The sequence below is a fragment of the Musa acuminata genome, chromosome BXJ3-8 (genome assembly GCF_036884655.1).
Source record: "Musa acuminata AAA Group cultivar baxijiao chromosome BXJ3-8, Cavendish_Baxijiao_AAA, whole genome shotgun sequence".
In the NCBI taxonomy this organism is placed as follows: Eukaryota; Viridiplantae; Streptophyta; class Magnoliopsida; order Zingiberales; family Musaceae; genus Musa; species Musa acuminata.
The window spans coordinates 51,268,422-51,386,203 of record NC_088356.1 but is presented as its reverse complement, the minus strand read 5'-3'; the positions used below and the strand labels follow the sequence as shown (position 1 = coordinate 51,386,203).

At 39.8% G+C, this 117,782-nt stretch overlaps 22 protein-coding genes, 1 long non-coding RNA gene, 5 other non-coding genes and 2 pseudogenes across 33 annotated transcripts in view; 17 read left to right on the top strand and 13 right to left on the bottom strand.

The window, feature by feature from the left end:
- Positions 1 to 969: 969 nt before the first annotated feature.
- LOC135644785 (hevamine-A-like) lies at positions 970 to 2,126 on the top strand. The gene has a single exon (XM_065162698.1). It carries the CDS (start codon positions 1,020 to 1,022, stop codon positions 1,971 to 1,973), a length of 954 nt encoding a protein of 317 aa, XP_065018770.1. The 5' UTR covers positions 970 to 1,019; the 3' UTR covers positions 1,974 to 2,126.
- A 5,338-nt stretch (positions 2,127 to 7,464) lies between these two features.
- LOC135644560 (hevamine-A-like) lies at positions 7,465 to 8,525 on the top strand. The gene has a single exon (XM_065162243.1). It carries the CDS (start codon positions 7,508 to 7,510, stop codon positions 8,456 to 8,458), a length of 951 nt encoding a protein of 316 aa, XP_065018315.1. The 5' UTR covers positions 7,465 to 7,507; the 3' UTR covers positions 8,459 to 8,525.
- A 4,263-nt stretch (positions 8,526 to 12,788) lies between these two features.
- On the top strand, positions 12,789 to 13,860 carry LOC103995652 (hevamine-A-like). Its single transcript, XM_065162691.1, has one exon. The coding sequence runs from the start codon at positions 12,819 to 12,821 to the stop codon at positions 13,758 to 13,760; it is 942 nt and encodes a 313-aa protein (XP_065018763.1). The 5' UTR covers positions 12,789 to 12,818; the 3' UTR covers positions 13,761 to 13,860.
- A 531-nt stretch (positions 13,861 to 14,391) lies between these two features.
- Positions 14,392 to 15,548, bottom strand: LOC135645321 (hevamine-A-like). The gene has a single exon (XM_065163589.1). It carries the CDS (start codon positions 15,531 to 15,533, stop codon positions 14,517 to 14,519), a length of 1,017 nt encoding a protein of 338 aa, XP_065019661.1. The 5' UTR covers positions 15,534 to 15,548; the 3' UTR covers positions 14,392 to 14,516.
- Positions 15,549 to 17,130: 1,582 nt separating this feature from the next.
- On the top strand, positions 17,131 to 18,422 carry LOC135581469 (hevamine-A-like). The gene has a single exon (XM_065163619.1). It carries the CDS (start codon positions 17,283 to 17,285, stop codon positions 18,237 to 18,239), a length of 957 nt encoding a protein of 318 aa, XP_065019691.1. The 5' UTR covers positions 17,131 to 17,282; the 3' UTR covers positions 18,240 to 18,422.
- A 1,944-nt stretch (positions 18,423 to 20,366) lies between these two features.
- On the top strand, positions 20,367 to 21,556 carry LOC103995655 (hevamine-A-like). The gene has a single exon (XM_009416298.3). The coding sequence runs from the start codon at positions 20,441 to 20,443 to the stop codon at positions 21,395 to 21,397; it is 957 nt and encodes a 318-aa protein (XP_009414573.1). The 5' UTR covers positions 20,367 to 20,440; the 3' UTR covers positions 21,398 to 21,556.
- A 3,839-nt stretch (positions 21,557 to 25,395) lies between these two features.
- On the top strand, positions 25,396 to 26,572 carry LOC135645350 (hevamine-A-like). Its single transcript, XM_065163657.1, has one exon. The coding sequence runs from the start codon at positions 25,457 to 25,459 to the stop codon at positions 26,414 to 26,416; it is 960 nt and encodes a 319-aa protein (XP_065019729.1). The 5' UTR covers positions 25,396 to 25,456; the 3' UTR covers positions 26,417 to 26,572.
- A 541-nt stretch (positions 26,573 to 27,113) lies between these two features.
- LOC135581465 (transcription initiation factor TFIID subunit 7-like) lies at positions 27,114 to 30,604 on the top strand. 2 transcript variants are annotated; one of them, XM_009416300.3, is made up of 6 exons: positions 27,114 to 27,381; positions 28,551 to 28,735; positions 29,540 to 29,673; positions 29,741 to 29,860; positions 29,953 to 30,016; positions 30,275 to 30,604. In XM_009416300.3, exons 2-6 carry the CDS (start codon positions 28,621 to 28,623, stop codon positions 30,427 to 30,429), a joined length of 588 nt encoding a protein of 195 aa, XP_009414575.1. In that variant the 5' UTR covers positions 27,114 to 27,381; positions 28,551 to 28,620; the 3' UTR covers positions 30,430 to 30,604. The 2 variants fall into 2 exon arrangements, with proteins under 2 accessions (XP_009414575.1, XP_065017879.1); XM_065161807.1 differs by having other exon boundaries at positions 27,115 to 27,381; positions 29,953 to 30,018; positions 30,283 to 30,604.
- A 638-nt stretch (positions 30,605 to 31,242) lies between these two features.
- LOC135646238 (vesicle-associated membrane protein 727-like) lies at positions 31,243 to 36,346 on the top strand. Of its 2 annotated transcripts, none has more exons than XM_065165575.1 (6): positions 31,243 to 31,388; positions 31,825 to 32,042; positions 32,127 to 32,325; positions 32,403 to 32,523; positions 35,819 to 35,881; positions 35,989 to 36,346. In XM_065165575.1, the coding sequence occupies exons 2-6, from the start codon at positions 31,853 to 31,855 to the stop codon at positions 36,130 to 36,132; spliced, it is 717 nt and encodes a 238-aa protein (XP_065021647.1). In that variant the 5' UTR covers positions 31,243 to 31,388; positions 31,825 to 31,852; the 3' UTR covers positions 36,133 to 36,346. The 2 variants fall into 2 exon arrangements, with proteins under 2 accessions (XP_065021647.1, XP_065021648.1); XM_065165576.1 differs by having other exon boundaries at positions 31,252 to 31,388; positions 31,792 to 32,042.
- A 428-nt stretch (positions 36,347 to 36,774) lies between these two features.
- On the bottom strand, positions 36,775 to 40,968 carry LOC103995659 (ubiquitin-ribosomal protein eL40 fusion protein). Its single transcript, XM_009416304.3, has 5 exons — positions 40,673 to 40,968; positions 40,476 to 40,562; positions 40,240 to 40,342; positions 37,523 to 37,589; positions 36,775 to 37,013 (listed from the first exon to the last, which is right to left on the bottom strand). The coding sequence occupies exons 1-5, from the start codon at positions 40,773 to 40,775 to the stop codon at positions 36,987 to 36,989; spliced, it is 387 nt and encodes a 128-aa protein (XP_009414579.1). The 5' UTR covers positions 40,776 to 40,968; the 3' UTR covers positions 36,775 to 36,986.
- Positions 38,121 to 38,215, bottom strand: LOC135647825 (small nucleolar RNA Z266). The gene has a single exon (XR_010500520.1). It is a non-coding gene; the product is annotated as a small nucleolar RNA Z266 (small nucleolar RNA).
- Positions 38,459 to 38,552, bottom strand: LOC135647823 (small nucleolar RNA Z266). The gene has a single exon (XR_010500517.1). It is a non-coding gene; the product is annotated as a small nucleolar RNA Z266 (small nucleolar RNA).
- Positions 38,794 to 38,887, bottom strand: LOC135647824 (small nucleolar RNA Z266). Its single transcript, XR_010500519.1, has one exon. It is a non-coding gene; the product is annotated as a small nucleolar RNA Z266 (small nucleolar RNA).
- LOC135647826 (small nucleolar RNA Z266) lies at positions 39,128 to 39,221 on the bottom strand. Its single transcript, XR_010500521.1, has one exon. It is a non-coding gene; the product is annotated as a small nucleolar RNA Z266 (small nucleolar RNA).
- Positions 40,969 to 41,122: 154 nt separating the features above from the next.
- On the bottom strand, positions 41,123 to 42,165 carry LOC103995660 (uncharacterized). Its single transcript, XM_009416305.3, has 3 exons — positions 41,753 to 42,165; positions 41,617 to 41,670; positions 41,123 to 41,518 (listed from the first exon to the last, which is right to left on the bottom strand). The coding sequence occupies exons 1-3, from the start codon at positions 42,035 to 42,037 to the stop codon at positions 41,285 to 41,287; spliced, it is 573 nt and encodes a 190-aa protein (XP_009414580.2). The 5' UTR covers positions 42,038 to 42,165; the 3' UTR covers positions 41,123 to 41,284.
- Positions 42,166 to 42,687: 522 nt separating this feature from the next.
- On the bottom strand, positions 42,688 to 46,899 carry LOC135646239 (peptidyl-prolyl cis-trans isomerase CYP18-2-like). 2 transcript variants are annotated; one of them, XM_065165578.1, is made up of 7 exons: positions 46,704 to 46,899; positions 46,494 to 46,589; positions 46,331 to 46,392; positions 45,981 to 46,114; positions 44,032 to 44,116; positions 43,055 to 43,122; positions 42,688 to 42,947 (listed from the first exon to the last, which is right to left on the bottom strand). In XM_065165578.1, exons 1-6 carry the CDS (start codon positions 46,773 to 46,775, stop codon positions 43,077 to 43,079), a joined length of 495 nt encoding a protein of 164 aa, XP_065021650.1. In that variant the 5' UTR covers positions 46,776 to 46,899; the 3' UTR covers positions 42,688 to 42,947; positions 43,055 to 43,076. The 2 variants fall into 2 exon arrangements, with proteins under 2 accessions (XP_065021650.1, XP_065021649.1); XM_065165577.1 differs by having other exon boundaries at positions 42,688 to 42,972; positions 46,704 to 46,898.
- Positions 46,900 to 47,194: 295 nt separating this feature from the next.
- On the bottom strand, positions 47,195 to 51,117 carry LOC135646237 (IAA-amino acid hydrolase ILR1-like 7; annotated as a pseudogene).
- A 383-nt stretch (positions 51,118 to 51,500) lies between these two features.
- LOC135644947 (E3 ubiquitin-protein ligase PUB23-like) lies at positions 51,501 to 52,905 on the bottom strand. Its single transcript, XM_065162932.1, has one exon. The coding sequence runs from the start codon at positions 52,903 to 52,905 to the stop codon at positions 51,622 to 51,624; it is 1,284 nt and encodes a 427-aa protein (XP_065019004.1). The 3' UTR covers positions 51,501 to 51,621.
- Positions 52,906 to 54,824: 1,919 nt separating this feature from the next.
- On the bottom strand, positions 54,825 to 55,577 carry LOC103996417 (dof zinc finger protein DOF2.1-like). The gene has a single exon (XM_009417341.2). The coding sequence runs from the start codon at positions 55,575 to 55,577 to the stop codon at positions 54,825 to 54,827; it is 753 nt and encodes a 250-aa protein (XP_009415616.2).
- Positions 55,578 to 55,698: 121 nt separating this feature from the next.
- TRNAP-AGG (transfer RNA proline (anticodon AGG)) lies at positions 55,699 to 55,770 on the bottom strand. Its single transcript has one exon. It is a non-coding gene; the product is annotated as a tRNA-Pro (tRNA).
- An 819-nt stretch (positions 55,771 to 56,589) lies between these two features.
- Positions 56,590 to 60,541, bottom strand: LOC135646066 (SKP1-interacting partner 15-like). 3 transcript variants are annotated; one of them, XM_065165190.1, is made up of 2 exons: positions 59,202 to 60,541; positions 56,590 to 56,967 (listed from the first exon to the last, which is right to left on the bottom strand). In XM_065165190.1, exon 1 carries the CDS (start codon positions 60,453 to 60,455, stop codon positions 59,220 to 59,222), a length of 1,236 nt encoding a protein of 411 aa, XP_065021262.1. In that variant the 5' UTR covers positions 60,456 to 60,541; the 3' UTR covers positions 56,590 to 56,967; positions 59,202 to 59,219. The 3 variants fall into 3 exon arrangements, with proteins under 3 accessions (XP_065021262.1, XP_065021264.1, XP_065021263.1); XM_065165192.1 differs by having other exon boundaries at positions 56,590 to 56,916; XM_065165191.1 differs by having other exon boundaries at positions 56,590 to 56,901.
- A 3,073-nt stretch (positions 60,542 to 63,614) lies between these two features.
- Positions 63,615 to 64,538, top strand: LOC103996418 (RING-H2 finger protein ATL74-like). The gene has a single exon (XM_009417342.3). It carries the CDS (start codon positions 63,615 to 63,617, stop codon positions 64,347 to 64,349), a length of 735 nt encoding a protein of 244 aa, XP_009415617.2. The 3' UTR covers positions 64,350 to 64,538.
- A 1,592-nt stretch (positions 64,539 to 66,130) lies between these two features.
- On the top strand, positions 66,131 to 66,776 carry LOC135646065 (histone H3.2). Its single transcript, XM_065165189.1, has one exon. The coding sequence runs from the start codon at positions 66,181 to 66,183 to the stop codon at positions 66,589 to 66,591; it is 411 nt and encodes a 136-aa protein (XP_065021261.1). The 5' UTR covers positions 66,131 to 66,180; the 3' UTR covers positions 66,592 to 66,776.
- A 5,883-nt stretch (positions 66,777 to 72,659) lies between these two features.
- On the top strand, positions 72,660 to 77,148 carry LOC135646064 (tubby-like F-box protein 8). Its single transcript, XM_065165188.1, has 5 exons — positions 72,660 to 72,898; positions 73,999 to 74,464; positions 74,687 to 74,774; positions 75,892 to 76,024; positions 76,099 to 77,148. Exons 2-5 carry the CDS (start codon positions 74,108 to 74,110, stop codon positions 76,820 to 76,822), a joined length of 1,302 nt encoding a protein of 433 aa, XP_065021260.1. The 5' UTR covers positions 72,660 to 72,898; positions 73,999 to 74,107; the 3' UTR covers positions 76,823 to 77,148.
- A 1,836-nt stretch (positions 77,149 to 78,984) lies between these two features.
- On the top strand, positions 78,985 to 87,886 carry LOC103995666 (uncharacterized). The gene is made up of 13 exons (XM_009416314.3): positions 78,985 to 79,161; positions 79,256 to 79,321; positions 79,745 to 79,810; positions 79,902 to 79,974; positions 81,646 to 81,723; positions 81,982 to 82,079; positions 83,015 to 83,088; positions 85,771 to 85,858; positions 85,940 to 86,097; positions 86,268 to 86,310; positions 86,450 to 86,515; positions 87,375 to 87,452; positions 87,641 to 87,886. The coding sequence occupies exons 1-13, from the start codon at positions 79,000 to 79,002 to the stop codon at positions 87,719 to 87,721; spliced, it is 1,131 nt and encodes a 376-aa protein (XP_009414589.2). The 5' UTR covers positions 78,985 to 78,999; the 3' UTR covers positions 87,722 to 87,886.
- A 667-nt stretch (positions 87,887 to 88,553) lies between these two features.
- Positions 88,554 to 89,674, top strand: LOC135644500 (uncharacterized). The gene is made up of 3 exons (XR_010498492.1): positions 88,554 to 88,675; positions 89,388 to 89,438; positions 89,540 to 89,674. It is a non-coding gene; the product is annotated as an uncharacterized LOC135644500 (long non-coding RNA).
- A 4,161-nt stretch (positions 89,675 to 93,835) lies between these two features.
- LOC135645420 (cellulose synthase A catalytic subunit 5 [UDP-forming]-like) lies at positions 93,836 to 101,404 on the top strand. The gene is made up of 14 exons (XM_065163767.1): positions 93,836 to 94,279; positions 94,912 to 95,107; positions 95,178 to 95,401; positions 95,479 to 95,581; positions 95,704 to 95,887; positions 96,969 to 97,235; positions 97,311 to 97,656; positions 97,883 to 98,020; positions 98,466 to 98,591; positions 98,716 to 98,928; positions 99,031 to 99,313; positions 99,382 to 99,578; positions 99,688 to 100,038; positions 100,685 to 101,404. The coding sequence occupies exons 1-14, from the start codon at positions 94,199 to 94,201 to the stop codon at positions 101,267 to 101,269; spliced, it is 3,294 nt and encodes a 1,097-aa protein (XP_065019839.1). The 5' UTR covers positions 93,836 to 94,198; the 3' UTR covers positions 101,270 to 101,404.
- Positions 101,405 to 102,131: 727 nt separating this feature from the next.
- Positions 102,132 to 108,832, top strand: LOC135645981 (protein YIP4b-like). Its single transcript, XM_065164981.1, has 3 exons — positions 102,132 to 102,769; positions 108,112 to 108,186; positions 108,282 to 108,832. Exons 1-3 carry the CDS (start codon positions 102,278 to 102,280, stop codon positions 108,540 to 108,542), a joined length of 828 nt encoding a protein of 275 aa, XP_065021053.1. The 5' UTR covers positions 102,132 to 102,277; the 3' UTR covers positions 108,543 to 108,832.
- A 1,430-nt stretch (positions 108,833 to 110,262) lies between these two features.
- Positions 110,263 to 116,577, top strand: LOC103996419 (small ribosomal subunit protein eS10z-like; annotated as a pseudogene).
- Positions 116,578 to 116,714: 137 nt separating this feature from the next.
- Positions 116,715 to 117,782, top strand: part of LOC135645980 (pathogenesis-related thaumatin-like protein 3.5) — a 1,578-nt gene continuing 510 nt past the window's right edge. Inside the window, exons 1-3 of the mRNA XM_065164980.1 lie at positions 116,715 to 117,097; positions 117,254 to 117,326; positions 117,404 to 117,782. The exon at positions 117,404 to 117,782 is cut by the window's right edge and continues 288 nt beyond it. Of these exons, the coding sequence (XP_065021052.1) occupies positions 116,981 to 117,097; positions 117,254 to 117,326; positions 117,404 to 117,782 (569 nt within the window). The 5' untranslated portion in view covers positions 116,715 to 116,980. The remainder of the gene's footprint in view (positions 117,098 to 117,253; positions 117,327 to 117,403) is intronic.

The following is a 117,782-nucleotide window of genomic DNA, read 5'->3' as shown; positions in this document are numbered from 1 at the left end:
ATCCATTATTACAGAGAGTGGTTTTGGAATCGAATAGCGATGTTGTGTTAGCAGAGATGGAGGAAAATGACAACAATGACAAGAAGATAACACCAAAAACAAACACGTGAAAATTAAGAGAAACACCATTGTTGAGCAATAATTTAGAGTCCTATGTTTATTTTTCGCAACGTCCAAAATCCCCCCAAGAAGAAGAAGACGAGGACAAGAAATCCCACCCAATTAGTTAGCGGTGGGCATGAGATTGAAGACGATGGCAAGAAAAAAAAACCCATACATCTCATGCCCTTTTGGTTTTTATACTTAGACCAAAATATCGTGATTAAGATAAATAAAAAATAAATCAATTTAAAATTGAGTTCTTCCATGACTCATTTTTTTTATGGTATGATTCTATCATCCACATGAGAAATTAGCGAAGGTGAGAGACCTTTTTCATAAGCCATGAAGTTGTAAGGCCTGTTAATTTATTATTATTATTTTTTAAGATTAGTATCTTTCTATTCCTCTATTTTTGTTCCGTTATTATCAAGAAAAAAAGTATTAGAAAAAAATAAAAATAAAAAGGAGGCTCTTTGGACGCTCGCCATTAAGTGATAGTGTCTGAGTTTTAGGTAACATGACAACACTTTTAAGAATAAGAAGGTAACATTTGAGGTACATGCATGGGCTCGTGTACTTTGTTGGAGTACAATAATTGAGAGACAGCCAACAATAATTGAGAGGCACCCAACACCAACTTCTTTTATCTTTTACCTTGGAAAGTTTTCGATACTGATATCGTGTGTTGACATCAACCCTTCGCATGATCCAAAATCCAAAAGAATGACAAATGACTGTTCGACGTAAATATTGGAATCATAGGACGAGATATTTAGACAGTGGAAACACATGCATGAACATATGACAAAAGAAGGACAAGTCTCCTCTTATCCACTTCTTCTATATAAGAGAGTAGTATGCCATGGATTAGTTGTGTGAAGGAAGGAAGGAAGAGAGCAGCATCCTCGTGGTTCAATATGGCGAGCTTACCACCACTGAAACTAGCAGTCCTGTGCCTGTTGCTTGCACTCACCGGAAGACTGCGTGCCGAACCATCATGCATCGCAGTCTACTGGGGCCAAAACGGCTACGAGGGAGGCTTACGAGACGCCTGTGCCACCGGCTACTACAAGTACGTCCTCGTAGCCTTCCTCAACCAGTTCGGCAACGGCCAGATTCCACAGATGAACCTCGCCGGCCACTGTGACCCCAACAGCGGCAGCTGCACTTTCCTGAGCAGCGACATCATCTCGTGCCAGCAGGACTACAACGTCAAGGTGATGCTCTCCCTGGGCGGTGCCATCGGCAAGTACAGCCTGGCGTCCAAGGAGGATGCCAAGGAGGTCGCCACCTACATCTGGAACAATTTCTTGGGCGGCTCTTCCTCCAACCGGCCCCTAGGGAACGCCGTGTTGGACGGCGTAGACTTGGACATCGAACTAGGGGGTGCCGCTCACTACGACGATCTTGTTCGCTACTTGAAGGCCTACAGCACGGCGGAGAAGAAAGTTTACTTGAGCGCGGCTCCGCAGTGCGTCTTCCCAGACGCACACCTTCAACCTGCGATCGACACCGGCCTCTTGGACTACCTGTGGGTGCAGTTCTACAACAACTACTGCGGGTACTACCCCGGCAACGAGGACATCTTTGCACGGACATGGAACCAGTGGGTTTCCGCAAACGTAGGCAAGGTGTTCCTCGGACTCCCTGCTTCTCCACAGGCGGCTGGAAATGGCTTCGTCACACCCGACGATGTCATAAAACGCATTATTCCCATCGTCAAGCGCTCAGAGAAGTATGGAGGAATTATGCTATGGAACAGATACTATGACGTTATCAATGCCTTCAGTCCTCGAGTAAAGAACTTTGTGTGTCCCAATGACTTATCCTTCGCCTTGTCCATGAGGATTAAGCAGTTGACGATGATCTGAACTATGTCAGTGATCTAGTCTACTTGTGAACCGGGACTACGTAAGCAACTAGGATGTTTCCTAAGTACTACGTGTGGTGTTCTCCATCAGTAAAATAAAGATCGTGACATCCTCACTATGTTCTCCATCAATAAAAGAAGCCTTTGACGATGATCTGAACTATGTCAGCGAACTATTCTACTTCCTTGTGAACCCGGGAGGATGTCTCCTATGTACTCGTGTGGTGTTCTTCATCAATAAAACAAAGATGGTGAAATCCTCATCATAACTAATATTGTTTGATCACATTTTTCATCCGCCTTCAGACCAACATTTTCTTTTATTTCACATCATTTAGTTTCATTATTAATGATTGTGCTTTTATAGATCTCGAGACATGTCATGTTATACATCTCAGAAACTTAATGTCTAACTCTATTAGTCTATTACGTATTTGCAGTTGATAAAACAGAATTTTCCTTCAAACCTAAATCTTCAGGCAGAAAATTGACAAGACAGCAGACTGCCTTCTCTTTGTTATTATAAGGAGACAGTAAACAGAAACAAAATAATCTGCAAAAGATGGATTCAAGGAAGTGAAACCATTGTTTATGCATGATAAGAACAAAAAGGTAAGGAATCACTTAACCAGGTCAAATAATAATGCCTTCGCATGGTCCTCTCAAGCATATTGCACAAATGCTGCAAGATCTGAACCTTGCTTTAGCCAAACAGTCGCTGTATCACAATCTCTGACGAGGTCGGTACAGACCGATAATGAAACACAGGTAATATCATCTTGTGTAAAACCACGTAATAGTTCTAATCATTTGTTATGAAATGATGTAGTTTATATTTTTTTATCAACCCGTGTGAAGAATTATATAAGATGCCTTCCAGGTGGAAAAAATCGAACTCCCATGGTATTATTTTTTTCATCAAGCCTAAGATCGGAAGGAGTTTCCAACCTAATTGCCTCCACACCTAAATTATTAAACCGGGAAAGACAAATACGGTGATAAACAGTCAAAAAATAATCCCCAAGTAACTATGTTAAAAGTGAGACAAATCGTAGAGGGACAATTGAGGGGTGAAATATTCTGTGGGGAGGTAGCCTTAATCATCTTTAACAGTCTATTTTCGTATTTATGTCCATATAGGTAATAGTGAAAGAGGCCCCTCATAATTATCTGCTTTAGACTTATATCCACATAAGTAGACTATAAGGGCAGGTCTCGTCTCCCTTGTCCAAGCTTGATCATCATACATATACCAAATGTCTGATAATAATTGATCACCGATATTCCCCTATCGTTTGTCCCTCCCGAAGATGCACACTTCAGGAATTCTTCAAAAGAGTTTTTTTTAAATGTAGCTATCATCTTATCTAACAAGTAGGGAGAGGAGCCATCAAAATATCTATTTCAAGTAATAAAGCATATGATCAATCTATTCGGTCCACCAAGAGACCAACTACGAACAAAGGAAGCTTACTCTTAACTGACTTATTTAAGAGTCAAGGCATGCTCCTCTCCTGCTTGTCATCGAGACAGGCTATGGAGGAGTCGAGGTGAGCATCTCTTCTCTTTGTTGTCGAGGGACTCACGTCGGGCGATGGGTCTACTGTAGGACCACCCAAGGATCTCATAGATCTATAGAGATGGTATTGGGGAGTCATCTCCATCACTGATCTGCCCCTCCTCTTTCGCTCATGTCGAGGCGTGCTCCTTTGTTAAGGGTCTATGGGATTGCCTAGGGCCCTTCCCAGTTTAGCGCTAGTTTACCCCAGGATCGAATTAGGTCATTGACTTCAACTTTTTGAAACACTATGTCCCCCAATCTGACTCCCCGAGGGAGAATACCTTGGTTGTAGAGCTTGGTCACTGTTTTTTTTATATCTTAATGTCCTTAAGTGTGCTTATACTCTGACCTCACTAATTAAGTCAAGTTCGACCTGAAGTCTTTTTTCAAAGATTTTCTCATCAAAATTCTCAACTCAAGATGTTGAAAAGACTATCTGAGTGATAGGATAGCCTTAGTGCTAAATGGTAAATTGAATGGTGACTCTCTGAACTCGATCTTATGACAAAACTTCTTGAATTTCACATTGTTAAATTGTGTTCCATTGTCGATAATTATGACTCTTCCGATTCTAAAGCAAGTGATGATATACTTTCATATGAATCTCTCGACCTACTTCTCAATGATCGACACCAATGAGTTAGCCTCTACCCACTTTGTAAAATAATCAATCCGACGATGAGAAACCTTCGTTGGCCCGAGGCTAGTGGAAAGGGTCCGAGAATATCCATATCCCTTTGAGTGAAGGGCTATCCGTAATCGATCGGACTTAAAGGGACTACTTATTGATGTTGTATCCATGTGAAGCTTTATCATCAATAACATTTTTTGCGACATGCCTCGTGCACTCTTGAGATGTTGGCACTACATTAGGATAGGGAATATTGATAAGCATCGACGGCAATGGAGTTGGGGACTATGACTGAACTGATGGTATCACTTATTGAGCCAACTAAGGCAAAAGTGGATTGATAGCCTATATCATGTATGTTAACATCTATATTTGTTGAGTGGGGTTTAAGAATACATCGATGGAGATGAGTAGGTGGCTCAGAGTCATCCCCAGGGGCTAGATACTTTGGTCATTGAATAGGTGCTAGTATCTCATTAGTGTTTGTGCCAATGTGAAGTTATTGATATGCAGAAAGGGTGATTGTTATCTTCTGCAAGTGAAAATACAATGGATCAAGACAAAGATTATTTACTCAAGTATTCATTAAGAGGATCGACGAACAAATATTCCTATGATATTGGGCTCTCTTTTTAGTATTGAAAATATTATAGGAAGATATTATTGACCACCAAGTTAGCCCTACGCGGTTCTAAACTTAGTTGTAGTGCAGAAAAAAAAGGGCAAGCTAATTGCAATATTGCGAGACCAAATGCGGCGTCTTTATCTAAAATTTTCAACATATCGAAGAATATTATGATTATATTTTTTTTAATTTTTAAATTTTTCCTGGTTTTTATACTTAGACCAAAATATCATGATTAAGATCAATAATAAAATGAATCGATTTAAATTTGAGTTCTTCCTATTTGAATGGTGTGACCCGTTTTTGATGATATGATTCCATTGTCCACATAAAGAAATACGCAAGACCAAATACGTCGTCTTTATCCAAATATGTTTGAATTATCACGCAAGAGATCAAAACCATCATAGAGCTATGAATGAAGTAACATCATAGTAACTTATTGTAATATCTTAAATCGAAATTTGGTATAAAGAAATAATTAGATTGATTACTATCAGTATATTATTATTAATTTCGAGTTAAGTATTTTGAGTCGGATCAAATCATGACATTTATTCCAATGCAATCATAGAATAGTTTTCATAATATTGGTTTTCTTATTATTTTTATTAATATATTTTAATGAGTATCATATTATCTTATAATTGAAAAGTCTTATATTTTTAAGTATATACGAGAATTCTAATGGAATACTATGCCTAGGAGACGTTTATATGGTATTTATTGCATGATAAAATAATTTTACTTCAAACTAGCCAAATAAATCTTGGCAATAATTGATAGGCTTGGAAGAGAACGAAAGCTAACATGGTAGTCTTATCAATCACATAATTTATATACCTAATCTTGTTAGGTTGTGCGTCTCACTAACTTATGATAAGATATATTAATATTTTAAAAACTTAATTAGATTTTGATTCAAGTTATCGATGAATAGAAAAGAGTATTAATCTTGTATATATAATGATACACTAACTTTATTTTCTTCATCACGTAGATCTAAGGTTTTTGATTCAATAATAACATCAAAAGGTATGTGATATTATTTGGATAAATAATATTTTTTTTATTTTTAATCCTGGGTTAATTGTATTCCTTAAGATAGTTTAATTTTATAAATCTAACAAAAAGATATAACTAAATTTGATTATTACAAGTTGTCATCCATTTCATAGAGCGGTTTTGGAATCGAATGGCGATGTTATGTTGTTAGCTGAGATGGAGGAAGACGACGACGATGACAAGAAGCACCTTTGTTGAGTAATAATTTAGAGTCCTATTTTTATTCATCGCAAATTCCAAAATCCCAACATGCAGAGGGCGACGAGAAAGTCCGTCCAATTTCTTTGTGGTGGGGATTGCGTTGAAGATGATGGCAAGAAAAAAGAACCCATGCATCTCACGTTTTAATCAATGGTGGCAACTCCTAATTAATCCTCTCATAATAATTCAAAGAAAAAAAAACAAAAAAACTCACCTAATCCTCGACAATGCAAGAGCAATTTTTTTTTTATTTAAATAAATTTATTAATTTAAGAATATTTTCTATTGTGTAATAGATTATCAATAATATTTATTCGGTGAGTGTAAAATAAAATTAAATGTAAAAAAAAGGGAGAAAAATCAAATTGGATCAAAGATTATAAATCTTGACTAAAGATAATAAAAATTTATCAATCAAGAATATCATCAATAATGAAGATTATCTTCAAATCAAGTCAAGAAAATTGTTATTATATATTTGATTTGATGTTACTATAATTTTTTTTTATTTCTGTAATTTTTCTTTTATTTTTATACTTGAACAAAATATTGTAATTAATGAAAAATAAATCAATTTAAAATTGAGTTCTTCCTACGTGAATTGTGTGATGCATTATCCATGTGAGAGACTTTCATCCTAGGAGCGTTCTTCACGAAAGTGTTCTTCTTTAAGTCAAAACTAGCCACCTTATTATTATTATTATTATTATAATTATTTTATAGGATTATTATCTTTCTATTACTCTATTTTTTTGTTCCGTTATTATCAAGAAAAAAAAATGCTCTTACAAAAAGAAAAAAAGACAAAAAAAAAATAGCTCTCGGACACCATTAAGTGATAGTGTCTGAGTTTTAGGTAACATGACAACACTTTTAAGAATAAGAAGGTAACATTTGAGGTACATGCATGGGCTCGTGTACTTTGTTGGAGTACAATAATTGAGAGGCACCCAACACCAACTTCTTTATTTTTTTTATCTTCGAAATTGTCGATTATGAGATTGAATCACATCTTCACCAATTATCTTTTAATAAAAATAAAAATAAAAATAAAAAATCTCTATCTTTATCGTAAGATTATAAGATTGAATCATATCTTCACCGCTTATCTTTAAAAAAAAAAAGAAATTACCTTTTTTTTTCTCAAAATCCAAAATTCAAAAGAAAAAAAAATGTCCCCATGTCGTGTGTTCAATACTGATATCGTGTGTCGATATCCACCCTTCGCAAGATCCAAAATCCAAAATAATGACAAATGACTGTTCGATGATCATGATATTGGAATCATAGGACAAGATATTTAGACAGTGGAAACACATGCATGATCGTGTGCAGCAACAGGGGACAAGTCTCCTCCCTTATCCACTTCTCCTATATAAGAGAGTAGTATGCCATGGATTAGTTCTGTGAAGGAAGGAAGGAAGGAAGAGAGCAGCATCCTCGTGGTTCGATATGGCGAGCTTGCCACCACTGCAACTAGCAGTCCTGTGCCTGTTGCTTGCACTCACCGGAAGACTGCGTGCCGAACCATCATGCATCGCAGTCTACTGGGGCCAAAACGGCTTCGAGCTACGCTTACGAGAAGCCTGTGCCACCGGCTACTACAAGTACGTCCTCGTAGCCTTCCTCAACCAGTTCGGCAACGGCCGGATTCCACAGATGAACCTCGCCGGCCACTGTGACCCCAACAGCGGCGGCTGCACTTTCCTGAGCGGCGACATCATCTCGTGCCAGCAGGACCACAACGTCACGGTGATGCTCTCCCTGGGCGGTGCCAGAGGTAACTACAACCTGGTGTCCGAGGAGGATGCCAGGGAGGTCGCCACCTACATCTGGAACAATTTCTTGGGCGGTTCTTCCGCCAATCGACCCCTCGGGAACGCCGTCTTGGACGGAGTAGACTTGGACATCGAAAGTGGGGGTGCCGCTCACTACGACGATCTTGTTCGCTACTTGAAGGCCTACGATACGCCGGAGCGGAAAGTCTACTTGAGCGCGGCTCCGCAGTGCGTCTTCCCAGACGCACACGTTCAACCTGCGATCGACACCGGTCTCTTGGACTACCTGTGGGTGCAGTTCTACAACAACTACTGTCAGTACTCCCCCAGCAACGTTGACACCTTTGTTCACGTATGGAACCAGTGGGTTTCCGTAAACGTAAGCAAGGTGTTCCTCGGACTCCTTGCTTCACCTGATGCTGGAAGTGGCTACGTCGCACCTGATGACCTCATAAATAAAGTTCTTCCCCTCGTCAAGCCCTCAGAGAAGTACGGAGGAATTATGCTATGGAACAGATACTATGACCTGATCAATAACTATAGTGCTCGGGTGAAGGACTACGTGTGCCCTGATCGTCGTCTGTACTCCATCGCGTCTACTTTGTTGCCGTCGTCTGCCGTGTGAACTGGAACTGTGTGAGCGTCCAGTTATGATGCTGCGCCTGTGGTGTCCTCTAATAATACAATAAACACCTGCTGTGATTGCGCAATGATATGTCCCCATCTTATTATTTTCTCAAATAATAATAATAATAATAATAATAATAATAATAATAATAATAATAATAATAATAACAACCACGCATGATTATAATAACAAGGAACCTATTCTTACATCCTTCATTTGGACAATGAGTATAGATTTTCTACATATACCGACACGAGAGGATTAGTAGAATTCACGTTAAGACAATGATTTATACGTTCGGATTTCTTTTCATCTTTTATAATAACAACCACGCATGATTATAATAATCAACATAGTGACAATTGTTTATGCATGCATTAGTCCCTCCTATTGCACAGGTGCAAAGTAAACATAAGAACGACGTTGAAATATATTATGCATATGTGAATGAATTATCACGCAGGAGAACACATCCATCGTAGACCTGTGAATGATGAAACTTATTGTAACATCTTAATTTAGTCATTATCAACATCTTAATTTTTGAGTCAGATCAGAGTGTGACACTTAATTCCAATGCGATCGTAGAATAGTTCTCAGAATATTGGATTTTCTTATTATCTTTGTTATATAGCAGGCCTCAAATCTATAATGGTTTCACGAAGTCCAAGGCATGTGATTCAATAATAATATATGAATGTATGTGATATTATTCTCAACCAATGATATTTTTGAATTTAATCCTGAGTTAATTGAATTAATTTTATTAATCTAATTATATATATATATATATATAACTAAATTTGAATAATATAAGGTATCATCTATTTCAGAGAGCAGTTTTATAATCTAATGGCGATGTTACGTTTGTTAGCAGAGATGGAGAAAAATGACGACAATGGCAAGAAGATAACACCACAAAACAAACACGTGAAAATTAAGAGAAGAACCTTTGTTCAGCAATAATTTAGAGTCCTATTTCTATTATTCGCAATGTCCAAAATCCCAAGAAGAAGACACGAGAAAGCCCGCCCATTTCTTTCACACTAAGTTGCATTGCGTTGAAGATGATGGCAATAACAAAGAACCGGGTGCATCTCACGTTTTAATTAGTGGTGGCAACTCCCGATCCCTCCTCCCCATAGTTTTCCAAAGAAAACAAGAAAAGAAAACTCATCTAATCCTTGGTCTCTTGTTCGACACCATTAAGATAATTGATCAATCTAACTGATAAATGAATCGAGTTCTTCTCACTTTGTGTGTGAGTGGTGTTAGTTTGGCAAGTCCACATCGGGAAAACCAAGTTTATTTTCTCCTATTGCAACTATAAATAAGGGCTTGAGCATTGAAGTCAGATATATCACAAAAAAACCTAATTGTTTACTTTATGTTTTTCTTGTTCAATAGTTTTTGGTGTTTTATGACCTAGGAACATCTTCCTAAGGCATTTGTAATAGTCTTTTTATAGTAGTATTTTGTTCCTCCTTCGTCTATGGATGTAGGTTAATTAATCAAACTACGTAAATCTAGTTTATTTTAGCTGATGAGAATGTTGGAAATATTTTCTTTGCTACTAATGACAGGACGAGGTCTAAAACTGAATGGATTTTAGATTCGGGTTGTTCTTATCATATGTGTCCTAAGAGAGATTTGTTTTCCATATATGAATCTTGCAATGGTGGAATTGTTTTGATGGGCAATAATGCCGCGTGTGATGTTGTTGGTAAAGGCACAATTCGAATTAAAATGCATGATGGTATTGTGAGGACGCTAATTAATATTAGATATGTTCCTAATTAAAAAAATAATCTCATCTCTTTAGGTACCTTAGAAGCTCTTGGATGTAAATACGCAGCTGAATGTGGAGTTATAAAAGTTTCTAGAAGTGCCCTTGTTATTATGAAAGCTTGTAGGTATGGTAGTTTGTATATTTTGTAGGGAACTACTATTACAGGCTCGGTTGTAGTCTCGTCATCATCATTGTCTGATTCTGACATCACCAAATTATGGCATATGCATTTGGGTCATATGAGCAAAAAAGGTTTAAGCATATTAAGCAAAAGAGGTCTGCTTTGCGGACAGAGTACTGAACCACTGGATTTCTGTGAACATTGCATTTTTGGGAAGTAGAAAAGAGTCAGCTTCAATTCTCCGGCAGTTCACAAAATAAAATGTACTCTTGACTACATTCATTCAGACCTTTGGGGTTCAGCTCGTGTTCAGTCTAAGAGTGGTGCCAGGTATATGTTGACTTTCATTGACGATTATTCCATGAAAGTTTGAGTTTATTTTTTGAAGCATAAAAATGATGTTTTTCTAACCTTTAAACAATGGAAGACTTTGATTGAGAAGCAAACAGGTAAACAGATTAAGCGGCTTCGAACAGATAATGGCATGGAATTTTGTGAAGGTGACTTTGATGAATTCTGCAAAAATAAAGGAATTGTTCGGCATTGCACTGTTAGGATGACGTCTCAGCAAAATGGTGTGGCCGAACGTATGAATAGAACACTCTTGGAGAGAGCAAGATGTATGATCTCAAATGTAGGGTTGATAAAGGACTTTTGGGCAGAGACGATTAATATAGCCTGTTACGTTGTCAACAGCGCTCCTTCTACAGCATTTAACTTTAAAACTCCGGAGGAAGTTTGGTCAGGTACACCTGCTAATTACTCTGATTTAAAAATTTTTGGGTGTCCAGCATACATGCATGTAAATGAAGGAAAATTAGAGTCTCGAGCGAAAAAGTGTATTTTCCTTGGGTATGCTTCTGGGGTGAAAGGATATAGATTATGGTGTTCTGATCTCAAATCCCCAAAATTTATAATAAGTAGAGATGTTATTTTTAATGAATTGTCTATGTTATCTTCCAAAGATGAATCTACTATTTGTACATATGATAGTGCGCAGAAGTAGGTGGAGCTTGAGATTGGTAGTTCAGATTCTTTTAAGTCGAACTCTTCTACTCAAAGAATGCTAGTAGATGGTCCCGAGTCTACTGATGAAGATGATCTAGAGGAAGAGCAATATTCCATAGTCAAAGATAGACCACGGAGAGATACTCGACCACCACAAAGATATGCAAATTTGGTTGCATATGCTTTGTCTGTTGCAGAATAAACAAGTGAAGTTGGTGAGCCTACTACCTACTCAGATGCAGTTTCTTGTGATAATTCCGCTAAGTGGTTGATTACGATAAATGAAGAAATAGAATCTTTCCATCAGAATAGAACTTGGGATCTTGTGAAGCCGCCTTCGTGTAAGAAAATGCATACGAAGGACAATCCAACTGATATGCTTTCGAAGCCTCTTCCGGTTTACAAGTTCAAGCAGTGCTTGGACTTTGTTGGTGTTCATTATTGGTGATTGCCCGTTGGGGTTTTTATGAAGAAGGTGGAGCAAGTTTTGTTAGGACATGCCAAGGTGGAGATTTATTAGTTTGGCAAGTCCCACATAGTCCCACATCGGGAAAACCAAGCTTGTTATCTCCTATTGTAACTATAAATAAGGGCCTAAGCTTTGAAGTCAGATGCACCATAAGAAAATCTAATTGTTTGCTTTAGGCTTTTCTTATTCAATAGTTTCCGGTGTTTTATGGCCTAGGAACATCTTCCTAAAGCATTTGTAATAGTCTTTTTATAGTAATATTTTGCTCCTCCTTCGTAGGTTAATTTATCAAATTACCCTTTTGGTAAAATTTTATGGGCCAGCTCTAACAAATGGTGGGAGACCATTGCGCATGATATGATTTTATCATTTAAGAGATACAAGAAGGTTTAATTTTCCTGTTCGGAGTGTTCCCTTTGAGCCAGAGATATTTACTAATTTTATTATTATTATTATTATTATTATTATTATTATTATTATTATTATTATTATATTGTTGGACACAATTATATCTTTACGACTTTGAGGTAACATGATAACACTGAGAAGAAAAGGGTGACATCTTGAGGTGCATGCATGGGATACCAACTCTTTGTCCTTCGTTCAAATAATAGCCAGGTTCTCTACCTTCCCTCTCAAAGAGTCCAAAATCCAAAAGAAAACAAACGTGACTTCTCTCTGTTATCCTAATCAGCTTTGCAAGTCCTCTGTTCAATGCTGATCTCGTGTGTATATATCCACCCTTCCCAAGATCCAAAATCAAAACGATGACTGTTACTTACTGACTGTTCGATGTAGATGTTGGAATCAAAGGACAAGAGACTTGGACAATCGAACTATATGCATGCGCGCATGTACAGCAACAGGGGAGAGTCTCATCTTATCCACTTTTCCTATATAAGAGAGTAGCACGCCATGGGTTAGTTCTGCGAAGGAAGGAAGGAAGAGAGCAACATCCTCGTGGTTCAATATGGCGAGCTTATCACCACTGCTAGTAGCAGTCCTGTGCCTGTTACTTGCAATCACAGGAAGACTGCATGCTGAATCATGTATTGGAGTCTACTGGGGTCAAAATGGCAACGAGGGAAGCTTACGAGAAGCTTGTGCCACCGGCAACTACAAGTACGTCCTAATAGCCTTCCTCAACCAGTTCGGCAACGGCCAGATTCCACGGTTGAACCTCGCCGGCCACTGTGACCCCAACAGCGGCGGCTGCACTTTCCTGAGCAACGACATAATCTCATGCCAGCAGGACTACAACGTCACGGTGATGCTCTCCCTGGGCGGTGCCATCGGCAACTACCACCTGGTGTCCAAGGAGGATGCCAGGGATGTCGCCGCCTACATCTGGGACAATTTCTTGGGCGGCTCATCCCCCAACCGGCCCCTCGGGAACGCCGTGTTGGACGGGGTAGACTTCGACATCGAGGGAGGGAGCAGAGACCACTGGGACGACCTTGTTCGCTACTTGAAGGCCTACAGCACGCCAGGGCAGAAAGTTTACCTGAGCGCGGCAACACGCTGCTGCATGCCCGACTATTACCTTCAAACTGCAATCGACACCGGTCTCTTCGACTACCTGTGGGTGCAGTTCTGCGACATCTACTGCCAGTGCTCCCTCAGCGACGTTGACACCTTTTTTAGGATATGCGACCAGTGGGATTCCATGAACGTAAGCAAGGTGTTCCTCGGACTCACTGTTCATCGTGGAAATGACTGCGTCACACCTGAGGACCTCGTAAACATAGTTATTCCCATCATCAAACATTGCGATAAGTATGGAGGAATTATGCTGTGGAACCGATACTCTGACGCTATCACTAACTATAGCGCTCAGGTGAAGGACTACGTGTGTCCTGATCGTCGTCTGTACTCCACCGCGGCTACTTTGGTGGCGTCGTCTTCCGTGTGAACTGGAACTGTGTGCGCGTCCAGTTATGATGCTTCGCCGATGCGCAATGTGTGGTGTCCTCTAATAATACAATAAACACCTGCTGTGATTGCGTAATGATATGTCCCCATCTTAATATTTTCTCAAAGTATATACGCATGGTTATTTCCAATAATAATAACAACAACAATGCATGATTATAATAATAACGATTCGTGTCTTTAGGATTCTTCGAACCTTTTCTTAGATCCTTCATTTGGACAACGAGAATAGATTTTCTACCTATACCTACACGAAAGGATTGGAATTCACGTTAGGACAATGATTTATACCATCGGATTTCTTTTCATTTTTTTAATCATTCATTTAATATTTGATTAGATTTTTTTTATCAGTTTTACTATTATTTCTTTACCATTGCTCTAATAGTTTAACCACACTTCTCCCATGTTATATGGGCTTCATTATTTTGGTGTCATTCTGATACTTCAGATCCAATATATGTCTTTTCTTTGTGTTGCTTAACTTTAGCATATCCAATAAGTGTTATAAAGGACATTGATCTCAACACAGTGACAATAAGGGTTATATATATATATATATATATATATATATATATATATATATATATATATATATATGCGCATGAGAATTATCACTACCAGAGAGATCTTTATTATATTATTAGACAACACCACGTACACACAGTACATGGATGACCGTAGATCTCAGGAACACATACGACACACTCATACCATAGTAGCATACGTGCGCAGTTCAAACCTTGATGAAGGGCCTCACCCGCATGGACAAGAGGGAGGCCATACGATCGCGACACACATGGTTCTTTACCTGAGGACTGAAGCCATAGATAACGTCGTGGTATCTGCTCCATAGCATAATTCCTCCATACTTCTCTGAGCGCTTGACGATGGGAAGAACGCTATCTATGAGCTCGTCGGGTGTGACGAAGCCACTTCCAGCCGCCTGAGGAGAAGCAGGGAGGCCGAGGAACACCTTGCTTACGTTTGCGGAAACCCACTGGTTCCATATCGGTTCAAAGGTGACCGCGTTGCCGGAGGAGTACTGGCAGTAGTTGTTGTAGAACTGCACCCACAGGTAGTCGAAGAGACCCGTGTCGATCGCAGGTTGAAGGAAATAGTCGGGCATGGGGCACTGTGGAGCCGCGCTCAGGTGAACTTTCTGCTCCGTCGTGCTGTAGGCCTTCAAGTAGCGAGCAAGGTCGTCCCAGTGGTTTCTGCTCCCTCCCTCGATGTCGAAGTCTACGCCGTCCAACACGGCGTTCCCGAGGGGCCGGTTGGAGGAAGAGCCGCCCAAGAAACTGTTATAGATGTAGTGGGCGACCTCCCTGGCATCCTCCTTGGACACCAGGCGGTAGCTGCCGATGGCACCGCCCAGGGAGAGCATCACCTGGACATTGTAATCCCTCTGGCACGAGAGGATGTCGTTGCTCAGGAAAGTGCAGCCGCCGTTGTTGGGGTCACAGTGGCCGGCGAGGTTCATCTGTGGAATCTGGCCGTTGCCGAACTGGTTGAGGAAGGCTATGAGGACGTACTTGTAGTAGCCGGTGGCACAGGCTTCTCGTAAGCCTCCCTCGAAGCCGTTTTGGCCCCAGTAGACTGCAATGCATGGTTCGGCACGCAGTCTTCCGGCGAGTGCAAGTAGCAGGCACGCTGCTAGTAGCAGCGACAACGCTGGTGATCGGATCGCCATGGTGAACCAGGAGGCTGTTGGCAAGGCAAGCTTGGGATGGTGTGTCATGAACAAGGCCATGGCAGTCCCTTATATAGAAACACACAGATCAAATTGGTCCTCTATTCCTACACATACAATGCACTTGGATATCTCTAGAAAGAGCAAAGGTGGTAAGATATGGAATCAAGTTGACGGTTCACGTTCGTCCACCATTGCAAATAATATACAGTCTACAAAGAAATAGATATTAGTCCTTCGCTCAGTGGTAGATCGATAGATAAATTAGCAATGGTGGTAAGTAGCACCCACCCAAATCATACAAAGCGTCAAAACACATATGTCAGACAACAGGGAATAATTATTAGTGTTGCAGACCCGTCTTTAACTCGGACGACGACGACGACGACGAGAGGTCTCTAAAATGTGGTAGAAGAACATCGAAGCAATATGATAACACTGACAATAACAAATAGCATTAAAATCATGAAGCTATTTCCAATTATATATCTCAACCCAATGTTCCATGGACACCTCGAACAGCACCAAATGTTCTTGTGTTTGGTCCATCAAAAACACCATCGAGTCTCAACATATCGAGATTGACTGATTGATTGTTTCTTCATGATACTATAGAGGGAGGGTTAAAACAGCGAGATTTCTTTTTTTAGAACACAAAAGAATAGAAAGATAGAAATAAATAATAATAACCTAATAATAGAAAAAGAAATCATGTAATCGAGTGGTTTTAGCACCACACATCCCGAGAGTTGGATTTGGGACTCGCGAGTCGCCATCAAAACCACACCATCGAGTCTCAACAAGCATTACCAAGATCAAACGGATCATTGCCCAAAGGACCTCTGAGGTGTCACCACATACTCCGTCGGTTCTCAAAGAGCATTCCATGTCTTGACGCTTTGTTTGACTTACATTTCTTTGGCATATCTTGTGGGGCTCCACAAACTATCTATCTGTATAATATTTGCAATGGTGGACGAACGTCAACCGTCAACTTCGTTCCGAGCGCATGGCATGTGTAGGAACAGACGACCATATAAACCTATGCACGTCATAGTGTGTCTGTCGTTTCTTTACCTCCGTATAAGCGTTATTGTAGACCTCTTTTTCACGATAGGAGATGAGCACCGTTCTTTGATGAGTGTCGATCGAGTCGCACTTGTAGATCACTTAGAATCGCGTAGGTGTTCATGAGAACGTACGATGGATTTGTCTCATCATCGTTAGATGAGTCGGACTACAGCCCTATAAAGTCACTCCGATTCATTATCAAGTTCTTTAATCAATGATAATTTGTTAATAAAAATAAATTTGATTAGTTTATAAATAATACTTTTATTAATAAAAATTATCATAAAAATAAATAATGATAAAAAAATATTATAAATCTTGCTGGTTTTTTATGGACCGTCCACAAAGTTCGCAATCCAAAGAGAACCTGACAAACGAAGACACAATAACACTTTTGGTGTTGTTGGAGGTGTCATCTATTGCTATTTGTTCTGGTGATTAGTTTGATTTGATTAGAATCCATGTGTACAAATGAGAAGGTTTCAGAAACTCAATATCAACCTACATAAAAATCAAGATCACAGATTTATCAGAGTTATTTGTAGACTATATGATATTGTTCTAAGGAGGATTAATATCGAACTTGATTCCATATCTTGCAATCTTTACTCTTTCTAGAGCTATCCAAGCGCAATGTGTGTGCAGAAACAGAGGGCCAGCCTCACCCCCGGCACCTATACAAGGGAGTGCCATGGCCTTCCTTGTTCATGACACACCACCCCAAGCTCCTGGTTCTACATGGCGATCCGATCACCAGCGTTGCCGCTGCTACTAGCAGCGTGCCTGCTACTTGCACTCACCGGAAGACTGCGTGCCGAACCATGCATCGCGGTCTACTGGGGCCAAAACGGCTACGAAGGAGGCTTACGAGAAGCCTGTGCCACCGGCAACTACAAGTACGTCCTCATAGCCTTCTTCAACCAGTTCGGCGGCAACCAAGAGCCGCAGCTGAACCTCGCCGGCCATTGTGACCCCAACACCAACGGCTGCACTTTCCTGAGCAACGACATCGTCTCGTGCCAGAGGGATCACAACGTCAAGGTGATGCTCTCCCTGGGCGGCGCCATCGGCAACTACCGCCTGGTGTCCAAGGAGGAAGCCAGGGAGGTCGCCCGCTACATCTACAACAGTTTCTTGGGCGGCTCTTCCTCCGACCGGCCCCTCGGGAACGCCGTGTTGGACGGCGTAGACTTCGACATCGAGGGAGGGAGCAGAGACCACTGGGAAGACCTTGCTCGCTACTTGAAGGCCTACAGCACGCCGGAGCGGAAAATTCACCTGAGCGCGGCTCCACAGTGCCCCATGCCCGACTATTTCCTTCATCCTGCGATCGACACCGGTCTCTTCGACTACCTGTGGGTGCAGTTCTACAACAACTACTGCCAGTACTCCTCCGACAACGCGGCCACCTTTGAACAGATATGGAACCGATGGACCTCCATGAACGTAACCAAGGTGTTCCTCGGACTCCCTGCTTCTTCTCAGGCGGCTGGAGGTGGCTTCGTTAGGCCCGCCGAGCTCGTTACTCAAGTTCTTCCCATCGTGAAGAGGTCAGAGAAGTATGGAGGAATTATGCTGTGGAATAGATACCACGACGTTCTCTATGGCTACAGTTCCGAGGTTAAGAACTATGTGTGCTCGGATCGTCTGTCCTCCATCTTGTCCATGCTGGTGAGGCCTTCCATGATGGTCTGAACTGCGTATGTGAAAACGGTATGGCGTTGCGTATGTAATCCGTATATGGTCTGTGTCTGTCTCATCGTATGTCTCCCATCCATGTCAACCGGAACTATGTAAGCTAACTGCGTATCATGTAATCTATGCATATGTCCTCTTCTCATAATATAATAAAGATGGTGTCAGTGAAGATCCTCATCATGCATACGTCCTCTTCTCCGGTGTTCTCATAAGACACCAATCGATATATGTATTGATCACTGACAAAAATGAATAGCATTAAAATAATAAGACTACGACCAATTGCCTGCCAATCTTTTTGGGAGACCTCAAACACCCCAAAATCTTCTTGAATCTTCCGTTCTTTGTCCTTTAGAATTTTGGACTTACTACTGCGGAAGAGTCCATCAAAGGAACACCATCGAGTCTCAGCAAACATCTCAAGCTTCCTCTTGTCAATTATCTTTTAGAATTTTTAATTAAAAAGGATTAGTTCCTTGAGAAAAAAAAAATCTGAGATTAAAAAAATCTACTTGTAGAAATTAAAAGTCTTTATAAATTAACATTTTAATTATTTTAGAAATATTTTATATATCTCATGGTTTTCGTAAGATTACGAGTCCATTTATATCATTTTATAATTTTTTTAAGTAGATTGTTATAATTATTTTTATTATAATGATGAACGTATTATAATAAATATTTTGATGATTATTCAAAATATGAGTACGATTTGAAAACAATAAAACCAAAAAAATAAATATATAACTCATGCATGCACCTCACGTTCCAAATATTTTAGAGGCAACGGGCTACGATCCCAAAAAGATAAGCACGAGAGTTACACCTCCCCAAATTCTTTACTCAATTAAGGCTCCGATCGTCGCAAACGATTAGAACGACAAACACGTGAAACATGAGATGCTTAGATGTTTGTGCTCATTGCCTTCCGAAAGAATCCTCCACCCTTTGCAAAATCCAATACAAAAGAAATTAATGCCACGTAAAAAATTGAGGCAAAAATAAATGCAACTCATGCACGCGATCACCACTCCCTAAACACTTTGTTCGAGATAAATCAGAGGCAAAGATAAACACGAGCGAGGTTGTGGTCACACACCTCCCCAACTCCTTTCTTCAACGATAATTTATATGATACAAAAATTATTTTAATAAAAAATAACTATGTTTTGATATTTTTTTCTTTTATAAAAATATTTTTTTAATTTAAAATAATATATAAAAATATTCTTCATCAATCCATGGTAATTTTTTTTGCATAGTAATAACATTTTTAGGCTATTGCTATTATTTCATCAAATTTTTTTTAATTTGAATAATATATAAAATGAAAATTTTTAATTTAAATAATATTTTTTTAATAATATTATTTTTTATTGAGGTATTGAAAACACTGTAAAATTATTGGAAAATGCCATAAGTGACATGATAATTTGTTTCTCCAATTGTCATCGCTCCTAGACCAGTATGATACTGTTTTTAGGGTTGTAATGAGTTTGATTGAGGTCAATAATCCATCTGAAATATTTATCATATTTTTAGATATATTTTCCAGTATTTTTATTGTGATGATCAAAGCACTTTAATATATCGATTTTTTATCCCTATTTGAGTGATGTTAATTTTAAACTATTATAAATATCCATTTAAATCATAGTATGATATCAAATACTTTCTATTATTAGGATTATTTACAATATTTTTAATAACACTAATATTTTTGTTGATGAACTAAAAATATTATAAAATTATTAAAAAAATAAGTAACATCATATTTTATTTTTTTGGTTATCGTTACTCATATATTATTAAGATATTAAATTTTTAGACTTAAAATTGGTTTGATTAAATTTTTATAGTATTTTTTTATTATGATGATGAAAATATTATAATAAATATTTTGATGATTATTCAAAATATGAGTACGATTTGAAAATAATAAAAACATGAGTACTTAGAAGAAAGAAAAAAAAAAAGACTATTAAAATACTTCTTGTGCCTCACGTTATATATATTTTTGACGCAACCATGTACGGTCCCAAAAAGATAAACACAAGACCGGTTGTGGTTCCACCACCACCACTCTCTTTCTTCACTGTATAAAGGGAGCCTAGTGGCCGCCTTCATCATCACACACTATCCCAAGCTTGCCTTCTTTTGGTTGTGTGTACGTAGAGCAACAGCCTCATTGGTTCGACATGGCGATCCGATCACCAGCATCGCCGCTACTACTAGCAGCGTGCTTGCTACTTGCACTCGCCGGAAGACTGCGTGCCGAACCATGCATTGCAGTCTACTGGGGCCAAAACGGCAACGAGGGAGGCTTACGAGAAGCCTGTGCCACCGGCTACTACAAGTACGTCCTCATAGCCTTCCTCAACCAGTTCGGCGGCGGCCAGATGCCACAGATGAACCTCGCCGGCCACTGTGACCCCAACACCGGCGGCTGCACTTTCCTGAGCAACGACATCATCTCATGCCAGCAGGAGTACAACGTCAAGGTGATGCTCTCCCTCGGCGGTGGCATCGGCAGCTACCGCCTGGTGTCCGAGGAGGATGCCCGGGAGGTCGCCGCCTACATCTGGGACAATTTCTTGGGCGGCTCATCCCCCAACCGGCCCCTCGGGGACGCCGTCTTGGATGGCGTGGACTTCGACATCGAGGGAGGGAGCAAAGACCACTGGGACGACCTTGCTCGCTTCTTGAACGCCTACAGCACGCCGGAGCAGAAAGTTTACCTGAGCGCGGCGCCACAGTGCCCCAAACCCGACTATTACCTTCAAACTGCGATCGACACCGGTCTCTTCGACTACCTGTGGGTGCAGTTCTACAACAACTACTGCCAGTACTCCCCCAGCACCGTTGACACCTTTGTTCAGGTATGGAACCAGTGGACTTCCACGAGCGTAGGCAAGGTGTTCCTCGGACTCCCTGCTTCTCCTGCCGCAGCCGGAAGTGGCTACGTCACACCTGATGACCTCATAAATATAGTGCTTCCCCTCGTCAAGGACTCGGACAAGTACGGAGGAATTATGCTATGGAGCAGATACTATGACGGGCTCAATAACTATAGTGCTCAGGTGAAGGACTACGTGTGTCCTAATGATGTGTCCTTTACTTCGACTATGCGGATTAAGCCTTTGATGAAGGTTTGAACCGTCTCAGTGAGCTAATCTGCTTCCTTGTTAATGGGGACTAGGTAAGTGACTACGTATAATGTCTCTTATGTACTAAGTCTCCTACGTACTACGTGTAGTATTTCTCTCCATCAATAAAATAAACATCTATGTCGGTGAGATCCTCATTTATTTTCATTACTAATGATTATGGCAGTAATAGATCTTAAGACATGTCGCAGTATTATATGTACAGAATTCTTGTACATATCAGCAGGTTTCTGGCTATGTTTCTTCTTGCTATTTTGGCTCCTGATATGCACATCTGGTGCTTCAGGTTCTCTCAGAATTTTGGGTTACTGCTTTCCAATCTGCTTTTTGGCCTGAAACACATCACCAGCGTTGCCGCTGCTACTTGCGCTCACCGGAAGACTGCGTGTCCGCTGATACCACGACGACGTTCTCTACGGCTACAGTTCTGAGGTTAAGAATTGTGTGTGCTGGGATCGTCAGTCCTCCATCTTGTCTATGCTGGTGAGGCCTTTCATGATGGTCTGAACTGCGTGTGTGAAAACGGTATGGCGTTGCGTATGTAATCCGTATATGGTCTGTGTCTGTCTCATCGTATGTCTCCCATCCATGTCAACCGGAACTATGTAAGCTAACTGCGTATCATGTAATCTATGCGTATGTCCTCTTCTCATAATATAATAAAGATCATGTCGGTGAAGGTCCTCGTCATACATATGTCCTCTTCTCCGGTGTTCTCACAAGACACCAATCGATATATGTATTGATCACTGACAAAAATGAATAGCATTAAAATAATAAAACTACGACCGATTACCTCCCAATCTTTTGGGGACACTTCAAAGAGCCCCAAAATCTTGTTGATTCTTCCGTTGTTTGTCCTTTTGGATTTTGGACTTACTACTGCGGAGGAGTCCATCAAACTAACGCTGCACAAAGAACATGTGAGTCGTCACCATCAAAAGAACACCATCGAGTCTCGGCAAACATTTCAAGCTTCCTCTTGTCAATTATCTTTTACAATTTTTTTTATTAAAAATAGGTTTTGTGTTTGAAGGATCAGTTGCTTGAGAAAAAAATCTGAGCTTCAAAAAAATCTACTTATCAAGAGTCTTTTCTCATGCGGATGAGATTGAGTGAAAATCATGCATGATTTATACGAGACATTGTACTAAAGAATTTTTTATATATTTTATTATTATCATTTGTTAGGATCATAAAAAAAAATTAAGATAAGATGAATTAGTGCTTTTAAAAAGTTAAAATGATTTAAAAATTTTGTTCGATCAAACCTGTATCGAAAATACATTTAACTTGGAATGAGAGTAACAATAGTGTGCAATTAGATCAATAAAAGCATAAAAGGAATGCACATGGGATTTATAGTTGTTCGATCGTCGGAATCTATATCTACTCTCGATTCATCTTCACTCGAGATTATTGACTTCCACTGCTTATCTTTTTTCCAATGGACGAAGATCAACTATCTTAATTATAACTCTTTCTCCTTTTCACAAGCTCAAAAGAGAACATTTATAACCCTCTTTTATAAAGAAATACTCACACACCTCCCTTAGAATAACCTCACTCAAGCAGTAGGGGACTTAACTTTTTTATAGAGTTTACACACTCCAAATCATATATTTTCATTCTTTTTTCTTCATGCACCCAACAAGTATTAGTGAGGTATATATAAGTCCCAAATGACTTCAAAAATAGAGTTAAAAATTTAAATCCCTAAGTTTTCGGGGTATTAGCGGAACCATCATTTACATTGGGCGGTACCATCGCCTGACAGCCTGTGCACTAGCGGTACCACCACCTACCTAAGCAGTATCATCACTTGACACGATCTCAGAAACTGAGTTCTGACCATATCACCGCTAGTCTGGCTAGTACCACTATTAGGTTTTCTAGAAAAGTACATTTCATACTTTCCAGGCTATTCTGGCGGTGCCACCACTTAGCCCAACTTCAAGTCACTAAATTAGCCTTTCAACAAGCTTAATTCAGCCCTTATTCCAACCCAATAAGCTTATAATCAATTTGGCATAGTTACACTTAAAACTAACTCGATTAAAATCTAAACTACTTCGATCAAAACACAAACGATTACAAATATGAATCTTATGTTGTTCGGCATATCATTGGTTCCTCTAGCATTTCATCCGAACCTTCGGTGTATCGTCATTTCCTTCGGCGTATTACCCTATCTATCGACATGTTGAACTCCCGCAACATCTAATCTTCTTAGTGCAATTTCCGATCCTTTTGGCCCAATGTCCAAACTCACAACACGAAGTCTATCTTCTAACACATCGACCAATCCTCTAGCTCGACGTCCAATCTCCAACATAATCCATTTCGACCCAACGTTTGATTCTCCTACTTCAATTTATTTGTCTTTCCATGATAGAAGTTAGTCATATGTCACTCAAACACTCGTTAGATCATAACTTCATCAATTGATTTCATTATCAAAATTCGAGATTCAACAATGTTCATCTGAATTTATATTTTATTATTTATTTCTTTTTTTTTTTCATATTAATGATCTGATGTGTTTTAGTGTTTTTATTTGATATATTATATGTTATGTGAGATAATTTAAGCATTTTTATTTGAATATTTATAGAAGTTTTTAATGATATTATATAAATTTTTTTATTGAGGGAATATTATATTATAGTATAATAGTTATATTATATTAAGGTTAATAATATTATATCATAGTAGTTATATCATATTATGTCTCTTTCATTATCATAAACCATTATAATATTTTTAGACTTAAAATTAGTTTGATTGAGCTTAGGAGTCCATTTCAAAATATTTATAGTGTTTTTAAATTATTTTAAATACTTATTTGAATTATAGTATGACATTCAAATAATTTCTATTTTTTATTTGATTTTATTAGGCTTATTTATGATTTTTTAAATAGTATTATAATATTTTATTAATGTACTAAAAATAATAAAAATATACTATAATTGACATCATATTATTTGTTAGATTTAAAATTAATTTGATTAAGGTTACGAGTAAATTTATATCATCTATAATATTTTTATTATGATGATGAAAACATTACAATAAATATTTTGATGATTATTCAAAATATGAGTACGATTTGGAAAACAATAAAACCATGAACACTTAGAAAAAAAATTAAAATATACAACCCATGCATGCATGCACCTCACGTTCCAAATATTTTAGAGGCAACCGACAAATGGTCCCAAAAAGATGAGCACAAGAGTTAGGCCTCCCTAAATTGTTTATTGAATAAGATACAAACTCATGAACCATGAGATGCTTAGCTTGTTTGCGCCGACGCCTTCCGAATCCTCCACCCATTGCAAAATCTAATACAGAAGAAATCAACACCACGCAAATTTGAGGCAACAAATAATTACAACTCATGTGGTTGTGGTCACACCTCTCCAACTCCTTTCTTCAACGATTATAAATACTTATTTGAATCTCAAATAGTTTGTAATTTTTTTTATTTTATTAGGACCATTTATGATATTTTTTTAACAACTTTGCAATATCTTTCTTGATGTATTAAAAATATTATAAAATTATTTTTTAACAACACTATATGTGACGTCGTATTTTATCTCTTTATTTGTCATTACTTATATATCATTACAATATCAAAATTTTAAGCTTGAAATTTATATTATTTATAATATTTTAAAGTATATTTTATAGTCTTTTTATTATGATGATGAAAATGTTTTAATAAATATTTTGATGATTATTCAAAATATGAGTACGATTTGAAAATAATAAAAACATTAACACTTTGAAAAACAAAATAATTTAAAAACACAACTCATGACTCACTTGAGTGTGTGTATATATATATATATATATATATATATATATATTAGAGGCGGTCCCAAAAAAAGATGAACACGACTGGTTGTGGTTCCCACCTCCCCGCACTCTATTTAATATATAAGGGAGCCTCGTGGCCGCCTTCACCATCACACACTATCCCAAGCTTGCCTTTGGATATAAGGCTGCGTCCGTAGAGCAGCAGCCTCCTGGTTCAACATGGCGATCCGATCACCAGCATCCCCGCCACTGCTACTAGCAGCGTGCTTGCTGCTTGCACTCGCCGGAAGACTGCGTGCCGAACCATGCGATGCAGTCTACTGGGGCCAAGACGCCTACGAGGGAAGCTTACGAGAAGCCTGTGCCACCGGCTACTACAAGTACGTCCTCATAGCCTCCCTCAACCAGTTCGGCCACGGCAAGATTCCACGGTTGAACCTCGCCGGCCACTGTGACCCCACCTTCGGAGGCTGCACTTTCCTGAGCAGAGACATCATCTCATGCCAGCAGGACTACAACGTCAAGGTGATGCTCTCCCTGGGCGGTGCCTACGGCAACTACCGCCTGGCGTCCAAGAAGGATGCCAGGATCGTCGCCACCCACATCTGGAACACTTACTTGGCCGGCGAATCCCCCGACCGGCCCCTCGGGAACGCCGCCTTGGATGGCATAGACTTCGACATCGAGAGAGGGAGCAGATTCTACTGGGACGACCTTGCTCGCTACTTGAACGCCTACAGCACGCCGGAGCGGAAAATTTACCTGAGCGCGGCTCCACAGTGCCCCATGCCCGACTATTTCCTTCAAGCTGCAATCGACACCGGTCTCTTCGACTACGTGTGGGTGCAGTTCTACGACAACTACTGCCAGTTCTCCCCCAACAACGTTGGCACCTTTCTTCAGGCATGGAACCAGTGGACTTCCACGAGCGAAAGCGAGGTGTTCCTGGGACTGCCTGCTTCTCCTGAGGCTGCTGGAAGTGGCTATGTCACACCTGATGACCTCATAAACAACGTTCTTCCCTTCGTCAAGAGTTCGCCCAATTACGGGGGAGTTATGCTATGGAGCAGATACTATGACGTGCTCAATGGATATAGTCCTCAGGTGAATGACTCCGTGTGTCCTTTTTCAATGGGGATTAAGCCATTGATGAAGAACGCAACTGTATCAGTTAACTAATTTGCTTCCTCGTTAATCGGGACTACGTAAGCGACTACGTAAAATGTCTCGTATGGACTACGTGTACTCTCCTGTGTCCTACGTGTAATATTCTCCATCAATAAAATAAATTTCTGTGTTGGTGAAATCCTCTTTATAAATAATATTGTTTGAACCTACTACGTGTAATTTAGGTACGTCTCGCACAATCTTCGATCAAGAAGCGGGCATAATATCTTCTCACTTCCGCTCTCCCACCCTTCCTTTCGATTGGACGCGATGCTCAATCTTGTGCGGGTCCCTCGTAGGCCTCCAGTTGAAGAGCGGGTGTGAAGCGACCCGCGTTGGTAGTCCGGAAATCCGAAGACCGGTGTTTTCGTACCGGCGCGCGATGCACCCGAGAAAGTACGCCGGCTTATGATTGGCCGTAATGGCTCTCTCGACGTGGGTCCCCTATCTTTTTATTTTCCCGACGTGCTAAACAAAGCCAACCCCACTACGACAAATAAACAAAATTAGACTTTTTGGGGATTTTATCCCTCTAAATATCTATTTTTACAGCAGTAAATTATATCGAAATTACTTATATATATGCACATATGTTGACCAGTAATTAAAGCGAGGAGTATGTTTGGGGATTGCAATGATGTGCAGGGATATAAATGGTATTTCGTGGGCTCAAGAAGTAAACAAAGGCGAGCCTCAATGATGCGGCATTGATGTTGCCTTAAAAGTGATCCAGGCAAACGCCGTCCCGCACTTCTCCGTCCGCCGCTCCTCTCAATTGGATTTAAGGGGGCTTTGAATTCCGTCGTCTTCTGCGTCTAGCTCTGTCTTGTGAGAGAGAGGAGGCGGCGGCGAGAAGGGCTGTGGTGAGTCGGATATTTGGTGGGCGGCCGGTTGGGTTCGAAAGTTCGGCGGGATCAAAGCGTTGAGTCCTCCGCTCCTCTTTGGGTGTTTCTGCCTTCAGATTCAAGAGATTTGAGGTAGATCGACCGATGGTTTTGCTTTTGTGTCTTTTTTTTAGGGATTATTATGTTTTGGCTTGTAAAGATTTGTCCTTTGAGCTCGCTTTGATTGCTTTAATTAGCAACCCTACGAGATGGTTTGAGGTTGTTCTAGAAAAGCCATAAATTTTCGTCTCAGGAATGTAAAGGTTTAAGCTTGGAGCTATTTATGTTGTTTCTGTTGATCTTTTTGTGGTTCTTTCTGAAATTAAAAATTTGATTTCTCATCAAATTCTTGATTTCACATTTTCCTTCAATTTTTTCCTTGTCCTGTTGCTCTACGATCGATTGATATCTTTCTTCTGCTATCTTATCTTTATTGTGGGCTTTGATACCTTCGTCGTTCACAAAAGAGAAATTAATGAGAGGAACACAACGAAAAGAGCACAAGGGTTGGATTATATAAATAGACAATTGTATAAGTGGGTGAACACAAAGAAGAGAGCATGAGAGGAAGAAGAGAGTTATAGATCGCACCTCAATTTGGAATGATTAGATCGGACTGGACTATGCTCGCAAGTGACCCTATTCCTTTTTCAAGGAGTTTCAAGGAGAATTGGCCTAGTTAGAGATGGAGGGAACATTATTAGGGCATCAGGCAAGAAGATAAAGAATTGTAATCTGTTTTTTGGCCTGAAACACATGATCCAGCTATGTTTTGTTGGATTGGTTTCTTATGAAGCATATGGTTGTAGAACATGAACTTCAAGCATTCTTTTATTTGTGGTATGCACTATCCATTATTTATTTGTTTGGTGCTTTACCTACTTCATTTGCATATCTTTTTTAGATCTTTTTTGTGAAATAGTAATTTCTGTATGCATAAACCAAATTTCTGGTTTCATTTTGATTAAATACAGAATAACTTGCCTATGCTTGATTAGCACCATTTTTTAACTTGAATATGGGAAGCTTTCTTTACATACTGGTTTATTCATTTGAGTGTTTCATTTGGTTGTTGGCCACTACTGAATGAAAAATTTTAGCTGAAAGCGAGAAGTAGCACAACCATCACTGCTGCCACCACTTCCTATGAGTCACTCCTAAAGATAAATGTCCTTAGAGATACATATAATATTTTTTTTTATTTCAATATTTGTCTGTCCAGTTATTTTAACTTGAGGACATTCTTCTGTTTCTGGTCTTAGGAAGTGTCTTCCTGCTTCCAGTTTGGATCTGTTACAACTGGAATTATCTGCTGAGTGGAACATCTGTCAAATGGAAGAACAATTTATTCTCCGTGTTCCCCCATCTGTAGCAGAACGAATCGAACGCCTTTTGAATGAGAATGCCTCCTCTTCTTTAGATGGCTCGCTGGATGTATCCTTTTCAGGTAATTTTTAAGTATGATTACTTGAAAATATCCTTGTGATAAACCTGCTAGAGGCTCCATTTATCATAGATGAATTTTGGTGTTCTACAACTTGGAGGAATCTTCTTGTTAAATGAAGTGCACTTGTGTGATTTCAAATTAAGAGTCATGACATGTTAATAAGGTATTGTTGATTGGGATAGGGAGGTTATTTATGCAAAAGCTGATGAACAGTAAGGTGAGGAATGTTATGATCACACTTAATTTTCAAAAGGCTCTGTCTTGTATAACTTGCTTTGACACATTAATTTTTAGAGTTTCGCAACCAGTAAAACTTATAAGCTATTGAGGACTATAATAGCTTGAGGGGATGTAACTTATTTTCTTTCAGAAGATTTTGCATGAAAGATAATAAGGTTAAGTGGAATTAACTAGACAGTGAGGCTAGAAACTGTTTCAAGGCAGAGGGGGGAAGATCGTTGCAAGTGAGAGTATGCTCAGGATCTATTTGATATTTAAATGATTCCATTTCTTTTCATATTGTTAGCCACATAATAGCCACTCAGCATTTCTTGTTGCCAGGTAGCATTTTATCATCGATGATTCAGTATTCCATTAGATTTGTAGTTTCGTGTTACATAATAAATTTAGCCTGGTTTCATTTTTGAGCTTTCAACACAGTTATGCACATGTTGTCTCTTTGGCGTACTGATTTCCTTGCACTATGTTCGAAGCTGCATTTTCTTGTATAATAGTGGTGCTTCAGTTCATCTCATCATTTGTTGTTTCTTTTAGGAGTATTAGTTTTATTTTTATTTTATGTAGAGGATGGACGAAGTGGTACATTTATGATAGGCGATGAGAGGTTTCCTGCCTCCCTCTTGGATCTTCCCTGCATAGTGGAATCCTATAAAACCTACGATGATAATGTGTTGATCAAAACAGCTGATGTCGGCCAGGTAACTAGACCGTTTATTTCTTGACAAAGTTGAGGTATTAATACCACAACTTAGAGGTTGTAAACAGATGATCATGGTAAGAGACGAAGGCGATGCTGCTGTTGAAGGGGTTGAATACAAGCATGGACTTACTCCTCCAATGAGAGATGCTCGTAGACGGCGATTCCGGAGGGAACCTGATCTAAATGTAGTTGTCTTGAGTGTATACTACTTTTTTCTTGTTTTCGTTCTTTCTGCTCTTTTTCTTATATCTATTCCTACATCTTTTTGCATGAACAGCCGGAGGTTGTGCAACGGGTTGAGAAAGATCTACTGAACATTATGTCTGGTGGGACAGTAGAAAATATCCTTGTCACACTTTTGCAAACTTACCATTGGGTTTCTTTCTATTAAAAGTAGCATCAACAAATCCATTCCTAATCATCTATAAGAATCAATTCCTACGGCTTAATGTCCTTAATCGTTGTCTTTAAACTGTAATGTCAATCAAGATGTTTCTAGTTTCCTTCAAATTGTTTCTTCTTTGTTGCATACTGACCTTCTCTGCATTAGAAGTTATTGTGTATGTATTATTTGTGTTTGTTCCTTGACCGTTCGGTAGGTTTACATGTCGAAACAGTCGTGCCTGAGGCAGGCGGTCAGCGCAAAAAGAATGCTCCGGTGGCTGCTCCAAAGCCAGATGAAGTGCATGTGAAGAGTGCTGGAGGTGAACCCGAAAGAAGTGATTCTGATGATTCTTTGGAACCTGAAAGCTAGTGCATTAGAAACATGATGCATGGTTTCTGATGTTCCAAACGTATTGTTACCCATACAAGGTTTTGACATGCCAGTGCCAAAATCCTTTTTACATGAGACATGCCATTTAAGCCTTGATATGTGGTGCCTCTTTTGGTTACAATAATAATACCTGTGACAAATCTGGTTGAAGTCATTCTAATCCATTCCCTCTATATAGGTTTTCAGAAATTTTTGTTGCATAAGATGAGGAATGTTCGGTTATTGGAGGATTAATAATTAGTGGTAATTACTAAATATGAATAATAATTGTTATTTCGTATTATAATTTTGTGGTGGCTTCAGATTGGATTGTTTTGGCTCCCGGACTCACCCAATATGTTTCTACAAGTTCTTTTGACTCACAGGAAACCATGGCGACTGTTACTACCGTTTCTTCACAATTATTTGTTTTGATGTTTTGTCCTGAATTTTAATTTTTTAATAATATTAAGAAAAGTATTATAATGTTGCATAAAAAAATCGTAATTGATGATCATCTAATTCGACGGATCCATTTATCCTATGAACCGATTAGGGAAAGAAAAAAAAAAAGATTATTGAATAAAAAATGCATTTAAAATTAGATACAGAAAGAGATATTAGAAAATAAAGAAGCAGTACACAATTACGTTAGGAATAAAAGAATTGGAAGGATAAAATCGGTATTTTAAGTAAATACTGAACTACCATTCCAACCCCACCATGCGGTCACCAACAAACGGCTGCTTAAATTACCAGCGTACCCTTTTTCCCCTACCCGAGATTTTAAAGAAACAAATGGTAAATTTGATATTATAATAGACTTTGAGGGTTCTTTACCATCAAGCTTTCTTACTTCATCCCGTCCCCATCTCGTCTCCCAGCATTAATTGCGACGCTCGATCGGAAGAGAAGACGAAATACTTTGAGCCGAAGCAACAAAAATTAGGGTTCCCGAGGTGCGATTCTACTTCATCTGCTTGGGGTTTGTGGTAGATCTCTTCGGTTCTTCCGATCCGACACGCGTTTTTTTTTTTTTTTTATGGTTTTCGAGAATCCGTCTTCTAATTTCAAGTTCTTGTTTCCCGAAGAGTTTGGAGTTCTAGCGAGATCATGGTCATCGCTGTGCGATTCGCTATGTTTTCTTCCAGTTTGCGGTTTTTCTATGATGGATCACGACTTTCTGTGATGGCTTCTGATATAAAATACAAATTTAGGCTGATCAATGTACTCCGAGGCAATTTTAGTTCTTGTTTGATCGGGTTGAATTCTTTTCCGGCTGATCTCTGATTCATTTGAATCTATGCGTGGAATTTCTTGATTTACTGATTTGATCGAGAACATACTTATGATTTTTACCAGTTGTAAAGGGCTTTGAGGAAATCGCTGGTGTAGGTTATATTGGGGATTTTGCTTTGGAGCCATGAGCAAGCAGCCGCTGATATATAGTTTTGTGGCCAAAGGCGCTGTGGTGCTTGCCGAGCACACTACATTTTCTGGGAATTTCAGTACTATTGCTGTCCAGTGCTTGCAGAAGTTGCCTCGAAATAGCAACAAATTTACTTACTCATGCGATGGTCATACATTCAACTTTCTGCTTGATAAAGAGTTTGGTACGGTTATTGATCTGGTGAATTTGTTTTCATGTATGTCCCATAGCATTTTCTAATTTTTCGGATTGACTTCTTTCCTTGTAGTGTTCCTTGTGGTAGCCGATGAAGCTGTTGGGAGGAGTGTACCATTTGTGTTTCTGGAGCGAGTTAAGGAAGATTTCATGCAGCGTTATGGAGCAATCATTGATGGTGGAGGTCCTCATCCACTTGCTGATGAGGATGAGGATGATGATCTTTTTGAAGATAGGTTCAGCATTGCTTACAATCTTGATCGTGAATTTGGGTATGTGAAAAATTTCGCACCTGAGATTTTAAAGGACTTCAAATGGCTTGTAACTGATTGCTTATTTGTTTGAGCAGCCCCAGGCTCAAGGAGCACATGCAGTATTGCATAAATCATCCAGAAGAAATGAGCAAGCTCTCCAAGTTGAGAGCTCAAATTACTGAGGTCAAAGGAATAATGATGGACAATATTGAGAAGGTATGTGGATTGATGTTCATTTTAGCAGCAAATCCTCAGATGCATTGTTGTGCCTATGCGAATTGCCTTTTTTAAGGTAGTGAACATTCTCGTCTTTTGTTATGCTAAAAAGGGCACTATATGTGATACCAGTCTATCTTAACACTCTGTGATTATGTGAAAATGGCATGATCTGCTACTTTGTGTCAAAACTTCCCATCTTTTTCTTATCCTTATGAATCAGGAACTATTGAAGGTACCATATCCATAACAATTTTGGGACATCACAGGTATCTGATATGGAATTTTTGAAGGTTAGCTAGCTAGAGCTAGAGTGGAGGTAAGAATATGTTGAATAGGCATCTGGGAGCATGTTTAGTTAGTACTGGTGTGAGGCACACTCACCATCTTATTACCAGCCCTGTGTTACTTTAGTGTTTCCATCACTTCCAACTAAAATGTGTTACCTTTATCCCCTTGAATGTGTAATATGCTCCAAACGGAGCAGGACGACGTTACCAGAAGCTTCATCATGACATCACCTGTCAAAATTTTGGCTTTACCAGGTTATTCTCCTTATCTTATGAAGATTTGGTTGTCTGCAACGAGTATCTCACTAGCAAGCTTTTGTTTGCCTGCAAGTGGTCACTTGAAACATGTGTGCGTGCAATTAAACCCACCATTCAGCAAGTGGACATCTGATCTAAGATATTTCATGTTGCACTTGCAAGCTGCGTTGCAAGTCAATATGTGATTTGGATAGTCCATCCCCCCATGTCACACGTGTTGCCTCCATACACGTTGTAGGTATCTCTTCCTCTTCCTCCCTCTTTCAGCATAGATTATTGTCGCCTCTATGTTAGTTACAACTGTAAGTAACAGTTATACATGTAGGCATCCAAATAGCTGCACCTGCAATTTCTATAATGCTTACTGCTGGTTGCAACTGCTACTTTCAGGCATTTCCAGTTTCAAGCAACCAAATTCCCCCCTTAATTTCTCTTAAGGAAGTTAGTCGCTTTCAAAAGTTTGTTTTGGATGAGCATCCTTTAAAATCTTTCTTCAATTTTGTGGATTAAAAATATGATTTTTTTTTTCCACTTACTGGTGCTTTCCTAGCTTCACAGGTTTAAGATTGGTTATAGAATTTAGAAAAGGGACCAATCCAGATTAGGCAAATCAAAATTTAAGACTTTCAATATTGTTTTTATTTTTATGAAAGTAAACCAAAGTGAAATTTGTCAGGAACTCGTAGTCCCACAGCAGAATTACAAGCGCTTGAAAAATCACGGTTTTGCAATCACCCAGAGCAGATTCAGATCAGATGATCCCAAAAGACAATGTTTCCAATACCATTCTTCTATACAATTATTTGCTGATAGATGATCTGTATATGTCATTTGATGCATTCTTCATATCAAACTGCATAATTATTCTTTCATGCTTTTACTTGCTGACTGACAAGATAAAAGAAACTCCTTAACCCTTGTGTCTCATATCAAGGAGGTTTTGCAACAATTTTGTTATATGGAATTTCTATGTTGAATTTTCATTCAGACATTGAAAGCTTGCATAAAATCAGACCCAGACCTTCTGGTTTATTGAAACTACACCTGAACACTGATCCACATTTGGCTAGTGTCACAATACAAGAATACGAGACTACTCAGTACACCCAGAAAAAATTTGTTAACGTAAGTAAACCACAAGAAACATGATGACTTTGTTAGGCTTTTCAAAACTAGTTGAGAAGGGATTTCAGATATAAAAGAGCACGCTAGTGCATGAGGCTCCTACCATTGCAGGAGTACGAGTATATGGTCAATGTATACTACTTTATGTACAAGCAAATGGCATGATATCTTAAATGCTTAATAATAATTTCAGGGCCTATTAGTTTATGCAAATGAATAGTTAAATGCACATTTTGAGTACGATCCATCTTGGTGAAGATTGTTATATCCTTGAAGACCTTGATGAATCATGGCTTTATTATCTAGGAGACTCAGTTTTGTTAAAGTTGACAAAGTAATTTTATGCTTAACAATGGTGCATGCATAGCCAATGAAGAACTTTTATATATTGCATTTTATTTAAATTTTGCATTTTAAGAATTAAGCCAGTGCTTGTAGGTAAAGTAAGTTGTTGGTGACATACCTGAAGCTATTTTTTCAATATTATCTGTTCATATTTCCTTGTAAACTAGAAATCCGTCTTCCACAAGTTATGAGCAACCTAAAGTCCCCTATTCTTCCTGCTATGCTGCTAATCAGGATTTATTTATCCTCCTCTATTTGATCAAGCTGTCATAGATGTTCACTGAAAATATTTTACTTTACCTTAGCTTGGAGGATTTAATAGTGGCTCCCTCTATACCTGCTAGCTAGAGTATACCATAAAATCATTTGTGAAGTCAAATTTATTCATCATAAGGTAATGTTTTGTTTTCCGGATGAAAGGGTCTATTGGAAAAGATAGCTTCATAAATTAACTAAACAAATCATTGTAGTTATTTTTAAGTGGTAAACAATTTGTATTAAAAGAAAAACCATTTTATACAAATGCTCAGTTGTCTATTCTGTGTTAAACACTTTTAGTTGCTTGTAAAGCTTGGCATAGAATGCCTTCCCATGAAATTTATTATCTGAACTCGGGTACACATTCCAACTTATTGTCTCAGCAGTGCCACAATCATGATGGGGCAGTGTGGGTCCACTGAATCTGATCACAGCAAATTATCCAATTTTACAAAACTGAATTTGTTTCATTAGTATTATCAAGTTTTGGGATTTTGTAAGGAGACTGCCTATCTCTAGGATGCCAATGCCGAATGTGAATTTTGTTTCAATTGTTTCTTGGTTTATTGACAAGCCATTAAAAACATCATTGCTGCTCTAATTGTTTGAAGAATCCTCTATGAAATGTTTGTAAGTGGATGGAATCTGAAAGAATATAATTTACAGAATGTTAACTAACCTGCAAAGATATAAAATGAAGCTCTTTGTTCATGTAATTTAAACGGTTTGCCTGTTCTTATCCCCTCATTTTGTGTGTAGTAGGTAGCAATGTGTTGGACTCCCACTTCAGTGCTTCTTCACAGTCAATCATGTTTTCCAATCTCTATCTATGGTTCAGAAAATCTCTAGACTAAATGCAAATTTGACCTGAAAACAAGCTATTGCAATTCTTCCATCTTCTGGCTATATCCATATAAATGATAGTGATGATAATCGATGTATTGTATAGTTTTATTTTTTTTTCTAATGTTTCTATGTGTAACGAAAGTGAAAACTAAATAAATTGCAATGTCGTATAGGTTCTTGATCGTGGAGAGAAAATTGAACTCTTGGTGGACAAGACTGAAAGTTTGCAGTTTCAGGTACTTTTTTGTTTGGATAGAAGAATAGAAAATTTGACAGTGCTGTAATTTTCTGGAAATGATGAGCCAAAAGTCTCTTTTTTGTTTTTTATTTATTTATGTTTCAGGCGGACAGCTTCCAGAGGCAGGGCAGGCAACTCCGGAGGAAGATGTGGCTGCAGAATATCAGATTCAAACTGATCGTGGCTGGCACTCTCATTGCACTCATACTCATCATTTGGTTGAGAGCCTGCGGAGGGTTTAAGTGCTAAATGACTGATCCTTTGGTTGGTGGCTTGCGAACGTGAATATGATCCATCCATCGTCTGTTGGATACAGCGAATGCTGCTACTATGTGCATGTGATGTCCATTAATTAGCTTTGTTGATATGTTGGCTACCTACACTACACTACACAGATAATACTGAAACTTGGATTCATTGTGCACTTAACACAGTGAAGAAGCAGTACTCTCTTTTTAAGTAATTTCGTCTACGTTGTCCGTTCAACAACGCTGACTGTGATGCTACTATATAAGTTGCTGCTGCCGAGCGCTGTCGATATGATTTGAGTTCTTTTGGTTAATTAAATAATCACTAGGATACCGTGGCACACTGTTAATTTCTGCAATATCCGGGTATTTGCGGAGCTGCACATTTGTTTATTTTACGTTTTGAGTTTGCATGTAGCCAAAGAATGATGGATGATTTGTTTGTTTTACGTTTTAAGTTTGCATGAAGAAGCCAAGAACGATGAATAAAAAATAGTTGATGTGGAAGCGCCCATAACACAACTTGCTGATGCAGATATCGAGCCCCAGCTTCAGATGTGACCCTGTCTAGCACACTGTATGGTCCTGAAATGCTCTTCGTGCCACGGTGGGGATATTCACATCCGTTGTTCTAATAAATTCATACTAGCAACGAAACAACGCATCTTATACGACAGGAAACATGTATAACAAGAATCCCTGTTGCTAATGTTCACAAAATTATGACAAGTATACGATAAAACTTAGTCCATAACAACCAACAAAAACTTCAACATGTAGTCTATTGCCAATGGAGAAATAAGATGACACCTAACATCCAGGCTCAGCAGCAACGTTGTTCTATCCATCCACAATTTACTTAATCTTCTTCTTCGGCCTCAGCTGCAAAAATAACAAGAAATCCATCAAAAACCAATATATATATTTTTTAATATATATATACACTACTCATGGACACCTATGATAACAAATAATGGAATGATTCCATGTTAACAATCTATGAAAGATGGATGTGGGATGTGTCCCAAATGACATGACACAGATATCTCGACATACCCAATAAAAAAAAAAGAAAACAACACTCTGCTAAAATTATAATTCTCTCAAAAAATCCATAATAATTATTCACAAAAAAACATATTGCTTTAAGAAAGCATCTGACCAAATCCAAGAAGCATCCCAAAAATAACATATTTGACTTGTATTTGATATGAACATGACAAACAAATTGAATTACCTTAACTCATAAATGATAGCTAAGTTGGCTGATTTTAACCAGAAATTACAACAAGATCATAGAAGCTCACCTCCCAAAGATGGATGATAGTTAAAAGTTTGCACGAGTCTTTTAACAAGAATACTAAAATACACTTATAGATATAATAACCCACCTGATTGCTATGACCACACTTCTTCTTGCGGCAGTTAACAGCCCTCGGATGCAATCTTGCATAGCATCTGCAAATAGAAAAAGTACTCTGTAAAATTCAGCGCATGCAAACTGTGGGATATGAAAGTATATTCAACTAGTAAATAGTATCATGTTGGACGGGGAACAAAACCGTTGCAACTCCAAATCCATATTTGATATACAAACATGATCTACATAATAGTTATAGCGGATTGACAAATACTAAGTAAAACCAAGAATAAGCTTCCTAATAAACATGCTCTAAGTTAACAAAACTGAGATCTGGTTCATTGACATCCAGAACCATACTTATAACAAAGGATAACACAAAGGACTACAACTGCAGCCAGGTAAATAATACATCAAATTAATGAATTACAAAAAAGAAAACAAGACTAATCCAAGCAAAACTGATTAAAAAGAGCAAAGCCACAAAACATAAATATGTCACAAATAAAAAGTTGGAATCTTCAAGTTAATGATCAGGAAATAAAAAAAGCAAAGTTCAAAGAAGTTGCAACCTCAAAATAAGCTGCACTTTGATATCTTAATTGACAAAAGGCATATATTTTGATGTTAATTGGCAGGTCAGAATTCTAATATGCCTCAATAGTTGAGCACATGAGAAAACTTCCATTCGCACATCTAATTGATTCATCACGCCTGCCATATTAAGCTTCATACAATGCTCTAGTAAAAGTAAAAATAACTCTGCCTATAAAAATAGTTAGTTGCCAGTTAAATAAATAACAACAATAACTGTGTCTAAAAGAGAAAGGAAATCAGTTTCCCAGCAAAGTTGAACAAAAAAGAAACACTGAAGCCAGAACAGCAACATGAATTTAAGATTAAAAAAAGTTGCAACCTTGAAATAACCAGTAGTTTTACACCTTAATTTAACAAAAACTTTGATCTTATTTGGCAGGTCAGAATTCTAATATGCCTCAAAAGTTGAGCACATGAGAAAACTTCTATTCGCACATCTAATTGATTCATCATGCCTGCCATATTAAGCTTCATACAAAGCACTAGTAAAGGTAAAAATAACTCAGCCTATAAAAATAGTTAGTTGCCAGTTAAATAAAAAACAGCAATAACCGTCTAAAAGAGAAGGGAAATCGGTTTCACAGCAAAGTTAAACAAAAATGAAACAATGAATCCAGAACAACATGAATTTAAGATAAAAAAAAAAGTTGCAACCATGAAATAAGCAGTAGTTTTATACCTTAATTAAAAAGATACTTTGATATTATTTGGCAGGTCAGAATTCTAATATGCCTCAAAAGATGAGCACATGAGAAAACTTCTATTCGCACATCTAATTGATTCATCATGCCTGCCATATTAAGCTTCATACAAAGCACTAGTAAAGGTAAAAATAATTCAGCCTATAAAAATAGTTAGTTGCCAGTTAAATAAAAAACAATAATAACCGTCTAAAAGAGAAGGGAAATCGGTTTCACAGCAAAGTTAAACAAAAATGAAACACTGAATCCAGAACAACATGAATTTAAGATAAAAGAAAAGTTGCAACCACGAAATAAGCAGTAGTTTTATACCTTAATTAAAAAGATACTTTGATATTATTTGGCAGGTCAGAATTCTAATATGCCTCAAAAGGTGAGCACATGAGAAAACTTCTATTCGCACATCTAATTGATTCATCATGCCTACCATATTAAGCTTCATACAAAGCACAAACAAGTTGGAAGAAACGAGTTTCCAGTTAGAAAAAAAGCACAATAACTCTGTTTAAAAGGGAAGGGAAATCAGAAAAATGAAACATTCCAAACCACAAACAAGTTGGAAGAAACGAGTTTCCAGTTAGAAAAAAAGCACAATAACTCTGTTTAAAAGGGAAGGGAAATCAGAAAAATGAAACATTCCAAACCACAAACAAGTTGGAAGAAACGAGTTACACCATCCAGACATCCAATTCTAATAAGAATTCTCTTTGTAAAAGAAATGTGGTAATCATATGAACATTGAAACTAAGGAAAGACACAAATGCTCGTAACTATAGCAATAGACATGAGGAACAAGGGTATTGACACTGCAACCATAATCTTACGACATAGTATGATCACAAAAACCATGGCACCCAAGTCCAATTGATCTTGAAATACATCTTGCTTGCAAGATAAAATAAAGGATTGTTTATCTAACACCCAAGTCCAGTAAAGCTTTATAAATTTGTTTATCCAACGACATCAAGGAGTAAAAGAGGATAGTTAGTAACACTAGCATCAAAAATAAGAAAGGAACTAACTATGGCATTGTTATTTGAAACAAAAAATGCTTTGCATTTGTGTGCTTCTTAAAGCTAAATGGAATTTAAAAAATCATTTGCAAGAGTATGGGTGTTTGTACACTCTGGATAATCACCACAAGTATCACCCAATCACCAATACCTTAAAAGCACATCACCCTTTGGAATATTCCAAATCTTATGCTAAAATAACTTCATGTTATGTTTCACCCATGACGATCTCGGCAGTAGAGCCAATGCAAGGTGAACAAAATCCGTCCAAAAGATACTAGATTGTACGTGTTTCACATAACTTGTTTGCTTATGAGAAGCACATGATACAAACAGATTAAGGGACAGAGAATGATAATCCAAATGAAAGTCAATAAAGCACAAATAGATTACGGATGACAGTTTAAAGAGAGATTAAAAGAGGAAGATGAACATACTTTCTGCAAATCATCTTTTCCTGGTTGTATTTCCTGGCTAAAGCCATAAGCGAGGGCTCGATAATCCCACCCCTCAGCCTCAGCACCAGATGCAGCGTCGACTCTGTTACAACACCACAAGAATCGAAAACGCGCATCAAATTTCAAGATTACCATCCCAAAGGAACCACAAATTGTAGAATCTCGTAACAAATCAAAACAAAATGGAGAAAAGAACGGTTGGTGCACTCAGGGACCTTTCTGGATGTTATAGTCGGCGAGGGTTCTTCCATCCTCGAGCTGCTTCCCCGCAAAGATCAGCCGCTGCTGGTCCGGCGGAATCCCTAATGATCATACAATAAAACGACAGCGACGCCCCATAAGTAATGAGAAATAGAGATCAATCCAACCGACTTAAAGAAGTGGAGATCGATCGATCGAAAGCCGACAGTACCTTCCTTGTCCTGGATCTTGGCCTTGACATTGTCGATGGTGTCGCTGCTCTCGACCTCGAGGGTTATGGTCTTCCCCGTTAGGGTTTTCACAAAGATCTGCATCTTGGCCGACCTCCCTCGCGCCGCGTGTAAGTAGAAGCACCTCTTCGCACGAGCGCCTTTTATAGGACTCCTCGGCTGCTAGGGTTATCATCATGCAGCATAATTACGAAATTACCTTTATTGGGCTGCATTGAGATCCAAACGAGGCCCAGCCCAATCTGAAGGCCCATTTCCGCCATCATCATCCTTTTCTATTCCATTTCTTCTTCTCTGGAAAACGTCTTTAAAAGCTTTTGATAATTAAATGGAGTTCAATCTTTCTTGTGTACAAATTATACATCGATCATGGATTCTTCCTCAACAGCTCATATTATCTTTTTTGTGCAGAAAAGATGATGGAAACACTATGAAGTTGTTAATCCTTGTTGATTGATTTAAAGGTTTTGTGGAAGAGAGCTTTATGGTAATGCTCGATTTCGATACATGTAGCGAAGAACAAAGAGGCAACAGATGTGGCATCATGCAAAAGGCAGACCACAAGATTAATCCGAGGTGAAGCGTTCCGGTTCTCAGATCCTCGCGATCTCCACAGATGTCTGGAGGGCCTGAAGGAGGCTTCTCATGATTCGGGGCTCCCCCGGCGGCACTTGATCCTTCATTGGTCCGTTCCTTATGGCTCGGAAGACGGGGCCGGAGCCGTCGGTGGCCGGAACAACCAGGCAGTCGATGTACGCGCACACCTCCGTCTTCCCGTCCTCGACCTTAATGAAACCCAGTCTGGCTCCACCCGCCACCTTGTCCACCTGTTTCCACCCCAACACTGTCAGTGAGCAGATCACGAAGCTATCGAGGAGAATGAGATTCTGGAGCGTTAGGTTTCTTGCGGAGGAAATCGACAGACCTTGAGAGGAACAGGAAGTGGTAGATTGGCGCCTTGACACAAACTGTTTGCCCACTGCACACACAACGACAGTTCATCACGAAGCAAGCACCGTTGACATCCATCCACTGGCAACATCACGAAGTAAGCTGTTTACCTGGAAGAGAAGGGTCTCGAATCGAGCGACGTCGGTGTCAGGAGGCAGCTTCATCGTCCCCAGGGAAACTCCGTCGTCATCGGCTTGTACGATGCCGTCGTTCTTCGACGAAGCTCGGAGTGGCGAGATGGCTGCTTCCACCGCCCTCCTCTGGAGCTTTGTTGAGCTGAAGCCGAAGAGAGGAAGAGCAGCGGCGGTGGTGACTCGGGGGGTGGAGGAACAGAATGGTCTCGACGGGATCAGCTGGCATCTGAAGTGAAGCAACTTCGCTGCAGCAGTCGCCATGTCTTCTGACAGGAGATTGTACGGTGTCGGGTGTTGCTGTTCATAACCTCTGTTGAGCCACACGATGGGCGCTGCCACTGGATAAGGAACGGGGAGTCATGTGGACCGAGCTTGAGATGATCATTTTTGTGGACTGGCCTATGAGAAGAGACTTCGGTAGGGATAAAGAGCATAGTGACGAGTATGGCAGACCTACTAAATCATCATGGAAATGCAGCAGCATTGTTTATTAAATATAATTTTAAGTTAAAGCAATTTGTTCTTATGCTGTAAGAGGCTCGAAAGAAACGGGGAAGAACGCCATCTGTTCAAGCATTTGTCTCTACCTAAATTTTGCTTCCAAAAAAAGTTGAAATTTGGTGTAGAAAGAGATGTTGTAACACTGCCACTGCATTTAACTCGGACATCCCAAGAAGGATCTACTGATGTAAAAAAACCTAAGCATTTTGAGTCGCCTACTTCTCAACTTAAGTCAATTTATCTCATCAAATCAGATCAAGATAAAATTATATCATATTTAGTATCGAGCATCATAGGAGACACGAGTAGAAAAAAGTTATTCATAAATCACGATAGAAGAACATCACGACATATATCATGTTAGGACTTGATTGGAAGTTACGTTAGTCCTTGTGAAGACATCAAGCCCAAGTCTCAAAAGGATTTAATGTATTTTACCTGTAACACTCCTCTCTGATGAAAACAAACATACACAAACCACTGGTTCTTGATAACACCTGTTTTACTGAAAAGCAAGATCAAGCCCATCCAACAGAATATGCAAGTCCAATGGTTACCGAATCATAACATCCGACATACTTAATTGTTTCTTGACACAACTAACACAAGATTCTTACACATCTTAGCTTGCTCTTTTCTCAAACAGCAGAGTGGAAGTTTTTGGCTTGTACTGCCACACACAAGCAAATTTGTACCTAAGTAGTTAAAGATAGAAATATTCGTTTATGCAAAATGGAAACAAAGCTCAAGGAAATAAATGGTTTTACTAATTAGTACCTCTTTAATTGTGACTAGCATTTCAATCCTTGACTATTGTTCGCAGTATCTTCGCATCGTGTATCGGCCTGAATCAGCAGAAAGCAACGAGGATATAAGATATGGCCGGCCAAAGAATATATAAGAAAAAGAAGCACAATAGATGTAAACCTGGGGTTGGATTAAAATTGTGGAAAAATGAAACAAATATCAACAGCCAAAGATTCAGTTATACGATAGATATTACTATCATAAACAACTATGGATAATTCAAGTTTCAAATTTGATATCTAGATACCTTATTTTGTAGCTTCATTTGAACTAGTTACTTCTGCAATTCCAATAAGAAGCTCGTCGAGCTCAAAAATTTGACACCAAACAACATGATTCTAGTTTAAAGTGAATTAATATAATGACACCGGTATTTGGCTTGTGCAAATAAAAACGAACCCAACAATATTAGTTTATATCTCATCAACCAGCTCAAACAGAATTGTGAAGACAAACATCCCCATGGGTTATGGGCTATTTTGTTGGCATATTTAGTTGATGCATCAAATTCTTTGGTAAGTAAAAGATAGAGCTGGTCAGACTCTATTCACATAAAGCTTGGTACAGAGTAAGCGTCACAGCTAGGTACTTTGCAGAAGCAGCCATCAGAAACTTATACATTTCTGAAGCATATTTTTATGCAAAATCCAGCACATCTACATCTGCAAAGTGTTTTTTTTTTTCTTATCTCAATTTAAAGAAAAACATGTGTAAAATCCTGCAACGTTTTCAGCCATGCTAGTTCATTTCACACTTCATAGTTCAGAAAAAATTAACTTCTTTGGAGAAACAGGATGCTTAGACTAAACATTATGTGGTTGATCTTTAAGTTGTTTTGAATACCTTATCTTTCGGATTATTGATTTTGCATGCTAAAACATGTGCATCAGAGATGCACATATATGCTAACATATACAGTATACCATACTGGACACTTCATGACTTACCTATCATTGTTGTCAGTTTGCACACTTCCAAGACGTTTAATAACCTCCATCCCGCTGCAAACTCTTCCAAAAATGGTGTGCTTTCCTGTGGGAAGTCATATCACAACCATATCAAATTCTTAACATAGTAATATAACTACAATTCCAATGCTCACTTTTGATGACTGAATGATAAAAGATGGCTGAGAGAAAGTAAGAATAGGATTAAGAATATACGAATCCAAAAGCACAGGGATCTGGCAGATCATCGGACAGACATTCAGGAGCTGAGATTTGTAATTAGGTCTTTATGGTAAACAGTAAACAGTCATTATCTACACATGCCATAGTCAAAAGTGTTCAAAACAGCAAACAGAAATCAAAATTACTCTTTTACATGAATTATGGTATGCGACTGAAAAAGTGTAAAACTTTATGACCAACTCTAAAGGACCTCAGGCAGCATTGAGAAATTAGGGACAACATCCACAACCTATATGATGTTTAATGCCATAAAGATTGATCACATCTCATTTTGGAATGTTATCACTTTATTATGTATTGCTAACCATGAGAGATAGTTTCAAAGGTCAGTAAGAGTTGCCCAATAGTTTCTTGTAGCAGTGAAGAACTGATCATTTATGAGGTAATGTCAAATGAAAGCTCCCTCTGAAGTTAGTGAAGATGTCATCATATAAAAAAGTTATCTAGGTGCTGATAATTTTTATTATCTGTTTCTTATATACAGACTAGTCATTTTGTAAATTACAATATCATATGGAAGGAATGGTTGTTGTAACTTTGGTGAAGGACAACACATTTTCTTCTTTCTTCCACTTAAGATTATCTCATATTCTTCTTCAGAGCATACTTCATATTTATCCTCGTTTTTGTACATTCGTAGCAGTAGACTGCACTCATTATCATATTTTTTGCAATTTTCTTTCGGATCCTACTCTATTCCAGTATCCTCTATGCACTTTTTGCAATCACTTTTACAAGATAGGACAGAGCTAATCTAAAACTGTTATGAACTAACAACCAAAAAAGTGGTAATCATTGCAACAAAATAATAATATGGACCACCAAACCCTTAAAAGCACTTCTCAGTCTAATCATGACATCTTAACATTTACATACCAGATAATCCATGAAACCTTTTCAAGTACACAAATCTTACAATAGCATGTCTCCTGAAGTCTTCTTTTTTAAGAGACATGCTCTGGACAAAATGTAACTTTCATATCCCTGATTCTCTATTTGACCACAAAAGCTTCCTCAAGGAAACACTATTTCCAATCTTTCAAATTACTGCAGGCTTCAAAAGGCAGCATAAGAAGCACTTTCACTTCTAAATGTTTGCCTTGTACATGTCAAATGTTGATGCTTCATAGATACCTTTGGAAACATGTCTGGTATTTCAAGAATAGTAGACTCTTATCCAGCCTACACTTATTTTATACATATGGGCTCTATATATGAAGGGCATGCAACGAGGCACGTGTAGCCAAGACAAGTCGAAAAAACCAAAAAGATCCTGCAACCTGGATAGATTTTGATAGATTTAGTATTTTTTTCAATAAACATCTTTCAACAGCCTAAGAATATTTCCAACATGGAGTATCTAGCAATTGGTCAAAATGTGAACTTTTAAGTTTCCTCATGCAATAAAGCAAAAAATCAAAGTCTATTTTAGACGTTGATATGGAACTGCATCACCCATTTTATATCAAGTAGAAAGGCAGCCATGCAAATATTTCACCATAATATATAGTTTCACTAATGTAAACTAGTAAGCAAAAAATAAGTAAAAGCTTGATTAATTCAGAAACAGCATATCGGTGACATGCAATCAAATTAGAAAGTCCCACTACTTAACTGCAAAGAAACCAACTTCAGGTATTATTTCTTCTCAAGTGAATAAGAAGAAATTAAAAACAGAAATAAACTTGTATTTCATGTTTACATACCATCCAATGATTGACATGGTGCTAAAGTAATAAAGAACTGGCTCCCATTGGTATTAGGACCAGCATTTGCCATCGATAGTATGCCCGCTCCTGTATGCTTCAGTTCAGGCCTGATCTCATCCTCAAACTTAGGACTGCAAAAACAAACAATCAAATTAAACATGAAATCAAAGGATGAACTCAAAAGCACATTTTTACTATCAATGCGTAAAAAATCACGCTAGTTCAAAGCAAGCTGCTAATTTGCAAATCCAAGTGACAACCAAGATAAAAAATAACTCCCTCTTGAAAACTTGCACAAAACCCTAAACCCCATCGACGTCCATAAGGAGAGCAAGATAGCAACAAACCCATAGATGGATTCACCACCTCTCCCAGTCCCCGTCGGATCTCCACCTTGCACGATGAAATCCTACACCAGAAATAACCTAATTAGCGAAAATAGTCGCAGAAAATTCCTTCTTTTTTTCCTCAATAAGCTACATTAGGGACAAAGGAAGGGCGAGGGGGAACCTTAATAATCCTGTGGAACTTGACGTCATCGTAGTAACCTCTCCTGGAGAGCTCCACGAAGTTCCTGCAAGTTTTCGGTGTGTGCTTGTAGTACATCTACGTTCCACCGAAGGAGCGACATGAGAGAGAGAGAGAGAGAGGGGGATCCGAGGGCACAGATCGAACGAAGAGGAAGAGCTGAGGAAGGAAACAGAGTATTAAAGGGAGAACCTCGACGGTCAAGGGCCCCATGGAGGTCTCCAAGGTGACCTCCGGAGCGCCGCCGTCCGCGCTCCCCCACATCGCCGAGCGAGGAGCGAGACTCGAAACCGCAAGAGATGAGGGCGGGTTTTCGAATGCCTCGCTGGGAACTTTAGTGGTGTAGCCATACCATGCCCGAATAAATTCAAATCCGAAACCCGATAGGGTTTATTGGGTACTGCATCCGTTAAGATCGCGTATAGGTCTCTCTATATATATATATATATATATATATATATATATATAGAGAGAGAGAGAGAGAGAGAGAGAGAGAGAGAGCCGAAAACAATGGAAGAAATTGTGTCGATTCTTGATCAAGTCTGTTCATACGTATATGTCGAATTATTGGAGCAGCCGACACTGCGGCCCTTCAATTAATTGAGATGTGCATATCCATCCATCAGAATCTTAATTGAAGGTGAATGAATATGAAATGTGAAGTATACTGATAATATCAAATGTGAAGGTGAAGGTGCATGAATATACTGATATCATTTGTAAAGTATACTGATATATCAAATGTGAAGGTGCATGAATATGATTCGTTCCCATGAGAAATTAGATTCTGGTATTACAAAATCATACCATCATACTTTAAGATGGTAGATAGAGTTAATTGGCACCTTTATCATCTGCGCTTGGGTCCATAGGCTTCTGTCCCACTATGCCAATCTTGGAGAGAAGGGCAACTCAGTCTGAAGTTGGGCAAAGGGCAAAGAAGCTTTTCCACCGAAGGTGAAGCACTCAACTCAGAAGATGGCCAGTGTGTGGTTCTGTAACCATTATGCACAAAGCCAATCAATGCAAAAGCCTATATGTAAGTTTCAGATCCAAATCTGCAAACTAGATTCACAAAATGTGGCTATAAAATTTGGACAAATCAGAAATAATAGCCCAATTGGAATTTATACCACCGTGGAGTGGTGGTCCAGGTAAGCCTTTGCTACTGACGCATGGAAAGCAGCTCCTATTGGAAGTGCCTGCTCATCAAGAAAGAAGTGGGGAGAATGCAATGGGTAACCTGGCCCCAGTGTCTGATTTTTTATTCCAAGCCAGAACAAAGCACTCGGCATCCGTTGTGAAAAGAAGCTAAAGTCCTCTGCAGCCATGGTTGGTAGGCTCTCATGGACATTGTCTTTCCCAAGCAGGCTCTCCCCCACCCTTCTAGCATGGGCGTATATTCGTTCATCATTCACCGTTGCTGGATATGGTCTTAGTTCCTGTTCCATAAAATCTACTGTGGCAGTGCAACGGTGTACGGCAGCTTGTGTCTCTATGACCTGTTAATAATGTTTAGGCAGTTGGATAAGAAGCAAGTGTCCAACATAATAACAAGTCATTCTTACACAAGGAACTGCAGAAAAAGCATTGTTTTTGAGATTGGGTTCCTGAATGGTAAGTGTCTGTCTCACCTCTTTAATCCTTCTTGAGAGTTCGAAGAGACCCTCCGTGGTCATGCTCCTATATGTGCCACCAAAAGTCAGACTCTGGAACAACATTGTATGCTTCTCCGGCTTTCATGAACCCAATAGAGACAACCTGAAAGTAAAAGATTTACTGTTCACTACTGCCTATTTCACATGAATCTGCATACAAATGGGCATTAATTATGGTGCAAGAACTTGTAGGGTGATGATATATCGCCTCATGAATAAGAAACTCTTTCCATGCCAAACTCAGAATATATGCTTCCTCTAGTTTTACAAGGATTACATTTCAACATCCCAAAATTTGAAGTTAGATGCCTCTATGATTTAAGAATGTTGACTAAAATGCTATTGTGTGTTTCTGTGTATTTAGAGATGTATGCTACCTTTGGTATAAATATTTGCATAGATGACAAATGAATACATTTTCATATAACCGATTTGCCAGTTTAAGTTCGTCAACTAATCACCACTGTCTTTATCTCGTTCAAATTGCATACCATCATAGGACCATTGTTCTTTGGCTAAAAAAAATTCCTACTACGTGATTTCAAAATTACCAAAATTAAAGGGGGTTACTAATTTTGTGAAAATGTATTGTTCGTGATAAATGCTCTGAATAACTAATTGATCAGCAAAAGCAAATAACTCACTCTACTCTCAAGTGGGTCTGACTCCCGCGAGACAAGCAGTTGAAGGCTGAGGATTGCAAAGGAGGCAGGAATAACAGGATCTACTGTTAGATGTGGAAGTGCTGCATGCCCACCTTTTCCTTTGATCGTGACTACAAAAATTGCCTCTACACCATCTATTGCACCACTTTGCAGCATATGATAAGCACCAGCACCACGCTCTTCTGCCGGTTGGAAAACAAGCTTTACAGTGCCCTTCATCAGAATAGACCATGATGATTATTACTAGTGTCGAGACTCGAGAAAGCTTTCAATTGGAACTTAAAGCAAATGCAAATGCAAATGCATTTTACATACATTCATAAAAAATTCAAGAAATAAAGTTAACTACAAATTAAATGTATTTAATACTAGTTCTTGATAAATTATTTATTAACATCATCATAATAACTTGTCCATTGTATACCTTCAATGTGTTCTTCCGATGTTGAAGCAATTTAGCTGCCCCAAGAAGCATTGTTACATGAGCATCATGGCCACAAGCATGCATTTTTCCACTTACTTTGCTTTTGTACTCCCAGTCCACAAGCTCCTTTTAGACGATAAGAATAATAAATGATTAGAAATCTTGTCATAAGTACATTCCTTGGACTACAGTATCAACAACCAAATGAACACCAGAATACTGATAAACAGAGTTTTGAAGAAACCAACAATAGAGACTAAAGGATATTATAATGTTGACGAAGGTTACTAGAGACCAATCGTGTGAACATCTATTTAGACAGAAATTCAAGAGTAAATATATTAGAGAACTTGCATACGTCAAAATGTCGATTGATAAAAGGAAATTATGCAGATTTGCAAATAGATAAACTACTAAACCCAGATCAGTGCTAGGAAACCATTGAGAGATGTGCAGAAAACACCACCAATCGATATAGATGGCACAAGTTTTAGCTTTGTGGCATGCACCCATGCTGGCACTATGCACGCAGCTAATATTGGCCATCATGGGTTCTAAAGGCAACCTAGTGCTCTGATGGAATAAATTTGGCATGGCATCATGCCCTCACATGGCCTTATATGGAAAAGCATATGCTGGATGGATACATTGAGCAGCTGCTACTAAGAGTTCAAAATATTGTAGGTCCAAATGCAAATGGAATAAAACCAATATCAGACTTTTGTAGCAGAGATATCATCTCTAAACACACACATGTGACATGATTGCTTATGTAAAATCAGATGCAAGGAACATTGGCTTATTCCAGAATTTGTTACAGATATAAACTGTTCTAAAAAACAAGGTGTAAATGTTCCCTGGCTATTTTGGGAATACATGACATACAAAAGTGAAACTTCTCTTCTTTCAAACGTAGAGTGATAAAAGTATATATTAGGGTATCCAATACCTTAGGTTTTGGACTTTGTTGAGCACCAACTCAAACTTTTCGTAGCTCAAAAAAGCATTTTGATCTTTCCTTCCGTGGCCTTTAACTTACCGAGCTTGAAGATTTCTAGCCCAATTATGCATGAAAGATAAGGAAAAGGAAATCAAGATGAAAATACTTCGGTCCATTCAGCCCGATGTTTTCTATCCTGAATCAACAATATAAAATTCACCATTTCCGTGAAGGACACTGTCTCTTTCACTCAAGCCAATTCCATTCTGCTCGGAAGTATAGCAATTTTATTATGCCCAACAACATCTACTAACCCATTTTCCCTGTCTTTTTCGTTGTTGCCCAATCAGTGAGAAAGCAATACCCAACAAACCAATTATAAAGCATACAAATTCAACCACCTAGGTATTCACCGATACCTGCAATGGGAGAGCATCCATGTCTGCCCTAAGAGAGAAGACGGGGCCACCGCCGGACCCGACGGAGGCCACGATTCCGGTCCCAGAGATCGGCCAGGCGTACTCAATACCGAGGGCGTCGAGCTCGGACCGGATCAATTCACTCGTCTTGTACTCCTCGAAGGCGAGCTCCGGGTGCTGGTGGATCCGCCTCCGAATAGCCGTCAACCAATCGAAGAACTCCGGCTCGCGAGCCGATTCCAGGAGCTCACGGGGCGAGTTCTGCAACGCCCACGACCTGGACAAGGAGAAGAAGATAAGAAGCGGGAAGAAGAGGAAGCGAGCGTGGTAGACCAGCGGTGGCCGAGGGGTGGAGCCCATGGATGCAAAGGCGAAGCTTCGGAGACCGCCCATCGAGATCCCTAAATGGTGTCAGGCAAGGCCTGGTAATTATAGGATCCGAATCCGATACCTTCCCTGTGGGTGCGACGAAGCTACGAATTGTCTCATCAACACCATCCATCTGACTACAGAATTGATCCCAACCGTCCGATAATTTTGAGGAGAAAGCATATATTTTGAGATTAAAAGTGATGATCCTATGGACGGTTGTGATGAGACCCTTCATAGTGAGCCCTACATTTAGCTTTTCTGCTTCACATATAAATTTGTATACAATAAAAATATCATAAATTAATTTATATAATGTGACTTGACTATTTCAATTATGATTGATTTAGTAATATAACATGATGTTTGTACTAATCCAGTCAACTTAGGAAAAGAATACCACAGCCAAATTGCTTTTGTTAAGCTCCAAAAAAAGTCAACAAATTATTAAAAGCATTGGTTTCCATGGAACAATTTTGACTTTATTCTAATCATGTCAAAACATGCTGTCCATTGGATCTCAAATTGATTTCAAACAATTAACTTGAGCAACAAAACTATGTGTTTTTGTTTCTGCTCAAGCCAATTAACTCTTTTGTTCATGTACACGAACTTGAGCAGCAAAACACACTCACTCACTCTCTCTCTCTCTCTCTCTCTGTGTGTGTGCAATTAACGTATGTAGGTGAAGGATATGAAACCTGGAACTGAGGAGAGAGACAAGGAGAAGTCTTCCACACCCGTGAGTGCAACCTCAGGATCTCGCTTGCCTGCTCCTTAGTCTTAACGTTGCAATCCAGTTGGAGCACCAAACACAGCTTTGACACCACTCCCACCTGCATCATCTCCTGCAGCAACCCGGGAGTCGCAGAGTGCATCGCCACCGAGTGCAGCACCCTCACCGCCCGCTCGCTGGCCACCTGCGACACGCGCAGTATCTTCTTCGACACCACGGGGATCCCCGCTGCATGTCCCACCAGCTCCGCCCTCCCCTCGGCGCACCCGCAAAGCCGGTCCATCGCCACGAGCACCAGTTCACAGACTCGCCGGTCAGGTTCTTCGAGGAGGAGCTCGACCAGGACGTGGACTGCGCCTGCGTTCGCCGCCTTGATCCGGTTCCTCCCCCGTGGACATGCGTCGACGAGGACATGCAACGCTGCCTTCGTTGCCTGGTGCGAGATCCGGTCGTGTATGACGCTTACTATCTCTTGGAATAGTTGGTCGCTGAGATTGATCAGCTGATCCTGCGACATGACTCGAAGAATTTGGTTGAGCAACAGCGTCGCATGGGCTCGCGAGTTATAGTTCGATCGTCTCAGTATCGTCGTCAACGATTCCACCATGCCGGCATTTTTTGCGACGAGGTCGCGGAGGCCCTCCTCGGAGATTCGAAGAGAGCAGAGAATGTGGAGTGCCTCATCACAAGCAGCGCTGGTGGACTCCAAGCAATCATCATCAATATCTTCTCCACTCGAGTTGCGGTCGACGATGGAAGCCAAGAGATCTACCGCACCGGTGGCCGCTTCGACGCACCGCTTGTTGCGCTCGCTCTCTGAGACGAACGCCCTTAACTTGCGCAGCGAGCCGAGCTGGGACTGCGGAAGCTTGGCGTCACCGACGAGCATCTCGATCTGGGCCTTGTCAACGGGGGCCTTCGGGGTGGGAAACCGCTCGACGCCGACGTCTGCGTTGGCGGTGCACCAGGCTTGGATCAGCCGCCGGAGGGTGTGGTTGGGCGTGAGCTCGCAGTCCGGCAAGGTCTGATTCGTGACCGGGCATGTGGTCTTCCTCGCGGCGAAGATCCACCGCTCGATGCTATCTCGATCGTAGGTGATGCCGGTGGACAGCGTCACCGGGTCCTTCATCAGCTGCAGAGATACGGGGCAAAGGAAGTAAGATGGTATCTCTACTCCCTCCATTGAGATCGGATTGCAGTTGGGAGGTCGAATTAATGATGAGGTATTTATTGGGAAGAAGGGCGGATATGAACGCTAAGGAGATTCAAAGTCCCCAACCGAGTCAACGCGTGATTTATGTGTGTTGTATGCAGTTAAGAAGGGGGAGAGAGAGGGAGAGAGAGAGAGAGAGAGAGAGAGAGAGAGAGAGAGAGATCAAAGGATTGACTCTTTGCGTGGCTGTAAGCTAACGTGAATGCGTGATAGTTTTGACCGAACACTTGATCTGCTCTTTGGGTTGACTTTGAGGTGTAAGCAAGACTGCGAATGTAGACTTGACCCCTTGCAGAACAAAAAAAAGTCAAAATTCAACAACGAATTCGACTGTGGAAACACTTCAAGAATTGAATAATTCGTCTATTTGGGCGAAAAATTGGGGTGGCAATTTTAAGCCTAACTCATCAAGTAAGCTTGAATCGGTCAATCCTATGTGTGACACATTTTGCTTGCTCACTCTAATCCAATCAAATTGGAGTCCAACCCATGGCAAATCATGGAAGATGAGGGTTCAAGCCGGACCTTACGGTTCGAAGGTTCACATGGTTGACTCCCACCGTGTTGCCGACTTCTTGGGGAGGGCCCACCTCCCTCATTTTGACTTTCCAACATATGTTGCTACTATGCTTCAATGATCATCAATAAGTTACAATGATTTAATTGCTTTCATTTCGTCAAAACTCATAAATCACACCGATAAATTAACTAGGAGAAAAAAAATAGTAACTAAAATATAATTTAGAATAACATATGAGTATTCGCTTTGATTATAATTCGATTGCATGCTTTAGATATTTGTCCATTTGCGCTTTTGCGCTTTTGACAATGATGTCTATGTATGTAGATTAGGATAAGTCAAGATATATGATATTTTTCCTAACTTTTTCATGGAGAAGTATCTAGATAACCAAACATTTACTATGGATAGTATTTCTTTATCATTCCCAATGATTAGAATGTCATTCACATATAGCACCAAAAATTTGATAACACTCTCATTTACCTTCCTATATACACAGGATTCATCATCATTCTTAACTAAGTTATAATATCTGATCGCCTCATCAAATCTTATGTTTCAACTTCGGAAAGCTTGTTTCAGTCCATAAATGGACCTAAACAACCTACACATCTTATATAGGCAATCCTTAGATATGAATCTCTTAGGCTATATCACATACACCCCTTATCGAGGTTGTCATTGAGAAACTCGATTTTCATGTTTATTTGATAGATATCATAATCATAGTGTGCTGTAATGGTCAATAGAATTCGGATGGATTTCAGCATGATTATATGTGAGAATGTTTCATTATAAGTGAAGGGATCACCTATATCTTCTCTCCTTTCTCTATAGGTACCATGTGATGATTACGTATTAGGTGTCAGTTGATAATTAACTGTATATTACTTATCAAATAGTATAACTATTTTAGGCTATCCTAATTCTTAATGTTCTCGGGAACCAAAGTTTAGTGGATAATTCTTCATGCTTAAAATTATGTTGTTTAAACAGCTCTTATGGATAGCATTAAACACCGAGATCGAGCCTTTTGTGTTGGATCATGAGCCTTTTTCTTGGATCATTGCCCTTTGTGCAGTGCCAATGGTTGCGCCTAAAACCACGTTCCAGAGATCGACCACTTCCCAATGTCTAACATTCTGAAGAAGTCAAAACGTTGACAATGAATCCGAACCATGCACCTTAATTTTGACTTGCATTCATTGAGATTGTCCATAAGCATATTACTTTTATGGGATTTACTTTCTACTACGTTACATGTAACTCTCGGTTTCATCACATCATATATTTCCTTCCATGCATACAGGTTTCTTTGTCGCTGCTCTTCCACTCTCCAACCAGGGCTTCCTGTAAGTCTTCACCTTCAGCACCAATCACTCGAAGGAAGATTGTGGTCGAGAGATGGATACATGTTGGCTTCACTCACAAAGTCTGGAGCGTTTGAGAGATCAGATGAGTAGTAGTTGGCAATCTCCAATGGCGACGGAAGTGTGTCGAACGTGTTGTTTGGATGGAGCTCTCCGATGAGACATTGTTGGTTCATTTGATCGAGGAAACCTTCTCCGATTGGCTCCGTGATCGATCCTTGGAATTCAGCGTGATCGACAGTCGAGCCACTGACGGAGTCGATGTCTTCCGGCAACCCCGGCACGACGAGGCCTGGCTCAAGCTGAGGACACCGACTAGAGAACGTAGCATACAACGCTGCCAGATCAACGGAGCCCTCGGTGCCATGGTTTTGCGGTTGGTGACCATAGCTCGGTTCACGGGCGACCGGTGGAGCGCCGGAGACCCTGCTAGGCATCCTTCTACGATTCGTTCGGCTGCTACCGCCGACGGGAACGTTGCGGAGCGACCCGCCCATGGTCCAGTAACGCCGGCAGCCCTTGCAGAAGTAGCGCGGCTGGCTCAGGCTGTAGTTGTTGTAGTAGCAGAACTTGGTGTCGCAGGAGCCGCAGCGCGGGCACCGTGGGGAGAGCTCGACGTGGGGTTTCGACCGGCCGTGGGCACAGGGCGCCAAGCCATGGCGAGACGCAGACATGGATGGGAAGAAAGGAGCAAAGGAAGGTGGGACGTCGTCCTTAAGAGCTGTAGGAGATTGATGGTGCATGTGCATGTTGGGGAGTTCGATGAGGGGAATACTAATACGCTCGTGGGCGGTGTAAAGACTATTCCGTCGGCGGCTTGGACGTGTCGCTGCTAAGTGCAGCAAAAAGTAGAAGAAAATGAAAATAGTAGGGGCATTCCGAGAATTGAACTCGGGACCTCTCGCACCCTAAGCGAGAATCATACCACTAGACCAAATGCCCACTGTATGTTTCATTACCACCCATTATATTATAATAATTATAAATATTCATTTTTCCTTTTCTTCTATTTTCTTTCTTATAACATTCTTTATTTTCTAAAAAATAAGATTACCCCTCTTTATTTTTAAAAAAATAAAATTATCCCTAATCTCTGTCCAACATTCTAACCCTCCCACTGACTGAGAGGGATCTACCTCTCTTGAACGAAGAGGATGAATAGTTACCTCGCCCTCACCAATCGTTGTTTGGCAAGATCTTGGCAATGCATGGGACGACCAACCGAAGGCAATGAAAAAAAGATTAGATGTAATCTCATATTTTAAAAAAAAAAGTCTTTGCAAGAAAAAGCAAAAAAAATTGAAGTTTTTTTTTTTTTAAATTACCCTTTTCTGCACTTCTTTCTCCTTTCTATTTGCCTCCTATTTTCTTATCCCATACAGATTTAAATTGATTCAGAAACACAAGAATACAATTGACTTTTGCATACATGAAAATATTAATCGATCCCTATAGCTCATTAGAAAATTAGTCAGATAACTCGTTCTTGATCTTTTGACAGAGCCGGACCATTTTCCGAGCCTTTTAATAAAGCCCTAAAGAAGTTTCTGCCATCACAAGCATCGAGTTTTGATGTCAGTGAGATCTCACACCAGAAAGTAACTAATTGGAGATGTGGTGGAATCAAGGACGCTGCCTGCTTTTTAAAGGAAACCCCATCCGTGTTTGAATAAAATAGCAGATAAGCATGCTGCATGACCCTAATTTTTGGTAGGATGTGCACCGAATATAGGCGAGAAAAAAAAGGACTCGTCAAGCCAGTTGATAAGCCATATAGGCTAGACTACATTCATCAAGTAGTAGAGTGCTACATAAACTCAAATAAAGATTCGATAGACAACCGAGGCCTTGGTTGCGTCAACTAAATGTGATGCCAAGACCAGTGAAAACGATAAGCACGCACCTTCATGGGTTTCATGTTCTCATACACAAAGCACGGTGCAGTACAGACGCCGAAGCGAAGCCACCTTCACACCAACCCCTCCCTTGCAATGGCTCGCACTGATGCAAAGGCCTATCTCTCCGCCGTCTCGGATTTTATGTGCAGCAAGTGGTTCTCTCTATACTTGGTTACTGGTACAAAACAGGCTCGAGGAGGGAGATACCAAGTTAATTATACTTTCAAAAGTCAATCATAAGCTGCAGAGAAATAAGAATCATCAATTTAGCTCTCCACCGGAGATGCTATTATTTCATTTTTCTTTCCATAACAATGCAGACTAAACTACCAAGGAAGAGAAGATGGAACTGCCTAGTTAACTATGCTAGGCATATAATACAATCATATACCGGATGCATATCTGCATGTCTGAGAATATTAAGTGCAACTTTCAAGTTCGGCTAACTTCCTAAAGTTCAGTGCTATGGCATCGTGGAACTCTCATCTATAGCATATGTAAACCATTTAATCCATGTATTTACTTGCCCAATCAGTACAAGGGAGAGGTCCAAGTATGGATAATGAAAAATAGATCAATTGTAAAGGAAAAGGCATAAAACTATAGTAAGTCTAAGTGATGCAAATAAGGCAATTAAATAAATATGGTCAGTTCACTTTCAGAAGCAATACAAGAATAAGTTAAATAAAGTATCCTTTGATCTAACGCAAACCACAAAGCATAGGAACATCCATTTGACATGACAAAAAGAAGCTCTAATTCAAATATACACCCTTACCAATGGAAGCTTGTGATATATTAAAGATTTAATAAAAATAATTACTCGCTTGATTCAAATCGAGAAAGGAGCCTAAGGGATGTCAAATGGATCCAAAACAAGAGTGGATAACAAGGAAAGTTGGAGTTGGCACCGCACGCCTACATGAGAACATACCAAAAAGTTGAGTTTACATGAAAGGAGCTTCCATTGTGTAGAAAGAACCAGAACAATCTTGGGAACGGAAAATAAAGCTTCCATTTAGTTATGTTTGAGCCTTAAGGACTTAGAATCACCAATACTTACAGGACTATTAGTGCTTTGATCTCCTAATCTAACCAGGATTACAAAACTAGTTTAGAGTAATAAGCTATACAAGAGATATTGCTGAAAATATGAAAAAGAAGTTGTATAATAGTTAATGACTGCTGTCCTACGTGATTCAGAAGTTGAATAACCCATTGAACCTCGGAGGGGCCTCATGGACTCATGCAAATAGATGGTATGGACTGTGCATACAGCCAGTCAGTACGACACAGACAGTGGGTTTGTCCGCAAAACAGGAATTTTTTGTCACTGTTTAGGTCATGATCATTTGCAAGCCCATCAAAATCCCTTTTCTTTCTAAAATAGGATTGTGGAACCCTGAACTACTTCTTAAAGTCCCTGTCCATTAGAGGCCTTTCAAAATCAGAGAACTGCTATACTAATAATCTAAAAGTTGGAAACAAGCATTTCAATGATCTGAATTGCCTGCTGTGTCCCATCTTTTAAGGCAGATAAGAACTTGTCTTGATTCAGACCAAGGTACAAATTGGGTCTAAATCAATTCCATACAAAATGCTTGGCCAAATTATTCTCTAGCGTGTAGATGCAGGTTCAGGCTAAAGTGTCAAATACTGTACTAATTATTAGAGAGAGTGCCAACCTTTAGACAATAACTGAGAACAACTGTTTAGTTAACCTCACGAGATAGTCTAGCAAAAGCATGTGGCCTTAAAAAACACTCTATGTCAGTACCAATTTAAATTATCTGTGTCTCGTACACTATATTCAAATAAGAGACAATTCAAACTCAGCAGATCCTAGTAATGCTAAAGGTCAACTAGATTTAGAGGAGGATTTTGGTTGAGTGAAATTGACTGCAGAATGAAAAAAAAAAAGACTGCAGAATACAGCATCACAGCAATTGACAAACTTCTACTCGGCTAACTAGATTATCTACATCATCCCACCTACTATTGCTACCCAACTTTTCACGGAAACCAGTTCCACAATAATAAATGAAAACTACGCGACTCTGAGCAATAAGCCCCAAAAAACAATTAGTTCCATGAAATACATTCTAGATCCACAGGGCCTTGTTCAATAGCTCAGTGGTTTTTGAGAGAATATATCTGATCGCTCTTGGTTTGCCTAGTGATATGACCCTCTAAACAGCAGGAAAAAAATATATGTAGACCCTAATGGAGGGACGTGAAGAGGATTTAAGTTGAAGGCTTGAATAAATAAGTTGTGGCAGGATCTTTCACCTAAAACCAGCTGGAACGAACCTAAGATCAGGTAAGACAAACCTCTGATGTTCCAATTAACTATTAGATAGATCTCGATTCTAGAAATTCACAAAGGATATAATTTTAAATGCATCTGAAAAGAGAATAATTCCTAGTCATCTATGATATAATTACAGGTTCTACATAAAACTGGAGCAAAAGTACCTCACTAGTTTGTGTATCTCAGGGCATGGCACTGAAACCAGCATCAAAGACGAAGCCCCTGTATACTCCTTCATTGCACCCTGGAACGCCATCAACCCAACTCCACACACCACAGCCACCCTTGTCGTCCTCCTCCCACATTGCCAACTTTCCTCTGACCCTCCTCCCCGAGAACCAAACCCTCCCGTCCCCACCGAACACCTTCACCTTGTTATTGGCCCCGCCGGCTGCCGCCACATGGCCCAACCCGCCACCCCCGAAGCACTGATACATCTCCGAAGGCATCCTACCAGCCTCATCCCACTCCATCGTTTGTAGATCGAGCCTCAAGATCAGCACCGTCGAGCACGGCGCATCCGCATCGAGCGACGACCGTAGCCCTCCGATCATTAATATCCGTCCACCGCCCGCACCAGCCAGCAGGCGCGGCCGTTTGAGGATGTTGAGCACGTCCCCCCACTCGGGCCGTTTCAGCGGAGCCCACTCACCGAGATCGAGCAGGCGGCAGGAGAAGAGCCTCCACAGGCTCCGCCAGGGAGTGCCGACGTCGCATAGCGCGAAGATCGCCCCGGCCATCAGAACTGGGCTCCGGGGCTTGGAAGGCAAGTTGAGGGAGAACTTGAGCCAGCGGTCGGATCCGGGGGAATACGCGAGGGCGGCCAGCTGGGTGAGGACGAGAACAGCACCACCAGGGCCGGCGAGGACGGTGCCGTGGCGAGACCAGGCGGAGCCGAGCGGGGGGAGCAGGCGGTGGGATCCGGAGAGGGGATTGTAGACGGCGAGGGTCCTCGGGATCTTTGCGTCGCCAGTAGAGGCGGCGGCGGCGTCGACCCAGAGGTAGAGGAGGGAGGGGGAGGCGGTCACCGGGGAGGAGGAGGGAAAGGGGAGGAAAAACAGGGGAAGGCGGATCCAGCGACGGAGGGAGGGATCGAACGCGTGGAGACAGGATCCGTGGGAGTCGCGTCCGCCGCCGTTGGCCGAGGAGCGGGGGTGGCGGAGGGCGAGGAGGCGGAGAGGGGGGAGAGAGGACAGAAAGGGAAAGGATGAGAGGGCGTCCCGGAAGAGGCGGCAGACTGGGCGGCAGGCAAGGGCCTCGCGGAGGGAGAGGCGGCCGAGAACGTTGTGGAGGGCGTCCTGGGGGAGGAGCTGGATCGGGGCCCCCGGCGGCGAATGACCCGGCTCCAGCTCCGAAGTTGTCGCGGCGGTGGCGGAGGCATCGGAGGCCGTGTCGTGGGTCGCCTGGCTCGGGGGCATGGCGACGCCACCGTCGTCCGCACCGGCGCGGAGGAGGAAGAAAAGGGACGGAAGCGGCGACGGATGGCGTTTAATGATGGGAAAGGGGTAGCAGCTGAAAGGGTAATTAGGTCAATTAATATAGTTTTGTTTTTCTGTTACTATCTGTAACTCTTCTTTACTGTTTATAATCCTATTTTAAATTTTTTAATGTTTTAAAACTATCTTTTTACAAATAAATATAATATTTTATTCTTTCATTTATTTTTTTCATCTCTTTTACTACTTCTATTTTTTTAAAAAAGGACGACATAAAAAAAAGGATATCAATTAAGAGAAAAATGAAATAAGAGGATGTGAGAAAAATAAAATAAAATCGATAATATTAAGATTATAATAAAAAATTAATCTTTTTATTATTTAAAAAAAATAATCAATTATAAGGAACTGTAAATAGTAAATGCAGATTATAAATAGTAAACTTCCTTTTTCGTTAGGCAACAATATATTAGACGTTCCATTTGCACCTTCATAACTACCACTATTTCTACTAACAACACCTTATAAAACAGTATATTTGATAAAAAAAAAAAATTAATTTTATTATTCTTTAAAATAAAACTAATATAATTCTTGAAATTATTTGATGGTATTACAATGCAACTAAGCACATTATCTCTTGACTTACTTGCATTATCCATTCTACAAAAGACATGTAATGTTTTAGATAATACCACCTTTCTTTAATAGTCCAAATTTTTAATACAGAGATAGTTGTGCTTATAGCTTTATTAACAAAGGTATTATGTCATTGACTGCTTATTATTTTTAAATTTAATATAATTATCCTTTATAAGTTATCATTTGTTCTAATTTGCATGCGACAATTCGTTTTCCAATAAGAGTTGATAGGATATATTTTGGTGTGACTTGCTTGGTAACGGGCGATAGTCACCTCATGACCGACGTGGTGCATACGTGCTGATAAAAGCACATCGGAACTAAGGGCGACGGAAGTCATACCCGTGCCGCTTGGATCTGTATGAGGCAACGTTACCCTACCTCGAGTCATTTGCGATGACGCAAGACAGTATCGCATGGCGCAGAGTTATATAAGTCGGTTCGCGTAGTGCGGAAAGCTTGGGTCGACCTCCCGAGGTATCATAGATCATTAATGAGCCTCGTATGGTCGAGCTTCCAACAAATTGATATAAAAACTAATCCCTCCCCATTAATAAGGGGAGCACACCTCAAACAACTATATATCGCCTCGTGCTGAATTAAACTTTGGAGAGATTGAGTCGAGAATCTCCATCTCGATATTGACCTTTCTTGGCAAGGAGGAGCAACAATCGAAAACCCACCTTGAGTTGACCGATGAGGTACTCTTCGACCCGACTTAGTTCCTTTGCACATCTTCGGATCTTCGGATCTTCGTGTGGGCGACCCTACATATTCGGGATAGAATCTAACCGTATTGACTTCTCAACATTAAGTTTCAATATATAATTTTAATTTTCTCATTAAGTTGCTACTGAAAACTTAGTAATTGTCACATCCCAGGATAATAAAAGTTATTAAAATTTCAAGATAAACTTAAGAAGAGAACGAAGAAAATGTTCAAAAAAAAAAAAGGAAAAAGAAAGTCAAAGACATCTCGAGTGGTGGAATTGAAGAAGACATGTTCCCTACCACCACTCCATACAAGAAAGTTTTTCTGTTGAGCTCTGAAACCTGGCCCAGGCACTTGATCTGATAGAAGCTGAGAGTCAAGATAATGTCCGGGAGACATCCAACATAAGTACCCCCACTAATAGGCAAGTTGAGAAAAAGAACCATTATTTGTCAGTCTTATCCATTTGAGACTTGCAGTAGACTTTGTGCCACATTAACGTTGAAGATGCACATGAAACTCCAAAGTGGCAGTAGGGTTCACAACAGCACTTAGCACTTGCCACAATGTTTGAGGAACTGTCGGGATGCCTTAAGATATTTCATAGATTATATATTTAATAAATTCTTATAAAACTTTTCTTATCATATGAAAAAATTAATTTATCCTTGTTTTTATCATATCTACTATGCACTATCTCTTTTATCTTATTACGTCGAAGAGGTATAACGATGACTCTCGTAATTTTTATTTATAGCTCTTATGCACAAAGAAAGATCCAGTGCGATTATCATCATCTAAGTAGGGACATAAGTAACAAGTCCAACAAGAATCAGAGAGCCAGTATTAAACGAATATGAATGCGACATGCAGATTTGGGTATAGTGAGAGCTAAGGTAAAATAGTTATTTCATGAAAAATACTATATGAAAATTTATAAAGATTTTGGATTCTTTACGAAATTTTTTTACACATGTGAATTATATTATATATATATATTCATTTTGAGTGAGTTGTTTGTTCGATTTTGATAGAAGTAACTCTGATACTTATGTGAATCATCTTACTTTGTATGACTAAATATGTCGATTAATATCTCTTTTTACTTACCTAAAGCCTCATGTTACCTTATATGGTATGTCATATAATAAATAATTATTTATATTTATCGATTCAAGAGCTCGATAGAAATTATCCTTTCTATATAGGCCCTGCATGATTTTATCCCTTTTTTTTAAAGACCCCAAGAAGTGTTGAAAAATGTAGAGATACTTTTATGTATAATTGTATAAAGGAGAGAGTAATACTCATTTTGTATTCATTAAATTATAAAAACACTTCCAAATTAAGGACTCTTCACAAAATAATTTTCACAAATGATTTCTTTTTTCTAATTTTTACAAACTAAGAATTTTTTTTTAAATGTAGTTCAAAGTACTGGAAAGCCAATTTTTCATCAAATCGTTTCCAAGAATATATATATATATATATATATATATATATATATATATATAATTGCTTTTAAATAACACCATCTTTATATGCATGATTGCATATAATAATTCCAGACGGCATCATATATTAGTATCCGAAAAGGGACGGCATCCTTCCACCCACCCTAACCACACCACTCCAACTCCATCACCCACGCCTCCCATTGCCTTGCGGCGCGATGTGATCTACTCACGAGTAGACAAGTCAGCGTCGTCGGATCCCCATTTCTCCGAGTGCAGTGATGCATCCCTCTCCTCGATGAATATTAAACTCTAAGTGGAGGCTCCAAATCCATGATTTATGGTGGCTTCGAGTGTCTTCTTGTTTGGAGTTGCTGCGCTGGTCTTTTCCTGTATCCAATTAGCTTGTGCGAGTGCAAGCCTCGTCTGTCCTTGCTCGATGTAAAGCCTGGAGAACACCTCATCGGAATCCCGTCTTTAAGTGCAGATTCCAGCCCTGCGTTTGGAAGAGAGCTTCTTAGCACGATAATGCTGTCTTCCACTCTTCCCGCTGCTCCACAACGCGGCCGGAGGCTGCTGTTGCTTGATGAGTTGGCACCCGTGGCCTCGCCGAACTCGCGGGGGCGCAGCTCTTACGACGCCGACGTGATCATGATCCTGGCCGTCGTCCTCTGCGCGCTTATCGGCGTCGTCGTCGCGAGCTTCGTCGTCCGGTGCGTGCTCCGCGTCGCGCGGTGGGCGTGGCTGGAACCGCAGGCTGCCCGGCCGTGTCTTGCCGACCTCCCGGTGGCAGCGGCAGCCGCTCGCGTCAAGGAGGAGCAGGCCGCCACCGCGGGCTCCGGCCTGATCGTGTACTCGGGCGAGCCGGTCGGGGGGTCGGAGTGCGCGATATGCCTGTCGGAGTTCGCGCCCGGCGAGCGCGTCCGCGTGCTACCCGGCTGCAACCACGGCTTCCACGTCCACTGCATTGATCGTTGGCTGGCGTCCCGGCTCTCGTGCCCGACGTGCCGGCGGAGCCTGTTCGGCAAGTGCAGCGCCGCTTCGGACGGCGATCACGCAGTTCACTAGTAGTCAGATGTGCGTATCACAGTGTGAAGTGAAGCGGTCTGTGATTTCGTCTTCATGAGTCCATGAATTGATGTGCAGTTGGTGTAAGGATTTAAGCGGGCAGGTGTCTTCCACGACTCCCCTTCGAGCACTTGATTCTGGTTGACACACAGTTGGTTGACGACATATATCCCGGTCAATGCTAGGACTTGAGCCCATAGATCGTGTTCTTGTGGCTAAACAATGGAAATAAATATAGTTGTTTGTGTGAACTACCTTGAGCCGTGGCTTCGAGGCCGACGCGGTTCGGTTCGAGTCCGGATGGCGGGGGATCTCCAAAGGGGGTTTCTCGAAACTACCGAGGACGCTGGCCCGGTTGGTTCGGTCGTGGAGGTGGGTTGCCGTTTCCTCCTGGAAGGGGCTCCTCCCCTCGTGGGTCCGGAGAGAATCGTCTCGCATTCGTTCCTGCGCACAGGCCGGGTCGAGGTGCTTGACCCGGCCACTCCGACGATCAAGTTAGTGAATAGTCGCATGAGGTTTTGTTATCTCCCTTCTTGTTTAGAACGCGGGGGTATTTATAGGAAAGTTTGGTGTTACCAGGTGTGCTTGCCCGCAGGGAGCATGATCGTACCTTTGACGGCGTTTGACATCACTATTGGCGTGGCGTGAGGGATAGAGCCTGAGGAGTCGTTAATAGGCCTCGGTTGGTGTTTCGACCCATGTTTGCCGGGTGTTGTCAGCCCGACAGAGTCGTGGGGCGTCAACTGATGTAACGTGAGTCTTATTATAATTATCTCCCTTGTTAATAGTAAATACTAATTTAGTTCCATTAATAAACTACTAAATATTCAAATTCTTAGATTTGATTCGTATATCTATTTTCCTACTCTTAATTATATTTCTGGTAACTCCGATCCACCAATTTTAAGCAGTAGATGGAATTCACGTCAAACTTTGACCCTTATTTTTCGCATTTCATTTGATATGGCTTTGTACATTAAATTGAAACAAAATGTTTCTGGGCATTTTATCTTTTAAAAAAATTATTATTAAACTTTTTCTTAATACCATATATATATATATATATATATATATTTTTTTACGTATAACCCTCTATCATCACCCTCACTCTTTTCGTCAACATATTACTATCTCTAACTCCTGTTCTGATTTCATTATTATCATCGATACTTACTTGCTAATGGTGATAGTGATTTCTAGAGACGATATTGGAGATCGTGAAGGAGGGGATGATATCGTTGACGACAATAATTAATAGAGAATGAGATGGTACCAATAAAATTAGAAGATAAAAGAAAAGACAACATGACGATTGAGAGTGAGAGCGGTGACAAAGAGATATTTTTATCAAGGTGAAAAAAAAAAGGACGTCAAGTAAAATTTAATTAATGGATGTCATTGGATAAAAACTCAAGATTTTTTATTAATTTAAAATGCACAAATGTAAACGAGTTAAAATTAAAGAAAAAAAAGTCGCTGAAACAGATCCGCCACATCTGGTCGTTCGAATCAGGTCGTTGTGAGACCTACACGTGTGATAAACAATGTTTCTGATAAGTGATAGGAAGAGCCAGGGATCGCGATCCGCGTATTCCCACTGTGCATCATCTTTGCCGTTCATCGATTCCGATCGAACGCCCCAAATTCTACGCGGGAAAGCGTAATTTCTCGTTCGAACTTTTTTTCGAACCCCCAATTAATTGCCCCAATCCCGCCACTTCTTCCCCCTCCGCCTATAAAATGACCCAAATCTCATGTCCTTCTCCCATTCCAATCCCAAAGTTCCGATCTCGAAATCCCCAAATTTTCCTCACTCGACCCCGATCTCCAGATGGCGAGAACGAAACAGACCGCTCGCAAGTCCACCGGCGGCAAGGCACCGAGGAAGCAACTGGCGACGAAGGCGGCGAGGAAGTCGGCGCCCGCGACCGGCGGCGTGAAGAAGCCCCATCGTTTTCGCCCCGGGACGGTGGCCTTAAGGGAGATCCGCAAGTACCAGAAGAGCACGGAGCTCCTCATCCGGAAGCTGCCTTTCCAGAGGCTGGTGCGGGAGATCGCGCAAGACTTCAAGACGGACCTCCGGTTCCAAAGCTCCGCCGTGTCGGCCCTCCAGGAGGCGGCGGAGGCCTACCTCGTCGGCCTCTTCGAGGATACCAATCTCTGCGCGATCCACGCCAAGAGGGTGACCATCATGCCCAAGGACATCCAGCTCGCGCGCAGGATCCGCGGGGAGAGGGCTTGATGCGCTTTTCTTCCTCGGGGTTTCGTTTCCTATCGTTTCACTTCTTACTTGTGATGCAGAGAGGGAAGAATGGGGACTCCATTTGCCTCTTTGCACTAAATCTGCTTCAGTAATCTTAGAATGTGGCTATATTAGAATCAGGCTTTGAAATTACGAATTATGAATCTGCGTAGATGCAATTTCAATGAATGCGTACTAATCAGATCCAAATCTCTACAATCATTTGATCGGTGAAGGGTTGTCCGATCGAGGACGCGACGCTGGTTGAGGCGTATCCCATCGATCGGGCTGGGAGAAGACCTTCGTCCGGTCTCGATGAAACCCGGTTCGGTTTCATTGAGTCTTAAGTTGCGGATCGATTTGGTTCGATGAAGAGGACCTACGTCAGGTTGGTTCGGAAACAGTTATTTTTCTGTCACTTTAGGAGGGCAATAAATACCATTAGGCCTCTGTGTGTAATCTAACATTAACCTTGCGGAGCCTATGTATGCATCGGACCCAACTAGTGGCAGTCTCCTTTTACTTCCATCACAAGTACTCTTATCCTGCATTCAACCGTGACCTCAGTACTTCATGATACACAAAACACCTTTTATTTGGAGGATTTAGGCGTTGACTCTGCGCACTAAGGAAGATTTTTTGTTGGTCAGCTATCAACCTGATTGATGTCAATACTGTATCTGATTTGACCCTCGAATGGTGGCTATAAACAAAAGGCACCATTAAAACTGGAACCTTTTTATTTGGTGGATTTAGACGTTGACTTGATGGCACTTACAGAGATTGTTTTTGGTAGCAATCAACCAGATTGATATCACTACTCTATCAGATTTGACCCTCAAACAGCAGTCTGATTAGAAATTTCCTGCCATCATCCTCATCCCTTGTTTCCTGAGGAGCTACTGTGCTTGATCTAATCCCTCTCCTTGACAGTGGAGAGGGGTTGAGGTTATGTCAAATATATGCGGTGATCTCTATACTATGCCAACATATGCGGTGATCTCTATACTTAGAAGTTGTGGTGGCGTCAAATATCTTTGTGACGTTTCATAATAAAACAGAATATTTTTCCTTTCCACATAAGACAGGTAGATGGTCGTTGAGGAAGAACCAACAGAGAAAAACTTCAGTAAACATAAGAGGAAGTGAGTGATATCTATAGTTGGGTTGTAGTCTTTCAATTATTTGTGTGTATATACGTATGAATCATGACCCAATGGGCTAATTAGTCTATCAATTTCGTTTGATCTAAATCATTGATTAAAATATTTAGTTGAAGTTAATAATAGTAAACTCATCAGACTCTTATAAGTCAATTTTAATCATGTCCACTTTCGATATGGGACTAATTAGACGTGTTACAATATGTATATATCTATATGTATTAATACCAACAGACTTTATCCAAGAATTGTAGATCATCAAAGAGGAAGAAGGAAACATAAGGTAGTGATCTCCGCACACTGGATTATATGACTTTTATGATTATATTATATTGGTATAAAAAAATATTATAATATTTCGATTAATCTATAATAAAAAATTGATAAATTATTTAGTTTATTTTATTTTGATCATGACATTTAATATTAGAATTGACTAAATAATTAGGCATAGTGAGAGAGCTCTATGACACATATGTATTATAATAACTTATAAAAACTTGGTTAGTATATAACTATCAATTTCAATTTAAATATTTCGATCGGATCAAATAAAATTAATAAGTTAATTAAGAATAGTGACAAATGCTTTCTCTGTAAAGTTTTCTTTTCGAATCATATGAATCAATATGTGTGAAAAACATATTGAATCATAAGGCAGTGATCTCCACACATTCGATAATCCTATTTGCTTTCTCACACATCTTTTTCAAGCTGCTAAAAAAATAATTTTTATGTTTTCACATGTTTTTCATTATTTAATGGATAAAATACAAGATCCAATTAACAATCGTGATGAGCCAACAGAAGATGCATTGATGATATGTTTTTGATGTGGAATAGAAAAGAAACATGCATCATTGAATCATACCAATCATCATAAAATGATATGGGGATCTAATGCCACTTTACAACTCGAACAGTAATAGTGGAACCAATAAGGATTTCAACGCTCTGAAAATGACCCTTACCTAAAGGTAAGAAGATATTTTTTTTCCTCCTAATCTCTATCGCATTCATCATCTTGTCTTTTTCTTCGCTTAATATGACTTCCCACTTGATTGCTAGAGGGAAGACTTTCTTAGACACATTCTACGTGTCCTTTTCCGCTTTTGTAGATTCATTCATGATATTTTTTAGATCTCCATATACTTTTCGATGTTTTCTTTCGTTATATATATATATATTTATTTATTTATATAAACAAAATAAAATTGATCAACAAAAGAAAATCAATGAAACATAATCGATTAGTTATTCTTTTCATAGTGAAGGAATCATATTCTATATTAGAATATTAGTATCATGCTCGATCGATCCGATCTCAAAAAATAAATCATGAAATTATAATAAAATACTCTAATATCTAAATTTTAATACAAAGAGAAAGGACACTTTCATGCAACCCAAAACAAGTCTTACAATAACATCTCACCCACGTATGATTCCTTCGATTCCTTCTATCTTATAGATGCGTTAGGTACGTAATGAAATCACATCATGCGTGCTAGTGACATCTAAAGCTAGATTGGCATCTTTCGGCCTTAATACGCGCACTAACCCTTTAATAATCGACATAGTCTTAGTATTATTAGCCTCTAATTATTGACATGACCTTATAGATCGAGGAGAATTATTCCAAACATTTTTCTAAACCCATGTCGGGAGCAATTAACGTATGGAAGGATCGGACCGTCACCTCCCTGTCTAATCCCAATCGATGTAGATGTGAACTCTTTATGTGGTGTAATGTCACCCGACATCCATCGGCACAAGTCCTCGAGGGAATGATTCCTTCACTATGATTGTATGTTCGAATCTGATGTGTTTGAACACTTTGGATTGGATTTTGTGAATCTTATATGAGGGATAGAGCAAATGATGTCTAATTAGGATTTGACATCGATAGATTTGAATAAGATATGGCTACCTACTCGGATTGAGCTAAAGTTAGGTTAGCTAAATGATTAGTGAAGTTTTCAGATCTAATCTATTGCAATTCCTATTTAGATCAATCGAGTAGGTGGATAAGATATTTGTTCATCCGTGGAGTCCAATTATGTGATCATAATTGGTGTGTTGTTTTTTACTTATAAATAGGCATATAAAATATTGATTTGGTAGCGTAATAGAACCCTTCAACAAATATTAAAAAATAATAAATTTTAATAAATATAATTATCAGTGACGCTTATTAGTCTCTTAAAATATAATGACTCGGTTATTAAAAAATCTTAGTGCTCGAACAAAGTAATGAAAAAGTCTATCGCCTCTCAATTTTAAATATTTTTATTTTTATTTTTTTTAAAAATAATTATATTTATTTAAGACTGTGTTATAAATTAGGAAAAAAAATATTATTAACATCTTTAATAGCTTGACGTAATATATTTTAGTGTGTACAGAAATATCCAAGATGGCTTTAGATTTCGAGGTAGAAGGTGACTCTAAGATAATTCTGAGATGGAAGGTGGTTTCGAGATAGTTCCGAGGTAGCTCCAAAGTAAAAGCATCATATTTTTAAGATATCACTTGTACGAATACTAAGGCCAAGTTAGATTTTTTGATCCGATCCCTTCGACGTTCAAGTTAGTAGCATAAAATCTTCAAACGTAGGTTAGAGTTGTTCTCCTCCGGGAGTTAAATTTTTCATTGTTTAAGATACGATTTTATACATTTGAAGGAGGGGAAAAAAATTTATGATTGTCTTCTCTTATCATCAAGGAGGAGAAATAGGTTTACGATTCTCCGTCTTGTTGTAAAGGAAAAGAACGAAATTTGTATTTTTCTTCTTTTCCATGGTAGATTGAAAAAAAAAAAAAGCTTTCTCTGTGGGTCATGTGTCAACTATTGATAAAATTTTCATCGACTATGTTATACCAAAATTTGCTAGCGATGACTTACCAAATTTCTCGACCTAATATTGTGATAGAGAATCCCAAAGTCATGTTGATGAACTCCAAGTAGTCTGTCTTGACCACAGTGGACGACGGGTGAAGTCGATAACTTTAAGTTCTTCTAATAGATGAAATTATTTAGAATAAAGTGTTTTTCTAATCTCTTAAAATGTGATGCAGACTCGATATAAAATATATAATCAGATTATACAACATTAATTTAAAGAAAGATATTGAGAAAATCCATCGCCTCTAAACTTAAAAAATTATAAATTTTTAAAAGAGAATAAATAATTATATTAATTTAAAACTGAATTACAAATAAGAAGCTGAGGGATCGTTGGAAAAAGAAAAAAAAAGATGATTATGATCTATCAAAATTTCTAACAATTGTGACATATAGAGAGTCCAAAACCACGTCGATGAACTCCACATGATCTGTATTGATTATAGTGAAAAATTGGTGAACGTTTTTAGTAACTTTTGAATCCTCCTAGAGTTATACATTTCGTTATTAACGGATTTAATGCTCGAAAAAAGTATCATATCATGGCTTATCATCTTTAGATTTAACTAGAAAACCAATTGCAGATGGAGAGATAGAGATGATAGAAGAAGTAAATGAACTCGGAATATGGAGAGTAGAAAACAAAGCCTACTCACCTCATCCAACGAACATGTGTTGTTGTTCCCTTTGGTTTATGCATGTCATTCTCTCCATTGCCTGATCGATTCGCTACTCTAATTGTGGCAATCAGTAATTGTGGCTGCAGCTCTCATTACCATCCATCATTGCCCCCACAATACAGTAATTATGGCCACCCTATAAATTGTTGTCACGCCACCCATGAAATTATTGTGCACCGCCCAAACCAGCTTATAATATCCATCACATAATTGCATTTATTATTATTATTATTGTGGGAATAATAATCTCCTATTAATCTCTCTCATCATCACATCGGATGAGGTCGCGAACTTTGATGAGCCGAAGCGTGCGTCCCTCATTCATTATTCCATGCTTCTTCCCCCCAAACACCCACCGGCGTGGTGTTATCGAAACCCGAAGCAGTTCTTCTCACTTCCGACCTTCCACCCGTTTCCCCGCTCCACCTTTCGATTGGACGCGACGCTCCATCTCATACGGGTCCCTCGTCGGCCTCCAGTTGAAGAGCGGGTAAAGCGAGAACGACGTCGGTGGTCCGGAAACCCGAGACCGGTGTTTTCTTACCGGCGGGCGACGCACCCGAAAACGTACGCCGGCTTATGATTGGCCGAAACGGCTCTCTCGACGTGGGTCCCCTATCTGAATCGGACGAGTTCTTTTTATTTTCCCGACGTGCTAAAAAAGCTAACCCCACTTTGCTTTGTTCTGTCTCTGTCTTTGTCTCTCTCCTTTTTAACCCACACCATAAAAAGCAAATAAACAAAATTAGACTTTTTGGGGATTTCATCCCTCCAAATTTCTATTTTTACAGCAGTAAATAATTATATCGAAATTACTTAATATATATGTACGTATGTTGACCGGTAATTAAAGAGAGAAGTATCTTTGAGGATTGCAATGGTGTGCAGGGATATAAATGGTATTTCGTCGGCTGAAGAAGTAAACAAAGGCGAGCCTCATTGATGCAGCGTTGATGTTGACTTAAAGTGATCCAGGCAAACGCCGTCCCGCTCATGGGAAGCTTCGCGCTCACGCGGAGAGACGACGCCACCAGTGGCAGCCGCCTTAAAAGCTGCTCCACTGTCCCGGAAAAGTCAGGGAACACGATTGTTCCCTCTTTGGACAAAACAATGCCGTGGGGCCAACGTTATCACGTGACGTGTCGGAAGATTACAGATGAAAAATGTGTTTTGTGCCGGGGTAGTGTCAGGAGATCATGATATACTTCCCTCGGGAGGCGTCGTCGCTTGACGGCGTCAGTCTCCTCCGTCCCGGTAAGTGGCGGACATGGGATAATATTAAACTACGCGTCCGCACTATTCCCACCACCCTCCCCTTCTCGCTTCTCCCTTCTCCCTTCTGACTCCCCCCTCCTCTCAATTGGATTTAACGGGGCTTTGAATTCCGTCGTCTTCTGCGTCTGGGTCGATCTTGTGAGAGAGAGGAGGGCGGCGAGAAGGGATGTCGTGACTGGGAGATTTGGTGGGCGGCCGGTTTGGTTCGTAAGTTCGAAGGGATCGAAGCGTTGAGTCCTCCGTTCCTCTTTGGGTGTTTCTGCCTTCAGATTCAAGAGATTTGAGGTAGATCGACCGATGGTTTTGCTTTTGTGTCTTTTTTGAGGGAGTATTGTGTTTTAGCTTGTAAATATTTGCCTTTGATGCCGAATTATTTGTCTTGAGCTCGCTATGATTGTTTTAATTAGCAACCCTAGGTGATGGTTTGAGGTAGTTCTTGGAAAGGCTTAAATTTTCGTCTCAGGAAGGTCAAGGTTTAAGCTTGGAGCTATTTATGTTGTTTCTGTTGATCTTTCTGTGGTTTTTTTTTTCTTTTTCTTTTTTGTCGTTTATATTTCTCGTTGTAAGCTTCGGTAACCTTAAGAACGTGTAGATTTGTGTTGTCTGTTAATATTTACGGATCAAAATTAGATTTTTTGAAGCAAAAATCATGAATATCTGTCATTTGTAATGTTTGCTTCCGTACGAGGTAATTTTCGATCAATGTGCTCGACGTTAGGAGATTTCTAGGTTCGAGTGATAAAATGGTCGAAATTTCTCACTTTAGGGTCAGGGTGATTCCTTTTCTCCGTTTTTAAGGCCTCTCACCGAAGTTTGATCGATTTGTTATGTGATCTTGTTGGTCTTGAATGATTATTTTATCATCTTTGAGCTCGCTCTCATGTCTGATCCAACGGATTGTTGATGACGATATAATGGTGTCTAGATCCAAGCTTTTAGTTTTCCTAGCTTTATATCTTGGTAGGCTATCCTGCCTCGCTTCACTACCAGAAGAGTTTAATCACTGGCTTCTGTCACAAACTCTCGTTGATTTTGGTTTTGTAATATATATATAAAGAGAAAAAATTGGGCTTACCACCGTACTCGCACCATGATATACTTAACTTGTGCTCTTAAAATTTTGATTTTATCTGTTATTAATCCTATTATGTTATGATTATTAGAATAGCATTTTTCTGTAATGGTGTTATTCTTTTGATGCTTGCTTAAGAAAGATTGCTTAGAATTCTATTTTGTTTTGTTAATGCATTGTAGTATACCATTAAAAGATAATCATAGTTATTCTTAATATTTTGCTGGTAATTGAGAAATGTCGATTGACTTCCCTCTTGTTATTTTTTTTGTTTGTAGAGGCAACATTTCATCATTGTGTTATCTTTGTGCAGTTCAACGTCTTGACCATCTTATCACTCCGACACAAGTGGGCTGCCATATTACCTCCTTGGTGGTTCTGTCTATCCTATTCTGTGCCGTTTCTGGCATTGGTTAGACTAGATGTCGTTCCGTAGTATAGTTCGAGATGTGCGGGATAGTTTTGGGAGCTTGTCAAGGCGTAGTTTCGAAGTGAGACTTTCAAGTCTTTCTGGGCATCTCCGGGGTAAATCTCAAGTGTTTGTGCCTGAGCCACATGACACACCTCCAGTTATCCAGTCAAGTCGCTGGGCTAGCCTTCCACCTGAGCTACTTCGGGATGTGATTAAAAGATTGGAAGCAAGTGAAGGTACCTGGCCATCTCGTAAGGATGTTGTCGCCTGTGCAGCTGTGTGCAGAGCTTGGAGGGAAATGTGCAAAGAGATAGTAAGAAGTCCCGAGTTTTGTGGGAAGCTCACTTTTCCAATATCATTGAAACAGGTAGATCTTTGTTTTACCACTTTACAAGAAAGATATTTGCCTTTTTATCTTGTAACAGAGATTATGCACCATCATATTTTCTTAAGCAAACTATACGTTAATATCATGTAGCAGAGATGACAAGCCATCTTGTTTTAAGTGAGCAATATGTGGCATTGGGGGGTTTAGATGACACTTATTTATTTGATGTTTGATGTTTCTTTTTTTTTTCTTCTTTTACAGCCTGGAACCCGAGATGGAATGATTCAATGTTTCATCAAGAGGGACAAGTCGAAATTAACTTATCATCTATATCTATGTCTTAGCCCTGGTAAGTTTGTGCCTGATTGATCAATTTTCTGTATGTCTATATTTTCTATCTTGTAATCTATTTTTTAAAAGATTAATGGAATGCTTGAACATCGGCACATCGAACTTGTTGACTAGCCAGGAGATGTGTTAATCGGATTCTTAAGTGTCTATGTTTATGCCAAAATAAAAAAATACATATTCTATCTGGCATACCCGGAGTCCCTCACCGTCCACACTTACTGTGTAGGAGTAGTGTAGATTGAAAAGTTAACAAAAGCTTTGAAAGAAGTTAACAATCATTTTTTTAGCATAGTTACATTATAATCAGCTACAGTTAGGGCCTAAACAGATGTGACACATCATTGCTGATCAAATTTGGGCTTTGGTCTCAAGTCATAGCGGTTGCCGACAGAGCTGTTGCTATCTGTTCCTTTTCTTCCAGTAGAAGTCAAGTAGCAGTAGTTATGTCCTGTTTTGACAATATTGGAATAACCTGCAGAGATCAGAGGCAGTTATTATATTGGAAATAAATAATTTCTTTGATCGAAAAGCAATTCTTTCACTCTGTGTTCTTTTGTCCTACTGGCTCGTTCGTTTGCTTGTGCATTGACATGCGTATAACTTATACAAAACAATTCATTTATCATGCATCATGTGGTTTCACTCCCTAGTTGTATAGTTTAACTATAGTCAATCTTTCTACGGTCAACTTGCTTGTAAATTCCTCTCTTGTTAAAACTTCGTTTGGTCATGAGAAACTTGTCATCAAGTATTGTAGAATGATGTCAGGTTGGTAATTATTGTAAACTTTTGTCAAATTAACTTAAAAGGCCTTGTGCTATGTTGATTCTTGTATTTGGGTGATTCTTTTAGAGCTTCTTTTCTTTTTTTCTACGCCAAAAGCAGAAAGTTCTACTTGGTGTAAGAATCTTTGCAGAAACCAATCTGAGAATTCTTCAATTCTTCAATTCTTGTTTTTTTAATCTGAATATGGGGATTGCAGATTCCTGTTCCATCACTCTTCCTGATATTCCATGTCCCTTCTGTTCCTTTCTGTGGAGTATCAGATTGTTGCATGCACATATGATAAGTTTGATGTTTGTTAATAATGCTCATGTCTAATCTGCATCTTGTAGCTGTGCTGGTTGAGAATGGGAAGTTCCTTCTATCAGCTAAAAGGATCCGTAGGACAGCTTGTACTGAATATGTTATCTCAATGGATGCCAATAACATATCACGATCGACCAACACGTACATTGGGAAGTTGAGGTATTGGAATTTATTTCCTAGACTGTGGCAGTGCTGGCAAATCTCAATTTAGATGCTTCCCTTTTACATTGTAGGTCAAATTTTCTTGGTACAAAGTTCATAATTTATGACACACAGCCTCCATATAATGGGGCTGCCATCTGCCCGCCTGGACGAACAAGCCGCAGATTTTACTCCAAGAAAGTGTCTCCTAAAGTCCCATCGGGCAGCTACAGCATAGCTCAGGTGACATATGAGCTGAATGTCCTTGGCACCAGAGGACCACGTCGAATGCATTGCGTTATGCACTCTATTCCTGCCTCAGCCCTTGAGCCTGGTGGCACAGTTCCTGGCCAGCCTGACAGCCTTGTTTCACGCTCCCTGGAGGAGTCCTTCCGCAGCATGTCCTTCTCCAAGTCCATCATGGATCGTTCCATGGACTTCAGCAGCTCTCGCTTCTCTGATATCATAGGAGGAACTCAAGAGGGGGATGAAGGCGGAGAGGCCAAGGAGAGACCACTGGTTCTCAGGAACAAACCCCCCAGGTGGCATGAGCAGCTGCAGTGCTGGTGCCTAAATTTTCGTGGTCGGGTCACTGTTGCCTCAGTGAAGAACTTCCAGCTCATCGCTGCATCACAGCCTGCCGCCGGGGCACCTACACCATCTCAGCCAGCACCATCCGAGCATGATAAGATTATACTGCAGTTTGGCAAGGTTGCAAAGGATATGTTCACGATGGATTATCGCTACCCACTCTCGGCGTTCCAGGCATTCGCAATCTGTTTGAGTAGCTTCGACACCAAGCTGGCTTGTGAATAGAACAATGAGAATAGATAACATCTACATCATGGTCACTCTGTTATCGATTCCTCATGGCTGTTGATGCACTAGTTGTGACCTGCAACCCATTTCTTGGAGCACTAACCTGCTTCCTGATCAGTCCCAAGCTTCTCCAGCCGCTCTGCATGAAGCAGTGAACTGATAACTCCACCAGATTCTTCATGTTTGTGTAGAATTCTGTCTAGATCAAGGCTTTGTTTAGTAGGCACAACATTGACTCTTTATGGAGAGATCGGTTGGTACTATTTTTCTTCCTTCTGTCTTGATCTCCCTCATGAATCCATTGACTTTTTATTCTTCTTCCATCTGCTTTCTGTAAAGGAGTTCCCCCTGTGGGCCTGAGCACAGTCCATGAGCTGCTTTTGTTTTACAATTTTATCTCCTTTTCCAAAGTGGTACTCTACCATGGAGGAGATGTTGGGTTTGTTTTGGCAGATCACACTTGCAGCAGGAGTAGATTCCATGCTGTCTTGGATGAAGAGTAAGACATGTTTGAATTGTAGGCTTTTCATACAGCTGGGGGAATAAAAGCAAAAGAAACAACAAAGTCTTGTGACCAAAACAGACAGAAGCCAAGGAGAACAGCTGGTAGGCACTAAGCTCCTGGCCCATCTTGATCTCACCTACTAATGGATGAAACCACTATTCATGTAGTGACAGCCTAGCTGGGATGGTTGTGCTATTTATTAGCAGGGAAAAGGTGCAGAGGTTGATGGCCTCTGTCACATTCAAGATCACCATTTTGCCATGCTCTTAAGTACAAAAGGGGAGCAGTAGTTTCAAGCATCAACTACACTGGTTTGCTATGTTTAAACCATTGCCTACAATGTTCAGATTTAATTTAATGGGAGTAAACTTATCAATTTTTAAAACTAATTCAAGTTGTTTTTCACTTTATGTGTAAGACTAAATCAGGATTTTATAATCTCTATCGTCATCGATAATCAATATAATTTAGACTTACATCCTAATATGATATGTGATCCAATCCAGTAATGACTCTCATGTGTTTTAGTCCTCTCTATATGTAATCCTTTCCTATTTGAACTCCTTTAAATATTCAGTTATAGGCTTGTTCTACTATCATTTGTTATATATAGATGATCCAATAGAATAAAATAAAATAATTGATTAAATTATTATTATTATTTCTAAATCACTAGTCCATAGTTTTTAGGCTCGGGTTAATGATGATATATATGGAAGTTGATTTTTATATTTTCTTAATAATTTTTCATATATGTTAGCATAGAAAATAGTAAAAATTCAAACCATAACACGATGCACATAAAACCCAACCAATGAGACTTCACTATCTATAGTTATATTGGACTACTCACCATAGTTATACTACATAAGCTCTAATAATATTTGTTGTGATCTAACTCGATGAGATACTTATCGAATGTAGAATCTAAACCATTAACCAAAAATATTCAACGTAAATTTACGATAATATACCCATCATATTTCGTAAATTAATTTAAGTTCTTATTTATTTTTGATGCATGTATATACGTGAGGTCTTACACTGTCTTTTTTTAATGGATATTATAATGATTGATGATAGTCGCTATTAGATAATGTTCATTATTAGAGATAATTAATACTATAAACAATAAAAAAAATCAAATACTCATAAACCATATGCAAATAAAAAATCCATATGATTAACCCCAAATATATTAACTATATTATTTTTAAAAGGTAGATTAAGGTTGAAATAGATGACATGTAAATAAATTCCCCTTAGTATCTTTATGTGAGGAAAATTGGGCACACATTGCCTTTTTATCCTAAGATTAGTATCTTTATATGAAGAAAACGTTGCGAACAGAAAGAAAAATAAAATCTCAACTCAAAAATGTTTTCTTTCTTTCTTTTTTGATTCGCAAATCAAACTGTTAAAAAAAGGCGATCAGATCTGATGGATGGTGGAAATGATTGTCTCGGTGATTAGTTTAGGATTAGGGGATGCTCGCGATCTCAATCTCTAATTGAGTCCAATCTAAACCGAATCGGACCCAACGGTTCGCTTATTCAACGTTGCTGGCTTCCGACTCGGGTCCGACTCGGGTCCGACTCAACCTCTTTCGGTGTCGCCATCATGCGCATGGCACGTGACTGATTCCAGGCTATATAAGGCAGGCGGATAGATGACACTCCGCGGCTCATTTGGTTCCCCCGCGCCGGAGGAGAGGGGAAGACAAACTCGGGGAATGTTGGAAGCGAGGAGCTTGCGGAAGGCGGTCGTCCCGGCCTCGCTATTCCGAGACCCGTCGCCGGGGAACATCCAATCCACTCGCCTCGCTCTCAATGTACGTAAAATACGGGAAACCCTAATTCTCTCGCCTTCCCTCCCATCCTGGTTTCCGTTTCGTCTTCGTGAAGTGTCGTTCCTGTGCTATTTAGGTCAATGATGGCGGCTCTTCTTGCTCCGTATACATCGCTTCCGGTTGCCGCGTCTACAAGATCGAGGTATCATGTGTTGTTGCTTGTACGGATGACCCCGAGTTCTGGTCTCGATGGATCATTTTTGTGATGGAGTAAATTCCTTTTGGTGTCTCTTGGCTTGTTCAGTATGCCTATGCTGCTGCATAGACAGAATTCATTGCTTATGTCTTATTGTGAGCGTTCAAGCTTGCATAGACAGAATTCATTGCTAATCACTGTCAGATTCTGTGCAACAAGCAATTTCTACATGAATTTAAAACATCGTGTGGGCTGGAGTACTAATTTCAAAAGGGCAAGAAATGTATGCTAAAAAGATTTGGGAAATGTATTAATGTGTAACTACCTAAATATAGATAATGTTCACATAATCATTTTTTTTACTAATGCAATTTTTTTCCTGTAAAAATTGACAAGCATATACACCTTTGATAGCTTTCTTTTTTCTAGATATCCATGGAAAATTCTGTAATTACTAAAGGAAAAGAAAGCCTTATAATTCCTGTCAATGCAGAGGTATGGTCTATATCTAATGTTGAAATGCCAAATAATCCTTGAAAAGTTTGTTTTATCTGGTTTAAATTTTGGTTCATTATCTATAAAATAGGTCATACACTCATCTGCGGTTGACCGCTGTCCTCATCGTTCAGAGATTCAAAGTTTAGTCCTTACTGAAGGAGGTCAGTTCTCATGTCTTATCACCCCTGCTATCTATTTCTTGAAGTCCACATTATAGCTTTATCTATCAAGTCTAGATGGCTGTTGATACATAATTCTTATCTATCAGCAGCAAATATAAAATGATAATACAAGTGGTTCAGTAGACAATGATCCTATAAACTGCTGTGGTGTTTACCAGTTACCTAGAAAGCCTTAAGTGACAAACTTTTTTTTGCCATTTGTATGCACTTATCCGTGATCAATGGATTCTTTTGGGGTGTAATATGTGTGATAGTTTCATTTAGTGATTCGGACTGAATTAAACATCCAATGATAGAACCTTTTCTGTGCTAGCAACTTGGTAATCATACTTTACTATTCACATATTCATTAAATAAGCTCTTTTAAAGGTGTTCTTGGACTTGACCTTTGGTGAGTTGTTGGATGATATGATACACTACTTTCTTTTTTGACCTAGCAGATGCTTTGTCTTGTGTAAGGAATATAGTTTCCTTCAATAGTTTTTGGTTTTTTTTTTTCATTTTTAATAAGCCAATTGGCTCAGTTTCTTTAGTGTCTGCCATTTTGTATTCACCGTGTCTGCATATTTAATATATATTAAATATTTTAAGACCGGGAGGGGTACATGGTTGACATAGACTTTCTCCCTTGTGGTGTGAATGAATTGCATATGCCTTTGTTTTTCCTCAAATATCCTTATCGTATTGATTCATTTTCAAATGCTGGCCCAAAGTTAGGAACTACTACTTGGTTTAATTCATGTAGACACCATGTGTCATCTGCACCATATTTCACTACAAAACATTATAATCAACTTCTGATGGACACCAGAATCTTCATGTGTAGGTTCTGATGTGGAACCCACATGGTGGTCACATAACATCCAGGTTGTGTAGAAACCACGTCATATAGTGTCAGAAAATGCAGCCCGGAGTGGGATCTACAGTACTCCCCTAGTCGGATTATAGTGGTCCACATGAATGCAAATCTGATCCCTTGGTAAACCCCGCAAGTGAGGATCTTAACTGCCTTGACTTCTAAAGGAAGTAAAGAAGGACGAAGCCCATATATTATACAATAAGGATTGCCTCTCCTATGTAAGAAGTGGATGGCGTTGAGGAATTGAACAGTGAACCTTTGAATTTTTTTACAAATGATGATTTCGTTTCTAGAAACTGGATGAGTATTTTTTTTTTCTATAATCTTATTCTTTCCTTGATAGTTTCTAATTCTCCATCCCTTTTGCTCATTCAACTGTAAAAAATGACTTGAATGCCATTCCATGGAAGATTAACAATATTACCAAGTCCCAGAATGGCAGACACTGCTTTATTATAAAGATGGGTACTCCCCATGAGCTCCAGAGACATCCCTGTGAATATAAGTTTACATATCATATCAGATTTGCTTTTTGAGTAAGAGTTTAATTGATCATGCATGAAAAATTATACCGGAACATGTCACATGCATGATTAAATTTATTTCTTTTCATTGTCCTTTTTACAAATTCAAAATGATGTGATTAACAAAGATTTTCCATACTACTCTTTTCATCTTTTTCCATTAGTGCTTTTGCATCCTTAAGTTCAACCTTTCTGATACACATATGCTATGATATATTCATTATAGAGCTTGTGGTAGATTATATTTGATATGCCATATTGTTGCAGGTGATAACTGCTTGATTATGGGCACAGTGGACTGTTATGGGCACCTTATTGTATCCCAGTTGGATGCGGTTGGTTCAGGTACCACTATATCTTATCCAATGTTGTTGTTGTTTATACTTGCATGGTAAATTAGCTGTGGGCATTTAACTCTTTTGGTTTTATGCTAAGCTGGAAAGATATGGCCTCAAAATAAGAATTGGCAACTTAATATGGCAGATCCAAATATTTTATTTTCTTCCTATAATGATGCTTTACTATGCATAGCTGTTAATTAAAACTTCTATGGCAATAACATGAAGAAACTAATATTAACCCACTAGCACTGTACTTGATCAGTCATCGACAGGCTTTCTTATTCGGTGTTGCCTCGAGATTGCGGTATAGGAGAGGGGAGCTGGGCTGGTATCTGCTTTAGTCCAGCACACTGGTCTACAGTATAATATCTTTTCCTGATTATAACCCCCTGTTCATTTTTTGTGATATCTTTCAAAATTTACATGTCGCTTTTTGCATTCAAGATCACATTATCACTTTAAAATCATACTTTATCCTGTCACCAGAGCACAATTTTTGTGTCTCACAGACCCTCGAGTCTGAAAAAGCAGTTAAATATTGTTAATTTGGAACAAATTTATTTGAACAGAAGGGATTCAGAGCATATACGAGCTTCTTTTCTCCAATACCATTGTAATTATACATCATAATGACTCAGATTGCTTACTATGCAAGAATATTCCAACTTCTCTAGGATTTTGTCTCATCTCATATTAGCAAACTGCCAAACACATGCAAGGGTCCATAGCGGCCTTCTTCCACATTGCTTCTCCTTGCAGATTCCCCGTTCTTCCATTCATAATTTTTTTTTATAGCCATATTGAGAAAATTTGCAATGAAGCATGTCCGACTGTTATTCACTGACATGGTGGTTAATTATCTGATAGCTTGTTATATTTGAATCTTCGTATAGATTCATGGGAACTCAAGTTTTTTTTTCTATTTGTATAAAGGTTGAATTTATTTGGTTTTTGGGTTTTCTTTATTCTCCCCTAGTTGTAAATGCATATTTTCTTTGGGCAGACAAGCAATGCAAAAATAACTGTATTGTCTTTTATGCATTTAAATTTTCATCGAGATTCACATCTGAAACGTAATGCTTTCTTATCCAAATTATTTTGGAAATTCTACAATTATTGACATATACTCCTAGGCATGCAACTTTCATATATGGAGAAATGTTTGCCTTTCTCTTGTATTATCATAGTATATGATTCACAGGAGTATTGTTGGTCGAAAAAGGTTATGGTTATGAATGTTATTTTGATATAATATCAAATATTCTTAATTTTATGCCAAATATTAATTATTTCAGGTAGCAGTCGCCCGCAGCTTCTGCAAAAGTATCGATGTTTATGACCAAGATATCCACATTAAGAGTTTACAAACGTATGTGTGTTTGATGTGAAATCTAGATTAAAATTCCTCCTTTCATTTCTCAATTTTGCAAGTTATCATTTTCTATGTAAAATTCTGCTTGTAATGTATGAATAATTGATCTTGCACTAGCGGTGATAGTTATACTTCCATGTATATTTCAGTTCAAATTATGTGTTCAACACTTCCTCGTCCACTGAAATTTCTTGAGCGATAATTTGATTATAAATTGTGCTGTGTGAGTCTTCATAAATATATTCATCAAAATCCTTTGTCTACATGTAGCAAAACCATGCACCAATGTGGTCATGTGTGCTCACAGTTTTGTCTAGGTTCTGGAATTTGTGATACATAAAACATATCTTATATGAAACAACTATCTTGTATGATCTCCGTGTTCTCTATTTAAGCTCCATGTGTAAGAAGTTAAGCTACTAGAGTTTTGGTTACTTGAATAAGGATGAATATGATTTTTTTAAAGTAATTAAAGAAAGATAAGAATATAGTAGTTGAAACAAATTATAAATGGAACCGATGTCAATGGTATACACTTAGAATATATGAGATTTGGGGAGTTAGACATTTATTATTTTTTTTTGTAAATTTCTTAGTGTCAAATTGAACTGAGTATCCTTGTTAAACTGGGACACTTAGCCGTTTTGTAGAACCATATGGTCCTGATGTTTGTGTTTTCATCATGGAGAATATACTTGCATGTTCCCTTGATGAACTGGTATATTTCAGTAAGAATCTAAAGTATGGGAATATGGTGGCAGTTTGGAAATTTTGTAAGACTGAGGAGGGCATTTGATGTTTTAGGAAATCTAGGTGGAAATTTTAAAGGAACATTCAAAAAGGATTTCTTTGAGATTGAAATCATCTTTGAACAAAAATGAAGTTCAACCTCCAGAATCCACTGGAGCGGTTGGCACAAGACACTATAAACATGATCATGTACTTCAGCAAGTTTATGGTTCATAAACATTTTAAAGCAATCTGGGATGGTCTATTGGGATTACTGGTGATTCTTTTTGGTAGGCAAGCGATATTATAAATGTGCTGGCTAGGCTGCTGTGGGCTGTCCTTCATGGACTGGTATTCTGTAGCTGGCTTGCAGCAGCTGCCGACCTGCCTGCTGCGGATTTTCTGGCTATTATGTTCAGATGATTTGATTAACATGATAGGAGTTGATCCTTTAAGCGGATTATAGAAAAGTATACAAAATATTTCAGGTAAATGTAAGAACAAGCTAGGATTATCAAGAACATAAGTACTGCAGGAAATAGTATATCAGAAGAAGCTAAAAGAGGATCACAGTCGTCCCAGCTTTGATGAAAAGTTCAGAGAAGAGGGGATTATTGGAGATGTGATTGAATCCTAGTATTATCAAGAACGTAAGTGCTGAAGCTAAAAGAGGATCACAGTAGTTCCCAGCTTTAATGAAAAGTTCAGAGAAGAGGGGATTATTGGAGATGTGATTGAATCCTACATTGGAACAAAAATCCATTCTTATTAAAAATCTAAGTCAAGTAAGAGACACTTTATTATTGTTTATCATGTTTAAAAAATATTGGTCATTAGAATTTTCTTATATGCATAATTAGAATCTTTTCTGAATGCAAAAAATCAAAATCTCTCATGTGGCCAAATTCAGTTGCTGTAGCATATTCAACCAGTAGGTGGTATTTGGCAGCATATGTGGATGTTTTCATATGTCATCTTGCAGAGATACATTTAGTCTCAATATGTTACTACGGTAAATATCTCTAGTAAAAGCATTGTTGTGTACGTGGTGGATGTCTCTTCTTGTTACTGTTATATCTCTATTTACTACTTAAGCATGAAAATACAGTACTTTAATAATTGCTTGTTAAGTACGAAAAATCAGTTGATATATGATATATGTTTTATGTTTCCTCTTGATCACCACTGTTTTTTGACTTAATTTGTTGAGTGTTTATGACACTACTCATTTGATCACTTGGATGCACCAACTTTTTTGCTTATTAATAAAAGAGCTTCTTAAATGGGTAGATCTCTGTCATAAATGCCTGATTTGGCTGTAGCCTATTAATTGCATAAAAATGAATTATTTTTTGTTGGTTGTATTTCGTCACATATTATTCGAAGTACTTCACATATTGTCGTAGTTGCTCTTGGGTTGCTCCTTTGTATCCTGGATATCAAGGTTCAAAAACAATATATTTAAATATTTAAAGGTAAGACTATATACATGGACCCTCCCCGGACCTCATATTAGCAGGAGCCTCGTGCATTAGGTACATCCTTTTTTCACTTTCCTATAAAGTTATGAACTGTACATGTGGCTGCATACCAAATATGTATTGTGCAGTACCTTGATCACACATCACACATCTACCTTCTGGAACATTGATGATACCAGTGCTTAGTATGAACTTTGGCAATCATTGGAGATAAAAAGACATCCTAGAAAGGGGGTTTTCCTTTTTATGTATGTAATAACCACAAAATCTACCTTATTCCCATTTGAATCTGATTTATCCCTTGGGCATATTTCACATCAAGGACTAGATTAAAATGCCTTAATGTGTTGCCTATCTTACTCTAATCATTGTAATTAGCAATGCTGTCTGGATCCCAAACAAGAATGATGAATTTGTTAATAAGGTTGTATGGTCGTTTCTAATTGCTTATCTTTTAATTGACTTTTAGATTGTGGTACCCGGCTTCATTAAGTTTTTTTGATAATCCACATTATGAGGGGCACTCCTCTGTACTAGCTGTTGCTGAAGGCTCTCAGGTTACATTTGTCTGTCTATGTTATATTTATAATTTTATGCACTTTTACTCGATAATTGCCTTCATTGTGCTGTAATTCCAGCTGACCATATGGGACTTGAGAACAAATCAAAATGGTGGATGTGTACAACGTGTATGTGGTTCCATTGGAGATCTCATATATTCCCTGTGTAGTTCACCATCTGGAACAATTGCTGTTGGTGGATCTGATCGTACTGTTACCATTTATGATCCTCGCAGGTTGGTGATTAGGTTCCCCTTTGTAGGTAGCACTTCCAAAATTTGATGTGAATGATATCCTTTTATGTTAGTATTTTTCAGCAATTGACTATTTTCTTGTGTTACATTTTTGCTGCCTTTGGATCTTTGTTCACAACAAAACTGACTTTTAATGTCCCTTCCTGACTTAGGTGGTCGGCCATATCAAGATGGGTGAACTGCTCAAAGTATGAGGTTTGTATCTACGTAATATTTTAGATATATTTGAAAAAGCAAGGCAGCTTTGTGTTTCTTAATCTCCTAGTATTTTTAGTGTTTCTGAATTCAATTAAAAAAGGATAACAAGATGTTTTTTCCTTCTTTCCAAATGCAGATAACAGGTCTCTATTTCTCAACAATTGACTCAGATTACATCTACATCCAAGGTGTTGATTATGAGGTGATCCTTGAATATTGATGATGATGGAACTCTTTGTATTGTTCTTTTAAATCATACTTCATTGGCATTATTAAGTTAAAAGACCCAAAACTATCAATTAACAAAACATGCCTATACCACTTGTGTTGTACATTCTCCATGCGTGTGTATTTGACATGCTATGACTCTTTACAAAATGGATATCCTTCACAATTTTTAACCAACACGAGCACAGCATATATGGTGCTAATCTGAGTTGAACTGGCCTATAATATATATTAGTAATTATAATAACATCTTCCTCATCAAACATGTCTTGATATGTCGAACCTTTATCAACAAGAAAAGAACTTCATTTTCTGCATTTGTTTAGCTTAGCTACAAAATAATTTTGTTGCTTTCTGGAATCAATGGTGTGAAGCTTGTACGTTATGCTTTTCACTTTTCATTTGCTTTGATCATGCTTCATAGCAGTCCACAGGGATATTGACCGGTCTGATATCAAAAGTGTTAGTCTCTATGTACTTCTCTTGGTATCATTTTCTTCATAAATCATCATGAAGTTCCTGGGGTATTGACCACTCTGATCAGGCACAAATCTGAGTGTTTTATGCATTCAAGCCCCTCATTGTATGCCTTTTGATTTGAATGCTTTGCTTCCAAGATGATCTTTTTTTCTTTCTTTAAATGTGAAGTAGTTCAACCACAACGATGACCTAACAAAGCTTCCAAACATGGTTGGATCAAAGCTTTTTAGAGAAAAAAAGAGAGAAACATTAACAAATTGAATCCGAATCAATTCTGGTAACTTAGAAGGTGTAGTGGACTAGGGCGAATCGGGAAAACCCTATATCTTTAGCTCAAGTTTTCAAAATTGCAGGTTATCTGTGGAACATGGAAAGAAGGTAGAAAAGCATTCTCCTTTAGGGGAGACTCAAACTGGTTGGGCTTTAGTAAGGTACTCTCTTTCCATGTTTATTTTGGATTAGAATTCATATATATTTATATGAATGAAGTTTTGCAGCCAAAATATCCTTGTATGTAATATAAATATATCAGAGATATACGAAGCTCCAAGCTCTTAAATATATTTATATTACATATAAATATATTTATTTTGTATGCTTTAACCACCTTCCTCTGCAGTGTGCAAATGCAGATGTTCTTGCTGGATGGTGCGATTCTGGTAGCATCTTTGTGGCTGATGTTGTAGAGGAGCACTCATGAAACCTGTGAATACTGTTATCGACCTGATATCACATGTTGTCAGTGTAGTGTTATCTGCCCGCAACTTTGAATACAAATACAAAATGCTAGAAATTATGTTGAAACATAATTTCTCTTCTAATGATACGTTCTTTACGATAATTGAAAGGCCACTTGTTGGATGCATTCAACTCGAGCCACCAAGATACAGGAAATTGATCTTTTATAGTTTTTATTGGTGCAGGATCTTTTGTGGTCTGGGGTGCGATCGGATTATGTTGAAACATTTGTCTCTCGTATGAACAACATGAGCAGAGTTGTGAATTGGATTATCTTTCTACCCTCTCGTATGAACAACTATAGGGGCTGGGCTCATATGTAATTAATCATGAATCCAATGACATTGGTGTAATCGACGAGCCAGATAACTCAGCCAAGTGTCTCATTTAAAAGTGCAACAAAAAAGGCCACGACGACATCTGTACTAGGCGGATCCATGGCCCCAACCCAACCGCTTGTCCACCAGAAAAGACCAGTTATGGACACGTTCGTCATAACGGGTGCGGTCTTCGTCGGGTTCGGATCGCTTGTTGGGCTCGCTCGCCGACTCAATTTAACCCAATAGGTGCGCGTCACTGTCTGGCACAAGCAAACTGCGACGCACATTGCCCGCTTCCAGACTTCTTCGCGGGCCGTCCCCATCGGAAAACCTGGGTGGTGCCAGATATATTGAGGGTTTTATGGGGTTTTGAGTTCATCGATTGGATTCTTTATCTGTGTTCGTTCGGTGATGATCTGGAACAGACTTTTGACTGGTAGCTGATCGATTTATCCACTTCGGTTCAACTTCGGTGCTCTTTGAAGTTGGAAATGGGAGGCTCTGCAGCTGATTGCGTGGCTTTCATGCGACTTTGGTGGACGAAATGGCCAGCAAGGGAGCTGTCGTGACTCGCTCATCGGCATCGCATCGTCGAGGTTGGTCATCTAGCTGATGTTCTAAGATTGTCTTCCCCTCTTTGCGATAGTTGTACAGAACATGGACTATTTGAGTACCAATTGTCCTTTTAGCTGATTGAAATCTTGGAGCATCTTTCCCTTCATTGACTTACCGGAAAACATCGGAGTTTTACCCCCTTTGAATTTGTGGATTGTAGTGAAATATAAGGTTAGATCAAGATCAATAACGTGTGCCTCTAAATGGATCTGGGCAGTGGCGCTGCGAGCGTCCTCGCGATCGTGAGGGTTGCCACGAATCCTAAGTAATGCGATGTAATATAATATTTAACACATTATATATTATATTATATAAAATCTAAACAGTACAGGACTGTTTGGTTTTGGTTGGTTTTGTACCGGGAAACACTGGTTGAACCAGCCGATACAGTGATCCTTGGTTTGGAGTACCAGTCTCAGCCCAGACCTGGACTGATCATTACGAACCATCTGGTTTTTCAAATAATTCTCTCACTTGGACTTTCTATGTAGTTCTCTCACTTGATGCATAATGAAGTGTTTCCTATGTGATATTGGAATGAAATTAAACCTCTCTAATTTAGGCCTCTGTTGAAAGGTTTTTTTCTCCTTTTGAGTGGTTACTTCTGTTTTCAGTGTTGGAGCACTGTTTGATTTATTAGAAATGCATTTTGAGACTTCTTATTCAATCTCATTCTGATAATTCCCGTATCAGAGCTCAGCGTTGAGTCTTTCAAGTGCTATAAGATTTATGCTCCAACCAGAGGTAACCCAACAGTTTGATTCAAACGATATGCAGATGATATACCATCTTTTCCTTCTTTCTGGCCAACAGTTTGCCTCTTTCTTGTTGTTTTATTTATGGAGGTTAATTTGCGTGCCATGGAATCAAGAGAGCAAATAGACAATGAAGATGGTGTTGCGGCTGCAGTGGATGCATTCCATAGGCATTTGCCACCACAGCTACCGATCCCTCCTCCTCCTGTCATTTTTTTGTCTGTGAATATGGGATAATAAAGACCAATTATATAGTTTTCTCTACATGTATTGAGTGCTTGAGGGATTCATGGAGTCTTCGGGCTTATATAGACTTTTGGTGTGCAATGTTACATAATTGTCATTTTGTTTCCCTGTATCTATCTATCTCTCAGTATCATAAATTTTTCTTCTTCTTCTTCTTTTTTTTATATACTTCATCTTTTTCTTAATCTTATTGTAATAATTTTTTTAAGACATTATTTGGTGAAGGATGATCAAAGATCATGATAGAGATATACATGACATTGATTCTTAAATCATAAATTGATTGAGGATATAAGGAATACAAAGATATCGTATATTTCTATCATGATCTAATGAACAATTAGATTCCAATTGCAAATTAAACTTATTCCAAGTCGGATTTCTAATCATTAAAAAAAAGAGTAAAGATTTCTAATCAAAATCATCTACTTCTTATTCGAGAATTTTGTCAACGATTGCTGTCCTCGATGCTGCGTGGTCAACCGCTGCTCGTCCCTCATCGATCTTGGGGAATGGCGAGGTTTTTGGCGCAAACCGAGGAGGCGGGACGAAGAAATTTTAGCGGGGGATGCAGGTTTGGCGCCAACCCTCGACAGCCATTCCAAGTCTCGCTTTGGCAGTCTCCACTGCAGATTCCAAGTCGGTCTCTCTCCTAAGATTTGGAGAGAGAGAGAGAGAGAGAGAGAGGATATCGTTCCGTGATGCACTCACTGCATTCCGCCAGAAAGATGAACGGGGAATACGACAGAGGGAAAGAAACAAAGAACACGACACTGTTCGAGCCTACTAACAGTGTCGCCAAGTCCGATTAATAATGTGGTAAATCATTGGACACACTGCGCCTCGGGACTCTCACACAAAGGTCGCTTTTGCCAGAAGGAAGGATGCACTGTAGCCATATAGAGATGGGTTTGTATGCTATTTACCGGCTGGTGTAGTATTATTCTATGTATCTTTTATCTTTTATTTTCGCTTCTATAAACCCTTCTAACCTTCTTTTATTATTATCCTTGCAATCAAATAAATTAAATTCATTCTGTTGAATATTTTTCCTAACCACTTCATCCCCAAATATAAAAAGCTAACTCAATACAATTATAGACTTATTTTGATATTTTTTAGTTTAGGCATTAGACAGAACTCATCTCTTGTTACCAAGATATCTATCTTTGGTTATGAAGATGATTAATTATATATTATTTCTTGTAGTTAGTTATCTTTAACATCTTAATCTTTATATTTTAAAAAATTATATTGATATCTACATAGTTACAAAAGTAAAATATTTATATCTATTTATCATAACGTTGTTAATCTTATCAACGGAAACACGAAGGCAAAGAGTAAAATGATAATTTTAATGTTCTACTTGATGGTGACGGACGATGACATCGTTGGAGGTTGTGAATAAATATCATGGTTGAGGAGAGCAACAAAATGAGATAAGAGTCGCCCTGGCGTCTGTGTCTACACCGACGTAATTGTCGAGCGATATTGCTCCACATTTGCGTTGGTGTTGATACAGATATTGAGCGATCCTTTTACCTCTTGACAATTGCATCAACACCGACATAGATGTAGAATAGCAAAAGGATTGCTTGGCAATTACATAAGTATTGACATAAATGTAGAGCGACCCTCACCACTCGTCGTCGCTCTCCTCATCCACAACACCAACCTACACGCCCCAATGACGCCACCATCCACCACCATCAAGATGATCTATCATCACCAATTAAAATATTAAAATTAGTTTTTTATCAATTATTTTCGTATTTATGTTTGCAAAACCAATGACATTAGAGTAAATGAATCAAAATATTTTACTTTCGTAATTGTAAGGATATCAATATAATTTTTTAAAATATAAAAATCAAAATATTAAAGATAATTAATTATAAAAAAAATATATAATTAGTCCTTATCAAGATTATCTGAGAATATTGTAGGACCAATCCTCATATGAGGATGTCGTGGCCCCATTGCCCAATCCGTCTGGTTATATATATATATATATATATATATATATACATATATATATATATATATATACATATATATATATATATATATCCAGTTGAATCGATTGATGCATCGCTGTCGCCATGATGGTCCCATGATACATGATGGTGATAAACGTTGGATATGTGCGCGTAATGATGGTAGCGCTGCCGAACTCGCGATCCGAACCAGCGACGAATTAGAAGGCCGGGCTGGGGATCAATTGGCGGTGATTCACCGGGTGGCACGGCGCGACCGCAACAAAGCATGTATGCCATGCCATGCCATGCCATGATCATGCAAAGAAAGCCAGGCAGAGAAGTACACTTTGCTTGTCTCCCAAACATGCCCGGGAATCACATCGATAGCGCATGGGCCCCCAACCAACATCACCAGGTGGAATCTAATTGCTCCATGAACACCTCCAAACGCCAAGGGATCGATCACCTTTTCATCGTGTGTCTTGATCGACACCCATAAGTATTATGTGATTCATCTTCATCTTCACGACTTGATGATTAGGGTTCCAAGTTTCCAACATAGTCTATAAACCTAATCGAACTGATTGATTACTCAGATCCTAAAATTATGAACGTAATCCTCTGATGGTTTATTTATGCTAAAAATATTTATTTCTTTTCGTAAGAAGAAATATATTATGTTTATTGCTTTCTCATCTTCTGTTTCTTACATTCCTATCATTCTTTTTTCATTATATTATGATATATATATTTTTATATATTTTATCTTTTAACATTATATATTATTCTTCCGAGTTATATATATATATATATATATATATATATATATATGTATATATATATATGTATATATATATATATATGTATATATATATGTATATATATATATGTATATATATATATATATGTATATATATATATATATGTATATATATATATGTATATGATATATGTATATATATATATGTATATGATATATGTATATATATACATATACATATATACATATATATATATATACATATATACATATACATATACATATACACACACACATATATATATATATATATATATATATATATATATATATATATATATATATATATATATATATATATATCTCATTCTCATTCATAAGATAGAGTTAAATTATGATTTTAGACTCAATTCGCTGCTATAAACATCAATTTTTCTAATTCATATTTTAATTTCCATGGATGCTTTTACCCTAAAAAAAGAATTTTGGGAATAAATCGTCTATTTGATTACCAATTTTTTTACATATATATATATATAAATGTATTCTGAGAAATTGGAGTGAGTTTTTATTTAATGACTCAAAGTTTGAGGAAGTCAAAGGGTTTATAGAGAGAGTCGTGTAGCATTTCTGTCTCTACATAGCTTCATCATTAGCACATTGGGAATTGTAGACCAAATGTAATTATGTCTCGGTGTTAACACAATTGGGAACTCCATTGGAGGTTGATTGAATTATTAGAATACTTTGCACATCTATCTATTTAAGATTTTTCACATATATTTCCTTTAATGTGTGAAAACAATACATCATAATATATTTTTTATTAATTAAAATATTTAGTCTCAAATTAGTTGAGGAACAAAAATAAAAACCTTAACACATATATATTTTTTCATCCAAAAGGATAAAAATATGATAATAATATCTTTAATATATAGAAAGATACATAAATACCCAATATCTTTAATAGTTTTATATTCTTTATTAAATTTAGAGTGGTAAATGCGAGAATCACTTAATTTTGGCTAATAAATGCCGATTTAATCAAGCAAAAGTAATTTTTTTTTAGAAAAGAAAAGAGGTAAATATTGACGAAAGAAAATAAGCTAAAGATATAATAATATAATTATATTAAGATAAGAAATATGTAAATTTTTTTATCTTATTAATTTAATCAAAGTATCTATTTTTTAATTCATAAAAAAATTGCACTAAAAATATTAAAATCCAATTTAAACAGATTGAAAGAGACTCAAATGTTTGAGATCCGTACACATATGCGATAGTCACGGACAGTATGTACTCGCGACGAACAACGTCGAGTCGAATCCAATGCAACACAGGGCTTCACTGCCTTCCCTCTCTCTCTCTCTCTCTCTCTCTCTCTCTCGTGTTCTTACTTTAATGTCCGATCACTGGCAACGCGTTGAGCAATTAATGTTCTCTCCATTTCCCATCCCTGTCTGCTCTGTTTTCGCTGTGTCATTTTGCTTGTAGCGTTTCTTTTTCTTGCCCTTTCGCGTACACACACACACGCGCTCTTATTCCTGAAGGATTTCGAGAGCGGAAACCCCGAAAAGGAGAAAAAGAGAGAGAAAAATCTACCTTTTTATCGGGGTTTCCCTTTGTCTTGAGCATCTTTGGGTACTTGCAGCTGTTTCGAGGAATGAGAAAGGGAAGGCGAGTGATTGATTTGGATAGGCCTTGAAAGCTCTGGTCTTTGGAGGAAAGAAGGGTTTTTGATCGGCGCAGGGAGAGATGGATACCGGGCGCCGCCTTGTAGCCGGTTCGCGTAACCGCAACGAGTTCGTGGTCATCAATGCTGATGATTTTGAGCGGGTGAGTGCGATAAATATGTCGTCTTTCTATCCGGGTGTCCGTTCCTTTCTCGATTCCTGGGTGATCGTTGATGGTGCTTCCCATCCCGAGTTCTGAAACGTGCGCTGGTGCTTGCGTTCGGTGGAAGTAATGGAAAAAAGATGACAAGCGATTTTGCGTTGAGCTTTTCATCAAAAGTCTCTTCTTTTTGTTGGATGTCTAAAGTTTTGAGGGTTTTCATTTGATTAGTATCGCTATGTTCAGGCATTCTTCGGCTCCCTCTTTTTTCTTGATCTCGCACTTCACACGGATGGATAAAAGCTCTTGTTCTCTGGGATTCTTTTAGACGCATTTCGTTTTCTGCTGCTCTTGACTTCTCTTCAGCTATTTTCCTCTTCGGTACTAGTGATAACGAGTGCAGTTATGAAGTATTTTCTTTTACGCACTCATTGTTCTTGTCATCTTTCCTTAGTCCCGGAACAAGATTTCCTGATACTTATAATCTATAATTTTAACTTCACATACGCTATTTTCGATTTTGTTGGCTGTCGGAGATATAAAAATTTAATATTTTGATGTTGCGATTTTTCATCTTCGCTTGTACAACATGGTTTTCTCCAATCATATTTCATGGTACCATTGGGTTTCTGCAGCCCAAATTCGCCCAAGTTTCCAGTAGGCAGATCTGCCAGATTTGTGGAGACGATATCGAAGTATTGGTCGAGGAGGAATTCTTCGTTGCCTGCAATGAATGCGCTTTCCCTGTATGTAGGACTTGCTACGAGTATGAGAGGAGGGAGGGGACTCAGGCCTGCCCACAGTGCAAGACCCGGTACAAGCGCCACAAAGGTTCGCCATCCTTGGACTTGCTGGTGTGTGCTTGGTATCGGTACCTTGTCGTAACAATGAAGTTTTGCAGGTAGTCCTAGGGTAGAGGGTGATGAGGAAGAAGATGGTGATGATGATCTGGAGAAAGAATTTAATTTTTGCAATTTTGACTCGAAGGAGAGGCTGAACGATCCTCTGACAAATCTTGAACGACCGTGTGGTGTAGGACAGAGCTCTCTCAGTGGGCTAGGCACTTCTAACCCCATTGTGCAAAGTAATGTCACCAATATCCTACTTCTGACTGATGGTGAAGAGGTAGAGTGATTGATTACATGCAGGAAGAGAAATCTTTTAAATTGCTTTATGTCGGCTCATGATCATGAATTTATTAGGTCGATGGAATTTCTCCTGATCACCATGCTCTCATAGTCCTTCCATATCTGGGATTTAGAGGACAAATTATTCCCAGTAATGCTACACAAACATCTGCCTCTAGTAAGTGGATTGTTCTAGCTTTGTAACTCTTTGTATTGTTGCTAGCACTATAGTCAGTAGTGTTCTTGGCCTTGTCTCCTTTTTACCGAGTCTAGGGAGTAATGCTTGATGTACTTTTTCAGCACAACATAGAGCTATCAATCCCAACAAAGACATATCAGTATATGGCTATGGAACTGTTGCTTGGAAGGATAGAATTGGTGAGTGGAAGAGAAAGCAATTAAACAAGTGTCAGCACCTTCAGCATGAAGGGTGGGATGGTAATGGCTTTGATGGATACGGGCAAGAAAACGATGAATTCCCTATGTATGTTAACATCTTTCCCCTCTCGCTCTCTCCTCTCTTTCTCTTTTACATTGTAAAATTTGTAATATATGTTTGTTACTCTATTCTTGAACTAGTATATCCACATATCACTTTTGTTTTTTCCATTATTTCTTAAGTTTTGATGTTATAACTTTAGCTCTTTATCTTTTGGTTTTGATTGAGAATCGTTCATTGTCCTCAGCCAACTGGGGTCAAGATTGCAAATGGAAGCTTTTGACTTCATACTGTATTCGATACTTTTAACTAATGCACGACTTTGATAGTTATAGGTTATTGTTTTATGTGCAACCCTGCATAAGAGATTCTTTGAAGTTTGAACTGCACGTCTTAAATTTTGGTGGCTTTTGAATTTACTTAGCTTGAGCTATTTTTCAGTATTGAAGCATCCTTTCAGTAAATATTTGTTCAAAGGTTCAGATTGACTAGCTTTCCTGACAATATATAAATTAAAGATATGAAGCTTGCACGATTTTGTGTCATTCATTAATTATAATCTATGCTTCAAAAATGAGTTAGCACCATGTTATCGACATTAAATGTTGCTCCTGTACTGGTAAGCCTGCTTGGTCATATAGTCTATGCAGAAAAAAAAGGGCAAAAAAAGAGATACATTAGAAGGAAAAATTGCATCTAGATTACCTTTTTTTATATAAAAAAACTTGGTTTCTGCTTTTTCCTTAAGAGTACACGTATATGCTTTGATAAAGTAACAATCACTTACACTGGTTAAGTGAATGTGCAGTTTATGTTATCATTGCTTGGTGGAGGACCTCCACTTACAATTGCACATTCATTTAACCAATATAAGTGATTTGTCTAGTGCACTCACAAAAGAGAATAGTGCACTAGACAGCCTTCTTTTTTGTGTTCAGTTTTTTAGTTCACATGGTAAAACTAACATTTATCCATCTTTAAGCTGTTTCATTTACGATCATCAAGAAATTACCTTTCAAATGATTGAATGTTGCCTTTTCTTTTCAGTAATTGTACTCTCTTCCTTTTTCTAGCAGTTACGCATCTGTTTAAATTGTCACTCTTCATTTCCAAACTTCTGATGTAGGTCTGATGAGAGCAGGCAACCATTGTCGAGAAAGCTACCCATTGCTTCCAGTAAGATAAGCCCGTACCGGATAATAATTTTGTTGAGGCTCATCATTCTTGGTTTCTTCTTCCATTATAGACTTCTGAACCCAGTTCTGGATGCCTATGGATTGTGGCTGACATCTGTTATATGTGAAATCTGGTTTGCCATTTCATGGATTTTGGATCAATTTCCGAAATGGTATCCTATAGAACGAGAGACCTACTTGGATCGTCTATCATTGAGGTAATCAAACTTTCTAAGAATGTTGTATAACTTAATTAGTTTTTGTTACCTGACTGATGAATAATTTGTTCCCAGGTATGAGAAAGAAGGGAAACCATCTGAGTTAGCAGATGTTGATATCTTTGTTAGCACTGTTGATCCTATGAAAGAACCTCCACTTATCACTGCAAATACAGTTTTATCTATACTTGCCGTGGATTATCCTGTTGCTAAAGTTTCATGTTATGTATCTGATGATGGTGCTGCAATGCTTACATTTGAAGCACTTTCAGAAACCTCTGAATTTGCCAAAAAGTGGGTTCCATTTTGCAAAAAGTTCAACATTGAACCTCGTGCTCCTGAATGGTACTTCGCTCAGAAAATTGACTATTTGAAGGACAAATTTCATCCAGATTTTGTGAGGGAACGACGTGCTATAAAGGTTTACTCATCTTTGAAATCCTTTTTTGTTATTTTGGTAATTCCATATTTAAAATTTGATTTCTACCAGTCCTGCTTTAGCCAACTTTATGCCTCGTAAAGTTCCCACTGTCATTTTTTGTTTACATGGTTTTATCGTGATATGGTAGTCATTGTCAATAATGAGTTTAATCCTTAGGACCCTGAAAGACCTAATGCAATTTAATCTGGTATTTTGTATCTTGCAGAGAGAATATGAGGAGTTTAAGGTTCGTATCAATGCATTAGTTTCCATGGCACAAAAGGTTCCTGAAGAAGGCTGGACAATGCAGGATGGAACTCCATGGCCTGGAAACAATGTCCGAGACCATCCAGGAATGATTCAGGTGTCCGCCATACTATTAACAATTCCTAGTAACTGTAACTGCTTCTTCTTTATACTATTCAAATCGACCTCATTTATTTTCATGGGGTTCCATGAAATGATGCATAAAGATCTGATATATTCTAAGACCAAATTTTGTTGCTGATTAATACTTTGCATCTAGAATCTTACATGAAGCTGAACATCTATCTCTGCATGTTTCTCAAATTTTAAACGCAACTTAGCTGTTTATTTTTGAGTGAACTAGACTCAGTCCTTTAGTTCAGCCATCCTCTAGGCTGTATGCAAAATGTAAAATTATGTTTGCATTTGTTACAAACAAGGTGCTAAAAGCATAGGAAACTTGTTTATTTCTAATTTTATTTCCTTTTATTTTTCATTTGATGCAGTTTCTAAATATAAATTTGCAACCACATTAGAAATTGCTAATCTTGTATGCTCTTTAGGTCTTTTTGGGTCATGATGGCGTGCTTGATGAGGAAGGAAACAATTTACCACGTCTAGTATATGTTTCTCGAGAGAAAAGACCAGGATACAATCACCACAAAAAAGCTGGTGCCATGAATGCTCTGGTAATTTTCCTTCACGAAAATCTATGATTTTGTTCTGTGTTCATTGGATGATAGAGTTTCTCACCTATTCCATTTGATGTTGATAACTAGATTTTATGTCAATAACTAGTTGACTTGATTCCAGGTGCGTGTTTCAGCAGTTATCTCCAATGCTCCTTACATCTTGAATGTGGATTGTGATCACTATATTAACAATAGCAAAGCCCTTAGAGAAGCTATGTGTTTCTTGATGGATCCTATCTCAGGAAAGAAAGTTTGTTATGTTCAATTCCCACAGAGATTTGATGGAATTGATCGGCATGATCGATATTCAAATCGCAATGTTGTTTTCTTTGATGTATGTAAAATGGTGGTGCTTTTCTTTGGTGTCGACTATATTATTATTTTTAGCATTCATATAGGTTTCATATGACCAAGTGACTTTGTCATTTTCAAACAGATCAATATGAAAGGTCTTGATGGGATCCAGGGACCAATTTATGTTGGTACTGGATGCGTTTTCAGAAGGCAAGCACTCTATGGATTTGATGCTCCCATTGAAGAGAAACCTCCAGGAAAAACCTGCAATTGTTGGCCAAAGTGGTGCTTCTTTTGTGGTGGATCTAAAAGAAAAAATAGCAAAAGCAATCATAAGCAGGAGGAGGAGACGAAGAAGAAGAGGGTGAAGCACAGAGAGGCATCCACTCAAGTGCATGCACTCGATATATTTGAAGAACACAGAGGTGAGTATAATATTTGGTTCATCAGGATGTTCTTAACATCGAGCTTATTAATGCTGTGCTACTTGCAGGACAAGAAAGTGAAAACTCTTTCTTGGTGCCTCGGGAAAAGCTTGAGAAGAAGTTTGGCCAATCACCTGTTTTTGTGGCATCCACACTCCAAGAGAATGGCGGGACTGCTAGAGGTGTTGGTTTTGCTTCATGCCTTAGTGAGGCCATGCATGTCATTAGCTGTGGTTATGAAGATAAAACCGACTGGGGAAAAGAGGTAATGCTAAGCTCTCATGAGTGCCAAAGCCTATCATATCATGAGTGCTCACTCCTATCTGATAATTATTATGCCCTATTCAATCTTCATTAGTCTTCATGCTTGTCAGGTTGGCTGGATATATGGATCGGTCACAGAGGATATTCTGACAGGCTTTAAGATGCATTGTCATGGTTGGCGGTCTGTTTACTGCATACCTAAAAGACCAGCATTTAAAGGATCAGCTCCTATCAACCTTTCTGATCGTCTTCATCAAGTCTTAAGATGGGCTCTTGGATCTGTTGAAATTTTTCTTAGCAAGCATTGCCCTATATGGTATGGCTATAGAGGTGGTTTGAAGTGGTTGGAAAGATTTTCCTACATAAACTCGGTTGTCTATCCGTGGACGTCTATTCCTTTGGTTGCTTATTGTACTTTGCCAGCTATTTGTCTCCTCACAGGGAAGTTTATTGTGCCTGAGGTACTCTCTGAATTCCACTTTCTGGAACAGATTTTATTTTTTATTGGACAAAAACTGAACAAATTTGGCTGATTCATCTATAGATTTCTTGACATTTTGTGCTATTGTAGATAAAATCTATGTCCCTTACCACCTAAGGGAAAACGAAGAAGCAACTTTTTCATACAAGCATTTAAACCATAAAAGAGCCACCGTATAAGGACAATACATAGTTATGGGTTGTGTATCATTAAGACAAAGACTGATACTCAGTTTATTAGTATACTGATAATTTTCTATACTTTCAATACAGCAACAAGATGAATAATTTGATGAAAGTTTCTACAGCTGTATGCCATCTTGGAGATGAGGAATAAATTTATTTTGTTTGAGAATATCATCACGACAAGTGAGAAGTGTATCTTTTTTTGTTAACGAATAGAAGCTTTAACTGATGAGGCAAAAAAAAAAGAAGCTCTTCGATGGTGACTAACTTTTCGTAACATGTCATGCTGCTTTAGCTATGAATTACATGCGAATGTCAATTTTTCTTCTTGCATTATCGGCTTCAGCATTTTTATTTTGGTTGGGTTTTTTTTGTATGTTATCCTGAGTTGCACATTTTTGCCGTCCCAGAAAATAACTGAAACTCATTTGTATTTGACAGATTAGCAGCTATGCAAGCATAGTCTTCATGGCTCTCTTTGTATCCATAGCTGCAACCAGCATCCTTGAGATGCAATGGGGAGGTGTGACCATCGATGACTGGTGGAGGAACGAGCAGTTCTGGGTGATTGGTGGTGTTTCATCACACCTCTTTGCACTCTTTCAGGGTCTCCTCAAGGTTCTAGCTGGTGTCGAGACAAACTTCACAGTCACTTCCAAAGGAGCGGATGATGGCGAATTCTCGGAGCTTTATCTCTTCAAATGGACCTCATTGCTGATTCCTCCAATGACACTGCTTATTCTCAACATCATTGGCGTCGTAGCTGGAATCTCTAACGCCATTACCAATGGTTATGAATCATGGGGCCCGTTGTTTGGTAAGCTCTTCTTTGCCATTTGGGTCATAATGCATCTGTACCCATTCCTCAAGGGAATCGTGGGGAAGCAGGATCGATTGCCGACGATCATCATCGTCTGGTCCATACTTCTCGCATCTATTTGTTCGCTTTTGTGGGTTCGAGTGAACCCGTTCATAGGTAAATACGATGGTCCTGTACTAGAAGTCTGTGGCTTAGATTGTAACTGATATTTGCGTGCATTTTTTCGGACGTCTTTGTGCTTGGGATTTGGATGTCAATTTCCATGGTGAGTGATTGATGAGTAAGAATGAGTTTAGAGAACAAAAAAAACAAAAGAAAGAAAAGGAAAGAAAAGAACAGAAGACGGTTGGTTTGTGTAGATAGAGTCACATTGTTATCTCTAATTTCTACTTCTTTTTTTCATTCTTTTTCAATACTTCATGGTTGTTCAACTGATTGATCTGACGGCATGTAATCCTCAACAAAATATTGTCAAGTTTTTTTGGTGTTCAATTGATTTCTATGGATTGACTACTGTTCATCGAAATGTATAGTTCTATTGATGCCTCGAGCAAACTTGTGTTTTGCATACCGAGGCTTTCTTCCATTAATCTTCTCCTCTGTGTAAGTTTGTCAAGTGTTTCAAAAGCACGGATTGTGGACCAAAATGTACATAGCAAATATTGTTATATATATGTACATATATATATATATATATATGTGTGTGTACATGTATATATATATGTATATGTATATATATATGTATGTACATATATATACATATATATGTATATATACATAAATATATATATCAAAAGGGCTCTTTTTATACCAGAGAAAAATAAAAAAAGGGGGTTTTCTTGGTGTAAGAGTCATAACGAGATCAATTAAATCACAAAACACAGGTCATGCATCAAATGGTGGAGAATCGTCGATTGCATAGATCTTGGCCGTTGGTTTGGTTAGTTCATTACACTATGAACCGATCGGATCCGCTAGCTATGCGGTTCAAATCCTTAATCGGGACGGATCGGATCCGACCCGTTCCCGGTTCTTCATCTTTGCCCCTCCATCTCGTTGACACCGTCAACGCGCCGTGACGACTCGACCCTTCTTGTTGATGGGTAGGTAAATAGCGTAGCGAAATCTATCCCTCCATCTCGAGATCGAAGCCCTCGTCCCTCCCTTCTCACCCCTCCTGTGATCCGGCGGTTGCGCCGCGGCGGTCGGCGAAGATGTCGCATAGCGACACGATCCCCCTTCACCCCTCCTCCCAGTCCGACATCGACGAGATCGAGAACCTCATCAATGCTGACGTCCACTCCGTCACCGTACTCCCCGCTCGACCCCCCAGTCCTCCTCGCGTTTCCATTCCCATCTCCCATTCGCCCTCCCCCTTGCCGCCCTACCAGAAGGTGCCTCCCTCCGCCTCCCCGCCCCCGGTCGTGCCTGCTGTACCCGCTGCCGCCGCGGCGCCGGCTGGGAGCTCTCGTATCGGCATCTCCTCGGACGCGTTCGGGTCGCCGCCCGACACGCTTACGGAGCCCGTGTGGGACACGGTGAAGCGGGATCTGGCGCGGATCGTGAGCAACCTGAAGCTGGTGGTGTTCCCGAATCCATATAGAGAGGACCCCGGGAGGGCGCTGAGGGATTGGGATCTCTGGGGTCCCTTCTTCTTCATCGTGTTCCTTGGGCTTACTCTTTCCTGGTCTGCATCGGCCAAGAAGGTATGATCGGATCTAGGTTTCCTACCTTTATCTGATTCAAGTTTAATCAATCATGCTTTCGTTTAGATCTCGTCGATGGTACCAACAATTTGTTGATGCTTACTCCATCTTTGATGTCAGAATTATGGTTGTTGAAAGAAAAAGATGGCATAGTTTTGAAATAAATTCTTCTCGAATTAGATCGTAAGCGTTGGATTCATGTTGATGTTCTTGACTGTAATTGTTTTCCTTCAGAAAAAAAAATATTTTTGAGGGTGGAATGTATGTGTAAGTTGTTCTTTGACATGTTTAATGTGTACCTGTGCTGTATATATAAAAATTAAGGTACACTGAGGGGGATGCCAAAAGATATAGTTGATGTTGCCAAAATACTTAACCTTACATTTAACTGGTTCTTGTGAGATATTATGATCAAGCTTCTACATGCATCAAGGCTCTTAGCAACATCTAGATTTTTTTTTTTTGAACTATGGTTTTAGAAAGTTCTTAAGCACTATTTATAATGCAAGAAAATCAAAGGTGACAATATTTTTCGGGTTCCAACTGGCCTATCATCATAGACATACATGGAACCAGTTCAGGAAAGCTTCAAGTTCTGGTTGAAAAGAATAAAATTGGAGTTATGAGTGCTATATGGATACGAGTGTTTGATAATTAAAAAATAACATATACAAAAAAGTTTATGTTGCTGAGATAAGGATGCTAAGATGGATGTGTGGAGTTACTAGGAAGAATAGAATACAAAATATTTTTATTTGTGAATAATTAGGTACTGTTTCAATAGAGGATAAGATGAGAGAGAATCGTTTAAGATGGTATGAACATGTGCTTATGAGACCTATGGATGCAATAGTTAAAAAAGATGAAATGATTAATAGCAGTGGTACGAGGAGAGGTAGAAGAAGACCTAAAAAGACTTTTCTATAAATTATAAATAATGATTTAAATATTTTAAACTTAGCTAAAAATATGATTTTTTATGGATCCCAATGACGACAAAAGATCTATGTAGTTGATCCCAAATAGTTGGGATTTATGAATTTGTTGTTATTGTTGTATTACACCTCTATGAAAGACTTCATGGGTGCTTTATAAGTATTTAGGTGGATATGTTAAAATTTGTATTCACGATCAGTGAAGTCACCAAGCGCCTAAGCGAGGCGTCGAGCACTCGCTTATTGGGTTGGGTGGGTGACTTGACTCAGGTATGACTCTGGTGCTGGTTCAACTCAGGCCAGGTTGAGCCTAAGTCGAACCAAAACATTCATTTGGTTCGATTCGATTGAACCAAATATTTGTCACCGGAACCACCACTCACGAGTGCCCTAATGCAAAAGTTCTTTCCCTACTACATTTCTCACGGCAGCAGAGTTCCATCGGCAAATTATGGTAGTAGCGACAGCGGCGACATCCTCCTTCAGTGACAATAGCGATGTCTTCCTCTAGCGATAGCGGTGGGTCTTCCTTCGGTGGCGGTGGTGGTGGCTTCATTCCCTCCTAGGTGTATCTCTCTTTCTCCTCCCTCCTACCTCTGCCTTGTTCATCGCAGCCCTCCTATGGTGTTTTGGGACCGTGGCTCCTTTTGGCACCTAGCAATTTTAACTATACTGTTCACAATAACATATTGTTAACAATGAGCAATTACAAGGAGAAAAAGTGATCTTGGCATTTGGTCCTCACATACCTAAAGATTCTTTAGTTGGGTGGATCTTTTGTGTTCATTCCTTTTGTTCCTACTTATATTTACGTCTTTCAAATGGTTTTCTTCTTGCTTGGAGATATTCACAATGATGTTCCTTTCAAGTCTTTGTCCATCTTATTTATTCCTTTAAGATCAAGTTTTTCTTGATGCCTTCACTAATGTTGAAATAAATAAGACCAACTCGTTTTTTCTTATAATTATATACAATCACTTCATATATATATATTCATGACCATATTTTAATAGGTTTATTTATTCTCATCCTGATTTTATCATCATGTTTGTGTGAGGATGTCAGATTACACTTGTATTTTGTTTGTACCTCTATGTGAACTATGATATTGATAGCAGACCATGACAGCATATCTTTTCCATCTGTAAAAACCACTTTACCGTAGTTTGTGGTTTTAGAAATTGTTTATTTGAAAAGGCCAAATGTATCTAGGTATCTATATCTTACTACTAATCATTGTTTTAAGAAGTGGTCATAGTTGTTTGAAGTTGCAGTCCATATGCTGTACCTGTGCAGTGCCCATGTTCTGTTTTGGGCTCATTGTGGGCTATTAGCAGTTATTGTTGCTGCTATATTGTGGGCCCTTAACATGCACGTTAGGCTTGTGTATGATCACTAAAGTGTCTCAACTTATAATAACCTTGTTATTCATTTATTTTTTATTTCAAATCCATATTAATGATTTATACTTTTTGAATCTTAGCAACATTCCCAAATCCCACTTGTTTTTTACCAGAATCACTTTCTCTTTCTGACGTTGACTGCCCCGCTGCCTCAGTCCTTAACATGATCCTTGCCACCCCTTTCCTCTCCCTCAATTATTTTCCCATATAATGGATGATAATATTTCCCTCTCTCCTTCCCTGAGTACTATATTTTTCAACTTTTGATGACAATATTTTCGATCGTGGATGATAATGTCATGCTTTGATACTGGTATTTTTGATTTTTTATGGCTAGTGAACAATCATGTTATATATTGATGATAATGTACATCATCACCATCTATCCAAAACATGAATCATTTTGTGCCTGGATTTCATGTGTAGTAAAGGGGAATAATGTACCGTTGCTTTGAAAAAAGATGATATAAACTGATTACTATTGGAAAAGAGAGTCATATTTTCCAAAATTAGAGATGTTTGGGGCTGAACTTATACTGCTACATCTTAGAATTCCTTTAGAGTTAGAAGTCCCTTTTCGACTTAATGATTTAGAAAGGGTCAACAAGCACTTTCTAAGTGAGAAGACGTAATTAACCAGTGATTTAAAAAGCGCTAGGCATTAAAAGATACCAAGGTCCTAAAATGCTCGAGGCGCTATGCCCTATTTGGCCTGATTGGGCAGCAATCAACTTTTACTGAGAAATAGTGTAGGGTTGGGTTATAATTTTTAAAAACCGACTGGGACCAAGGTGGGGACTTTATCACTTATCTCCACTCCAAGGGCAGTCTTCACCAGTCTGGTCAATGGAAAAACCACTCGTGGCAATTTCTGATCACTAAGTTCCCTATTATTTTTCAACTATAAGTAATGTATGTGCCAATGATATTATATGTACTCCCACAATTTACATTGGATGGCCCAGGTAAGAATTAATATCATCGGTTTTTGTCAAGGGCCAGGGATGTTATTGTATTTACTAATTCAGATGGGGATGGGTGGGGATGAGGCCTTTGAGTGACAGGGAAGTGACAGTTTGAGTAAAAACCATCTCCACCCTGGCTTCATGGCATCCCTAATGCCTTGCGATTCTTGTATATTGCAACCTTAATAGTTTTTGTTTGAGCTTCATTAGTGTTTTCTCAAGGGAATAGAATAGTGACCTTATAATAGTAAAAAGAAAGGTGCATTTGGGATTTAGAAACTATTGAATGAAAAAGAGTTTCTTGTCCTAAATTTGCATAGGTGTAGATCTTGGAGGAGAAGAGAGGGAAACTAAGGTTTTTGGCAAAACCTTTTGTGTCTCTCTAAGTTTCAGGTAAGAAGAGATAAGCTGATTGTGATTGCAGTTGCTGATAAAAGAAGAAAAATGGTATTTAGATTAAATTTTTGAGAAAAAATGTGCAACTGATTTGTAGATTTATCTTACAAGATTTCATGAAGTAGTTGATATAATTTTAGAGGGAACTGTGCAGAACAATCCAACATAACTAGAAGTTTTCACTTGCCACCTCTATATTTTCAGCTTTTCCCAAGTTTGAGTGATTGCGACATGTGGGTGTCTTCAAGGATGAACTCTGTGGCTTCTAAGTTTTTTTATTTAATTTTAAAAGGTATATACGATTTTATTTTATAAGTTTCTGAAATATATCTCTTCAGTTGGTTGAGCTGCTTTAGCATGATTATCTTTAAAAGTAGCAACAAATGACTACTGATATGAAACCCACTCCAATAGTGGATTTGGTCTTTTTTGCTTGCTATTGTGAGTAGCTAGCCACACAGAGAGATTATCCTTGCTTTCTACATCTTTTTGTTCCTGTTCAACGTTGTTATACCTTTCTGATGAAACTGATTTTCTGTGGGGAATTGACCTTATGTTTTCTTCCTTCCCTCTATCCACATATACTTACCATAACCAAACTGGACTCAGACCGACCCAAGCCTTGGGCAATTGGATGCTGGTTGGACCGGTGGGTCAAAAGATTGGACTGCAAGTTTATTAATAATAATAATAATAATAATAATAATAATAATAATAATAATAATAATAATAATAATAATAATAATATATGTATATATATGTGTGCAATTAAATACTATATTAGTTATGTTTTATTTTATCTAGTATATAATATATTTGAGAAAAGACAAAGTTATATCCTTTTCTTCCCTCTTCTCTGTCAACAGATATTGAATGAGGAGAATTTTCTTCATATTCCTCTTTTCTTAATTCTTTTTTTCATTTTTTTCTCTCTTTCCTCAGCATCACCTTCCTCATGTCCCACATCAGTTATGCTGAGGGCTGAGGTGATATTGTCATCTACTTCAATTGACCCAACATCCACTGCTTGGATCAACTCCTTTGCTTCTCAAGGCTGGACCAGTACTCAGTGCTGGTATTGGCTGAAGAGGCGCATGCCATATGGCAGCCTAAATGGTGTGCTATTCACTATTCAGGTGAGATCACAGTAAGGCTGGAAAAGGAAGATGTGAGAAAAAAAGGCCCTAGAATCGATTGTAAACTGTGTTAGTTCTGTTGGAGCCGGCAACCTCATTTGGGATGTGTTATAAAACAGGTTGGGTAATCAAGTTTTGTTAGTCTAACAACATAAAAGCTAAATTGAATTAGGCAACAGTCTGATTTTTGTTTTGTTTTTTCTTTTATAACATTTGATTCTGTCTAGTTCTGTTGATAGATTCACATTCTCCATTTGTGTTTGATTGTTTCTGTAAAAGTAAGTGAGAAATCAAAAGAGGATAGAAGCTCTCTCTCTTTAGTCCAGTTTTCTCTATGTATTTCCTTGGACTGGAAATAGTGCATTCTGGATGCAGAGGCTTAATCATTGTCCCATGGATGAGCAATTATAATAGTTTTCCACAATTTCTCTTTTGTGCATTATTAAATGGCTGCCTTTTTTATGTACGACGCACTTATGTCTGTTGTTATTGTTTTTATTCTCACAGTCCGAAGTATTTGCTGTTGCATTTGCAATCCTTGCTGCTGGTGCTATTATCCTGACATTGAATGTTCTACTTCTGGTAAGCAGCTGATGTGGGTCATGTTCTATTTTGCTTTATGGTGGCTTATTTTTCATGGGACATTTTTAATTAGTGTTTTTTCTTTATTTGAATAGGGTGGACACATCATCTTCTTTCAAAGTCTCAGTCTTCTTGGCTATTGCCTTTTCCCCCTGGCAATAGGAGCTCTAATTTGCATGCTAGAAGGTAATGTTATAATCAAGATAGTTGTGGTCTCCATAACATTGGCATGGAGCTGTTGGGCAGCTTATCCCTTCATGAGTGCAGCTGTTAATCCAAGAAGAAAGGCCTTAGCCCTGTATCCTGTATTCCTCATGTACATATCTGTTGCGTTCTTTATTATCGCCATAGATTAAGACATCAATATATCTGGTGTGTTTTGTTAAGTCTCTATGCCATAAATCCGTTCTTCCGTCCAACCAGCCAGACATACAATTATAGACAGACATTTCCAAGCTATTGCTCCTTTGTGGGCAGTGTTATTAGCTTTATTTGTGGTTATTGAGACTCAGAGTCCTCTTTGATTGAGGTGTAGAATGGTTTATGTTTAATCATGTGGAATACTTGGATATATGCCACAAGTTACCTTCAGAATGTAAAGCTATAAAAGTTTATTTTGCATACATAGCAAGAGAAGCTTAAAATTTTTCCTTCTTGTCTTTTAATTTATTACCTGGATAGATTGCTTTCTAGATAATATTGAAAACTTTGAATTATTTGGAACAGAAATGTTTCTGGTTACATTGTTGTCTGAATTCTTTTTTCTCAGAAGTGTTTGTTGTCTTATGTCTATTGTTCCTTAGTAATCTATCATCAATTACTTCACTGTTCATGGGTCATATTATTATCTGCATAAGTTGATAGAGAAGCGGGAGGTGATGATGAAATGAGCCTCAACCACTACTGGAAAGTGATCTCTTTGCTGGATTGACCACCATGGTTGACTGGGCCAAAGCTAGTCAAACTTATGGAAGCAAAGAAATCTTGCATCATAATCTGTCAGCCAATAACAATTGCGTTCATGATGCCATTGCAGAAACAGATTGAAAGGTTGTTTTGCTGTTCAGAGTATGACTGTGGATTCAACGAGGAAAGCGAGAGACATTTCTCGGTCATGCGCGTGGTGAGGCCGAGGCCAAACCAAGCACCACTACTGACGTGGCAGCATGCTACTGGAAGTTAAAACAAGCTCTTCAGTGAAAAAGGTACAATGATTCCGAATGAAGTCCACCGTGTGACTTCATTCCATCTTCCTCCTTTCCACGCCTCGGTTTCTCTGACTTCACACGCAGTCCTCCAAAGTGAATCCCTCCTCTATTTATGCCCCCCGGACATCACCCCACAGTCGCAGCCTCTGCTCTCTCAGTCCTCTTTCTTCCTCCATACTGACATAGATGTCTGTGAGACTGGAGGAAGGCATGACAGAGCCTGATATCGAGGCAGCACAGCAGCTGGTGCAGCTCAGCAGCGGGGAGGAAGAAGACAGTGAAGAGTCGACATGCTGCAAGAAGAAAGAGGAGGAGGAAGGGATGAAACAAGCTCTGATATTAATGACAGGAAGACGAAGAGACGAGTGCGACCAAGAGGAAGAGAGCAAGGAGGACCGGCCGAGGAAAAGGCAGCGGTTCCAGTCAGTAGTGACGATATACAAGCTGACCCAACCCATAACCTATGATCGCCATGGTTTCTAGCAAGAATGCAAGAGAAGTGGAAGAGGTAAACCGGTGGGAGGAGGAGGAGGAGGTCACGTTGTGGCAATAATTCTCTAATAATCTTGATTGTACGATCTGCATCCTCTCTCTCTCTCTCTCACTCTCTCAGGATCGGAGGGTCCTTTGGACAGTCCTCCTGTTGGTTTTTTCGCATTACTCTTCATAATCCAAAATATACATCTTGTGATATGAGTAATATATTATGACACTATATAATATTAAGGTATTTAACGACTCGAGAACTCCACGAACTGCAAGTTTGGACCGACACGGTATAAGCTAAATAGTGTGAGCAGCAGACGAGACCGGATCAGGCCATGAACCCGGTTCGGTTTCCAATTAGCCACTCACTGCATAATGGACCGGCAAATAGCCTGGACTTCACCCGAACATTAACCCGGCCGATGTATACGATGTATCGAAGGACCCCAAGAAGCTAGGGATCATTTCCCTCCTCTTCGTTGTCGTCCTCCCACTCGTTCCTCGGAGGCTGCGATCTCCCGCGCGCAATCACGGTGAGAAATTCAAGCTTTCCAATTCTCCTCCTCGTCCCTCGATTTCAGGCAGTTCTATCCCTGATCTCCACCTGTGCTTCTCTCCCAGATCATCCCCAAGTAGAACCGCCGTGAGATTTGCAAGTACCTCTTCCAAGGTAGTTTTGAATGCATAAAAGGGCTTCCCTTATTAGTATTCTTCCCGTATGATCGTTCTTTTTCATTGATTATCTTGGATTTAATTTGTTGCTGTTATCTGTTGGTATAGAGGGGCTGCTTTACGCGAAGAAGGATTACAATCTTGCCAAGCATCCCGAGATGGACGTGCCAAACCTGCAGGTCATCAAGCGGATGCAGATCTTCAAGTTAAGGGAGTACGTGAGGGAGACCTTTGCTTGGCAGCACTACTACTGGTATCTCGCCGATGATGGTATCGAGTACCTGAGAACTTACCTTAATCTTCCCTCCGAAATTGTCCCCCGCGACCCTGAAGAAGTCCACGAGACCGCCGGCCCGCCCGTTTGGCTCTGGCCCTCCCGGTGACCGCCCCAGGTGACTATAACCCCCCCGAATCTCTTCCATTTCAGTGTTACGAAGAGTACTTTTGGTTGATGTTTTCTATTCTTAGCAGGGGACCACCACGATTTGAAGGAGATAGGCCAAGATTTGGGGATAGGGATGGATGTCGGGGTGGTCCTCGTCCTCGAGGTCCTCCGGGTGATCTTGCTGACAAGGGCGGCGCACCTCCGGAGTTTCAGCCATCTTTCAGGGTATGCATCAACTCATATTTCATATCTTTATTCTAAGCTTTTTTCCTATCATCAAAATTTGTTATGAGTATTACGAGGTCAGTCAAGAATGCCTTTTCTGGTCGTATTTTTGGTAGAGAATGATGAAAGGTTCTTTCTTGCTGTTACGTTGTAGGAGGTGGACTCTGCTGTTAGAAATGTGTGATTTGGCTATAGAGAATTTCTAGTTTATCTCTTCCAGAAGTGTTATCTGCCTTCTCGTTGTATTCTCTGGGGCAGTTTATTCTAGGTGAAAGACAAGTTTATTCATTGTCAAATATTTGAATGATATCATAGACATGGAGCTAACCTACCACAATTATTTGACAAGAAAATGATAAGCTTGCAAATATGCAACTTTTCTAGAAGCCATTCTGCAATTTTTTGCACAATCGCTTTGGAGAATGGAAGTGCAGAATATCATAGCAGGCACTAGAAATGCTTGGAATATGTTCAATAATCATATTCATGATATTAATATCTACTTGCAGCGTCCTCATGCAAAAGGTAGCTTCGATTTATGAATTTTATTGTGGAATATTGGAGGGCAAATGAACCTTGGTAGTAGAGAGTCAGATCCAGAATGCATGGATGTTTTATTGCTTAGAAGTGAGTGTAACTTCCAAAGCGAGATTAAATTAGGAGGGGAGACTGGTAATCTGGGACAGCAAATAAAAAGCTGCCATGCATCAAGTTTTGATGTGGAGGATCCTTATCTGAATGTTGCAAATCACATTATCATTGGTTGAGTTGTCTTGTGCCAAAGCGAAGTTATTATGAGTTAATGTTCAATTTTAAGTTGATTGCTATGTTGTGGGATTCTAGTCATGGTCTTATTGCTGGTTGTCACATAGTTTTACTTGTTTTCTAGATTCTTGGCCTCCCATTATCTGACCCTAGATTTTTCTTCTATTCAAAAAGTATATAATGCTTCTCATTTTATATGTAATTGTAAACTTGATTAATTCTTCATTTCAACCATGTTGTAATGGCACTTGTTATAACATGATGCTCATCACTTGTCATGTTTTGATTGATTATCTTGAGTAGTTGTATTAAATCATGCATTCAGGACTTTTTTTTTTTTTGTCATTTCTAGAATCCAAAGCAAGAAGCAATATGATGAGTATAGTTTTTTTTTTGTACGTTATTGTTGGTGTAAACAACTTCGAGCCGTGGCCTCGGGGCCGACGCGGCTTGGTTCGGGTCCGAATGATGGGGGGATCTTGTTTGGCGTCCCTCTAGGTTGCCAAGGCGGTCGGTCGTGCTGATCGGGTCGCGTCGGAGCTCGTCGGGCTTCTCCGGGGGGTGGAGGTTCCTCGTCTGGGTGTTCGGGGGAAGGAGCTCCGTCTTCGTCCCTGCACACAGGTCGGGTCGGGGTGCTCGACTCGACCCCTCCGATGATCAAGTTAGTGAGTAGTCGCAGGGGGTTTCAATAGCTAAGTTGTGTCTCCTTCTCCCTCTCTTCTTCTCCTCGTTCGGGACGCGAGGGTATTTACAGGGAAGCTTACTGTTTCCTGATGTGCCCGCTTGCAGGGGGCATGCTCGTACTCCTGGTAGCGTCCGACACTGGTATTGCCGTGGCGTGGACGACCGGGCTTGAGCAGGACGTTAATGCGCCTCGGCCGGTGTGGACGATCGGGCTTGAGCAGGACGTTAATGCGCCTCGGTCGGTGTTCTGGTCCGTTTGACCAGGTGCTGTCGGGTCGATCGAGGCGTGAGGCATCATCTAGGGCAGCTAACGTCAGCCCGAGTCTTGTCACCATTATTATCCTCATCATATTCCCCCTCGGAAAGAAGCTATGCGCCAGGAGTCCGAGGCATGGCTTCAGCTTTCAGTATTTGTTCTCGTCGGGCGGCTGCTGGTCCGTTGCCAGGGGTGCGGGTTGCGTGCGCAGCGGTGACCCTGGGTAGTGTGCGGTCGAGGAACACAACTCGGTCGAACAGGCCGAGCAGAGGCTGTGATCTCGAGCGGCGCGCGACCGAGGAGCGCGACTCAGGCAGGTAGGCTGCGCAGAGGCAGTGGTCTCGGGGAGCATGGAGCCGAGGAGCACGACGCAGGCGGGCTGGCCGCGCAGGTGTGGTCTTGGGCAACATGCGGCCGAGGAATGTGGCTCAGGCGGGCAGGCCGCGCAGAGGCAGTGGTCTTGGGGAGCATGGAGCCGAGGAGCATGACGTAGGCGGGTTGGCCGCGCAGGTGTGGTCTCGGGGAGCATGGAGCCGAGGAGCACGACATAGGCGGGCTGGTCGCGCAAGTGTGGTCTCGGGCAACATGCGGCCGAGGAATGTGGCTCAGGCGGGCAGGCCGCGCAGAGGCAGTGGTCTCAGGGAGCATGGAGCCGAGGAGCACGACGCAGGCGGGCTGGCCGCACAGGTGTGGTCTCGGGGGGCATGGAGCCGAGGAGCACCACGCAGGCGGGCTGGCCGCGCAGGTGTGGTCTCGGGCAACATGCGGCCGAGGAATGTGGCTCAAGCGGGCAGGCCGCGCAGGCGTATAGCTCAGGCAGGCTGCAGCCGAGGAGCGCGGCTCAAGCGGGCAGGCTGCGCAGAGGCAGTGGTCTCGGGGAGCATGGAGCCGAGGAGCACGACGCAAGCGGGCTGGCCGCGCAGGTGCGGTCTCGGGGAGCATGGAGCTGAGGAGCACGACGCAGGCAGGCTGGCCGCGCAGGTGTGGTCTCGGGCAACATGCGGCCGAGGAATGTGGCTCAAGCGGGCATGTCGCGCAGGCGTATAGCTCAGGTGGGCTACGGCCGAGGAGCGCGGCTCAGGCGGGCAGGCCGCGCAAAGGCAGTGGTCTTGGGGAGCATGGAGCCGAGGAGCACGACGCAGGCGGGCTGGTCGCGCAAGTGTGGTCTCGGGCAACATGCGGCCAAGGATTGTGGCTCAGGCGGGCAGGCCGCGCAGGCATATAGCTCAGGCGGGCTGCGACCGAGGAGCGCGGCTTAGGCGGGCAGGCCGCGCAGAGGCAATGGTCTCAGGGAGCATGGAGCCGAGGAGCACGACGCAGGCGGGCTGGCCGCGCAGGTGTGGTCTCGGGGAGCATGGAGCCGAGGAGCACGACGCAGGCGGGCTGGCCGCGTAGGTGTGGTCTCGGGCAACATGCGGCCGAGGAATGTGGCTCAGGCGGGCAGGCCGCGCAGGCGTATAGCTCAGGCGGGCTGCAGCCGAGGAGCGCGGCTCAAGCGGGCAGGCTGCGCAAGGCAGTGGTCTCGGGGAGCATGGAGCCGAGGAGCACGACGCAGGTGGGCTGGCCGCGCGGGTGTGGTCTCGGGGGGCATGGAGCCAAGGAGCACGACGCAGGCGGGCTGGCCGCGTAGGTGTGGTCTCGGGCAACATGTGGCCGAGGAGCACGATGTAGGTGGGCAGGCCGCGCAGGCGTGGTCTCGGGCAACATGCAGCCGAGGAGCACGGCGCAGGCGGGCAGGCCGCGCAGGCGTATATCTCAGGCGGGCTGGGGCCGAGGGGTATAGCTCAGGCAGGCAGGCCGCGCTGAGGTGGACTCAGGCAGTCTACGGCTGAGCCGTGTAGATACCGAAGGGGTCAGGTCGGGGCTAACCGCGAGCCGGGAGGCAGTCAGGTAGATACTGAGTCTTCGCTCGGAAGAGACTAAGTCAGGGCCTAGATTCCTCTTCTCGAGGTTGGCCATTCGGGGGGTGATCCCGTGCGGCCCCGATCAGGTGTGACCATCTAGCGACGGGTTCGTCTGAGTCGATCTGGCGATCCCTTGACATTCGGGCCCTCCTTCTAGCGCCAAAATGTTGGTGTAAACAACTTCGAGCCGTGGCCTCGGGGCCGACGCGTCTTGGTTCGGGTCCGAATGATGGGGGGATCTTGTTCGGTGTCCCTCTGGGTTGCCAAGGCGGTCGGTCGTGCTGATCGGGTCGCGTCGGAGCTCGCCGGGCTTCTCTGGGGGGTGGAGGTTCCTTGCTTGGGTGTTCGGAGGAAGGAGCTCCGTCTTCGTCCCTGCACACAGGTCGGGTCGGGGTGCTCGACCCGACCCCTCCGACGATCAAGTTAGTGAGTAGTCGTAGGGGGTTTCAATAGCTAAGTTGTGTCTCCTTCTCCCTCTCTTCTCCTCGTTCAGGACACGAGGGTATTTATAGGGAAGCTTACTGTTTCCTGATGTGCCCGCTTGCAGGGGGTAGGCTCGTACTCCTGGTAGCGTCCGACACTGGTGTTGGCGTGGCGTGGACGACCGGGCTTGAGCAGGACATTAATGAACCTTGGCTGGCGTTCTGGTCCGTTTGACCAGGTGCTGTCGGGTCGATCGAGGCGTGAGGCGTCATCTGGGGCAGCTGACGTCAGCCCGAGTCTTGTCGCCATTATTATCCTCATCAGTTATGATGGTCATCTGAAACATTTCTGGGCCGATAAATTTCAAATCTCCGAAGGGTTTTCTTTGGGAGTGATTAATATTATTTACTTGTCTAATTTATATTGATGAAGAGTCAAGTATGGCCTTGGTTAAAATTCTCAGTTAGCAAATCACCAAAGTTTGTCCTACGTGACCTTTGGCAGAAAAAGAGTGATTCATTATTTGATATTCTGGTATCTTGGTTCATTGACTTCTATTATGATCATCGTAATCTGACTTGCTGAAACATGTGTCCTAGAAGAACAAGTTATCACATATATGCTTGCTTTTTGATGGAATCCTACTTCATAGAACCCAAATATGACAGGGAGTTGAAATTTATTCTCACAAAAAACACATATTTCAGCTTTCGATGGCACCATTATTTAGGAAACAGGATCTTAGCTTTATTATGTAACAGAAAATCCTGTAATTTGTGTTTACAATCAGTTCGTAGATTGTAGTATCCCATGAGTTTGTAATTGAATTATGGTCCTTCACCTAGGTAATGCTAAAATATAAATGAAGCATGTATTTTTAGTTTTTTATGGAATTACCGATGGAAAGCAGCCCATTGCACATCAAAACGAGAATCAAAAGACACACACATACTAACTGGTAATAAGATTGTCCACTACTAATTGATAAACAAAATATGCATTTTAATTGTAGGATTTTGTGAACATTGTACATATATCTTTCTTTACCACCTGAATTATTTTCCTGAGGCATTGTATACACACCACCTGATATCAATGCACTTCTTTTGCGGGCAGTGATATGGATTAACCATTAAAATTGTGCAGGGTGCTGGTGGCAGACCCGGATTCGGCCTTGGAGGTGGAGGTGGAGGATTTGGTGCTGGTTCTGCCCGAGCTTCTCTTCAGTGGCTTTTAGGGCTGCTTTTCCAAGTGTTCCCCGTCGAGCTTTTTGACATGAAAGGCATTTTTGATGATTTCGTCTGTTTGCTTCCAATTTGTTGAATTGATTAGAAATTGTAAGATTCTGCTGGTCAAATGCATAATGCCTTTGGAAATTTTTAAGAGGTTGGCGTATGAAGTGGTGCTACATCAGATTTGCTTATATTCTCTGCCAACTCAAACAGTGCTGCTCTAGCACTCTACAATTTCTGCTGACATCAGTAAATAGTTTTTGAGTTGCAGAGCTAGGAATCAATCTGAAAACTCTTGGTGCCATACATAATATATATAAATATTTTGATAATCTAATGATTCTCGACTGACCTTTTGATCCGAGATCAGAGTCCTTGAATCAGATGAATGATCTCTGTGCTGGTCATCCTGCAGCTCGTCAAATGGAATATACATCAATCAGCACTGCCGTCTCCCGCATGAACGCCTCTCCTGCGCATCATTTGCGTGACCACGTCCTAAAAACTATTTGAAGATTTCCAGTCTTGATCTCATAGGGAACAATCATAAACAGATGGCTGCACATGAACTGCAACCCAAGGGAGGAATGAAGGCAAGCGGACAGGTGCACGGAGAAGATAGTGGGAAGAGATGTAGCCCCCATATACTTGATCCCCCTCCTGGAAGCAAGGTAGCACCACTCATCTGTGCCATTGATTCTTGTTTCATATCCACGTATTCCTTCTCCACTCAGCCTTTTTATTCTAAACTCACGACATCTCGTTTGTTTGCAGTATAATTATTCTTAGAATAACAGTTCTTGCTTCTTATATCACCATCACCGCAGGGAGATAACGAGACAGCCATCGTAGAAGAAGAAATGAGAACTCTATGGATTGTGCTCCTCCTCGTCTTCTCAGGTATTCGGAACATGTCGTCTCTTAATGAAGAGCATTGCGTTTTGATTGACCTGTTGTGGGAATTCTTCTGTTGGCAGGGGCAAAACCGTCCGAGGGAGCGCGAGTCTTCACTATAGTGAACGAGTGCAAGACCACGATATGGCCGGGGATCATACCGGGGGAAAGCTTCAACGGCGGTGGGTTCCCCCTGAAGCAGGGGCAGTCCGTCGTCGTCAAGGCCCCGGTCGGGTGGTCCGGTCGGATATGGGGCCGGACCGGATGCAACTTCGACCAGAACGGGAACGGGTCGTGCCAGACCGGCTCCTGCGGCTCCTCCCTCAAATGCTCCGGCTCGGGCGAGACGCCCGCCACGCTCGCCGAGTTCACCCTCGCCGCCTTGGACTTCTACGACGTCAGCCTCGTCGATGGCTTCAACCTTCCGGTGGTGGTGACCCCGGTCAATGCGCAGGGCGGCAA

What these genes read in the sequence shown, in the direction of transcription:
- LOC135644785 (XM_065162698.1), top strand. Translation starts at nt 1,020, where the DNA reads ATGGCGAGCTTACCACCACTGAAACTAGCAGTCCTGTGCCTGTTGCTT.
- LOC135644560 (XM_065162243.1), top strand. Translation starts at nt 7,508, where the DNA reads ATGGCGAGCTTGCCACCACTGCAACTAGCAGTCCTGTGCCTGTTGCTT.
- LOC103995652 (XM_065162691.1), top strand. Translation starts at nt 12,819, where the DNA reads ATGGCGAGCTTATCACCACTGCTAGTAGCAGTCCTGTGCCTGTTACTT.
- LOC135645321 (XM_065163589.1), bottom strand. Translation starts at nt 15,533, where the DNA reads ATGGCCTTGTTCATGACACACCATCCCAAGCTTGCCTTGCCAACAGCC.
- LOC135581469 (XM_065163619.1), top strand. Translation starts at nt 17,283, where the DNA reads ATGGCGATCCGATCACCAGCGTTGCCGCTGCTACTAGCAGCGTGCCTG.
- LOC103995655 (XM_009416298.3), top strand. Translation starts at nt 20,441, where the DNA reads ATGGCGATCCGATCACCAGCATCGCCGCTACTACTAGCAGCGTGCTTG.
- LOC135645350 (XM_065163657.1), top strand. Translation starts at nt 25,457, where the DNA reads ATGGCGATCCGATCACCAGCATCCCCGCCACTGCTACTAGCAGCGTGC.
- LOC135581465 (XM_009416300.3), top strand. Translation starts at nt 28,621, where the DNA reads ATGGAAGAACAATTTATTCTCCGTGTTCCCCCATCTGTAGCAGAACGA. An exon ending in GCTGGATGTATCCTTTTCAG is followed by an intron (nt 28,736 to 29,539) that starts GTAATTTTTAAG and finishes TATTTTATGTAG; the next exon opens with AGGATGGACGAAGTGGTACA. An exon ending in GGAGGGAACCTGATCTAAAT is followed by an intron (nt 29,861 to 29,952) that starts GTAGTTGTCTTG and finishes TTGCATGAACAG; the next exon opens with CCGGAGGTTGTGCAACGGGT.
- LOC135646238 (XM_065165575.1), top strand. Translation starts at nt 31,853, where the DNA reads ATGAGCAAGCAGCCGCTGATATATAGTTTTGTGGCCAAAGGCGCTGTG. An exon ending in AATCTTGATCGTGAATTTGG is followed by an intron (nt 32,326 to 32,402) that starts GTATGTGAAAAA and finishes TTGTTTGAGCAG; the next exon opens with CCCCAGGCTCAAGGAGCACA. An exon ending in CTGAAAGTTTGCAGTTTCAG is followed by an intron (nt 35,882 to 35,988) that starts GTACTTTTTTGT and finishes TTTATGTTTCAG; the next exon opens with GCGGACAGCTTCCAGAGGCA.
- LOC103995659 (XM_009416304.3), bottom strand. Translation starts at nt 40,775, where the DNA reads ATGCAGATCTTTGTGAAAACCCTAACGGGGAAGACCATAACCCTCGAG. An exon ending in GAAAAGATGATTTGCAGAAA is followed by an intron (nt 37,590 to 40,239) that starts GTATGTTCATCT and finishes TTCTATTTGCAG; the next exon opens with ATGCTATGCAAGATTGCATC. An exon ending in AGTGTGGTCATAGCAATCAG is followed by an intron (nt 37,014 to 37,522) that starts GTGGGTTATTAT and finishes TTATTTTTGCAG; the next exon opens with CTGAGGCCGAAGAAGAAGAT.
- LOC103995660 (XM_009416305.3), bottom strand. Translation starts at nt 42,037, where the DNA reads ATGGCGACTGCTGCAGCGAAGTTGCTTCACTTCAGATGCCAGCTGATC. An exon ending in TCGAGACCCTTCTCTTCCAG is followed by an intron (nt 41,671 to 41,752) that starts GTAAACAGCTTA and finishes TTGTGTGTGCAG; the next exon opens with TGGGCAAACAGTTTGTGTCA. An exon ending in CACTTCCTGTTCCTCTCAAG is followed by an intron (nt 41,519 to 41,616) that starts GTCTGTCGATTT and finishes GGGTGGAAACAG; the next exon opens with GTGGACAAGGTGGCGGGTGG.
- LOC135646239 (XM_065165578.1), bottom strand. Translation starts at nt 46,775, where the DNA reads ATGTGGGGGAGCGCGGACGGCGGCGCTCCGGAGGTCACCTTGGAGACC. An exon ending in AGTTCCACAGGATTATTAAG is followed by an intron (nt 46,393 to 46,493) that starts GTTCCCCCTCGC and finishes TTTCTGGTGTAG; the next exon opens with GATTTCATCGTGCAAGGTGG. An exon ending in CAAACTGACAACAATGATAG is followed by an intron (nt 43,123 to 44,031) that starts GTAAGTCATGAA and finishes CTGCTGATTCAG; the next exon opens with GCCGATACACGATGCGAAGA.
- LOC135644947 (XM_065162932.1), bottom strand. Translation starts at nt 52,905, where the DNA reads ATGGAGGGAGTAGAGATACCATCTTACTTCCTTTGCCCCGTATCTCTG.
- LOC103996417 (XM_009417341.2), bottom strand. Translation starts at nt 55,577, where the DNA reads ATGCACATGCACCATCAATCTCCTACAGCTCTTAAGGACGACGTCCCA.
- LOC135646066 (XM_065165190.1), bottom strand. Translation starts at nt 60,455, where the DNA reads ATGCCCCCGAGCCAGGCGACCCACGACACGGCCTCCGATGCCTCCGCC.
- LOC103996418 (XM_009417342.3), top strand. Translation starts at nt 63,615, where the DNA reads ATGATTTATGGTGGCTTCGAGTGTCTTCTTGTTTGGAGTTGCTGCGCT.
- LOC135646065 (XM_065165189.1), top strand. Translation starts at nt 66,181, where the DNA reads ATGGCGAGAACGAAACAGACCGCTCGCAAGTCCACCGGCGGCAAGGCA.
- LOC135646064 (XM_065165188.1), top strand. Translation starts at nt 74,108, where the DNA reads ATGTCGTTCCGTAGTATAGTTCGAGATGTGCGGGATAGTTTTGGGAGC. An exon ending in ATATCTATGTCTTAGCCCTG is followed by an intron (nt 74,775 to 75,891) that starts GTAAGTTTGTGC and finishes TGCATCTTGTAG; the next exon opens with CTGTGCTGGTTGAGAATGGG. An exon ending in ACGTACATTGGGAAGTTGAG is followed by an intron (nt 76,025 to 76,098) that starts GTATTGGAATTT and finishes TTTACATTGTAG; the next exon opens with GTCAAATTTTCTTGGTACAA.
- LOC103995666 (XM_009416314.3), top strand. Translation starts at nt 79,000, where the DNA reads ATGACACTCCGCGGCTCATTTGGTTCCCCCGCGCCGGAGGAGAGGGGA. An exon ending in GTTGGATGCGGTTGGTTCAG is followed by an intron (nt 81,724 to 81,981) that starts GTACCACTATAT and finishes GTACTTGATCAG; the next exon opens with TCATCGACAGGCTTTCTTAT. An exon ending in TGAACTGCTCAAAGTATGAG is followed by an intron (nt 86,311 to 86,449) that starts GTTTGTATCTAC and finishes TTCCAAATGCAG; the next exon opens with ATAACAGGTCTCTATTTCTC.
- LOC135645420 (XM_065163767.1), top strand. Translation starts at nt 94,199, where the DNA reads ATGGATACCGGGCGCCGCCTTGTAGCCGGTTCGCGTAACCGCAACGAG. An exon ending in ACCATCCAGGAATGATTCAG is followed by an intron (nt 98,021 to 98,465) that starts GTGTCCGCCATA and finishes TATGCTCTTTAG; the next exon opens with GTCTTTTTGGGTCATGATGG. An exon ending in TATATTTGAAGAACACAGAG is followed by an intron (nt 99,314 to 99,381) that starts GTGAGTATAATA and finishes TGCTACTTGCAG; the next exon opens with GACAAGAAAGTGAAAACTCT.
- LOC135645981 (XM_065164981.1), top strand. Translation starts at nt 102,278, where the DNA reads ATGTCGCATAGCGACACGATCCCCCTTCACCCCTCCTCCCAGTCCGAC. An exon ending in GGTCTGCATCGGCCAAGAAG is followed by an intron (nt 102,770 to 108,111) that starts GTATGATCGGAT and finishes TTATTCTCACAG; the next exon opens with TCCGAAGTATTTGCTGTTGC. An exon ending in CATTGAATGTTCTACTTCTG is followed by an intron (nt 108,187 to 108,281) that starts GTAAGCAGCTGA and finishes TTATTTGAATAG; the next exon opens with GGTGGACACATCATCTTCTT.